This window comes from Ricinus communis, chromosome 7 (genome assembly GCF_019578655.1).
Source record: "Ricinus communis isolate WT05 ecotype wild-type chromosome 7, ASM1957865v1, whole genome shotgun sequence".
Taxonomy (NCBI): domain Eukaryota; kingdom Viridiplantae; phylum Streptophyta; class Magnoliopsida; order Malpighiales; family Euphorbiaceae; genus Ricinus; species Ricinus communis.
The window spans coordinates 4,944,466-5,086,254 of NC_063262.1; the positions used below are offsets into that span (position 1 = coordinate 4,944,466).

Sequence of the window (141,789 nt, forward strand, 5' to 3'; positions counted from 1 at the left end):
TATAGATAGTGTTAGTATTTATCAATTTAATGCTTATAATTAGTGATAAATTTAAATTCTTAAAAAGTTATCACAAAGTTATTGATTTTGTGCAATTGAGAAATTATTTTCAGTGGATTGAAAATAAAGTATTTAGCTTGTATTTCTTTCACTAATTTTTAATATAGTAATTTATTAATTTTAAATAAATTCATATGTATCATGTATTCTGATTTCATTAAATTCATACTATCTTATAATCTTATTTGTATAAATTTAATAAATTAATAGTCCTACAAATTAATAATTCTTCTTACAATTCATAAGGTGTATTAATTAATATCCCCGTTTACTTTTCACCTTCTTACATAGACCCTTTATCTAAATCTTTCTCTAGCATTTAACTATAAAATAGAGATAATTATTGTCCTTCTTGAAATTCTCATGTTAAGATAATTCTAATACGGAGACTTTGCAAGAAAATCTCAAACTGATATACTGCTTTTCCATACACCAAATAAACGAATAAATAAATTGCTTATTATTATTATTATTTTGTAAACCTTATTACTTATTAAAGCGGTAGCAACCCAATACTTTGTAAACCTAATGGATAAGGTGAGAAAGGGAGGTGGCCAAAAAACGCTAGATTGTACCAGCAAATCAGCATTTTGCATTTGGATTTTGATCAAAGTACACTTGGAAGGATAATTAAAACTTTAAAGATATGTCACTTGCTAATTATATCAAGTGAATATATATATATATATAAAAGAATATGAAAAACAGCACATACAGACAGAATGAGTCAACGAAGTTTAAGAACAAGAGCAGATCACATAATCTCATGTGGGGACTCATACTATAGATTTGTATTAAGATTGTCAATTAATCCCTTTAAATTATTTCTCAAGTGGACCCTTTAATGTGTCTCCAACTGTAGCAATCATCCATGCATCATCTGATTGATCTTTTCCAGTGTTCACATCTCTTGAATTTTCAATTTAATCATATTTATGTATGATCGTATCCACTAGTTTTTTACATATCTGAAAAAAAAAAGAAGACAAAATGCTAGAATGTTGCAGGTGGTTAACATGTCCTTATCTCAATTAGAAAAATAAAACAAAAATATTAATGATGTAACTTATGGTGGAAAGGAACGTTAATCTGTCACTCACAGGCAGTTCATAATCGAATGCCTACCATATAATATTTGAACTTAGAAATTTAATTTGGGCTCACCTAAATTGGAAAAGAAAAACAAGAAAATACGTAGAAAATAGGACTCATATAGTGTTTGGTGCAAAAGATGAACTAAGAAAAATATATTATTGATCAAGAAAGTCATTAAGAGAACAAGAAAATAAAATAAAAAACAAATTAATATAAACTCTTCTTTAACTGAGGAAGGGCTGGTAGTGTCGGGTTCTCTGATTATTGGTTTTTTGGTTCAAGTTGTTCCATTGTTGCTAAAAGAAAATTTATCTAAAAGTCAGAAAATCTATTATAAAATTTTTTGATAAGGAAAAAATCCAATCATCATATTTTATTCTTGCCTCCGAAATTGGAAATAAATAATTATTAAAATTGATTTTCGTTATTAAAAGTAGATAATTTTTTTAAATTTTTTTTAATAAATTCGGTCTACCACATCATTCTAGACAAAACTAATTGTATAATAAAATGTGTCATTGTTTATTAGTTATTATATTTATATTGATTAATTTTTAATTAAGATGGTTAATCTTAATCCATAAGTAGAGATTTACATACTTTTATTTTTAAATTAAATATAATAGGTCATATTTACAATCTCCATCTCTAACTTGAATTCCAATATTTTAACAATTTAAATTTAAAATTTGGAATGTAAGTTACTTTTTATTAAATAACAAATTTCAATCATTTATTTTAAATTAATGAGTTATTATTTGGTGTCACATAACACGAATGTTATAAAAATTTTATTTTTAATAAAATTAAAATTATTAATTATTTAAAAAAATTATACAATCGATAGAATAAAATATAAATATTATTAGATTTTATACTTATATTGCATGAAATTGTTAAAAAGGTAATCTTTCATCCTATTAGTGAGTTTTTATCCAACGGTTGTGATTAAATCTAATAAATTTAAAAGTTTAAAATATATGACATTAGTGTCAATGTGATACCGAATCAATTGCACAAATCAATAGTTAAGATTATACAAATAGATATTCAATTTAAATATAAAAAAATTTTAATCTATAAATAGACAAACTAATACAAATATAACACTTAATAAATAATAAAGTACATTATTATTTAATTCAATTTATCTATAGATTAATATATCTAAAAAAATTTCTCTTTTTTCTTAGGCTTGCCATTCTTTTAATGATAGTACATATCTTTCTCAAAAGAAGAAAAAAGAAAAAAAGAAAAAAGCAAATTGAACCTTAATTGATTAATTAGATAAACCAACCAAACGGTCTTGGAAAACTCTACAAGTTACATTACAACAGGGAAAGAGACAGGAAACCTCTAAAAAAAATAATACAACCCTCTAAAAAAGAGAAGAAATAGAGAAAAAAAAAACTGCGGGTTCCATATTCAGCACGTGTTTTATAAAACATGGTCAACGAGTCAACCACTCGAAAAAAACGAAACAGCCGTTTGCCTGAAAACAAAACCCTTTGCTGCAAAAATGGAAACCTCGCTGCAGTACTGATACAGAGACACAGAGAGAATGAGAGACAACGATGTTTCTCTCAGGAGGTTATGGAAACATCAAACCAGTAGGAAAGTTAAAAAGCTGCTGCTAATGCTATCATAGGATCGTTATCGTACTTGGTCTTTTCAATGTTCAAATTCTTGCAGGTAGTGTATCATATATATATATACTACTACTGCTACTATTCCAGAGCTTGTCTTAGGTTTCTCACGAGATCCTTCATTGTCATGGAGAATTCACCATCCATCTGCAATTAGTCACCGGAACTCAATCTTTAAGTAGCTAGTCTTTGAGATATTAAATTCCCATAATAATTAAACAGCTAATTGAAATTCATAAATCTAAAAAAAAAAATAGTCACTCTTATGTAATCTTTTTATGATAGAATTTGCCTTTTTGTTCTTTCCATTTAAAGGATCATTTGTGTAGAGAAACATAAATTTTAATTCATCATTTATCTTAAGGCACATAAAAATTAAAATTTAGACTTTTAAATCGAGACTACTTATTGATTTGTTTTAGAAAGAAAAAAAAAGATGTTTGGGGTTATATATTTGATCCCTCTTATTACATGAATATAGATGCTTGATCATTAAACAACGAATTCTCTAATCATTTTGAAATTAAATTAAATTAGACTTCATTCATTTTAAATTCTTAGGATAGTGTGCAAAACAAAAGAAAATTTTACCTGGCCAACAATGGTTACATCAAGGGTGGAATTCCCGAAGGGCAAGATACTGCTGTTGAGGACATTTAAATGAAGCCTTTCCACTTCACTTAGTATTTTGAGTAAGCAACCTTTCTGCTTTTCACAATGGATTTTAATGAGGATATCCTTGTCTGAAACTCTGGCTTCAATTTCCGGGAGCGGGTGATCGCAACTTCCAACGAAGTTCTCATCAATTGAGGACGAATCATCATCTGCATAGACTTGTGATTTCTTGACGAAAACAACTGATTCCATAGTTTTCTTGGCAGCTTGTTCTTCTAGTGTCTTTACGCGCTCTTGTAAATGCTTCAAGTACTTAATAGCATCTCCAAGAACAGACGCTTTGTCCATCTGTCAATGAACATTAGGATTTTGTTACTCAAAACTTCGCATTTATTGCATCATGTACAAGAACTTTTTATTAATTTGATATTTGCCAAATTTATTTTAGACTAATTCTCATATGAATTTGGACCCTTGTAAAAGAATGTCTTTTTACTCAAACTTCATCTCTGGAAATCTCTCAACAGACCTAGGGCTAGTGTACATAAAATTGAGATTAGTAATAGTTCTTTCTCAATAATCATATGGATCTTGACTTTCATACCCAGAAAGAAATCAATACTTGCCAGCTATTTTTATTTAATTTTAATTTCATGGAAAGCAAGAAATTAATGAAAAGCATTAGTCCCTTCTAAAGAACAGGCACATATATATATACCTTTTTCAGGCCAGGAACCACTGCTGAAAGAGCTATGAATCGCTGGCTAAGCTTTTCGCGGCGTTTTCTCTCTGCTATCACATGATCTTGTGCGTGTAAAGGAGACCTAGTCGATGCACCGGCCTTCTTAGTTCCCTGGTTATAATAGGTTGAACCATATTGATCCTCAAAGGAACCCAGACCAAACAAACTAGAGGGGTCATGGTTCACTTTTCCATTAGGCCCTATTTCAGTCTTAGGCTTTACAGTAGTTGAGTCAAGGCCGTAGAAGTGTGGAGAAGTAGCTGGCGATGAATTCGAGTTGTCGAAAGAGATAATATGAGAAGATGAAGAAGGAGAAGCCTTTGAAGAAGTGATTTGGTCAGTGGTGCAAGATCTCCAGCTGTTGGTCTTTAGCTGTTTTGCTGGCCTTTGATCAATATTGCTGGGTGCACAGCTCATATTTTGTACACTTTGAGGGTTAAAGATCTGGTCATTTAATGAGTAGCTTTTGGAAGAGGGAGACTGAAAATCAACATCATCAATTGAGTAATCAAGGGTGTTTATTTGGTACTGGTAGTTAAATGACGCATCCTCCATTCCCTGCAAATAAAAACTAAATCATTAAGGCTATACAAATCGCAAAGCAAGATGATGGGTCAATTTATTTACTTATATAACAATCATAGTGTAGCTTGTAGATGCACGTACCAATTCAGATAACCATTTAGCCGATGGGATTTCCATTTCTCTAAAGAAAGACAAGTAAGATAAAGGTCAGACACCTGCAGAAAGAATTAAACAAGGCACTCATTACTTAGAATTGAAGCTATCAAACTAGGAATTCTAAATATTCAGATCTCAAGATCTTTGATATGTAATCTACATAAAAAAAGAAAGTAAGACCTAGAGATTTTCAGATCAAAGTGCATAACTTCTATGTAGATATATACCAAAAGCGAACTACTCGTGATTGAAGTGAAAACAAAAAGAAAGAAGAAATAAAACTGAAGATACGAATCCAAATGGAAATGGAAGCTAAAGAAGTTAAGTAGAAACAGTAGAAAAAAGAAGAAACTAAGATCATCCTTTTTCAAAGTTTATTACCTAAAACTCAAAAACAAGACCTGAGTCATTTACAAATGTAAGAAAAGTATGCATCTTCACACAATTCTGATGGAAAAAATAACAAAGAAACTGTCGGCAACAAAAGAAGACACCTCCAAGAGAATTTATGCGAGTAAAACCATCAGTATCAGTACTAATGGACTGGGACAGCTTACCTGTCAAAATGATAATGAAGAATTGTTGAAGAAGAAGAAGAAGAAGAGACCGAGAAGAAGATAATGGAGATCTTTTTTTCTTTGCTTTTTTTTTTTTTTTTTTCGATAAGCTAAAAGGTAAGAAATTTTGCAGTCTCTTTATAGGTAGTACCGTACGCGCTTGAATACGAAAAGATTATAGAATTCTATTTCCCACGTGTGAAAATGGTTTGTCTTTGTCTACATTCTCTTTTTCATCAATAAGCACTGTACATTTGATGGCTCTTTCTGTATAATTTAGTCGTTTGTTGACCCATTTTGGCCAACAATGTTTCGCAAATTAAGCTTTCTATTATATGCATTCTAGTTCTAAATTTCTATCAAGAAAAAGACTATCTTCCTTCCTTCTTTGTTTCTTAATTTTCTATGTTGCATATGCAAGGTCAAACTTTATGAGAATATTGTTTATTTATTCAAAGCTAGCTGCTTACCTTAGCACTACATTTTCTTCTTCTTCTTCTTCATTTTTTTCTTCTCTGGGAATTTTTGTCCTTCAGAGTTATTATATAATTAATTAACAATTGTACCTTTTTCCTAACAAAATTCAAAAATTTCTGCTAATTGGGTACATCAATGAAATTGTACATAAGTACAATGTGCTAATTGGGTGCTTTTCTGAAGAGGAGAAATTCAGTTGGTTTTTTTGGGTTGGGTTCATTTGTTTCATTCAAAGAAATGGAAATAGAAATTAATTCATAATTTCATTTTAATTTTAAGATAATTAAGTTAAATTTAATCATTATTTTTTAAATAGAACTCATGACTACTTGTAGCTAATTTACATATTTTCACCCCACTCAAAGGAGTTGAATTTTGTGTATCAAAATAAAATAATAAAGTTAAAAGATATGTAATTAATATAGAAAAGCTCTTGACTTCTTTTAAGTTTTTTGGTTAGGCGAAAAGTTTTCATAATATTAATTTTCACAAATACTATACCCAATTAGTAAATTTGAAAGAAAAAAAGAAGTCTTTGACGTTGGCTTTCGAATTTGAATCCTAATTAACGAATTAGGATGGAGCTGTCAAACACTATATTATAACTTTTTCATTGTAAGCTTAAAATTAATAAAAGATAATCATTATTATAAAGAAAATACAATTTATCAAATAAGAACATAACCCTTGGAGTTGTAGGTCACTGAATAAGGTATACATGCTGTGACTGTAACTCTAGAAATTAATTTTGATTAATTTGGAGCCTCTTCAAAAGTAAGCATTCGTTCCTTTATTACATAAGAGGCAAGGCAAACAGGCTGGAGGGAGGCAAACTAAGGACACATACGAGGGATGGTCATGTCCATATAATGTCTTTCCACAGTCATGTTATGGGACAAAAGTTGGTATGAACACTAACTTTTGCTTGATTTAAGCCCAAAGGTGTCGGTAATTTCCAACCATTTGTTCAACAATCAATACTATTAACGACAGTTCTGAAGCGTCGCTGGATGAGGTAATGCCGATGTAAAACAGCATTAGTATCGAGTTTTTAGTCTTATTGATGGATGCCCATTTCTGTTGCTGTTTTTGGCTCGATGGAGAATTTACCAACAATATCGGCAACGCTCTTGTATTTGTCGGTAAAGCATCTGGCGACGAAAAGAAAAGCGTTGAATAAAATTATACTTATAAATATGAACCAAACTGAACTAGATTTTCAAATCAAATCAATTTAAATTTCATTTGAATTTTTACTGAACTAAATAAGAGGATAAATCAAAAAATCAAAATAAATAAAATGAATTACATAAATTTATTTTAAAAAAATTAAAAATTATATATATTTAATATCTTTATCAATAAATAATAAAAAAATTATTATATAAATCTATTCGATTGATTAAAATTTTGAATTTAAAACCGAACTGAATCAAAATAAATTCAATTTTTAAAGTACAAACTGGATAAACTAAATTTATCAAAAAAAATATAAATCAAACCAAATCAAATCATTCGAAATCTTGCTCACCCTATGATTCAATATCACTAAACTGAAAGGCATCACTGACAGTATATACTTTATTTTCATTTCTTCTTAATCATTAGTTATGTACTTCCTTTACTTGAGTAGTAGCTCGATTCTTTGCCCTTCATATTGTCCTAGCAAAATCCAACACATGCAATCTTCCTTTAAAGTGTCGTTGCTGAGTAAACTTATGAAAAGTTTATTCCCCCCTCTCATCATAGCATTTTCGTTCAAATTTCATCCATGTGTAGGACCTATCGCAATTCTTTTTAGCTAGGCGCATGTGCTATTTGCAAATTGTTAAATCAAGCAGAGGATTTTTGGCTTGCAAGCTTTTGCTTTATATTTTTATTCACCTTCACCAATTCCATCCTTATTCGGGATAGATTTAGGATTTCTGTTCTGATTTCTAATTAAAATGTTGTACTATGTACTTAGAGGTTTCAGAGGCATTTTCTGATTATCAGTAAATTTTAGAGAACTTTTTCTCCTTCTCCTTTTCTTTTCTAATTTTTAGTATTCTTTTAAACCAATCAAAGTTGATGCTTTTTTTTTTTTTTCTGAATTAATAGATTAGCAGAAAAATATTTTTCTAACTTTCTTAAAATCAACAGATTAATAGAAATTATTTCCTTTCCATTTGTCTACACTTTGTCAGAACTTCACCATTTTTTCCCACTTTTCGAAACTTAGTAATTTGTTTCCCATTTCATATATTTCTTGACAAAGATAATAACTTAATAATGACACTTGTAATAATCATTATATACCCTTAACTGTTTTTTTTTTTAACTATTAACCTAATTTTTATACCCAATCCCCATAAGATGGATTCAGTTTGGTTTTCACCAAGCTAAAACAAATACAGGATACTTTTAATAATATAAGAAAAAATCTAATATTTTATTATTAAAATTACCAGCAAGTTAGATGCCTTAATCAACAATTATATTTTTTCAGAGAATTGACAGTGATTTAAATTCCACTGGCTACTTGAGGAAACAACAAAAAATGTACAATTGACTGAAATATTAAGCCAAATTGTTAGTTATGTTGTGGGAGTGGGGAATAAGAAGAAGGATTCCAGCAATTTCTCTCTTCAACTAAGTGGGGAAATTCTTGATTAAACAACAATTTGGAAACATTAAAAATTAAAAGGAGAAAGACAAACTGAAAACAAGATTAAATGGTAACATGTCAGCAACTAATGCTCGAATTATCTATTAGGGGCATACAGGTACAACTACAAAAAATTTAATTAGAAAATATAATCAAATTAAGCACATGGTTTAATATAGAAGCTGAGAGGAAGGTGCAGTATCTTTTTCCATTCGGTCCAAAAATAGAAATGAAGAAAAGGTAGGAAAATGGTCAAACTCAGAACATGTGCATTCATAAATGGGTCCAATTGTATTTCCACATGTGGGCATCCATATATGTATATATATGATAGGGGGATGCCCCCAATTTTATGAATTAAATGGAAAAGTGAAAAGCATAGTTCCCAACTATTGTTTTAATTTTCTTTTTAATGAATTCGAAAATTTCTGAGCACATTATTCATTTTGAAATTTTTTCGAATCTATTACGTTTAATTTAAATGTTCTTATAATTTCATTATTAAACAATTAAAAAGTGTCTATATTTAGACATGTGTACGAAAATCGAAAAACTAAATTGGAGCCAAACCAAGACTACACATATTGAATATTTTTTTTCTTTTATTTTGTAACTTTTTAAATTTTTTTCCAATTTAATTAAATATAATTTTCACATTAAATAATTCCATATTATTGTCCTATTAATTTTAATTAATGTAATTCAACAATTATTTTTATTTTTAATTACATAAAATTCTAATTCTAAACTTTGAATTTTTTTCCTTTCTTTGTAATTTTTAAAATTTCTTTTATCTTTTCCAATTTAATTAATTATAGTTTGTATATATTAAATAATACTATATTATTTTCCTATTAATTTTATTTAATGTAATTTATTAGTCAATTTCTTTATTTTCAATACATAAGATTATAGTTTTAAACTTTCAAATATGCTTTTTTTTTTAGTTTAATTAAATATGGTTGCACATATCAAAAGAACATCATAGTATTATTCTATTAATTCTATTTAATGTAGTTTATTAATTAATTTCTTTATGATCATTATATTATATAAGGAATCAAAATTAAAATATAAAAAGCGAATTATCAAAGACCCAAAAGGCGTTACTACAACTTCTTAGAAAATCAATCATTTTGAAATATTATTGAATTCAACATGTATAATTTGGGGGTTTCTGCAACTCTAAATTCAAAAAACCAAAAGGTGCCTCATGTGATTAGTTCTAATTATATATATATATATATATATATATATATATATATATATATATATATATATATATATATATATATATATATATATATTATCTGCTATTTTCTATAGTATTTTAATGTGCAATTCAATTCATTCATATATCATATTTTTAGAATGTTGCTATCCTAAAAATCTGTCAGAAGCTATTTTTTATCCATGCATTCTATCATTGCCTTCCACATCTACTTTTGGCCCTCATTGAACCACGTCTTTTGGATCAAATTGTCACAGGAATGTATTTAGCAGGCTTTTAGGATGACAACGCTTTAAAATTTAGATATATGAATGAATTGAGTCATATATTAGAGCCAGACAAAAAAAAACTAATAAAAAATATATAAGAAATTAAAACTAATTACATAAATTGCTTTTTATTGTTTCATTACAGAAGTATATGAAAACCAATATTGAATCTGCTAAGTTGGAGAATATTTTAGGATGTCCTTCTAAGAGGTTCTCAAATTCATAAAAAAGACAAAACAAAACCGTGAAGCTTAAAATGGCCAAAGCCAACAATGGGAAGTTCTCATATATGAGTCAAGTCAATCTTGGTTGAGGTTGATTTTTTTTCTTTTGTTTAGGCTCAATTATGATTTGATCGACTATTTTAATATATGACCTAATTATCTTATAAGAACGATTATTAAAAATCCAATACTGATTTTTTATAGTAAATTTGCTTATTTTTTCTTTCCAATTCGTATATATATATATATATATATATATATATATATATATAAGAGAATAGCTATTTTAATTCTGTAAGTGTAACCCACACTGATTAGACTTGGGAATGAGGAAAAAGAAAAAAAAAAAAACTAATGTGACAGAATGAACACAAATTGTCTCCTTGACAATGTCATCTCTTCCCATTATACATATACAGTATCCTTTTATTTTTTTATTAGCTGTACATCTTACCAAAACAGTAGAATAATTCATAGAAGGATACCAAAGATCTGAAACTCAAATTATTTAATGGGCATAATTAATAGTTTGTGCCTTTGATAATCAATGCCAAGTGAATATAAAGAAATCTAGGAAAAAGAGAAAAGAGAACCTTAAAGAAAAAGAGAAAAAAGAGAATATTGTTATCAAATTTAGGGATATGCAATTTGTATTAGATCTACCTTTATGTTTATGTTAAAAATCAAATAAATATAAATTATTCATTATTTGATGCTTGTTATCGTGCCTAGGAGAAAGTAGATAGGAGAGAAACGTGGAATTTGGAAGTCTTTCTCAAACTAGAAAGTTAAGGTTATATGTATATTTATTTGGAGGGTCCAAATCTGCGTGTTATATGTACCCATCAAGCTGTCCAAATCTGGGACATTTGAAAATAAACATTTATTATTTATTTATTGGAGGCAGATAAGGTGCAAAAATATAATAAAATAGATGATGCAACAAAAATAAACGTGGTTGGGCAGTTGCACTTTTTATATACTAACCCATATTTGAATTCAGGACTACACTAATATCATACTGTTTTAAGACTAACTTAATGCAATCAAAAAGTGAACCATCAAAATTACCAGTCAGAGAACGACATGTCTTATTTTTTTTACATCTTGATTATATTTTATTTGTAATTCTTTTGGGTTCAAAAAAATAAAGAAATTCATTGCTGGGAATTATCAGAATTCAAAAGAAACAAAAAAATAAAAATGGTCAAGGAGATTTGTGACCCAAGCAAATGAAAGACTCCCCTATATACGAATGGGGGCCGACCACCTAGAACTAGAAGGCTTGTTACTAGTCTGAGGAACAAAAAAGTTCAGAACAATCCTGAAGATGGAAGAGTCTCTCCCTTGCTTGGATAATTGGATTACATAACTGCCAAGGGATTCAAAGAGTTAATATTTACATATAAGGAAATACAGGAATGGTTAGGGGATAAAATAGCGAAATTTTGAGTGCCAATAGTTTCTGCAAGCACTGAAGCCTGTAAGATACCAAAAGTTTCTGCAAACTCCTTGGAAGGGACCATCTTCTTGAAGGTTGCACCATCTACAAGGTTGCTGAGACTTTTTCTGATAAGGATAGCAAAAGCAGCAGCATCCAATCCTTTATTGACAACCAAATGGATGTATACTGCTAACCTAGGAGCCTGGAGCTGGGGGTAGACTGAGGAATCTGCATAAGAGGTTTAGAGCTTAATTGGGTTAGTTTTCACATTTTTAAATGTAAATAAAAATAATAAAATAAAATAATTTTTACATTTGAGTCTGTCATCGAGGTTAATATTTTTTTTTTTTTGATGAAAAATCAGGGAGAAAATGCAAGTCGCAACTTATGACCCGAGCTTGCAATTAATAAGTGAATTAGGAAATCACTTGTATACTCTTAGTTTATTATATTTAATTATTAATTTATTTTATTTTATTTAGATTCATATTTTTACCTCTTTATTATATAGATAAAAATTAATAAATATTTATTAATTATAAATAATTAAATGTATATCAATTATTTAATATTACATTATAAAAATACTTATATATGTGTATTTTTTTATTGCAGTAAACACCTGAAGTATAAAATATAAATTTTGATTGTGATAAAAGTGACAGAATTTTAGATATTTTATATTTAAATTATAAAAGTAACATATTTAAGTATATTATAATTAAATTATTTATGTTATTCATTTAACTCTTGGTTGTAATATAATTGTATTGATAAAAAGCTTTTAAAAAAGTAATATTTTTATATCAAAGAGGTAATTTTTTTCTTATTTCAGTATTAAACAAAATTCGACATTTACTTGGAGGAAAAAAAACTAATAGATGAAAAAGGATGCAAATCTCCAAATCTTATTAAGTAGAAGGAAATTGAACCCTAAAATTGATTTAGTTACTATCTTAATAAACCTTCTGCACTTGATAATAAAGCATTTCTAGACGAATTCATATCGAGAGTGATTGCGCAATTTCATGTGTCCACACATAATTCTTGAGATTTAATTTTCTTTTGACAAATGGGGGCAAATTCTAACAAGGGTTTGAAACCGAATTGGGTTCTTGTGGGCACACATATTCAGAAAATTATCAAATAATTTCTGAAGTTTGAATATAGCGATTTGCTCGTTTTTATGTCCATCTCTGATGGTGAGGTTGTTGTTATTGATAATGATGTCCCAGCATCCATTACTTCCTTTGTTTTGGCTCAAACTCTTTCCTTGCTTAGTTATTAAATATCAGCTTCCTCTCCCAAAACAAGAAAAAGAAACTCTTTGATTTACAAAAACATTTGTTTTCCAATCGAATTTATTTTATTTATAAATACTTTTAAATACTGGAATTTATTTTACTTAAATTATAAAACTTGTTTAACACTGAATTGAATAAATAAAAATGATAATAATAAATTATATAAAATGGGAAAATTTTATTAGTTCAGGAACGCCCCAACACAGCCTCCTCTTTTCTTGGGAAGAAAAGTATGAAGGGGGGTTTTTGTCTGAACCGAACGGTTTATAGTCAACAATAGTTAGCTTTTGAGTAACATTAAGTAATTAAAGTATTCCACTTGCTAATAACGTATCAATTTTCCGCTTAATTGGGAATTCGCGATTTTGTTGGATGTCAACCCCATCGTTGTCACTAACCCATATTTTCATTTTCGTTTTATTATTCATCACTTCAGTAAAAATATTTGTTCTGTCTCATTCAAATTTGTAAGCTTAGCTTTACGATATATATATGTCTCAATAGATTTTAGGTTGAAATTCCCTATTTTTTTAAGAAATAATAATAATAATAATAATAATAATAAAAGAAATACTTAACAAAGATTTAAATAATTTGATTTGGTATTGCTGGTGTAAACCTAGCTTCAATATGTACGTGTAAAATCATTTAAAATATCAATCTTCTTATGATCTTTCATCATTTTAGTACCAATAATTTGATGCATGCACATATAAAAATAGATGTGTTTTGTTAGACAGTGTGCAAAATTTAGACATTTGAGATCTCAGCATAAGGATTTCTCTTAGCTCCTTGTTGTTTCTAGAACGACAACTACTAATAATATTTAAGATGTTCACTATTAATAATAATATCCTTTTATTTGATTTATGGAGTTCTCTACTACTTGCAAGGAACATGTTGTGCCGGCTTAAGTAGGATGTATGTAATCCTTTCACATAATAGGTTGAAATATGAAGACAACGAATGCTATATTGTCAAACTAACAACTTAAACTAGTTTTATTTAATGCTATATTTGGTTAAAATCGCTTAAAGAATTCATTTCATTCAAGAAAAAGACATAAGTGATAAAGCAAAATAAAAGTGACAAAGTTGAAAGGGATATTTTGGTGCTATGAAATAAATTGACTTACTAATGTAGAATTTATCTAAAAGTTCTATCTTTTTTCCTTAGAATTTAGTTTAACTATAATCAATTCCACACAAATTTGATTATTTAGAATTCTAAATTAATTTTCACTTCATTTGAGATACATAAACTTTAGATTTGCAAATAAATTTCATAGATTTGACGGATTTTAACCCAACATAATGTAAATATCTTTGTCTGATATCGTTGTTGCTAAATTGCTAAGTCAGAGTTTCAACAGGACATCACTCCCTTTATTAAATTGATAGTATTATATATTTTTCTATCTCTCATTTTCTTTCCAATTTGTTTGTTAATGCATAGAATTCAGACATTATCAATAGTAAGATAGCAAGATATATGTTACCATATACATATCAAATTCATAGATATTGATATATATTTCTTAGTTTTAAATAATTAATTATATATTTAAAGTGTAAAATACTGATATGTATGTATTATTTCTCTATTTTACTGTATATATATCTAATATATGTAATAATTAGCTCAAGATATGTATATATAATAGTTAATACGATCCAATTTTATCATTAATAGAAAATAATTTCTGTTAAGTAAACCATTAAAAAAGTAGTTAAGAATTAATATCATTCATTGATTCACTAATCTTTATAGTTAAAGGAAAATATCTATCTGAAGTTCAATTTGTATCAGCCTGTTGCTAGGCTAGGAGAAGCAGCCTCACTAGAGAGTTTCTCATCTTGTTTCTCTTCTCCTTCTTCACACGTTTCTGTTGAATAAAAAGAGAAGTGACATGGTGAGTTAATGTGAAACAAAATTTATCGGACAGCTAGTGCTTGAAGAAATTCTAAAAAAGTAATTCTTCAATTGAAAAAAAAAAAACAAATTTCAAAAACATAAATCTAAACAAATGTTTGAGGAAAATTAGTAACATTATTGATAAGTCACTGAAAAATTACAAAGTCAATTTATTTATAGGATGCTAGTTTGCAGTGCTTGGATGAAAAGAAAGAAAAAAAGGAAATTAATGAAACTAAAAAAGAGTAAAATCAAAGTCTAAAATTTCTTTCTGTCAATCAACTAAATTAATTAACTGAAAAGGTGCCTTAATGATGGATCTTAACCTTGAAAGGATCCCAAATAGACAACCCAGTTTGAGTAATTATAAAACTTGTCTTAGGTCAATATCGTACAGTAATCAAAATTAAGATTTTGAAGTGATAGAATAGAAAAAGAACTCAAATAAACTAAGAAAAAACTGCAACTGAAAGAACTAGGATTCATAGAAAAAGAAAAACAATCTTCTACAATAATTTATGTGCTAATATCATCAATCAAATGCAGACTATTTTTTGAGCTAACTATTGAAAAAACCCTATGATGGAAATTATCTATCATTATTCAATGATATCAAGTCACGTTTTAACGAAGTTGTAGTGCATAAGACATTATTTTAGGAATAAATATGATTCTGATCTAAAACAATGAGTTATTTATTTTTATTGTGATAAGCTATCATTCATATTCTATAAGTAAATTAATTACCAACATGGGCAAATGGTGTGTGTAGTTGGGGAATTAGGAGAACGTGTACATGGGCTCTGAAATTTTTCTAACTTGTCATTTGTTGGGAATGGGAACCACAAGGAATTGTCAAGGGATTGTGGTTAGGAATTTAATTTGAAGATGAATCCTATCTTTTCTTTTTCTATAATTTTCTTGATTAGATTGATGGGTTTGCTTATTGCTAAAATAAATCATACATTAGCAGAATGTAGGTTGTCCATATTGTGGTGGATATCTAATCTTTCAACTTGTATGAGCTGTGATAAATAATCCATTTTGTGTGGCAATGGCAGATGTATAATTATTGTTAGGAAATATAATTATTTATTATTTTGGTTTTTGTATTTTGCCACTAATAGTAATATATATGTAGACAAGAATTTGCCTTAAGAAAGGAAAATATTCAGGCTGCTTTAGCTTTTCCATAGGGCAATTATTCAATGCATGGTTCTATATTTATTCTTTTTAATTACCTAACACAATTCCTCGAATCAGAAATGAAATAACTAAACATAAATTAGAAGAGAAAAAATAGCAGGATTTTTCATATTTACTTCTATATTAAGCCATTTTAAACTTATAAGTGTAATCTCGATAGGACATATGTGCCAGATTATTATGTTCCTTGCTTGAACGCATCTGCCTTGATAAATTATGCAGTGATTTATAGATTGTTGTATTTTGCCTAATGAAAACTAAAACAAAATGAATGTTATAATTACAATTTGATACATAGGATTGTTAAAAATTGACAATTGTGTCCGTCTAAGTTTTCTCTTTATTATCGATTCGGAGTATGGTAATTTATTTAATTTCTGATATGAAAATGGCTGGATGCGCTTGTTGTGCTCTTTAGGGTTTTTGATATTGTATTGCGGTAGGATCCTTAGAGTGTATTAGGGCAGCATATTGGCTTGGCTGAATGAGATATAATATTATATAGTTTTGCCCATTTGATAATTAATAAAACCATTTACTTACCGAAAAGAATCTTATAACCCACAAATTATGAACCGACTTCATATATAGCAATGAACTGTAGTTGAGAGTTTAGGCTGGTTTAAATTACAAGTAGTTGAGGTAACAGTATCTTTTATTACTCCAAAGTCGATCAATCTGCAGCACATGCACATAAACTAGTCGTGAAGATTAAGGAACAAGTGATGCATGCTCAGCTTCAATCAAAACAATAAATAAATGAAACAAAGAGAACATAAGAGATAAGGAAATGCTTCAATTGAGAAGTAGCTATATATAATGCTAGGTATTTTTGTCGACGTGGAATTGACAATTTAACTACTTGGGACTCTATAAGATTAAAAAGCTTTCCTTACATTTGCTAGATTTCAAAATTAAATATTGATTTCATCTTTCTTCGTTCTCATTACGTGCATGCATTGACAAGGTATTTTTCTGCTCGTTAAAGTCCGATCATGATTGTCTTTCTTAAACTTGTATTCTTATTACGACTTAAACTTTTGCCAACCCCAGTTTATTCAGTATATTCTATTCAATCTATTATGATCGGCTATTTTTATATGTTCGACCTATTTTTATATGCTCAATATATTCTTATATGCTCGGTTTTTTTGTTATGTCTATATTTTTATCGGTTATCAATGTTAGAAGTTGTATCTATCTTACATCGCTTGGTTACTGAACTGTTATAATGTATATAAGTGGATTTGACACTTTCTTTCTTTGAGCTAGCTTTTGGGATGAGTTCTACCCAAGCTCATTTATCATGATATCAGAGCCAACATTTTGTTTGCTATGGTGGATTTGGTCCCGGCCCGTTTACATGTCACGCTAAACGTGAGGGAAGGTGTTAGAAGTTGTATTTATCCTACATCGCTTGGCTACTGAGTTGTTATAATGTATATAAGTGAATTGGACACCCTCTTCCTTTGAGTTAACTTTTAGGATGAGTTCTACCCAAACTCATTTATCAATTAAGAAGCTTATTCAATTTCATGACAAGCATATTCATCAAAAATTGCGGGCACCATAGTCGAAAATAACAATATGCACAAACAGCTGTGAGCTTCCAAATGTAATAGTAGTATGAGCTCGCCAGCCCTAATATGAATACATAATAATAAAACTTCCATAATTGCACCAAGCACATGTAGTTGCTAATTCATGTAGATGAGGTGTCATAAGCAATTATAATCAATTAACATGTTCATGCTAAGGAGCTATTATATATCTATGAATTCAAAAATGTGGTAATAACTCTAAGGAGTAAGTTTCACATCAAACTACTTTACATGATTCTTTTTTTGTATTTTAAAATCTTACTATAGCATTATATATGATTTTTTGAAATATGTATATTATGATTTTTATTATGTGGAGACAAATTTCATACTATGTGGCTTAAATAAATTGTAATTTATTATAATGTGCAATTTATTGTTATTTGTATATGGCTCAAGTTGTTTTCATAAGTATATAGATGTTATTTTCATATAGAATATAATTATTAAAAGATTCTACTGTATATAAAGAAAGAAAAAGAATAATCAGTGCAATGTGTGTCTGAGGAACCAAATTATTGTTGAGTAAAAGAATTTTCAATAGTTTAGTTACTTCAAAGTTTGAGGTCATCTAGCCCCATCATAAAAGTCTCTCTAATGTTATTAAATTAATTTTTTGAGTTTAATAATATTTTCAATTAAAATTTAAAATCAATTATTACAGAGTATAAATTAAGGATCACAAGTAACCCGATCAATCTCACTGGTTAGAAAAACAAATCCAACCAAAAACAGAAACCCTAAAAGAAAAACAAAAGTTGTCAAACTTCTAAAAGAATGTGCCCTTTCTACTCATTCCAACAAGTCCAAGCACTATCCAATGTTTTAGGGTTCTTAACATGTGCAAAGAAAGAGAGTGGAAAGACATTAATTAGCCCTTCAAAAACCCTAATAATTTACAGCATGTGTGTGGGTAATCCAACGTGATTAATAAGTCAACCACGCAAAAACGAGGACACAGAAAAGAAAACCCCCACGCCAGAAGAAGCTCAAATATAGATTACAGAAGAAACGAGATCATATTATGTGCTTAATTCTTTTAGAGAGGGACCGAACTAAAGACTTTGTGTTTAGCAAAATAGTCTTAAGGTACATGCAGGAATGTAATGCGCAAACCCACTGAACTACTGTAGGTCACATGAACTTCAACAAAGCCACTCTTAGGTTTTTGACGAGATCCTTCACTGCCATGGAGTTGTTCTCATCCATCTGCATCAATATGGAGAATGATTAATTTGATGGCATGCGTTTAACATATTCTTAATGTTTGAATATTATGATATAGTTATTGGCTTATCGATTCAGTAGTACCAGCAGGTACATGTTGGAATTTAAATTACCTGCGCAATTATGGTGATATCAAGGGTGGAACTCCCAAATGGCAAGACAGTGTTGTTGATGATAGATAAGTGAAGATTCTCTACTTCGTGTAGTATTTTGGGTACAACTCCCTGTTGTTTCTCACAGTGGATTCGAAAAAGTACATCCTTATCCGAGACTCTTGCTTCAATCTCTGGGAGTGCTGAATCAGAGCAACCATCGGAGTTGTCATCACAAGAAGAAGATTCATCGTCAGCAGAGAGCTGAGACTTCTTTATTAGGATAATTGATTCCATAGTTCTCTTCTTGGTCTGGTCCTCGAGCATTTTCACTCGTTCTTGAAGTTGTTTCACATGCTTGATAGCATCTCCGAGGACAGAAGCTTTGTCCATCTTCACATGCGGATAGACATTACTCATTACCTTAGTAAGATTTCATTCAAGGAAAACTTTATTGAAACTGAGACATGTACAAGAACAGAACAAAGAAATACCTTCTTTAGGCCTGGAACAAGGGCTGAAAGAGCAATAAACCGCTGGCTAAGTTTTTCTCTCCTCTTTCTTTCAGCCAGTATATGATCCTGAGCATGAGAAGCAGTTCTAGTCACGGAGTAAGGCCTCTTGTTATTAGTAATTCCTTGGATGGTCTTTATGTCATGATTTTGAATATCATAAGGAGGCCTTGAAATCACAGGTTGGAAGTGCATATTTCTTGGCGACGCAGCCTCATCCTTCGGCTTCATGTAAAATCTTTGGGAATTTACAGGTGACGAAACTTTTGGGGTCTCAAAAGAAAGAAGTTGAGAGGTAGAAGAAGGCTTTGCTGACTGGTCCTCTGTGGTGATGTCCGAGTTCCAGCTATTTGTCTTATGCAGTTTACTGGGTCTCTCATAGCTGGTCTGAGATGTTTCAATAAAGTAACTACTTAAAGTGGTTCCAGCAGCAGCAGCAGTGGCAGTGCTTTTGGCAGTGAAAACAGGGTAAGAGGAATTGCTGTCGGAAGAGAAAGATGGTTGGAGTTCATCTCCAAGTGCAGTTACCATGTTTTGAGTGGTCAACGCAGCTAGAGTGTTGATATGATATTCTTGGATTAACTTGTAATCATCCAAATCCTGTGATTAGCACAGAATTATTATCAGAAAAAAACCTTGTAGTTTAGGAATTGGGTTGAAAGAAAAACAAAATTATGCCAAAGAATTATGTATAGATGAAAAATTATATATGTATTGTACCTGTTCAGTAAACCATCTAGCCGATTCCATATCCATTAGGGTAGCTTATTCTCAGAGGATTTAGTTCAGAGAACCGATGGCAAGAATATAGAAGCTGCAAAGTAGATAAATCAAATTATACATATGGTTATCTATGAGCCCTAATTACTCCAAGAACTTGATGAAAAATAAACAAGAATCAGATTTTGGACTAATAAAGTAGCTACAAAGTATTCATTTACTATTGAAGAACAAATTTATAAATATTACTCAAAGACTTCAAGAACACAAATTCATGAATATTACAAGAGTATATCTATGCATGGAACCCTAATTTTATGAAACTCGATATCACAGAAAAAGAATGTAAGGCTTTTACCTTCTTCTCAAGTAAGAGGAAATAGGTACATAGTGTTGCAGAACTAAGTTCTTACTTTTCTTTTCTTTCAGGTGCCCCTTTAATTCTTATAGTTGAGTGTGATCCACCAATTCCTCTTCTACCCACGTCTGAAAGGTTTTGTCTTCATTCTCTTCTCCTATTGAAATTGCAGGCTGGCAAGCTCTTACTATTATTTTTGTTGACGTGAGGTGGAATCACAGACACTTGAACTTTTATAAATGTCCAACTTGATATTTGGTTGAGATTTCGAATCCACAGGAACTGGTAAACAAACATTTATTTATATTTCTTGTCCATGTCTACCAAACCCCAGAAACCCACAACTTCAGGATTATTGCATTTGTCTTTTTGCTATAATCATCCATTTCATAAAAATTTTAGCTCATCATATATGATGATGCTTCCATACTTTTATTTGGTCATTTTAATGCATTTAATTAATATATAAGATTTGTGTGCTGGTACTACCTTTTTTTAAGGTTAGTGCTGGGGCTATCTTATGTATGTTTATTTTTTAATTAGTTTCTGAAAACATGTTTATTCCATATTTGTAGTAGAGATTGCTAATCATACTTCTCCTTAGCTTCAATAGAATAATAGCTGGATAATTCTTTCATAATAAATAAATAAATAAGCAATAATTATATAAATTCTAATTGAATTTTGCGCTTATTTTATTTTGATCATAATTTATTTTATTTTATTTCAATCATTCACCGTTAATCTTTATTATAATTCAGTCACTTTGCTAATAAGGAATTGGATGTCGCGGTTGTTTTTCTTAATTACTCTTTTTTCATTGATTATTTTTATGACGTTTCAATCTTTGGTGAAGTAACTAAATTGAGACACAATTAAAGTTAAATTATTAAATTGAAACAAATTAAATTTTTATGGTTAAATTGAACTAGATGCAGTTCAATGATCATTTGCATTATAATTTCGTAATATATGTATGTATGAGTATTTTAGATTTTGGCATTAAATAATTAGCATTTATTCAATTATTTGAAACAAATAAAAAAATATTAATCATCTATCAATTTAATTTATAGGTGATTATATATATTTAAATTAAGTAAGAATTTTCTATAATAGTTAATATCCCATCATTCCTTGCTGAATAATTGTAAATAAAATGTATTATATAAATAATAGTGTTATAACGACTAATTGAATAATCATTTCTATAAATATAATTATTTGATTTGTAATTTATAGTTTTCTTATAAATATTTGAATGATTCATTATAATGCTATTATATCAATTCTTTTTCTTCCTTATTTATGGCTGGAAAGGTCACTGGAAATCTAGTGTCATATTTATCCTTCTTTTAAGTGTTCCATTTATTTATGTACTGTAATTCTATGGAAATCAATTTTACTATTTTATAATGTTATCTTCTCTTTTTATATCACATCTACAAAAAAAGAATAATTATCTTTTTCTTTTTTCAAATTGAGAATAACTTTGCTATTGAGTTAATCGTCCACTTTGGTTGGACTTTTTTTAAACTTAAGATTAAACCTTACTTCAGCCACCTTCATTACGAAAGTCAATCCAAATATGAAATTAGCCTATCTTTCTAATAGGCACAGATAAAATTACAGTTGAACAATATAAACTTTTGGTTCATATGGTATTGAAGTTTAGATTTCAATCTTGACAACTTCCATTTTATTAAATAAAATCTTTAATATAAAATAATAAAAAAATTGTACTAATTATACTTCAAGCTCAAGTGAAATAGAATGGCTACATTGCAAGAAAGATATTCTAAAAAATAAACTAAGGTTTAGCTGCTTAGGATTTCCTTTGAAGTTTATTGGGGTAAACCTATCCGCTTTGTGTATTTTTTTAATATGTTTTCTTCTCCGTTATTATTAATAAAAAATTTAATTATCAAAAAAAGAAAAAAGAAAAGGTCGGAGACCACCACAATAGTGTAAGATATGCAAATCTTTTTTTTTTTTTTTCCTTTTGTTTCCTTCTTAGAGAGAGGGGAGACGGACATTCAATTTCACAAATATAGGGCTTAGTAAAAATGAAGCAATTAGTAAAAGACCTATTGAGTGGTTGCATAATAAAAAAAGCTCGAATTCGAGCTCGTTAAACATTTTTTTATTAAGTTAATTATTAAAAAATCTAAAAATATAACAAAAAATGATAAAAGTTTCAAATTTAGCAAAAAATATCAGATTTGCAATAAAAATAATCAAAATCAACTTTTAAAAATATACCAAAACATGAAAAAATAAAAGTATTACTAAAACAATATGAATAAAAAAAGTAAAGACCATCGGTACATAAAAATTTCAAAAAAATCATATTAAACATATCACAAGTCTGTGTTAACTTAAAGCATATAAATCGGTTCCACTATATCATTTTCTAGTTACTCTCACCTTTTAATGAATAATATTTATATAATTTAAAATAAATTTTAATAGTCTAGGTGTGATATAATAAAATAGATAAAAAAATTTATAATAATATATTAACTTATATAAATTACAGTCTTGATTTATTTTATCTTAGTTTTCAATTTGATTACCATTTATAAATATAAATGTAAATTCAATCCAAATTAAGATTTTTTTTAAAGAAACCGTATGGTCCAGCATCGACATTATACTCTATTGACTCTAAGATTCGAGTTGCATAAATATGATATATTTAAGAACCGAAGAGTATGAGATTGAAAAGAAAATATTTTGTATTAAGGTTAAGATATATAAAGTTTCACAATAATGATAATAACACTTACTATATTCATTTAGACATAATATTTAATTTTTCTTTCTACGCTAGTGCTTGGTTAGTCATGACCTATTATACACTAATTAAGGTTTTAAAAATAAATAATTTTTATTAAATTAGTATAATTAGAGGATGCATTTAGAATATTTTTACCATCAAAAAATGTAACTAAATTTTATAATACACAATAATTCATGAGTAAAATAGAAATTGTATTAATGAGTCAACTTTAGTTTATCTAATTTAAAAAATACTTATTTTATTAATTGTTATAGAATATATTTATTTATTATTTATTAATTTTATTATAATTCTTATTAATAGTATTAACTACACTTAAATATTACAGTTATAATAATAATAATAATAATAATAATAATAATAATAATAATATATTGTTATTATTATTATTATGAATTCGACCTCGAGTTTGTAAATGAGCTTGCATACGATCTTGCTTGTCGAGCTTATAAACGAACATGTTCACGAATTTTACAAACATATCAGATTACGAACTTGTTCGCAAGATTTTTAAACGAACCGAGTTCGAGCTCGAGCTCACAAGCCTGTTCACAAGCTAGTAAACGAGTAAGTTCGTGAACTAACGAGCTAAATTCTGTCAAGCTCGAGCTCGGCTCGTTTAAATTGACAACAACTTCGAACGAGTTTTTTATCAATCAGAGTTCTAAATAGGTTGTGAGACGTTTGATTCATTTATACCCTATAAAGTTTATGTAAACAAATGAGGTCTTGAATTCGTGCCATGGAAGACTCCGATTATATGTCCCTTTAGTCATAATAATAATAATAATACATGTTGAACCATAGAAAGCATTTTATCAAAGAAAAAAGTACAGATAAACAAAAGCAAAAACAAAGTCCTATTTACTAATTCCAAGAAATGACATTGTAACATCGGAAAAAAAAAAAAAAAACTACAAAATATTAAAGCAAATCTTTTTATTCTTTTCTTATTTTCTATTATAAATTTTCTATTATATTTTAAATAATAAAAATATTCTAATTTTAGTTTTGTGTTCCTTGATTCCAATCAAGTTCATTATTTTTTATTCTAATTAAATTATATTAGTCTAACATTCAATTAATTAATGGCTAAATTGAATCGACGTGAATAATTTATGAAGTGTTCATATGAGCTCGTTTATTGCTTGCTGACACATGCCATAAAACTGGTAGACCTATTCATCTTTTGATTTTGGTTTAATTGGCTTTCATCAAACTTAAAAATTAATGGAAGAGAAGATAATTAACATGTACATAAATATAATGGTGAGTCCATCTAACCTGATTATTGATTTTCACTAGTGAGCTACCAAATTTGGATCTCTTTATTTACACTAACTAAATTGTTAATATATTAATTACTAAATTCTTAAAATAATTTTATTTTTAATAAGAATTATTAAAAGTCTTTTATTAAGTTTATTTATTGTCCATCCTTTTTCTCCCTTTACTAGCTTGCAAGGTATTCCAGAATCCTGAATGGGAATATAATTTTACAAAGAATTAAGTTGAACCCAATTTTGTTATACAAAGTTGATCTTCTATCTCCAAGATACTGCATTTTTTACTGTTAAATGCAAAGTCATCCTCAATTTTATTCTTTTAAAAAAAATATGAATTGAAATTAAGATGTTGATCAAGTTAAAATATGAATCTATCACCTCACTAAGTGACAGCTCAACTTTTGATGGTGAGAACTAAACTGAAAATTTTCAATTAGATTTCTTGTTGAATTAATTAAGAGTAGATAGAGACAGTGAAATAAATAATTATTTAACTTTGCATTTAATCAAAATTAAAATTAAATGACTTATATACTAATTTTTTTATTAATAATATAACTAAATTGTAATCAAAAATAAAATTCAGTGGCTATTTAAATATCACAAGTAATATTTATATTGCATTTAATATGATTTCTTAAAGCAAACGAGTTTACATTAAGTCATTATTATCAAATCTGAAATTATTGGGAAACCTTGTGTATACTAGATTTTGGTAGACTCACTCGTATGTGAGGAAAGGATCAGTTTGGTTTTAAACCAAACTAAAATGAAAAAAAGAATAAAAGTGGAATAGGATAGACTAAATAATATAAAACTCGCAAGATGTTCAAATGGCCAAAATAGTCCCTTAACAAGTAACGATGTCCACTTTTAATTAGAAAAACTAAATTAAATTAAGCTGAATGTCCTAACTTATAAATTGGGAACTAGTAATTGCCCCTTTTTTTGGTTAATAACATTGCATTATAATATGAAATGAATAATCTTTGCTCTTTTTATTTCGACTCATTATTTTGCTTCTTCCTAAACTGTATGATTATAAGATAAAAGCATCTACAGGAAACATGGAAAATTAATATATTGGATATAACGAGTAGGGGGCAGGGCACAACCAACCAAGATTTCCATGATCTTCAAATTATATTAAATCTTAATCAAATCAACTGCCTAAGACAAATATGAGGTCTAAAAGGCTACAACTGCCCATCTTATCACTCTTCTATCCTATTCTTTTTAAACCTAAAATCCTTCTTTTAGCGAACTGGAATCCCACAAATATGCATAGTTTTTCAACAATTTATTCAATAATTATAGTTATTGAAAATTAATAAATTCTTACTAAAAAAAAAAATGAATCTTAATTTTTTCGAGCAAAACTGAATTTTGTCATTTAATTAAAATTTCAATATTATTAAAAATAAAAAATTTAGATCTTTTTTTTTTTCGATTTTTTACTCTTCGTAAGATGTCAAATTAATTTTGTTTATCTGAATAGTAAAATTTGATATTTTCTTTTACTTGTCTGTAGGAGAAATGAAAGAATTTTTTCACTCTTATTAATTTTTAGATAAATTATAATAAAATTACTACTCTAGTTTAATATAAAAATAAAATAAAAAAATGCAGCCACGTGGTAATCCGCATTGCGGGCATAATTGTAGAGGTGGTTATGTGAAGCAGGTAATCATATGATATGAGTGGATAGATACCATACGAAAAGTTGGGCTTCTATGGTGCGCAAGCCGTGTGATATTATCATAATATAAGATCAGATTCTTAATAGTCATTGGTTGGATTTTAGTTTTAAATTTGCACGAACGGGTGGGGCCGGGCATTAATAAGACAAGCTGGCAACATCACTTATAATAATAATAATAATAATATCAAAAACATTTCTCCGAACCAAAGTACTGTTTTGTCTTTTGTAGCATTTGTTTGCTTATGCAAATTCTGTTCTTTGCTCCCACGTCACCAAACATCAATTATAGAGGACCTTATTAGTTTTAAGCAAAATGATATATTTTATTAGCATCAATAACAACAAAAATATTGATTTAGAAAAAACCAAATATTTATATTTGTGAATTACCATGGCCAATATATATATATATATAAAAGTATACTAAAATAATGCATCATTATTAACCAGTGAAATAACATTGATTTATTATTTTATTTTACATTTTTTATCAATAAATTAAAAAAATATTATATTTATCTATAATAATTAGTGCATTTAATAACTATAAAGAGATAAATTATGATGAAAAATAAAAATAATATTATCATATAACTTTGTCATAGATAAAAATATTAAAGTAATAACAAAATAATACTATTTGCTCAAAAATATAACAAATTTATACTTACAATATTTAAAAGTATACTAAAATGCTAGTAAAAGAATATAAAAATAAAAAATTTATTTAAAAGTGTCAAGAAGAATAACAACTAATTAGATTTTATGACAGTAAAAAGATAGACAGAGATGAACAATAAAAATAATTATATAATACTTTTATTAAAAAAATAATATTACAATAACACAAAAAATACTATAATGCAATTTAAAAACTGTATAAAGAATTTATTTAGTCGTATAAATAAATTTTTAATATTTTAAATTATAAAAATAAAATTTTATAGTCCATTTTTCATATATTAAGTAAAAATAAAACTTCAAAAACAAAGCACTATTCAAAAACAAAACTTCTTCATGCCCACTTTTGATTGTATGATGTGAATATAGCGGGGGTTTTCTTTTTATTATTGAAAAGAAAAGCCTCCTAATTTATTATCGAGATTGTCATCAAAGGTTCAACAACATACAGTAGGCTCGCTCACATAATATCCTTACACAAGAATTGTTCCTCTCAGGGCAGCTGACTTGCACACTATGGTTTTGTCGGAGGGATATAAATCTAGCATTGTTTCTCCACTATCTAATTTCTAAACACTCACCGACCTATCTGTGTTCACTCCTGAAGGAGGTAGCCTGCCTCTCCCCAAAATTGGTCTCCATCCAATCTAATTATAGATTTATAAATATTCTGTATCGAAAAAAATTTGTATAGTCAAGTCTAACATAATTGCTACGTACTAACAGGTGCAAATAAACTGAGCCGTTTGCGAATTACTCGAAGCTCGATTCAATAAAGTTCATTTATTAAAACAAACAAGTCGAGTTTAAACTTACTAGTGTTAGACTTATTTAAACTCACGAGCTAGCTCGTTTATGAACTCACGAATTGAATTTATTTTTTATATTAAAAATGTAATCTAATTATTTAAATTTTATATTTTAAATGTATATTTTATTTTATGTACAATTCATTTTAAATTATAAAATGAATTTATATAGTTTATAATTGTATACTTAATAAACTTAAACTTAATAAGCTTTATTTTGAACTTGAATTCGAGCTTAAATATAAGCTTGTATATGAGTCAAATTTAGCTTGTTTATATAGAATACCAAGCTAATTTATGAGTCAAGCTTGAATTTAACTCGTTTATGTAGTATATCAAACTAATCGCGAGCCGAGCTCAGTTAGTTTTATGCGAGCCAAGCCTGAACATTAAAAAGCTCGACTCGACATGGCTCGTATCGTTTGCACCCCTACTACCACTGATTGCCTTCAGTTGACAAAAATAAAATGATCTGCATTCTATAAAGCCAAAATTAGTCGTATGCCCTGTTGAGACGAGATGCAATGTACCAAAAATAATTCTAAGCTGCTATATTAGCCCGAATTAGGTTTTTGAGTTCTTGGTACAGAAGACCAACTTCCAACCCAGTTTTCTGTAGCCCGACATATATAAAGAGAGAGAGAGAGAGAGAGAGAGAGAGAGAGATAGAAAGACTCGAACCATAATCTCAAGAGGACAAAACGCAGATGCTACTTTTAACATTAGCTGATACAAGTCAGAAGTCCTAAAGTACATCGGCAGGGCAATTAAGCATATTAAACTACATGGACTTGGTGAGGGGGCAAACAGGGTAAGAATCTCATGCTCTCACGTACCAATGGCATGGGTCTAGATAGAAAATTGAAGAGTAGAAGCTCCAACCAAAACCCAACCCAACAATACTCCCTTCATGGTAAAAATCTTCACTTATGCACAGATGGAATCATGATATGGAACTGCAACCATATATTTAATCATTCTTTTCCCTGAGTCCAGATCCTCACGGTATTGTCCTTGCCAAGAGCACCAGAAGCAATCATGTTTTGAGTGGGATGACATGCAACTGATATTACAGTATCAGTGTGGCCTTCCAACTTCTGAACCACTTTCCTGGTCTGAAGTTCCCACAAATATACACAATTATCCTCAGAACCGCTGACGATGTACTTCCCATTTGTTATAGAAAAGGCGGATGAAAGGCAGAACTTGGAATTGACATGCCCAGTGTATGTCTTCAAAAATTTCCCTGTTGAGGAATTCCACAGCCTCTGAAGATACAAAATAGCAGCCCAGATCAATCACCAAGAAAAAAAATAGCAACTGAAAACTGTTAAAGAGAATTAACAATAGCAATCCAATGTAAAACTAAATGATCAGTATAAATGAAGCTATTGAACAAATGACCTATGTTTAGTTATTGTCCACCATACATGAAAAACTAAAATAACAGTAACTTTGATATGCAAACTCCACTTGAGCAAACAACAGAAAGCATCATTAGAGCCAAAATAAATTGGCATTCTCCATTGTTTCTGATATATTATTCTCCATTATTTCTGACATTTTACTCACTTTGAGTGCTATAAAAGAGCCAGAAGGAAATAAAAAACCACCGAACTTTACCAATGCAAGGCAGTAAGTTGCATATCAACAAGGTAATAACTGAGCAAACCAAAAAGGATATTCAACAGACTGAAGCAGGACATGATACCCATATATATAGCTTAAACCTTGCACACTCAACTTTATAGCACAAGAATTCAGCTAAAAGGAGATAATATACAAGAATGAAAAAAAAAAAAAAATTGTCAAGATTCCTCTACGAAAAAAATTCAGAACAGAAAATTTAATAGATAATAAACTACAGTGGAGGAGCAAGAAAGTTGTCTTAGCCCATAAGGGCATATCAGATTCAACAATTAGATAGGTTTCAAGGGTTATTCCCTACGACATAACGAAAGGTACACCAACCGATATAGATGTTCAAAAGCATTACTAGTGAATTAAGCGGGCAAAATATTGTTTTGGCAGACAGATAAGCCACTATGATCATAGAGAAAAAGGTGTAGCCACAAAAAGAGTTAACATTTCCAAGAAAAAGAGGGCAGGTAGAAGAGTCCAAATATGCCCAAAGTAACTGATAAATGAGAAGTCATCATTTGAACAGGAAGACTGTTTCCCTTCGATATCCAAACAAGAGCCACCAATATGTATAGTGAGCAAGTATGCAAACAAGGTTCCAGTAAGCATATCCAGGCAATAGGTCCAAGCCTAGAAAAACTACTCCAGGAAAAGGATAAATTGCATATGATCCCAAATTATAGGCACAAACTCTATTTATGAAACTAATAACAGCTTTTCCAGCTGAAGGCTTTGATATCAGAAAAAGTAACAAAAGATCCTCATATTATGGAACCAAAATGGATATAGCAGCTGGAAGGCTTTCATATCAGCAAAAGTTCCATAAAGGGTCATCTTCAACCTAAGGGGGTAAGCAACCAAAACCCTACTACTCATATGTTATTTCCTTTTCTCTTCAAGGAGTACGACTTTAGGATGGACTGGCTTGTTAGACAAGCTGTCCAGTGCATTGAGCAAGATATCATTTGAAAGAAGTTAAATCCTTGAGGTAAGTGCAAACTAGCTAGGAAGTCATTGAACAAGATATCTAGTTAAAGTCCTAATTTTTAAATCATGCATTATCTTTTAAGGTCTTACCCTGGAGTTCCATCATTCCTCATCTGTTTTGTTCAAACCAAGTCCATCCCTTTGCTGGAGCTCATTTTCTCAGAATAACTGTGCTATCAGTAACTACAGCTACCTAAAGTTCAGAAATCCCATTTCCTAAGAGAAAAAATGGAACTTTCTGTTTTATTTCCATGACAATTTACAAAGACAAATTATTAGATTGGCTGAATTTCACAGGTGATCAAACTAAACCCCATCTACTGATAAACCAGAAACCCTATTTGATATGAAAAAAGATAGTATGATGGTATACAAAAACTAATTAGATTAGCTGAATTTTCACAGGTGATCAAGTAGATCTAGTTACTTAAAGTTCAGAAACCGTATTTTTTCAGAGAAATTTAAGGGGAAAAAGAAACAAGATCGTATATTTCTGCCTTACTTTTACATGATAGTGTACAAAGAATAATTAGATAAATTTCACCAGTGAAGTTTACTTCAAATTTTCAACTCAATGAAATTTCCAAAGCAGCACAAACAAACCATTCTATTCTAATTCAGAGAAAAATTAAAAAGAAAATTAAAAACCAACACTTTGCAACAAAGCATGAAAGGAACTATTATCAAGAAAAAAAATTCACATATCAAACACGCTAACGACAAAGCAATTTAGAAAAAGTTTCTAGAAAGTATTATTATCTAGTGCCCCTTCACTTTATATGCACAATCAGAAAAGAAAAAATTTAAAACTCTATACGAACCCAAAATATTATCACATAACTATTAAGCAACATGAAAGAAAAAAAAATAAACTTACCAAAGTATTATCCAAGGTGCCAACAAGAATAAATTTGCCATTAGGAGAAAACTTAACGAAAGAAACAGGAGGATTCTCATCATCAATTAAAGTCTTGACACAATGACCAGTACCGGAATCCCAAATTCTACATAATCCATCATAACTACTAGAAACAATCAAAGACCCATCCCGATTAAAATCAACAGCAGTAACAGGATCAGAATGTGCAGGAAGTACTTTCAAACATTTCCCAGTCTTAACATCCCAAATCCGCACCGTTTCATCAAAAGAACCAGACACAATCATGTTAGATTGAGGGTTAAAATTGACACAGAACACATAATTGGTGTGGCCATTTAAGGTTTTGATTTGGGACCCAGTCGTGACGTCCCAAAGACGGATGGTTTTGTCGTCGGAGGCGGAGACGAGGAAGCGGGAATCGGAGGAGAAGGATACGTCGGAGACGCCTTGCTCGTGGCCGTGGAATTCGTGGAGAGGAGTGAGAGGAGAGGTTGGAGGGTTTGATGGAGAGAGAGAGTAGGTTTTTAGGGTTTTGTCGGCGGAGGAGGAGGCGAGGAAACGGCCGTCGGAGGAGAATTTGAGGGAGGAGATTGCGCGTTTGTGGCCTGTTAGTGTTTGGGTTAGATTGTAGGGTTTGTAGGAATCGATTGCTGTGTCATCTGTTGTGGACATTGTTTGGGTTTTAAAGAAGGGTTTGTGAATTTGGGGTTTTAAGTGAGAGACTGTGTGTGTGTTTGAATTGAAGTGGAGAAGACAAGCACTTGAACTACTTTAGACGCCGTTGTGGATTCCGAGTCCTTCTGTTTTTTCTTTTTTCTTTGTATGAAATTATTTTTTCAAAATTACTTACAATTCAGTTGTTTTCTCTTTTTTACAAATCAGTTTTTTAAATCATTAAACTAAATATTTAGGGAACGGCTATGATCGCTTAAGTTTTCTTTTGTTTATCTTTCAAAAGAAAATAAGTAAAACTTGTTTGCTAAAAGTTATTCAGTTTTTAAAATTATTCAGAAAAATAAAAAATTTCTTTATAAAACCTCAAGTCGTTTGTCGGATTAAAATTTTTATCTTTTTTAATTTTTAGATTTAATTCTTATATATATATATATATATATATATAAATTTTAAAAATTTAAAATATATTTTTAATATTATTTTTTGACATATAAATTTTTATTTAATATATAAATTTATTTTTAACATATAAAATTTAAATTTATATTTAATTTTATAATTTTTATTAATTTTTCGGTTAATAAATTATATTTTTAATTAAATACTAATTCTAATATTAAAAAATAGTATATTAATAATAGATTAATTTTTTATTAGATAATTATTAGTTTTTATTATATAATAATTATTCTAAGAATAGAATATTAATTATATTTTAATGTTATATTAATTAATAAATTAATTTTTAATTATATAATAATTTTTATTTTTAAAAATAGTAATATTAATTATATTGATAGTATTAATTTATACAATATTAAAATTAATTAATTAATATTTTTAAATTAATATAAAAAGACTAATAAAATTTTAGAATAAAATCAAAAATTAAAAATCTAATTTATTATTAATTTTAGATAATAATGAATAAATATTAAATATTAAATTTAATTTTATAATTATATAATAATAATAATAATAATGACTGTTGAATACAAAAGTAAATAGCTATTTTTATTAACTTAGAAAGAAAATAATTCTTATTTTTATTTGTCTATATTTTATTATAATTTTTGTTGAATTTTTAGATTATTTAAAATTAAAAAAAATAAATATAAATTAAAAAATTTACATTTTAAAGTACAGAATTTAGGATGGATTGATTGATTGTAGAAGTAAAAGCTTTTAAGATTTGATTACAAAAAGAATATATAATAACTGCTATATAGCATATATTAATCTGTCCCAAAAGCAGAGGTAAATATATTAGTGTAAACAATGTCTACAGACGTAAACAGAAAAATAGCAAGCAGTAATAGCATCCATTCTCATGTTATAATGAAGCTTAAAAGAAAGCTCAAAAGATATAGGAAAAACACATATTTTACCATATATCTATTTTTTTTCTTATTTTTTGACAATTACCCATATATTTTTATTTATATATTTTCAGTTCCTGCATTTTTATTTTTATTAATATTATATTCTTATATAACGGTAAATTAATATATGTAATATACGTTGCATTAATGTGAATATGAATATTTTTTTAAACCTTTTTATACATTTACCTTATATATTTTTCTTTTTTAAAATTAATCTTTATACTTTTATTTTTAGCAATATTGGTTCCTCTAATTTTTCATTAGTATATACATAAATTTATTCTTAATATATTTCTAATAACTAAAAATATATATAATTATTAAGATTATAGAAAAAAAAATATTTAAATGGGCATTTAAACTTTCTAATTTATATATATATGTATTTATTTCTAATAAACATTTTAATTGTCATTAGCATTTGTATATTCTACTAATTAACTTATGATTTGACTACAAATATTCTTAATTAAGATAATAAATTAAATTAGAATGTAATAACTATTTTTACTATTTATGTTATTAAATTTAAATAATGAATTTTAAGGAGTTAATGTTGTTAAAATTAGAGTACATGGAACAAATATTTAAAAAAATTTAATAGAAAAACTTTGAAAATTTATTTATATTTTTACTTACATGCGCTAAGCTTCTTTTAAAAAAGGATCTAAGATAAATAAAATAAAAATATAACAAATAAAAGTGTAAGAAGAAATTGTGAAAAAGAATAAAAGTACTTGGTGCCAAATATGAAATTTTCCAAAAATATATACATAAACGTGGTATGAACAATATTCAACACGTTAGCATGTTCGAACGTACATCCAGCTACTTACAAACTAAAACCTCTGGTTTCCTCCTCCGTTTCCTTCAGCTGAAAGGGGAAACAAAAGAATCTCCTGCCTACTCCGCCTACACAAGAATACTCCTATGCTACTTCAGTTATGTACATCTGAATGGGGGGGAAAATCAGAACAAAGGTAAGGGGGAAATAGCACAGAAGGGCACAAAAATACACGAGTGCTATACAAAATTAGAGGGGTGAATTCTGGTGCCAGAACTAGGAGTTACAAAAGAGATCTGCCCTGCAGTAGAGAATGAAGGAATGTGTGATAGATTTTGGCCACTAGATGGTTCAGTGTGCTGAAAAATATGGTTTGAACTGTGCAGCCCTGAGGCCTGTTCTAAAGGGTTGTTGTGTCCGAAGAAGCCTCTGGCTGTTCCACCATAGCTCATCATTGCTCGTTTTTGCAACTCTTGGCTATGACTCATTCCAGAAAGAGGAGCTTCAAATAGATGCTGCCTTGAAGCATTGTTCCATGCATCCTGTATTACAAGGCTAGCAGAAATTAAAAGATAAAAATTTGGCAATCAACATGAGGAAAATTACCAGAAAACTTGAAAATTCTAAAATTGCGCATGCTAATTGTCACTATGATAAAGGGGCAGATGAATAAGCATAAGTTGAAGACAGTTCTACTCTCACCCAGACTGAAAATTGAACAGTAATAAACAATGCTAGTGCTCAATGCTATCAGGGGTGGGGTAGAGAGCTAAATTAAAAATAAAAAGGAGTAGCAGAGAGAGGGGAAAAAGAAGGGAAAATATAAGAGCACAATTCATACCTCAAGCTGATGGCTAAAATCAGCCCTGAAAGGTGAAGCTGATTGAAAGCCATCCTTACAAGGGGAAGCCCAAGTTCCCAACTCTGGGCATGAACTGCACAAATCTTGAGGACGCTTAGTAGGAGTGCCAAACCAGGAACCTGGAAAATTACCAGCCCAGTGATCAGTACTCTTCCTCAGCCTCAGATATGCTGGGGGTGATTGATCATGAGACGGCATGTAATAGGAACTATAGTGCTCTTCCCTGCAAAAAGCCCGACTGGCATCCCAAGGCCCCTTGGAAAATGACCTTGAGCCAAAGTCTTGAAACTGTTGGAAGACGTGGGCTCCAGAAAAGGATTGACCAATACAAGGACTATTTCCTGTGGAAGGATACCTGCCCAAGGCAGAATCAGAATACGGTGACTGCTTATTTGCAACCCCCAGATGGGGGATCATTGTCCAATCTTCAATTATTATTCCGTGTTTCACTGCAAGGTCCAATACGCGTTTCTCATCAAGTCCTAGCCCCATAAGCAAGTTCCACAGTTTTCTTTGTGCCTGTCGTTGATTGTGGATGATTTGATCCCTCATTGCCATTTCAAACTGAAGCTCAGTATTAGCCATGCCCTACGTAAATGCCAAGCAACCGTTGAGTCATTAAATCTAACAGAAATTCTATGAAGCAATATTTATTAGAGAGGATAATTCATGGTTTCATATTCTTCTAGTTTAATGCCCAAACGGCCAAAACCAGTGGTAATCATGAAAGCTCAGAGCCATCCTCCATTGGAAAACTAGCAACATAATTAAAAAAAAATGACTTAACAAGAGTGAATGCTTACTAATATGTGCTTGGTTTAAAGATTAACAAAATCCCAGGTACATCTTGAAGTTAAGAGTAATCAGTTCCCTGACCATTTTTGTTACAACTACTACATAATTATTTATTTACAAACTACACCAGCCTATTTTAGAGTATATGATACAACTCCCAAATCCAATTTTCAGAACAGTCGCATTCCAAGTAATTCGGAGCATTTACTCACCAGAAGCCTATACTGGCTAAGAATGCGCAAATACGTTTTATTACCATCCTTACTAATTGCTTTCTCAATCATATCTTGGAGTTGGCACCGGTGCTTCTCATTTGCTTCAATTTCCTATTAAGAAATAAAGTTGAGCACAAGGTCAAATACTAACACAGTCTGTGTTCCTAACAAGAACCCAGTTCGAGCAGATACTTCACCTTTTGATAATTAATGCCAGCCTCGTCGTTGTCACGGATGTTATCAAGAATGACTTGCCGCCTTGCCCTCAAAGCCTCTACAACTGCTCCTTCCTTTTCAATAGCCTATGACAAAGAGAGAAGAAAAGCACAGTATTTAATAACAGAATTAATTATGGAATAGGAGAGCCTTTATAATTGTTCTTTCCTTCTCAAAGACCTGTAACAGAGAATGCAGACATTTATAATTTCAACAACTCATGAATTTTCTACAAGTATTACTGTTTTCTGTTTGCTAAGAACCACATCCTTCAAAAGATAAATTTAAAATAAAGGAGAAACTACAGTTAAGCATTCTGCATGTTGAGCTGTCTATCTATCATAAGGATACAATATATCTGATCACTAAGTGAGGACTTTTGGAAAATATAGAGTTCAAGTAAATGTACACTCAAGCCTAGCATAGAAAATACAATCACCAATTCTTGTGCTCAGTTTCCTTGACTTAGTCATGTGACTAAAAGAAAGACCAACAAAATCTAACCTGTTGCTTTGCAATGGCATCATCAAGATGTTGGAGTTCAATGCGGTTATGAAGATTAGTCTCCTCAAGTTCAAACAATGCCTTCTGTAAGTTTATTCTTTCCTGAACATTTTCACTGGTTTCACAGCTCAAAATATTCAACCACGAAAGCTCATCATCTACAGCTTTTTCAGCAGGTTTGACACTTAGTAAGGATTCCTTATTAGCCAATTCTTTTCGCAAACGACAAACCTCAATCTGAACAATCAAGTACATTACAATCTGATCCAATCATAACTAACTAATTGACACAAACAAAATACATGCAACAGCATACCTGAAGATTGTCAATCATCTTCTGGTAATCTGACACATGGGTATCAATTGTGCCAATGTTTTCCTGAGAAATAAATTAAGAGATTTTCAAACTTATGCAAGCAACAGTAGCTACTCGTTGATGGTGCTAGTCAAGCTAGTGATGCAAAGAGATTTTCGAACATTAACTATAATGCATGACGTTCAATTACAAAGAATCAGGTTCCCACATTGCAATGCAGAGGATGATTCAACATAGACAACAGAAGAGAAACATGAAAAATAAATCTTCATTAGTAATTGTTATTGAATGACCTAAAGCAACAAATTTCATCAGACGTAACCATGAGAATTTTCCAATTTACTTTCTTTCTGGATAAATATGATCTTACCTGAATATGCGTCTTTATTTCCTTTGCTCGGTCAGCATATTTCAAGGTATTTATCGTATGATGATACTGGTTGTTTGCAGGGGATATTGTAGCAACCATGACAGTCTGAGAATTACCACTCAGACCATCTTTAAGTATACGTGTTAATTTGCTGTAAAGTACTGATATTAGCTACATCACCAGGAAGGACACAGGATAAATCAACTGTTACAGTGCTCATACAGAAAAAAAAATTTAAAAGGCCTAATACATATACAGACGCCTGAAATCTTCCCTTGTTGCCACTTGACGCCGATTTTTCAAACATTTCAACTGCAATTTTTGGGATACACAAATGAGAACTTATTCTCAGTTTAACTAAGGCTTATTCTCAGACACGCCGTTAGACAAAAACTATTAAATGAATAAACTAAAAATTATTCTCTCTATCATGCTTGAAATTTTCCCTCGAATCTAACAGTTTGGGGAAAATCAGTTCCAAAAAACCCTAAATCCAAAATCTCATTCCTCAATTAGAAATTGGTATCAGTGAGCGATGGCTTATCATAAATGGAAGGATCAGCGTCAAGTTTTTTAATCAGCTGTTAATTTGGGTAAATTTCATGAGAAAAATTATCAAAATTCCTAGGTTTTGTGGCTTGTTTGCAAAGTGAAGAAAAAAATCTTGATGTTTCTAGGTTTTCCCTTTTCTTTTTCTTCCTTGTACTGGTTCTTGTATTTTTCTTTTAGGGCCTCCTTACATCTGGTTGGTTTTTCTTTTCTCATGTTAGATATAGTTCATCTCTTACTAGTGATGCACGGAGAATATCATTCCTTAACAATGATTCTTTTCCTTTGTTTTCTGAACATGCTTCTGATTTGTATCATGGTTGAAGGATGAATTCATGGTTATCGATGATCACTTGTTATTTTTTTTAACTAATATTCAATTATAATTTAATTATATTAAATTTCAAACCATTAAAAAATAAAAATATGCGAAGACTTTAATCTTTTCACTTGCTTATTGAGGCGGTTCCTCCTCATGTTTGGCCTTGTATTTCTGAAATCTTTGCCTCTGCTCTTTAATGGGGTCCCTTTTTCATTGGAAAAAAAAAAAATCTTTTCACTTACCTTGCTCATGTATGGACACAACCCTGCTAGGTAGTCAAAGTGTTTAAATGTGCCAAAGAAGACGATTCAAGTGTCCATAAGATTCGGATAAAAGGTTTAGGGTGCTAAACGGCAAAAAGTAAAAAGTTAAGGTGTCTGGATGTGCAAACTAATAAATGGCAAAAGATACCTGTTGCGGTAAGGGACATAAGCAAGACCCTTCTTTTGTTGCTTCCCCAAGGCATTAATGCAGTTTGCTAAAGCAAGAAGGGAACGGTTAATATTAGCTCCATCTCTTAGCTTTTGGCCTCCACTGTTTGTTTCAGATGCTCTTTCACTGCCAGCAAGATCCACAAGCGCAAGTTTACCTTTCATTACTTGATTCCGATACTTGTTTCTCCGCTTTCTTTTCACAATTATCTCTAAAACAGCATGTGATCTGGTAATATGAAAAACGTTATGACTATCTTAGGAAGCATTTGTATATCACAAGGAAAGGGAAAAGAAAAAATGAAGAATAATTTTCCATTACTGAAAAGCTGATAGCAGTACTATTAAAAGATGACAGAACTTGAACTGCAATGCTAAAACCTCTCTTCCCACAATTTGAAGACACATTTTCTTGACTTCAAGCACAAATTTGCAAATCTTAACCATTGTTAACGATAAGCCTTTACAATTTAGAGTAAGAAAAAGAAAATCAGTGGTTGCAAAATCAAAAAATTTGATAATGATGGAGTTAATTAAACACTATTCAAACCTAGCTGTGCTGCAATGAAATTAAAAGAGCAGGAATTTCTAATATAGATTCTAAAGTCAATTCATGAGAATCACTTGGGACTGAAAAGGATATTGACGAACCGAGATGATGTTGCATTAGCCTCTGTGCTCTCTGTCTTCCGCCGACTATTTCCCATGTTCAATAGTTCAAGAATCTTGTTAGCAGATTGAACCTATACAAAAGCAGATATCAAGGACTCATTAGCATCCTGACCATAATGAAATTGGGGAAACATCAACACCAAGAGGCTGAAGAACTAAAACCATGGCTTTAAAGAAACAAAACAAAAAAAAAGCAAAAAAGGAAATACAACATAAGCAGGCGTAATGCACGAGGAGCCAGACAAATCTCTAACTGTAAGATCTAGTATATGGTATTCTGCAATGTATGATATAGCAACTAGAAACATCATTTGATGTAACTAAACATGCTGATAAAGAGACTAATTCTCCAGGATAAAGCCACTGCAGATGGTGGAACACTCATTACAATTCTACTTTTTGAAGTACTTATGTCAGAATATTTTAAGATGACATGGTCTTTAACCAGGTTATCACAAAATGATCATATAAAAGGTATGAATTATGTAACTCATTCAATAAATAATGGTCTGTCAAATATAAAATCCTGAAAGTACTGATAAATCAATTAGAAAGTCCTTAAATAAAAATGAATTAAAGTCAGACCTTCATAATTTCATCCCATAATTATGAAAACCATACAATATCAGTAAAAGAAACTAAGTTTAAAACAATGCTGCTAATTGAATAACAAGGAATAAAATGAACCTTAATACATCTCAACCCCACAACAATTATTCCTTGCTCTGGATCCTCTCGAAGTTCCAAATGACCTGATGATTTCTCAAGCAAATCATAGATAACCTAAATTTATAAGAAAGTCGGAGGTTAAAAAGTTGACACATGAAATTAAAGAACATCTTCACCATCTACAGAAGTTCATAATTTGGGAGATACTATACCTCATTGTAGACTTCAAGGTAGGAACAGGAGACTTCAAATTCATCAGAGCTCTTATCCTTTTTTATAAGATCAAAAATGGCATGCAAACTGAGAACCATAAGTCCAGGATCATCTTGGGTCCCAACCATTGTATATGTTTTACCACTGTAAAATTAAGCAAAATTATGAAAATGGCTGGCACATCTAATTATTCTTATTAAAAAAAGAAAAAGAAAAACTGTGTAGTGAAAGTATTTTCATCATTTACAGTGCCAGACATTCAATCACATTGAAATTAAGCCCCATTTTAAAAATATTACTAGGTAATGTCAATACCTTCCAGTTGAACCATATGCAAAAACAGTGACATTTAAACCTTGAATAACCCCAGAGACTATAGAAGATATACTTCTATTGTAAACAGCCTGAACACGCAACAAAAGCAAATTTAAAACAGGTCATAAACAAACAATCTCAGAATAGCATCTAGATCCTTACTAACCAAAAGAATAAAATTACAACTTATAATTTTTTATAAATTTGAGTAACTCATCAAAACCTACACGATTTGAACTCTGGCAGAATCATGTTGCTTCATTTCTTTCAAAATGCTCTTTTTGAAAAAAGAAAATATAAAATTGAAAAAATTGAATTTTAGTGACAATGAGCTTCGAGAATTGACTAAATAGAATTCAATTGAATTGAGCTCCTGCATTTGTAGTTGCCTTCCGATAGAAGATGAAGAAAAGATCAAAATTTCTATGAAATGAATGAAATGTGACATACCAAATTAGTAGAATCAGGACCAAATGCATAATCAAAACAATATTTCTTCTCTTTAGTTCGATTCTGTATACGATCAAGATAGTCCTTTGACAAGTCAGGATCCAGTATAATCACCTCCTACACCCAAAAAAAAGCTTCAATTTTTCCTCATTAACAATCATAACAACAAAAAAGAATACAAAATCAGAATTTCATTCACAATCATAACAACAAAAAAGAATCCAAATCAGAATTTTAAAAAAAAGAAAAGGCAGACAGCACCTTATTGTCATTAACACGAACAATATTACGACCACGCTCTCTCTCGGTTAACGGTCTACACTTCACAGCAACCTGCAAAAGAATTGATCACATCACCTGTAAAATGAAAAATCCAAAGCATTTTTACTATAAAAATAACAGTATATTAAAAAAAAAAAAAACACTAACCGTAAGAGTTGTACTTCTTTTGGTAGCTGGAGCTCTAATGGTAGGCATTTTTAATCACCATTAAAGGATTTCAATTCAGAAAAACGAGTTTTCAGCTTAAGAAGCTCAGAACAAAAGCCCTAACACACACAAAAATCAATACAGGAGCTTGAAGTTTAACGCATTCCGAGAATAACAAGAACATTTATACTAACTCACATTTGCCTCAAAAACTGTAAATAGAGGGAAAGTAATAACTACATTTCAAACAACGAAAACGAAAAATATTGTAGAAACGGAGCGTGTGGCTAAGAGAAGAGGGAATTTGAGTGAACGAATTGTTAAAAGGAGAAGTGTAGAAACGAGAACGCGTTTCTTTTTTTTTCTGTAAATTGCAGGAAAGTGTAATTAAAGACAATGAGAGAGAGGAGAGAGGAGGAAAGATACGGTGGTTGGTGGTGTAGGGTAATTGTAGTGCAGCGTAATAATAGTAGTTAGTGCCATGTAATTACGAAGAGGAAGAGAAAACCCAAAGAAGAGGGAAGTTGTCTTGTTTGTATGTTAGCCAGTGATATTGACCGTTGGATTAGTATCAAAGTTTTTCAACCTAACACTTGTCCAGTCTAAGTGTATCCGCCTTCACAAATAAACTATACGAATTTTATAATATAGTTTGGATAATTTATATTATATTTTAATTAATCTATTATTATAAGGACATATATATATATATATATATATATATTTTATTTTTTTTAAATTTCTATATTTTATAAAATTGTTTGTGTGTGTGTGTGTGGTTGATAGGGGAGGAGTTATTAGAAAAGGATTAGAAGTAAATAAAGGTTTGGTTTGTTACCAAACTTTGGAAGGTGATGTTGTTGTTGATGGCTTTTTTGAGGAATTGGGGCCAAAGGTGATTATGATTTCTTACTACAAATCTTTAGTGGCTTGCAAATGTATAAATGTATATGGGTGCTCTTATTTTGGGGGGTATAATAGATAATTTGCTAGGTTGCATTTGTATTAATATATTTGTTTTTCTCCTTTTGCCAAAATAGTAGCTTTAAGGCAAGAGTGATTCTATTATTTAATAAATATTCTTTAAAAAAAAAAAAGTCATGAAATGGACTTGCATTAAAGACCATGAATACTTGTTGTGGCTTGCAATGGCCATATATACCAATTGCATTTACTCATCTTTTCTCCATATTAGCATCTAAAAAAGCTCAAGGGTTTAATTACTCATACTTTTTGCTTTCTTTAGTAATAGCTGAAAATTGGTGTATGTAATTTGACATTCTAGTCAAAATTAATGTAATTTATATAAAGATATAAAATAGATATTTATATCATAATTAATATTTGTTAATATTCTTTTTCAATATCTGATAATGATTTTTAAATGATTAAAGTAAACACCGATTTTAAAATGGTATAAATACAATTATAATTAATTCAAACATATACTTTAAATATATATATATATATATATATATAATAGATAGATTTAGATTTTATTTATTTTCTAAACTTTGAGAGGACTTACTCATTTTCAATGACCAAAGATTTTAATAAAATCGAATTCTTAAAATTAAACTTATATTTAATATATTATAAATATTAACTCAATTAATTAGTAAAGGAAAAAAAAAACTCATAATCTTATTCATTCTACTTTTTTTTTTTGTATTTATATATATATATACTCTCTTTCATAATCTTAAACATATTATGACTTTAAAAATATTATTAGGAAAACAAAACTCCATCTCTAATAAAGGAAGATAGAGATTAGTGATAAGAAAAATAATGTGAATCTCTCATATGGATTAAGAATAATTAAACAAGATACTTCACTATAAAATATATTTTTTTGATATATGATTATAAAGATTTTGACTAAAATCTCTATAAAAAGACATTAAGATGCGAGAAATGTTATAATTTGGCATGGTTGAAGGTTGGTCTGCTATCACATCTCATCAAGAACATGCATGATTGGAGGGCAAACCCACTTTATAAACAAATTGGACAACACTTTGTTTATGAAAGTTTGATTTAACAGTAAATGCATATTTTAATTTAAAATTTGTTTTAAATTTTAAAAAAAAAATTAAATTTAAATTTAAATTTCTTCATCTTCGGTATCAATGAATGATATTAAATCGACTAAATTAAAAAAAAAAAAAAGAGCAATACATGGTAAACCTTAGAATCAAAACAAGAAATAGTTGTTTTTGTGACTCACAAGATAACACAGAAAGAAAATACAATCCTAAACACCGAAATAGAAAAATGAAATATTCTGAATTGCTGACAGCCGCATTAGTGACTGTCTTCAGATATCAGACACCACAAATACTGCAAATCCTATCAGCATTAAAAAAAAGAAGAGTTTTGCTTGATTCCCAGCCTGCTATTCTCCTGTTATAATTTTCATTTTTCAATTATGCACAATCAATTTTAATAGATTATACTAAAAATTTATTTCTTAATTATAAATGATTATTTAATACCATTTAAATTAATTTATTTATTTAATTGTGATTGTTGATGAATTCGTATATATAACTTTAAATTATTTATATAAATAAAAGATATATAGAAAAATCTATATTATTTATAAAATGACTATTTTAATTAATTTATTAATTCTTTACGTTTTATACTAATTTAGTTATCCATTAATTTATATATATATATATATATATATATTTTTATATTGTTTATACAAGTAGAATTATATAAGTGAATACCATATTCGTCAAATATTATTAATTAAATTTTAAAAGTAGATAAAAACTTTCAACAAATAGATATAATGCATTTCATTTGTTGATACATATAATTGGCTAATTTAGTATCAATTGTACTAATAAATTTTTAAAATTAAAATAATATCAATTGTTATAAATTTACAAGTTATATAGTACATTATAATGACTTTAAAATATTAATCATTAGTATATATAACATTGATCAAACTAGAAGAAATCATTATTATTATTATTTACATGAATCAAACTACTTCCTTCGTTCTAAAATAATTGATATTTTCTTAATCAAATATTATATGATTATCTCATTTTTTATATCTAATATAACGAGAGGTGCTATTCATCCACCAATAGAAAGATCCGCTCATATGCTGCACGAGGAGCGGCAAAAGACGGCTTTGCCCATGAGTTAGCGATATCTTTTATATTATTATATTTTATAATTATATAAATAATGAATTTTAAATATATTTATAGAAAAATAATTTAGTCCACTTAACTGTTTTTTTCTCTTTCTATAATTAAACTTGTTAAGTAACTTTAGTTTTTTCTATATCTTTTATATTATTTTTATGTTTTACAACAATAAATAATAAATTTTAAATATATTTATAGAAAGGTAATTTAGTCCAACTTAACTGTTTTTTTCTTCTATAATTAAACTTGTTAAGTAATTTTTTAATTCAAGTAAAATACTGCTAAAAAATCAATTAAGAGAGTATTAATTAAGCCATAACACAAACACCAGTGGCTGGTGAGCAGGGAGAGCGTGAATGTACATCTTTTTAAGTAAACTAATCTTTTCATGAAAGGAAAAAAAATATAAAAAAAATGAAGACATTTATTGAAAATAATTGGTAGGTAGTAGACAATAAATGAAAAATCAATGATTTTCAGTAAAGATAAAAAGAAGTTGGCTATTAAAAATTAATTAATGTTCCCATGACTTGCCAGATGGTCCTTAATCACACACCTGTACTTACTCCCTTCTGGATAGGACCTCAAATATACCTAACATAATGCATTTAAATGCATAGGCAATAATATTATTATAATTATAATTATTATAATTTTTAATTATTTATACAAGCTAATTATATATAATATTAAATTATCGGTAAATAAAATAAAATATTTTTGTTTATTATAAATTTTATTTACTTTTATGATTTAATTAATAGTACTTATAATTATAAAATTTATTTATATAATTTAATTTATACATATAAGTAAAAATTATATATGAGTCTTCTAATAATCTAAACTAGTATAAGGATATATAAAATTAACAAATTAAATAAAATAACATCAATGAATTATTCATGCTTGAAAGATGAATTTTATGATAATGGTACTCTATTGGTCATCCAATTATTGTTTTAGTTCAAATTTAGGGAATAGCTATAGTCGCACTTTTATCAACTTTCCCCATCTTGTCCAAAAAGGAGAAAAATAAAAAATAAAGAGGAAAAGAAAATACAATTCTCCTCTCCTGCCACCATCAAGAATTCAAAATAAAAAGAAGCCAAAATGGGGGAAGTTTCTCTTGAGACTGGAAGGGAACAAACAGTACATAGAATCCAGTACTTGACAAAGATAGATGGGAAATCTCACATGAAAGCAGGTAGGGAGGGCACATGCATTATGAATACTAGTAGATTATATATGACAAATGTAGCATCTTGTCGGACCCCTTACAGCTTCGCAATATATATTGTTGTCTGTCTGATAGATGAAGAAGACAGATAGCTATCCATTTCCCATCTTAAAAATCCCAAATACAGCCATTTTAGTTTAGTATCCAGTCTCCTTTTCAATTCTGAAACGAAGCCCACAAAGCTAAATGGATCTTGTTTTTTTTTTTTTTCTTATTTGATGGACAATTGAAAAAGTTGAAAAGATCAGAACATAATTATATGTACAAACAGAGGATGAAAGAAGACAGAATTCAGTATCACTATATCATAATCAATGGATCATAGCATATTCAATTGATGCTAACAGCTGTTGATACACTTAAGTCACTAAGAGTATTTCAAATCATAATTTGAGTTGATGGGGAGGCACCTGACTGAACTAAACAGGGTACCCTGAAACTCTGTCAAGAGTTGAGCAATGAAAGACTAGCTCCAATTGCCAATCTTCTAACTTGAAAAGAGGCTCGTGGGTCCACCAAATTCACAAAAGCATTCCTGTGGTCCAATAACCTGAAAATTCTTTTTCACTGTAAATAAGATATATGAATAATATTTTGCACAAGAATTGACAATCCTTTCTTTTTTGATAAATATGTACATTAGTGTTTGAGACTTTATACAAAGTGACATTTGAACTTTGCAATACATGTGGGATGATGCAAACAAGTTGGAAGCATTTCCGAAATGCTCTGTAGCCGAAAATATTGGATTTTGAACATTTAAGCTTCATTTAAAATGTCTGCCATCTCAGTCCGGTTCTCTTCAAGCAATGGCTCCATGCTGCCTTTTGCATTTGCGGAGATTTGATTTTCTCCATCCTCATTAGACATGTCAACACCCTTGAGAAAGACCCCTGCCAAGCACACAAGTGATTCAATAAGATATTGAGCTCCAATTAACTGAAAACAGAAAAAGCATTTCAAACTGTACATGAAAGCCTCCGTTAACTAATTACAAATTGTGCTTACTACTAGTTCTTATAACTCAAGGCACAGGAGTAGGAAAAGACTTTCTAAGTGGGGTTGATGTCAGATGAATATAAGGCCTTATTCTAATTAGGCATGTCTGAATATTGTGTCCAGCTTATATCTGACATTTTCAAGTCAATTCACCCTGTTAAAATCTGAAGAAGGAGAAATAACAGGATGAGGGAATTAACCAATTAAATTGAGATTCTTTAATGCATTCCATGCTCTTCAATATGGGTGCCATGTAGATATAACTTATGAGATGACAATTGGTAGGGTACCCTCCCATTAAGCTCTACCACTACACTTACCCATTGAAAAATTGATTATCAGTAGGATTCTACATTCCTACACATACCCATCAAAAACCCTACTAGAAATACTCGCATATTACCCATATTCGTCCCACTCCTGTTTATCAACTCTTTTTCCTTCAGAAAACTTTGATATGATAAGATACTAATATAAACACATACCACATAAATACACAAAGAAATCATAAATCGATATATTTTAAATAAATTCTAAAAACTCTATAAATATGTTATGATTTGGCTAAAGATAGGCATTCGGATTTGTTATTTCGGGCTGATGAGGATGAGTTACTTGAGTTTCCCGAGGGTTAGGCAATGTGAAGGAACAAGATGAACTTAATATGTTAGTCCAGCCTCGACTTCAGGGAATAACTCCTCTTCAGCAGGCTAAGATTGAGAGGGAAAGGTCAGCCCTAGACTCCGCTTTTTACGATCATGCCATAAATAAATCAAGAAATATAAATTATACTAATGATATTAACATAAACAGATTTTTATATGCGAGTTCAGATAATGGCTATTTGAGTATATCGACATGGACCCGTCACTAGCACTAACTTTACTACCTGTACATGTCCAAAACCTTATTAAACTCTATCTATACTTTGCTATTAGGGCCGGATAGAATCAAGTACCCTAAAATACCCTACCTGTCGCCATTTCACTCATTAACTTCCTAGTTAAAGAAACAATAAAAGCATATATCCTGCTGAGAGAAATTTGTAACTGTCCATCCTTGTTTGGTAGGTAAAGCTGTAGAATAAGTATGATTCATTAGAATCGCCATGAAAAACCCAACTGACTTCAATTTCCTTGCAAGAACCCACCATGCCTTCTTGTATTCTCCTAGGTATTTCACTATCTAACTTGCATTTGCACATGCATAATAGACTGAAAATTTTCATTTGGCTATTGTCTATAAATAAGGTGAGATAGTTTCCTCAAGCAACTATTTCTCTAGTGAAGAAAAAAGAGAACCAGATTATATAGTGAACCTAATGGGTTTCAAGAGGAACTATGATGTAGACTTTGAAGGATTGAAAACAAAGGAGCGAACAAAAGATGACTAGTGGATCTATTAAGTAGACATTTCATTTTCTTACTTACCAACAAACCATATTCCAGCAGCAATAAAGAGAACAGCTGTCAGAATAAGTGATGTTTCCCTCCAATTGTTGATGTGATCCTGTATGGGATTTGAAAATGTCAAGAAAATTCTGACAAAACAGAACTCCATTTTCTTGTAAGAAAAAGATAATATATGGAGGCCATGCAGGCAAACCAAAATAAAATATTGGGCACATGTATAAATAATACGTGGTAAGGTAACTAACTTAAAAGCACATTACCTAAAGGCAAAAACTCCTAAAGCTGAAATGATAAAGCATTAGTGCCTACCTAGAAGTGACCACTAATAATCTTGCACAAAATGAATGATAGGAAGTATTTCTAACCAGAAAAAATAAGTAGAAGGCAAAAAGATCTAAAGTTCATATTATGAGCATTAGACCTTCACTTTTGAGAAACAATCAGTCTATCTATCTGTACTATGCTTACACATATCTTTTAACAGAAGCTTATCACATTATTTATGCATGATCACAACAACTCAAAAATTACTTTTAGCTTGTAAAATATGATTGAAGGGGATTCAGAAGCACACCTGGAGGACCCCAACAAGGGGTGAAGAAGGCACATCACCAAATATGTGGATTGATACAGTTGAGATAGCCATAGATAATGGTCTCAAACCAGGTTTGACACAGTGAAGACACACATAATTAACTGGAGCCTGCAAAAGGAACATTATACTGTTGTTAATATATCTACAAAGTAGAATATGGCAGCTGCTTTCTATGATAGATCACCGCATTCACTAAGGAACTTGAATATTTGCTACAAACTAGAAAGCAAGCAAACATAAAAAAAAAAACATTGTTATGCTACAAACAAAAAGCAAGAAAAAGTGACTCCTCAAGGATAAAGGATGCTGCAAACAAACAAAAATGGAAACATTTGCTAGACATAAACCCAGAACATGTTACTTCAAAGCACAAGATAGGCTTGATGTATGTGAATCATGAGACCCTAAAGAAATTTCAAACCAACAGACTTTACAGAAACTAATTGCTCATAAATCATTTTAAATTGCAAGAAGTTCCATAAAGAAAGAGCCAAAAGTTTAACCCGCATGGCATAAACTTGTGTTAACAACGAGAAGACAAAAAGATCTACTAAGGACTGAAAGTATAACTGTTTTAGAAAATCACACTCCATTGCACAACTAAATATTTAAATTAACTTTCAAAATAATGGAAGAATGAAAAACCTAGATACTATATCTCATTATCAACACAATGCCAATATATTGAGGCTTATACAATAAAGCAAGCAGTAATGTAGATGAGTTTACAATTTAAGAAATTCAATGCCTCAACCACCGGCACAAGATAGCATGTACTAATTACTGAGGAGAAGAACAGTTATTATAGTTAACACTGACAGCCTATAAGTCTGACATCATACCAACCATCAAATCAGCCTATATAAATATAGATGGTTACTTATCATCATTTTGTTCAGCAGTGGAAATTCAACCAGATTTTAGGTATTTTCGTGATTGGAGATCAAATCCATCTGACACCAAACACCATTGACAAGATATCTCATGATAGCTTCAACCTTCTACTGTTCATAGGCAGATACAAAATGGAAGCTAGCTCACAACAAGCATGATTTAAAAGTTGAAACACCTATCTTTTTTCCCTAGTTCATTGGATAACAAAAGTACCTGTGTAGCAAAGACAAGTAGTTCACCCACGGAAAACAGGATTATGAAACCATACAAGTTCTTCAGACAGAAGGCACTGAAACAAAAAATTGCACCAAGAAATGTTGCTCCAGAGAGAAGCTGCATTAAAAGCAGAAAAAGGACCTTATAGGACAATGCATAACAAAAAAGTAGCGCATGCAAATTGACAAATCAATAAACTTCTTCAAGAACTCACATGAAAAGTGAAAAAATAAAGTGAATCACTCTGCCAAACCAGGTAAGATATGCGAAGGCTAAAAGAACTCTTCTCCTTACAAAAACTCCTAAGAATGTATACTAAATTCTTTTACCTGAAATTTTTGATTTGTCAATGAGTTTTGTTTAATTTTATTTTGGGTTAATTATTATTTGCTCCCTCAGGTTAGGCCTATTATAATAGTCAAAAAAATTTATTCTTTTAGTACATTAAGACCCTTTTGAGTTTTTAGTCATAGTATTAGTACCTCCTTCAGTTTAATCCTAATGCCTCACCATAATAATAATAATAATAATAATTTCTTTTTAAGAAGAAATATTTATTATATTTTACTTTAAATAGAAAATTTAAGTGCTTTTGAGAAACACAAATTTATACTATAATATTAATTTTGTAAGAATATTTTTTTTAATTTTAAAGAATTTATGAGTTTAAAATAATATATTTACTATTATTTCAATGAATGTTTGAGAAACTCATAATAGCTATGAATGAAAAATGTTGCATTTTTCTATTAGTTTGTCATAATTTTTTACTTCTTTAAAAACAAAATTTAAAATGGTTAAGTTATTCTTTTATAAAGTTTATTATTTTAACAATTTAAAGTTAAGTTATATAGCAAATCAATAATGTTGCTCTAAATATAAGTAATTTAAAATGTTTATATTTTGCTAGGATTAAATTGTCCTAAAAAAGAGCAAGTAAGAAAATTAAATAATAATTAAAATTAACTTATGCTGAAAAAGATTATTCTAATTTCATAAAATAAAAATTAATTTTGGACGTGCTTGACTTGATAACAAGTGGAAGGGTCAATTTTTATTATTCCTTATCAATTTAGTCCTTGACTACATTGGCTTTGGATAGAAGGGGGTTGTAGTTAGTGAAGTAAAAATTCAAGAAGGTTTTTAATGTAATTAAAAAAAATACACATCCTAACTAATCCTTTTAACTTTTAGTAAAAGGAAAGGTTGTAAAAGAGAGGAGGATATGCAATACAGTTAATGGAACAGAATTAAGGAATATAGCCATTGTTATGGGATTAAACAATAACAAATAACTTTTTTTATTATTAAATAAAGGATTTGAATTGAAGCAATACAAACCTTGTTTTAAGCCTATGCAATTACTACAGTTGATGAAATGGAACTTAAAAGAATATATAGCATTAGTAATAATTAACTTCAGGGAAGGAAAATTCTCTTGGTTGGAAGAGAGGAAAAAATAGGAGGAAAGAAAGATTATAATAAGTTCAAATTTTTTATCCTTTGTTTTTTCTCTCTTAGAAAACTTATCAAAGCGACGGCATAGTTGGCTCGGCTTTTTGTTCATGTTTCACCCATTTTCACTTCAAAATTAAAGAGAAAATTATGTGGGGCCATTACTTATTTTTATCCTAATTTTTATTCCTCCCACTTTCCTTCTCCCAAGAGAAAGTGAGAATATTTCCTCATTTCCCTCCTCCCATATTCAATACTCCCACTTTCCATCCTTTTCAAACAAAGGATTTAGGTTGCCTTTGAAAGTTTGAACAAAGGATTTGAACTAAAGCAATTTGGATATTGTTTTTAGCTTGAATTACTTGAATGAAGTTTACAAGTGCAGGCTTAGATTGGATTTGAGATAAAGGAATTATACCTGTCATAAGAAATATGCTAAAGGAGAAGTCATGTGTGCATACTCACCTTAAAAGCATTAGAGATTGTAGCATTCATGCGATCTAGTATGAAGCCTCCAGCTAAGGTGCCTAAAATTCCACAAATAATTGTAACCCCTCCAAACAACATGTCCGCATTACTCTATCAAAAGCTACCAAAATCGATCAGCATCACCAACACCACAGAGCATCAATGAGTTAAATAATCGACGGACTTGCAACAACAAATACAAAATATATTAGAAGAAGAAAAGAGAGAGAATTTGCAGACAACAGTACCATATGATAAATATTATAACCCGCTTTTGGTCCCCAATATGAGTATGCTCCAATGACAAAGTTGTATGATATGTAACCTGACAATTAATTAATAATTTAGTCTGAAAATAATCAGCTCAATCACATGTTGAAACTCTGTTGAATATATAAGTAAAAACATACATGAGAACAGAAAGCAAAGCATTGGATAAATATTTAGTTATCAAAGCACAAAGGATAAGGAAAGAAAAAGCACCTAGAACATTAACAACATAAACTTTGTCAACCAAAAGCACTTTCATATCCTTTGAAAATTGTGATAACTGATGTAAGATTGTAAATTCACCCTTCAACCTGCCACTTAGAATAAGAGTGACAATCAAAACTAGAAAAATGATTGGTACTGTGTTTAATGGTGCATTCTCCCATTTTGCATTGAATATGCAAGGATGTGTAAAATATAGTTCAACAAATCACAAATCATCATCATCCAACAGATTACTAGTAAATCAAAAGGCCACAGAAACTCTCTACTCCCTCAAGGAAACTTTGCAAAAAAGGATACACCTCAACAGGCAACTAACCTGCCTACCCTACAATTCCATAGTCCACATTGTTGACATTACTTTCTTTAATGTGTTAACAAAAGATTTGGGTATAATGATCACTGAGTCTCAACATACTAAATACAAAAGGTATATTCTTTGCACCTAATCCAATGTGCACATTACTTAAAGATTTTATCTGCATTTTGGCTACTGTATAAGGCACTGGAATTCAAGATTTAAGTCTTACTTTTATAGACATTATGCATGTTAACCAGTCAAGGATTAGAGACTTGAATCCTAATCAGTAAGTTCATATGTTTGCTTGAGCTGCTGGCTTAGGGAAGGATCCTCAAATCAGTAACTTCTCTCTATCTAAATACTAATTTATACAGTAAATGTATTACCCCCTCATCCCCGGAAAAAGAAACAAGTAGCCAGTCATTTTTATAATCCCATTTTTTTTTGCACAGCTTTTAATTTGTTTGGATTTGACATTGGCCTGGTTTTTGATTTGTTACTAAGCTAGGTCCCTTGCCTGGCACAAATTTCGATTCAATTTTAAGAAATTATGAGTTCATTCATTATGCAAAAGCTGATAGATAGTAAGAAAAACAAGAGCCACTCACTTTGAAGCTTTAAATGCTCGACTACTGATATCCTCATTACCATTATCTGTCACAATTAAATCAAAATTTAGATCAAGAAGAACCAAACGTTGCTTTATGGTCAACATAATCAACAAGGAAAGACCCGTTAAAAAAGTAACATAATAATTCCAATGCTTCAAAGAATAAGAAAAAAAACTAGGCCACATACAAAAATCAGCTAGTTTCAGTAAGATCTGGAAATCCTAACTTGCAATAATCCAGAGACAAGAAGATTCAGCAACAGTGTTACTACAGCATGAATTTAATAAAGTTAACTAGCAAAAAGGACTTAATCGTCCTGTATGTAGGTGGCATTATGCATCGCTTGACCACATTGGTGGCCTGTATGCTAAAAACTCTCTTCTATCCACATCTAAACCACTACATGTAATTAATATTCACGGTGTGAAATAGGGAGGTACATGTAATTAATATTCACGGTGTGAAATAGGGAGGCTCCAAAATATATTAAAAGAGAATTGTATATTCCATGAATAACAGGCTTATTGATTGCTCAAATTCAATATGCATATAAGAGCATGCTCTGCAGCAAATGAGCTTCTCATAAGAAATAAATTCGTAAAGCTTAAAGAGCAGAGCCATCAGCACATTCATTGCAGTGCACAGTCAGTATAGCAGCCATTTTTCAGGCATTCACCACAAAGAAAATAGATGCAATGAAAAGAATAAGGCGCCTATGAAGCAAACCTCAGGTCTAAATAGATTAAATTTAATAGACTATGTCAAGCCCCAAAAGTGACTCCAGCATGAATTAAATAGAAAAACATTCAACCTAACCTGGGGAGACAGTCACTATACACAACCGAGCTCACAAGTAGAATATGCAATTTACAAAATAAAAAAAAAATTCATCCAGAATACCAAAAGTTCAACCAACTCATCGAGTGCATCTTATTTGGCAGTGAGGCAGAATGATTTGCCAAAATTGATTTCACTTCCACTGGAATAAATCTTATTTGAAAAGCGGAGAAAAGGTAATGATATGGATCCAGTGGAGGCATGAAGCAAATCAGAGTGAATAGAAAATAAATGTACACGATCTGTAACTCAAACAGTTCCAGTAACTGGGTAAACGGACTCCATTCAAGATGCATGCATGCTTTTATTTGTATCTAACATAATTTCATGCTTGTAGGCTATAAGAAGGCTTTTCATACCAATCAGTATCTTGTGTTCAACAACATAAGAGTTCTTTTATAAGCCTAACATTGAAGGCCGCTAGTCTACCCTAAGATCTTTTCTAAATAATGGATCACTTTTATACATAAGATCATACCAGCAAAGGCCAAATGCAGCAAATATTGAATAATTACAATTTTACAACAAAAAAGAAAAATGAGGTTGAACCTTCAGTTATAGATGCATTTGCTTCAATTGATGATGTCAATGCCTTCTTTGATTCAGCAGGAGCAAAACCTGTAGTTAGAGTGGAGTTCCATAGAGGGCCAAAAGTTCAAAGACTATAATAGATGAAATCATACTTTTAAAGTGATGATGATAAATCACAAAAATTTCACCTTTAAGCTGCAAAGGTTTCATGGCAAATCCCAAAACAGCAAATGGAAGCATCAGAAGTGCCTCTCCCCAAAATGCATAGCGCCAGTTAAAACTACTCCCTACCTAAATAATGACATAATGCAGAAGATAACAATCAACACAAACTCCAACAGAATAATTGAGAAATTGCAGGGTATTTCTGCTGACAATAAAACAATTTTGTACCTTAAAAATTAAGATAATAACAGGTTGTCTTTAAATTAACAAGAGTTTCTGCTTGACATAAAGATGAAAACAAGTGCCTCGTATGAAAACTTACAAAGCCACCATAAACATAACCCAATGCAACTCCAGTTGGTATGCACATGTAAAATGTGGCAAGCCAGGCTGTTTTCTGAATCCACAAGAAAGAATTAAGTAACAGTACACAATTAACAACAACGAATATCAAGTTAAGCTTTTCCAAAACTTCTTATCCGGATAAAAGAAACAAAAAAGAAAACCTGAGCAGCAGGGGCATTGTCGTCTATAAATGGAGCAGCAAGACTAATGAAAGAAGCCTCACCAACGCCAACCAACCTAAAAGAGCAATATCCACACAGCAACTAACTGCTTATAAGAGAATAGTATAATTGAAGAAAAACAAGCTGTTTTACTGCACAAACATTTTGTACTTACATGCGGCAAATTGCAATAGACCAAAAGTCAAAAGAACTACCACATCCAGCTGCCGCAAATGTCCAAACAGATAATCCAACTCCAATCAGCCTAAAAGGATTATGACTGCAAGGCAATAATATAGAAGAACTCGTAAACCAAAAACAGGTAGCTAACAACTGAAAAGTACACCCATCTAAATATAGATACACAAAGGAAAAAAGAAAATTATGTCTGCTTTCTATACTGCTCCAAGGTTAGCCCTCCATTAAACTGCAAACAGAATCACAAAACAAGACAACTTCTAAGATGGTTTAATGATTTCAGATATATTTTTAAGAAAGATACTACTGGCTTATTGCATTTCTATGCATCTACCAAGGTAACTAACAACCAGACATCACAGTGTTGCATGCTAATATGAATGGCCCTATCTGGTCCAAAATAGATATTATTTTCACCAAAATTCGTAACAATTCATATATAAAGTACCAGATAAAAACCTGGAATCTCATTCCAATATACGATTCTATTCCCAATTGGGAAGAGCAACAAATGTGGCCTTAGAATTTATCACCTCTTTGCTAAGGAAGCAAAAATTGGAGAAGCCAAAAGAAGTCCAACCATAAATGCAGAAGATAAAACACCATCCTGGAAATTGTTCAAGTTAAAATCTCCCCTGAAACCAAAAATACAATCTAGTAAATTAATTATACAGCTAAGCACGTTGGTACGATCAGGGTAGTTATGCTTCTTTTACACATTAGAAAAAAAGAAAAAAGATCTTAACTGAATTCCACTACCGGAATTGCAAATTCCTTTCTCATCACAAGTTCTAATACTTCCATTAACTCCATTGCTTGCTATTGCACCTCGATCCACGTAGTTTATCATATTTATCACACAAAATAGCATCAGCAACCTGAAATTAAATAACTAAATAAATTAATTCAGTTATAACACATTTTTTATTTCATAAGGGAATTAAAAATGAAATAAACAGAAAACGGGGACGTAATCGCAGAAACTGGTGTACCTTTTGGGAGTGAACCAAGAAGGATCCGAAGAAGAATCATTAGTCGAGGTCCGAGCCATTTCGGCGAGAAGATTGACGAGACGGTGATGGCCGTTTTGACTGTTGGCTGGGTTTCGAAGAAGGAAATTTGACTTCGTTTGTGTTTCTGTTTCTACAGTCGAATTGAATAATTTAACATTTTAAAACAGAAAATAATTCTATTTATTAGTTTCTGTTTGATTGGTTTTCACACTAAGCAAGCAATAGTTCATATAATATTTTTATATATTTTAAAAAATTAATATTATATCATGTCTTATCTTTATGTAATATTATTTAATTTTATTAAAATTTATTTATATAATATAATAAAATATTAATATATTTAAAAAATAGTTTGCATCATTATCAATAAAATCAAATATAAAATTTTAAAAAATATTAAAACTTTTATTAAATTATTACTTCTTTATAATTATAAATTTTATAAATATATATTTACATAAATATTTTATTATATATATATTCAGTCATCATTTTGATCATAAATAATAATATAAAATAAATATATAAAAAATTGAAAACTTTTTCTATTAAAAAATTAGATTTATATGTATATAATTCTTATAATATTTTCCAAAATTAATAATTATTATATATAATTAAAAACTAATTTATTAATTATATAAGAATTTAAATATTATTAAAAGATTTTTTATAAGATTAAAATTATTATTTAATTAGAAAAATAACTTATTATTTAATAAATTAATATATGAATATCACATGTTAAAAATAAATATAAATATAAAAAAATTATTTGTCAAACTAATGACACATGAAAAAATGTGTTAGGATTTATACATGTTGATATATTATTAACTAATTATTATATTTTCTTACAATATTTTTATATTTTAATATAAAAAAACTAAAATACCTATGTAGAAGAAAAAAAAAACCCATATTTTATAATACCACACATGTGAAATCTCTAATTTTTAAGGAGATAAAACAAAAAAAAATTGATACACCATATGAAATTTAAAATTAAAATAAAATTTATTTTTAAGTATTCAAAAGGAGCATCTTTAATCATAATATTAACTAATAACTCTTGAAATTAAATGTTCAATTTGAAGTTTCTTATAACTGTTCATGCACTAATTAACATATAATTCTAAAAAATTACTAGTCACGTAAGAAATTAATATATTTATATTTTTTATAAATATTATAATTTGAAATTAAATTTAATGGACTAAATCATTTAATTTAAAAATTTCCAATGAGATCATTAATATTCATTAATGCCTTGACATTAAATCTTTCTAGAAAGAAAATAAAAATTTACATTGTCTTTGGTTAAAATTCATAAAATAATTTATTTCATTTAAAAGAAAGACAAAAAGAGAAAATAAAATAGAAATAATTAAATTGAAAGAAATATTTTTATATTATAAAATTTATTAACATACGAATATGAAATTTATTTAAAAATTCTATCTATTTTGTTAGAATTTAATTTAATTATAATTAATTTCACATAAATTTAATTATATAAAATTAAAAATTAACTTGAATTATATTCAAAATATATAAACTTTAAATTTATAAATAAATTCTATAAAATTTATAAGTTTCAACCAAATACGGAAATCGACTATTAGTTGTTACCTGAAATTTGAATTTTTTATTCTTTAAAATATATTTACTAAATTTTCTATAAAGTTAGAATCCAAACGTATAAAATACAAAAATTAATTAATTATATATAATGAAAAGCATTTTTGACGATTACTTATTTTACTAGTTTTAACATTATTAAGACCAATATGTCTTCTCATCCTACATATTACATCAAACAAAACGTGGGAATCAATACTTTCCCTTCATCATTCCAAGGAAATTAGCATTAAATCATTTAAAAGGTAGAAAAGGAAATCTATGTCAAATCCAAGCACAAAATCAACCAACTTCACTAATATCTAACCTCTACATGAAATAAAATACAAAGGACCTTATTTTCCACCCCTTATTCATTTTCATGCTGGGGACTGGACAAGCTTTCTCCGCATGAGCTTCCCTTTACTTCTGCTGGTATTTTTCCATCAAATCCTTGTGCTAACGAGTACTACAATATCTTTATGTAATGCCAAATATATACAAGAACTACAATCCTAACGGCCATGGCGAAGTGGCAGTCTTACTGGACTACACTAGACAAGGTCGCACATGCGAGGATTCAAGCTGCTTATTGCTTAATCTAGCTGCATCGTGTTTAGGAACACGGCAAAGCTGAAATAGGTTACCTTCGTGCAGTGGCAGCATTGGTGAATGGAGATGAAAGGAATTAGCTCTAAACCTGCACAAGATTACCTATGCGGACTTCTAATATACGCGTTTTGAACACCATGTACAGTTTCACCTACTTCACAATTCTTTTAGGGCTGTGTATGCAGAAACATGAATGTCACAGCACTCTGCATCCCAGGAGAAGTCCATTGCCATACCATTTGCTATCCTTTGCTTCCATTTTGATGGGTCGTTCTTCTACAAGAAAGCACCTCAACGACATTCAATCAAAAAGAAAATACATAGAAGGGAACTATTTTACCATCATCTGTTGAAATACTCACAATTTCATCAAGGGCCTCGCTCAGGGACATATTTTCATAGGTAGACCTAATAAACTTTGATAATTTATTGGTTTCTTGGTCTTGATCCACCAAATCTCTGTTAAGATGTAGCTGAAACCGGTCATTCTTTGTATTCAATGAGGGAAAGAGGGGAATGGGTAATTAAAAGAGCTTAACGGTTGCTTAGAATTCTCTAGAAAATATAGTTACCTGACTCGGTTCTCATTTGGTGTTACTGCAACCGGAGCTGCTCCATATTTCAAAGCTTTGAGCTACATTTTGACATTACACAAATAAATAACAAGTATGGATTTAGACATGCACATTAATACATGTGTTTAATAAGCGGTGACATGGGAAGGAAAATGCTATGAAACTTAAACAAGAAACGAATTTAAACCATTAAAAGAGAATGCATAATGTTTCAAAGAAGACTGGTACTGCACCCTGAGCTGCGAAATGACCAGATATGAAATTCAAGGACATTAAGATATCAATAAACCAGGGAAGAAAGGAGTGGTAGACTCCAAAAAAAGGTTAATCTAACAATAATTACAACAAAAGTGGCCCTGTATCCCAGAAGTCTAGCAATTTAGATATGGACTGTTTATAGGACAAGTAGTTATCCGAGTTTTGGGTTGTTATGATTGGGTTTGGATAATTAATGGGAGCTCGCACGTGACCCAAAAAAATCATGTCCAAACTGCTTGACCTACCAAATGCAAGAACACAATTAATTCAACAGGTCAGTGACTCAACTCATAACACAGGACTAATTTTACTTAATACACTTTTACCCTGTGATGATTGATAGGAGGAAAATAATTGGCCTAATTACCAATAAATCCTTAATTTTACACTTTTTAATAATTTTATCCAATTCAAAATTTTAAAACAAATATACATGCTTTTAATTTATTTTTAAAAACACGTTCCAATGACAATTTTTCAAATTTCACGGTAAGAAAGATGACGTGGCAAGTCAACCATAATTACTAAAAGAATTATAATTGTGAATTAGCCAAAAACCTTTCTTATAGACTTAATAATATGGTTATTAAAATCCTCGTATATGTGCATCATTTCACACATGCTTAAATCTAAATGCAATAAATTTTTTGTTGACTGACTAATTAATTAATAAGCAATGAATACTGTAAAATTTCACTCACTGTAAAATTTCACTCACTGTAAAATTTCAAAACTTGTCGAAAAGTAATTTTTGAAAAAAAGAAATGGAAGCATGTGTAAATGTTTTAAATTTTTGAAATAATTGGATAAAATTATTAAAAATGTAAATTTCAGAATTTAATTAGTAATTATGCCAATATAATTTTATAGAAGTACATTAGAAAGGAGTTCTCAATGAGAATGCAGGTTGATGGGCCCCATATTCGTAATAAATAGGCTCAATTGACTTGTTTGAGACCCATGTTACTAGGGTTGAACAAAACCAAACTGAATTTATTTACTTTTTCAGTTTCTTTGGTTTTAAATTTTAGAAAACCAAAATAATTTTGGTTTGTCTTGGATTTTGCCACAAAAATATTTCAGTTCAACCAAACTGATCGAAGATTTAATTTTAATATTAAACATTTACATATTATGAAATTTAAACTTTTAGAGGGTATGTTATATTAATTAATTAGTTAATAGTAAAAAAAATTATATTTACTAGTTTTATGTATAATATATATTTTTACAATGAATACTTCCAAAAATATTAAATAATAATAATTTAATCTAAAGGATTTAAAAATAAAAAACCAAAAGACCTAACTGAACCGAAATTGTTCGTTTCAGCTACTCTTTTAGGATTCAGTTTTTTAGTCTTTCCGGTTGGTAACATTTTTGAACTGAACCGAACCGACCATATGCACAGCCCTACATGTCACTAACCAAAGTGCCACACTTAGGGCTGCTAGGCCAAAAAAGATGTCCTGGCCAATTGCGGCTGCAACGCATAGGTTTTGAACCCTTTTATGTTGTTCCTAAGCTGCTTGTTATGCATATTGTGTTTTGTAAAAACTTCATGCAGCTATCCTATATCAGTGAGTTTATCTGTGTTTATGCACACGTTTATCAGAAGGCCACATTGGGTGCCCGAGGTTTCTCAAAGTTTTCTTTCATAGAAGTTAGGACTTTATTTTTCTTTGACCAACCAATTAAAAAAGGAGAAAAGAACAGAAAAACGAAAGTAAAAGCACTGAATGGATGAAATGGAGATATCATTTAAGCATTGTGATCAACTCACCGGAACTTGAAGCAAAGGATCATGAAAAGATAGACACAATATTATGTCCGATCCCGCAAAGATTAGATGCGATAGAACTTCTTTATATTTGCTTATAAATCTCACATTTTCACTCTGTGGGCATGGGAAAAGAAAAAACCATTAGCAAAGCATTGAAGAAACATGATCCCATGATGCCTGCCCTGTTTCTGCCGAATGCATGATTCTAATTTGTTGCAAAATTTCAAGAGAGGAGGTTGTTGTGTTTATTTTCTTAGTAAAATTCACTTCCTTATAAAACTAAAAAGGAGAGGTATGCTGTACCTTGAGCTCCTTCTGAAGAGATTCCAGTGCCCTGTTTGCACTTAGCATTTTACTTCCCATGAAGATGAACTGTCGAAATCACTGAGCAAAATCAATATTATGCAAAAGCTTCTGCAAGACTGAAACTAGAAGTGAAGACTCCACATATACACAGTAAGTCTTTACTGACTGATAAGTCTACCAACAAAACTTGAGAGTTACTGCTCATAATACTTTCTAAAGTACCCTCATAAATTCAGTCAGGTATTTCTATAATATTCAGCACTAAGTCTCCATTTGTTTCGCAGAAAGGCTCCACTTATTTCGCAGAAAATATTTTCTGCATTTTCAATGTATTGTACATCCAGGAAAATAGGTCAACCAAAAATAATTTCCTGGCCAAAGGAAAAAAAGCCTTTTTCAAGGCAAAGGACTTTCTTTTTTCAAAAAGATCATTTTCTGGACTAATAAAGACTTATGAATAAGAAAATTAATTACAAAATAATTAAATAGGTATACACCAAATAATGTACAACCACAGTAATCACCTTTGATAACCACTGGCCACCTTCTGTAAAGATCCTCCTAGTTATATGTGGGACAAACATCATTATAAGTTGTCCAAACCAGCCACTGGTGACCAGAGTCATCAACAGAAGGTAACCAAAATATTTTCAAATCTACTCTTTTTTATGTAATTTTTTGTCTATACTTAATTAAAAATTAAAAGATATAATTTAATAAGCTTAAATATTGAAAAAGTCTATTAATAAAAAGAAGCATATTTTTCAGTGTACTTCAAGCACAAGCAAACAATTTCCAACTAATTTTTTATAATGTAACCAAACAACAAAAGAAAAGTTAATTTCCCGGAAAATCCTCAAAAAATGTTTCCAGAAATGAATAATTTTCCACAAAACAAAAGGAACTAAAATTGGTATTGTCTGCAACGGAAATACACGATTCTAATAGAAGTAAGAACCTGGACATTATTCCTGGTAGCATTCCAAACCACTGCCTTCAGGCTATCCACATTAAAATCTGACAACTCTGATAAGATACACCCTACCTGAAAAACCATTTTCATTTTTCAGTATCATTAGGGCCATTACAATAATTATAAAAAAGAACATGAAGATGAAGGTATTACATATGATCCAATACAATAATCTATCACATTCAACAGTCCTCCAAATGAAATAAATTTAGTTCTACATCGAGTCTATTTTACAGCCCTTCCATATGACAAATGGCCCTTGCATATGGCCACTTTCCCATACAGACAAGTGCATTTGTTGATGATATCCTTCCCAAGCCATGTTACTTTGTTAATGATCTTTTTCCCTTTTATCTATTCATAACATTAAGAACAGACGAAAAATTCAGAGAAAAGAAAAAGGTCTCAGGGTCCTATATGCAGCACTTACAAGAACAACAGAGGTGTTGTTTGACAATCCCACATACTGCTGCAATGCAACTCTGCAAACAGTTTTCCCCTTCATGTCATCTTTACTATAATTTTCAGGAAGAAATCTGTCTTTCGAGGGATCCCAGGTGGACTTGTCAAATCCATAAGGAGTAACAAGCAACTTGTCCCTGCCAAAAGCAGACCAGAGCATTCATTAAACTAAACAAACAAAAAGTATCAGAATACAGAAATATATTCTGCATAGCATATGTTTCCCTGAAAAAATTGGCCAACGTATTAGAAACAACGACGAAGTAAAATTCTAAACCAATCAACTTAATAATATAATTTCTGCTTTAGCATTTATCATAGCAGAGAAAATAAAAGAGATGCAATAAATAAACTAACTGCTGCCCGACTTACTGGTGAATGGATAAGGTAGGTCCCAATCCACGACTCAAATCTTGAATAAACCTGCTTTTTGAATGTATGGATGATACTATCACAACTTTATTAGAGTATACAATTCCACCCTGCAGATATTGGAGCAAATAAACTTATAAAGTATTCAAGTGATGCCAGATAGCAAAAGAGATAAGAGCTGTACATTTTCTAGCTTTTTAATTGTCGACATCAGAAATGGCTGAACCAGGCAAAGAAAGCCCAAAGAGATAAAAACACTGACACAAACCAACTTGAGAAGAATATGCAAGGATGAAATGAAAAGATTGGAAGGTGGCCAATCATGCTTTAGTTTGGTTCACATGGTGCAGTGGCCCTTTTACTCAAGTTGAGAGTTAAAATGAATAGCGGAGATCCAAGACGAGGAATTCCTAAACATGCAGAATAAAAGGAGTGAACAATACAAGGCCTGTAGAATGCAGAGTGGTGATGAATTTCATATTAGTGTTTGGAAAAATATTTTGGTATAATCAGATACCTTCCTGTCATCTCTTTCCTTATCTTACAGCATTAGTAACTTGCATAATGCTTATGTCTTCCAGCCTTTTGCTCATGATAATAATACTTTCTTTTTAAATTATAATTGCTATAGAAAACTGAATGGCAGGGAGATGAAAAAATCGCCTTTTGCTTGTTTTGTTGGATTTCATTCAATTGCTTCCTGAAAAGGACAAAAGGATTTGATCTTTGGATTCCTCTGAAAATTCCCTTGTAATTCTTTCTATTCTCATCTCATTTCTCCTTCTCACGACCATCATTTCACACACATCATAGAATTAAATTTTGGAAAGCTGAAGTGCCAATCAAGGTTAGGTCTTTTGTTGGGTATATAGTTCTTCAAATAGCAAATACTAAAAGTCTTTGGGAAGAAAAGAATGTATATAGTATCCAAAATTAGAGTACGCCTTATAAATTCTTCTAGGACAATGTAGTTTTTCCAATTCTATGCGAGTTTATGCTTTTGGAGCTTGTGGGGTGTTTCTTTTTGTTGATAAGTTAGAATAACTAATTAGTTTTTGTTTGTTAGAGATATGGATAAACATTCTAAGGTTTAGGGATAAGATAAATCAGTTCCTGATCTAAGATTTTTTATCCTTTAGCTAGTCTATATAAGTTGTATTTTTCCTATGTTTGATATAGGAAAAAAAATAAGAGAATATTTCTCTTTTTTTTCCTTTCTCTGTAAAATTCTACATGGTATCAGAGCTTAGGGCTTGATCATGAATTTTAAGGCTGCCATGGTTGGCTCTAGTTCAGCCACTTCAGAAGCTAGCAGTGGCGTGACACCATCAGGGGGAGTTTCTCAGTTACTTCCACCTGGTCCTCCTGAAAATTCTCTTCAAATCACCATTCACAAGCTGAATGACAAGAATTATCTTGAATGGTCTCAGTTCATAAGGTTGGTGATTGATGGAAAAGGGAAACTTGGATACTTAAATAGTAAGATAAACCCACCAGCAATCGATGATTCGAAATACAGGCAATGGCGCTCAAAAAATTCAATGGTTACTGCTTGGTTGATTAACTCAATGGTTCCGGTTGTTGAAAAACCATTCATGTTTTTGCAGACTGCTCAGGATGTTTAGGAAGCAGTTCGAGAAACCTATTCAGATTTGGACAATCATTCGCAGTTATTTGAATTAAACACCCATATGTGAAAAATGCAACAAGGTAATTGAGAGGCAGCAGCTTACTATAATGATATGATGGCTGTTTGGCAGGAATTGGACATGTTTGAAGATGAACAATGGGAGAATCCTAATGACAGTGCTCGGTACAAAAAGAAAATTGAAAGAGGACGAGTATTTGTTTTCTTGGTTGGTTTAAACAAAGATCTTGATGAGGTTCGTGGACGTATATTAGGAAAAAATCCTTTACCAACTATTAGAGAAGTTTTTTCAGAAGTGCGTAGAGAAGAAGCACGATGAAAAGTGATGCTGAAAAATGATGAACCAAAAATAGATGCTGACGGATTTGCTCTTGTAACTCGAGGTACAGACTTAGGGGGAAAGCAAAAACCCCGGTGTGATCATTGTCGAAAGCCATGGCATACTCGAGATACTTGCTGGAAATTGCATGGGAAACCGAAGAAGAAAATAGGCAGCGACAACACCAAGTTAGGGGGAGATATACGCGCTTTTCAAGCTAGCAATACTAATCCGGGGCAGCAGTCTTCTCCTGAATCTCTTCCTTTTACCAAGGAACAGATAGAGCACCTGTATAAAATGTTTAAGTCCCAAACTTTAGAAAAATCTAACCTGTCTTGTTCTTTTGCACAATCAGGTAATTTTTTCATTGTAGCCATAGCTTGTTCCAAACCCCATAGCACTTGGATATTAGATGCAGGTGCTACTGATCACATGTCTGGCAATTCGCAAATTTTTTCCTCCTATATACCTTGTGCAGGAAATCAAAAGGTTAAAATTGCAGATGGTTTCTTAGCTACTGTCGCTAGGAAAGGAACAATTCCTATTTCGTCTTCTCTAGTTCTTAAGAATGTCTTACATGTTCCACATTTGTCATATAATCTTTTTTCTGTCAGTAAGTTAACCTCTGATCATAATTGTCAAGTGATTTTTAAGTCTTCCTATTGTAAATTTCAGGATTTAACTTTGGGGAAGATGATTAGGGGTGCTAAATTGGATGGTGGCTCTACTTCTTCAATGATGAGTCAACCTTTGGAAGGCAAGACCTGCAAACTTGTTTCAATTCTATTTTTGTTTCAAGTGACACTAAGATTATGTTATGGCATTATCGGTTAGGACATCCAAATTTTCAATATTTAAAGTATTTGGTCCCAAAGTTATTCATGAATAAAAATCCTTTGTTTTTCCGATGTGAAGTTTGTGAATTAGCTAAACATCACCAAACTGTTTACCAATCGCAACCATATAAACAGTCCAAGCTGTTTACCATGATTCACAGTGATGTTTGGGGTCCTTCTAGAGTGCTAACATTTTCTGGAAAACGCTGGTTTATCCTTTTTATTGATGATCATACTAGAGTCACTTGGGTCTTTCTTTTAAAAAGAGAAATCTGATGTTGAAAGTGTGTTCAAAAATTTTTATAATACGGTTCAAAAATTTCAGACTTAAATTAAAATTTTTCGAAGTGATAATGGAAAGGAGTTCTTTAACAATGTGTTGGGACAATTTTTTGCTGAAAAAGGGATTATTCACCAAAGTTCTTATAGTAACACGCCTCAGCAAAACAGGGTGGCTGAGAGGAAAAATAAACATTTCCTAGAAGTTGTTAGAGCTCTTAATTTTACAACTAAAATTCCAAAGTATCTTTAGAGAGAAGCAGTTTTAACAGCCATTTATTTGATTAATAGATTGCCTACAAGAGTTTTGAACTTTAAAATACCAATTAAAGTTTTTAGTGAATGTTTTCCCATAACTCGGCTAACTAGCAACATTACTTTAAAATTTTTTGGAAGTGTAGCTTTTGTCCATAATCATGATCCTAAACGTTCAAAACTTAATCCAAAAGCATATAAATGTATTTTTGTAGGCTATCCTGCAAATCAAAAAGGTTATAAATGTTTTGATCCAGTTTTGAAAAAAAATGTTTATTTTTATGGATGTCACTTTTTTTTAAGGACAATCATACTTTGACAAATTTCATCTTCAGGGGGAGAACACTAGTGAGGATGTCTCAACTGATTCTAGTTCTGATTTAAATTCTGATTATGATTTAACTTTTGAGTTTTTTTCAAATAATGGTATTTCTTGGGGGTCTGATAATGTTTCAAAAGAAAATGGGTTGAAAAATAAAGAAAGTGTGGAAATAAATGATTTAAATATTGAAAATACTGAACAGCTTTTGATAAGGTCATCTCAAAATCAAAATATTGAAACAACTGATATCTATGCGAAAAAGTTTAAAGGTCTTGTATATTCAAAGGAACATCAAGCATAAAAAAGAGCTACTATCCCAAAGCACCATCAAGAATCTAATCAGAGGTTGGATCATAAGATTTATGGTAAGTCTCCAAAACTTCCCACAAATAATTCATCTAGTCAATTTGATCTTCCTATTGCTCTTAGGAAAGGTGTCAGGTCATGTACTAAACATCCTTTATCAAATTTTATATCTTACAAGAATATTTCATCACCATATTATGCTTTTATCTCACAAATATCTAGTATGGTTATTCCAAATAGTGTTCAGGAGGCTTTAAAACCTGAGTGGAAAGAAGCTATTTTGGAGGCGATGAGAGCCTTGGAGAAGAATGCTACTTGGAAAGAAGTGGATCTGCTGGATGGGAAGACAGTTGTCGGATGTGAATGGGTGTTTACTGTGAAGTACAATTCATATGGATCCTTGGAAAGGTATAGAGCTCGTCTAGTAGCCAAAGGATTCACTCAAACATATGTAGTGGACTACTATGAAACTTTTTCTCCTGTGGCGAAAATCAATACTATTTGAGTGCTCTTGTCTGTTGCAGCTAATCTAGATTGGTCTTTGAATCATCTAGATGTAAAGAATGCCTTTTTGAATGGTGACAAAGAGAAGGAAGTATACATGGAACCTCCACCTGGTTTTGCTTAGAAATTTGGAACCAAGGTATGTAAGCTAAAGCGATCTTTATATGGCCTTAAACAATCTCCTAGAGCATGGTTCGAGAGGTTCACAAAGTTTGTTAAAGGTCAAGATTATAATCAAAGTCAATTTGATCATATACTCTTTTCATAAAGAGTTCTATTGAAGACAAAATTTCTGTTTTAATTGTCTATGTAGATGATATAATTTTGACTGGAGATGATATAATTGAAATGAGCAGATTGAAGCAAAACCTAGACAAGGAGTTTGAAATTAAATATTTAGGCCAGCTAAGATACTTTCTTGGAATGGAAGTGGCAAGGTCAAAGAAAGGCATTGTTGTCTCACAACGAAAGTATATTCTAGATCTCTTGAAAGAAACTGGAATTGTAAACCTTCTGAAACTCCAATTAAAGCTAATTTTAGACTTGGGGAGGTAAAGAATGGTGTTCCAGTAGACACAGGAAGATATCAGAGGTTGGTTGGAAAACTGATTTACTTATCACATACTCGTCTGGACATTGCTTTCGCTGTAAGCTTGGTAAATCAGTTTATGCATTCTCCATATGAAGAACATCTTGAAGCTGTATATAGGATTCTTCGTTACTTGAAAAGTACACCAGGAAAATGACTTTTTTTCAAGAAAAATGAAAAAAGAGGAGTTGAGGTGTACACGGATGTTGATTGGGCAAGTTCAATCACTGATACAAGGTCAATTTATGGATACTGCACATTTGTTTGGGGTAATTTAGTCAGATGGAGAAGTAAAAAGCAGAATGTAGTTGCTAGAAGTAGTGCTGAGGCAGAATTCAGATCAATGGCACAGGGAGTGTGTGAGATTCTTTGGCTGAAAAGGGTTCTACAAGAGCTTAAAAGATCTGTGAATTTACCTATGAAGCTGTATTGTGACAACAAGGCAGCTATCAGTATTGCTCATAATCCTGTTTTACATGACAGGACAAAACATGTTGAAATTGAAAGGCACTTCATAAAAGAAAAACTTGAAAAAGGAATTATTTGAACTCCATTTCTACCAACCACACAGCAGGTGGCAGATATTTTAACTAAAGGGTTGTTTAGAAAGTGATTTGAACTTCAAGTTAGCAAGTTGGGCATGACAGATATATTTGCTCCAACTTGAGAGGGAGTGTTGATAAGTTAAAATAACTAATTAGTTTTTGTGTGTTAGAGATATGGATAAACATTCTAAGGTTTAGGGATAAGATAAATCAGTTCCTGATCTAAGATTTTTTTATCCTTTAGCTAGTCTACTATAAGTTGTGTTTTTCCTATGTTTGATATATGAAAAAAAAAAAGAGAATATTTCTCTTTTTTTTTTCTTTCTCTATAAAATTCTACACTTTTAGCAAAGGCATACATTTTCTTTTAACTTTTTTTTAATGTTATTGTTTGTAATTATCAGTTAAGTAGTCTAGGAGAATTTTTTGTCCTCCTTAATGTCCTTTCCTTTTCTTCGTTCTTGATAATATTTCTTTTCTTATCAAAGAAATAAATAAAGGACACAAATTTTGTTACAAATAAATAAAGTCAGTTAAATAGAGGACTAAGTGCCAACTTTTTGTAACAAAGTATATACTCACAAGCTTTAAGAGATAAGATTCATATACAATAACATTTACCTTTAGAATATTAACAAATTGTGTCTTGGCATTATCTTGCAAGCGATCAGGACGATGAAGTCTACCAGGATCAAGTCCACAAAGTGCCAGCATATCAGGTTTCTCAAGGCACTAAAATATTATACACTGGCATATTATACACTGCTACAATAGAAAGGACCTAATCAAAACTTGTGAAGCCAGAATGGAATAGAATAGAAAATTACCTGTGAATCAAGGCTGTGACATGTCAACAAAATTCTAGTACCTTCAAGCCCCTATACATATGAAATAACAAATTGTCATGAAAATGACTTTTAACAAAATTATTTTTCTGTTCCTTCTGATCTATTGCCAGAGAGAACAGAAAAGGAAATAAAAACATAATGAGAGAACGTCATACAAAATAATGCAACACATGCAATATCTAATGCAATAAAACACTCGTAAAAGTCGGCCATTTCTATCCAAAAGGCCTAAACCAAATGAAAAAGCATTTCAGAAATGAGTTCCCATGTCAATGAGATCAAAGTCCATACATTGTATTCATGAACCCAGGTTCTGAAGACTCCACTTAGTTCCGCCTGTAATTCAATAGTGTACATCTGCTAAAATTCGTTTTAAGTGAAAAAAAAAACTCTGTACAGTAAAACAAGCAGCAAGATTTTCAGGCCTTTAGACGAGCTTATCATTTTTCATTTGAATGCCAAAGCGGATGATGCATCTTCTCTCTGCTTGTGGTTATCCTGACTTCCAATTTAAGTTGAATGTTATCAAATGAAGGAAAACAACTTAAAGGTGGCTAAACATTTTTGCTAGGCAAGTATATTCAAGAACTCAGATAATTATCCATGCATGCACATGACAAGAAAGTTCTTAAACCAATTCAAATGCATCAGTCAGATGAAAAGCAAAGAAGCTCAACCTGCACCTGTTTAGCAAAAACATCCCAGAAGAGTGGTCCAACAATAGCAGTCTCCCAGTTATGTATGTGTAACACATCAGGCTGTTTTCCAGATTTTGTTAAAAAATCCAATGAAGCTCGAGAAAAATAGCTAAATCTGAAAGTACCGAATGGATAAGCACAAACAAACTGTTATCTGTAAATTGCAAGTTAGAAGGATTTCGAAACAAAATAGCAAAACAGAATAAGTTTGAAGTTAATACTCTAGTTTAAATGTTAAGTAGAAAGGGATAAGAAAGTCCTTTAACAGAAACTTTAAACCCAACAATGTTCTGCATCAGAGGCTTTTCTTCCCTTTGCCATTCACTATTTGAAGGGTGAGAGGGGAAGGGAAAGAAAGCTAATGGAAGTTGGGTTTTACTTCTTTCTCTAACAGTTAAACTTTGTTATGTTAAACATAGAGCTACCAATTTGACTTTATTAAATGAACATAGGGCCTGTTTGGGATTTGTGGGATGTTAAGACAGCAGATATTAGAATTTTATTTTGATTTAATAGATTGATCTTTTTAATCTTTTATAAACTGCTTTTGGAGAAAAATCAATTTACCTGCTTCTCTCCAAGCAGTTTTGAGAATTATATATATATATATATCTTAAAAACGTCTTTCCGACCACAATTTCAAATGGAGTTATAAAGGATCCAAAATGGTGTAAGCAAAAACAACTGGAAAATGTCAAAGAAAACATTCTACTCACCGTTCAAAGTCATCTGTGTAGCCATATATCTTCTCGCGGTTAAAAAAGGATGAGTAGTACAAAGGTTGAATAAAAGTAACTCCAATACCATTGACAACTCTGCACAATGACCAATAACAATCATGTTAAACCACCTTAAAACTAGATGCAAAGCAAATGCAATATTCTGCTCACCAGCAGAACAGTTTCTTTTCTATAATAATTTCAAACTGAAATGAAACTCATTCATGGGAACCCTAATCTTAGTATACAAGAAAACAACCAACTCACCCAGTCCAAATTTTGTTTCCATGCAATTGACCATTAAAATATGAATAAGACTCTGCTTGAATTTCTTGCAGCCCGTGAATTTCACTGAGGTTCAAACTTGCATACCTGTTTACAAAGACTCCTTCAAGATGGTGAATTATGAGCTCCAGGTCCAAAATCTAACTTAATAACAAATGATGCATCATATAACAATAATTTGATTATATTTTCATGATGCAATCTGTTATAAAATGAAGCACATGGTCAATAAGGGGAGAGAGAGAGAGAGAAGAGAGAAGAGAGAATCCTTAGATTGGATTTTCAATCTACCATTTGGCCCACAAAATTTTCAATCCTTAGATTGCAGTTGTGCAAACACCACCAAACCCTCCTCTCTCTCCACTCCCCAAAACGCATTTCATATAAATCCTCCCTTTACATACGTAACATATATTTCAGGTTATTTGCACATAATTAGAACCACGCATCCCATACTTTCATGGATAGATACAACTCAACAACAATTCTAACCAAATTCCCTTCACAAGGAATCTAACTTAATATAGAGTAGAAGATGAGAAGAATTGATTACTTTGGCAAAATAACCTCTACCAAGTGGCCCTTCTTTTGCAGCGCAAGTGATAATCCTGTCACATAAGATGCCAAATATCCAACCTCTGTCACTGGTGCCATCTCAGTACAAATATGGACAATGTGTAAACTGCTCCTGAATTGAATAAAGTGAATTTAATTTATTAGTAAAGAAGAGCCAGTGTAATAAAAAGGGAAGAAGGTATTAAAAAATGAATTTTGTGGATTTAAAACATAATTTCCTACACGTCCATTATCATTTACAGATTTTCAGCATGTTATCCTTAATATTTTGGAAGGGAAGAAACAGAAGGTTAAGCACAAATCAATGCACAATAAACTGTGATAGGGTAGCATCTAACCCTGTAGATGTATAACTGTCTGATTGGCTGCATGTGTGGATGTGAATAGGGTGTTTACAATAGTCTAAGCAATTGTATCTTAGAATAACTAGAGATTCTAATTTTAAACGACATACAATAAAAACTTCCTTTTTGACCTACTTAAAATGATGGAGGTGTAATAAAATGTTTTAGGATATAAAAATTGTATGAAAATATTTTACCTTTTGCTTCTGTATGAGAAGTGACGAAGTTCTGCCAGAAGCTCAGCATCACTTTCCTTCTCATTGTCAAAGAGCATATCAGCTACATTAAGTTTGTAATCCATGACTGCCTTTCTCAGAATAGATGCCTCCGAAGTGGTAATCATTCCGGTGAGAACCATTGAGTCTATTCGAAGCAGCAATTTGCAGCACATAGATTGCTTATCTGGTTTAGGGAGGACATCCATCAAAGGCACAACTCAAGCTCAGTGGCTGATTAGTTAATAAACAACTTAGACCGGAATGCAAACTTATGTACTAAATTCAAAACAGCTTAGGCACAAAATCTTGCACATATAATTAACATTGATCATAACTGAGAGGACCCAAATAAATTTCTCAAAATTATTTGTCAATCTGATGTTAAATTGAACATCAAAATTTAATCAAACAATAGGATAGGACTTCATTTCTATGATAAAAGACAAAGATCTTACGCTTGAATTACCAGATTTAACAGCCATAATCCATTAAGTATACCACTAAAAAATGTCAAAATTTCAAGATATTACAAGGACCTTTTTCCAGAACAGCTTGTTTTTCAGCCTCCAATTGCTCTATTTTATCAAGCAACAACTCTTTCTCTTGGTTTGCTTTGTTCAGTTCCTCAACAGTCAGAAGACGTTGTTTGTTTAAATATAGAATATCTGAATATATGATCACAAAAATCATCATTACTTGAATACATAATTAATCGTGTCAAAGACCAAACAATGTCTTACTTTGCTGAGCTTCTTTAAAGAGCTGCCATATATCCTTATGCTTCGCTTCCGATTCAGAACTAGATGGAAGAAAGTTTTCCTACAAACATATAAACAAACAATAAAAACCATAACGTATGCAAAACCCTTCTCAATGATAATAGCAATTAGTCAATCATCATATAACTAAAGCAAAAAAAAAAAAAAAATAATACCTGAGACATTTTCACATTATCATGACTTTCTACCCTAAAAGAAATTAAAAGATCGACTATAAGACTAGTTGATAAATAAATCAATTATGCAAATCAAAGGTGAAATGATTGAATAATAATAATAATAACACATTATACACTCGCTCTAATTTTGAAGAAGGTGATTTCAGTAAACCATAAGCTTCCTCATTCTTCCTGCACAACCCAAAAAAAAAAAAGTTACTTTCATTTTCCAACTATCAAAATTCAAGAAAAATTTGGGGGGAATTATTCTTATTATTATTATTATTATCATCATCATCATCATCATCATCATCATCTTCATAAAGAGGTTATTGACCAGTTATTACCTCAAGCAGCAAAATGAAGGAGATTTAATGCGTTTTGTGTTAGTTGTGTTGAGTTTGTGGAAACGAACAGGCTTAAGAATCAAGGCGTTTAATGAAATTTCCATTGTTACTTGATAGAATGAAAGTGTTGTTTCTTATCTTTCTTCGAGTGGCAACTGAAACAGAAAGAGAGAACTGAAGTGATATACTTTTTTGTGCTATCGCCTTCCTTTCACATTCACCGTTATCGCATTGGCATCATTTTTTCCTTTTTTTGCATATTCTTTGGAGAAGTAAATTTACATAAATGTTCTTTTACGGAGAAAGAGATTTATATGGGGAAATAAACTTTTACAAATATATTTTAGCAGAAAAATCATGATCTAAAAGAGAAAAAAAATGAATTTATGATACTCATTTTAAAAACAAAAAAAAATTAAGAATGGTGAATGACAAAAATTATTTTTAAGAAATAAATGTACCTGGGTGATTATCAAGTGATGATAGTAATTAACGTTTCAATGGTGGGGGTTAATTACAATAGTAGTTACCAATTGTGGCAGCAGCGACAGTGACAAGTGCTGGGTTGTGGTGGTGGCTATTGGTCGAGCTGGCAATAGTGGTTATCTCAACGGTAGTGTGATACTGATGGTTGACAAGGTAGTGATGGGGATGGTGGTTAGGATGGCTGGTGACAGTAGTTGCCGAGGCATTAGTAGTGGTGGTGGTGTTTGAAAGGTGATGACGGTGCGTGAAAAGCGATGATGATGGTGATGATAGGGTGGTTGTGCCATGATAGTGGTAGCCGGGGTGGCAGTAAAATAGTCGCAAAGTTAATAATGGTAGTGTATATAGTAGTGAGTTGTCACTAATTAGAAGGTAGTGGTATAAAAATAAGGATTGATTACTACTTACTTCATGAGGTTAGCCACAATTACACTAGTTAAAGTAATAATATAATTAAATTTTTAATTTATTAAAATAACATAATACATTAATTACAATATTACTTTTATTATTCTTTCATAATATACTAGAACAAAACTGTATTAAAAATAGAAATTCTATTATAATTTGATAAAAAGAACATTTTAAACAATCTTTATTTTTTTATAATAAATTTAAGGACTAAATTGTTAGTTTTTTTTTTTATTGATTGGCCATTTAACTGAGTTTAAACAAATTCATGTAACATATGCATCTATATGTTCTCCAAAACCTAAAAATTTCCAATAACATAATGATTTAGTGATATCATTTAAGATATAATTTATCCGTTTTACTAAAATCAATATAATAAAATCGAACAAAATAATATTATATTGACATTACAAATAAAATGAAAAAGCCTTTAGAGAAAAATAGTTTACAAAAAAAACATTCTTATTTCATTTCATTTATCCACAAACATAAATAAACGTATTTAATTTGTGATAATGATATACAAATATATTATGGACAGCATACCCTTTATTATTCCTAGCGATCATCTAAAGAAAAAGAGATCAAGTTTCCATTGATGAGGTATCATACAAATGAATTGCCAAAAGGACCAGTAAACTGCAATATTATTCCATCATCCCAAGTCAAAAGAAATGCAACTGCCAGAATTACATTCACAGATGTATTTGTATATGAAGATTATAATTTAAATTGCATTCTAGAATTGGCAAATACATTTCTACAATTGAATAAAAATTTTGAAGTCCCAGTCTCCAGGAGGCACCATAACACAACCAAAACTGCATCATACGGAGGGAGTGATGCAGCAGTGAGTGAGTAGGACTTTAACAGACTCCAACAGGGAAAATGTCATCGTTGGCCCAGCTTACGCTTCTTTGCCATCTTTCTCATCCGCTCGAGCCGCTCCTCTTCCTCTATTAGAAGCAGTTGCTCCTCATCCTCTTTCCTTGCAATTTTTGCACTGTATCACCGTGTAAATGGGTTAATAGACTAAATGGCGGCCCAAGATGAAATACTTTACTAATGAGTTTGAATGAGAGGGGAGATTGAGTCATTTTCAGTTAATTTCTTTTGTTACAACCAAGCAGCAAAGAGTAATTACATTATTATAAAAGATATGTATAATATTCAAGGATTGGTTCTTTTGCATTTTAAACCGAGCCCCCATTCCACTTAATAGAAAAGTATTTTGCTTAAAAACTACGTTCAAAGCATGATTACGTATGCAGGATCAAGTTTCTTCCTTTTCTTTTTTGGGCAAAAACCAATGAATCATAATCTTAAACCAAAATTGAATGGGACTAACCTTCGTTTCTCTTCCCTCATGATTTCATCAAAGTTTGCCTCCATGTCACTAATATCATCATCGTCATCAACTGCATTCCACCTTTCAGATCTGCAAAAGAGTAGCAATATGTTAGTTTGAAAGGTAGCACAGATTTTTTTACAGCGCTCAAATACAACAAAAGCATGAGATAACAAAGAGAAAAATAAATGCTTTACTTTAACATTTTTCTGAGCATCGAAAAAGCCATTGCATCATCATCATCATCATCAGGGAATGGTCTGGCGGGTTTCTTCTTGGGCCGATTATCTTGCAATGATGCTTTAGATGAAATTTGCTTGACTGGCTTATTCATCTGTCAATTTTTCAAAAGTAAGAGACAAGATGAACCTTCACAAAGGTTTGTATTGTAAAAACTGTCAATAATGAGATCTAGCTTCAACCTGAGGTCTTGAAGATACCACCGGCTGTTTTGACATTGGCACAGTTTTCTTGGGTTCCTGTAATGTCTTTCTCTGTTCGACATGTTGCCTCGGAGCATATGACTGCATTTTCGGAGGGAGAGGTTTGCGTGCACCGGGCATAATGGATTTTGGAGCTGGTGCAGAAGCCTTCCTCTCCACAGTGCTAAGCAGCGTTTTCATAGGCAAAGCTTTTGGCCCTGTAGGCCGCCCAGGTCCAATACCGCTGTTTCTACCAAGCTGCCTTTTGGGATCCAATGATGTTGAAGACGGTTTGCTGGTCGAGGTTGATCTGTGGAGGCCTGATTTAGAATGAATTTGCCCATTCATAAGAATTGATTTCCTGTCTTCACGACCACCATGAATATCTCTGACACTATTGCCTGCTGGTTGTCTGCTCTTTTGTGGCACTTGGGCAGGACGAGCCTCTTGAACATCAGCAAAAAACCTGTATAAGTTTCCTCAATAAAAAATATAGGCGTATGAGTCCCAACAACTAGATTTAAGTACTAAAGAAGAGATTTTTACCAGATTTAGGAGCAGAAACATTTTGAGGTAAAGGTTGTTTGTTAGCAGCTGGGAGTGCTGCATCATCAGATAACAGAAAGGAGTAATCTCTTGTATCTTTAAGTTTCTGGACTTTCGTTTTTAGCTGTACATGGGAAAACCCATTATCATTATTACAGTTCACTAGTTCAGAAGTCTTTCCAAAGTATAGCAAACTTCCCCCCCACACATCCCACGTGATATATCCACAAAATGAGAAAGGGAAATGCAACAAAGGGACTGGAGGGTGGTAGGAGGAGAAAATAAATAAGAAGCTGCTGAAAGTACCTCGTTCCTGATTTTTGGCATCTGCTCCCGTGATCCATTCTTTGAACCTGTGGCAGATGAAGAAGTCTTCTTCTCCTGCAGCAATAGCAATATCATTATTTTACAAATAATAATGAGCACATGCTAATAAGAACTCGAATTTGGTTAGATTACATGCAACCAGACCTACATCAAAGTTTACAATACATACATGATGGGAATTCAAAGCTTTAAATGCCAAATGTGGGTTTTCTAGCAATGACTTGCTTTCTTGAATTACTCTTTGAGCAATAACTGGCTGGGAAGGACCAAAGAACGACCCATAACTGCAAAAAGACATCAATTACATATGCGAAGCAAACCAAACAAATAATCATGACACCACTTAACATACAAAAGATAGTTGCAATGTAACAATCAGACCTCATATTTTAAGAATAACGTTAATGTTATTAACTTGACACAATCAGTCACCATCTATCAATTCATAAATATTATAGAAACAAGAAGTGATATAAATCCAGCAACATATATTATAGGGATAAAATTTTGGTAGACCTTTTGGCCCCATACCAGATTACACAGTTTTAACAGGCTTGGATGGCTTGCAATTGTATAAAGAAAGCTCCCAAACTAATGGCGTTACCCACATAAAAGTCCTAAGGAATTGAGAACTAGTCATAGCACTCACTCTTTCTTTATAGAACTAACTTAGAATCAATATATATTTTTTATTAAATCAAAGATATGCATGCATAAATCCCTCAGTAATAAATTCTTGGTCTCAGTATTCAGGCATTACCTACACCTGTATCCTGCATGTAATTATAACTTGGAAGTGCAATTTGTAATCTCAAATTGGACTACAGATGTCGAATTACAGCCTCTCTTAAAGGGCAAGTGGCTGATAATGCATCTTAAATTTTTTTTGTTTATGAATGTGGCTGATTTTTATGTATTAACTACAGGTCACCAAATCATCCAAATCTGAAAAAGGAAACATATTCCATCAAGAGAACAGGAAATAATAAGTAAGGATACATGGAGGAAAAGCCATGACACTCACTTATCCGATGGAACTTTCTTCTTTATCTCCTGGGATCTGGAAGCAGCAGCACCATTTTCTCTCTTCATTTTCCTCCTAATTTGTTCTTTAATCCGTGCCCTTAATTCGAGATATTCCAGTTCCTCTGCACTTGGCTTTCGCTCTTCTTCCTCCTCATATTCTTCCCCCTCTTCACCTTCTTCCTCTTGCTCATATCCTTCCTCCTCATATTCATCATAATCTTCATACTCCTACATTTTTTTTAAAGAAATATCCTCATAAGTTATGAATTATTAAAGGACAAACATTTAAATCGCAGGTAAAGTCGCACTAGCTTTATATTAGCATTTTCACACATTGATTTAGACACCACAGGAAAAAGAAAAACCTAGAATTGCTTACATCTCTTTCATATCCCCGCATTGCAGCTTAATATCCACTGGGATCAATGTGCTGCTGCTTACAACTAACGAATGTCTGAAACGTGAAAATAGACATTAAAAAAATTTAGATGGCATGAGCAAAAATTAACCAATTAAACTAAAAAAACAAAACTCCAAACACTATTCCAAAAATTGAACAATCAACAATTGGTTAGTAAGTAAAATTTCAAATTAGATGTGATTATACAAACCCCCAGGACAGGGAAATCTGAAACAATTAAATAAAAAGAAAAAATCTGTAGTTTTTCTTTCCTAACCTTAACACTTCTTTGAAGAGAATAATTAATGTCTCAGATGCTTACTGACTCCATAAAATAAGATAACAAAATTCAATCCAACAGATTAAAAAAAACAACCACTTCAATAGAAAGAAAAATGCAGTCCTTTCCAAAAGCAAACATATAAGAAGCACATTTCAATAGAACTTGCCTCCACATTCGAAAGATTTTAAACAAATCCGTGTTCACTGCTGCTAGTATCTATAACTATCACTATTAAAAGATTCATCGGATTTGCTTAAGCTAAAACCTGCATCCACTACTAACTGGTACTCATAATTATCCTATCAACTATAAACTATTATATCAGCATCACTAATTATTTCACTTTATGAGATAAAAACTATTTTAAATAGAATAGTAATGCATTAAGTATTATACATAAAAAACAAAACTCAAATGCATAAAATAAGACTTTTAAACCACCACCCCCCCCCCCCCCCCCCCCCCAAAAAAAAAAAAAAAAAAAGAAAAAAATCTCTATTGTTCAATTGATTTAGACAAAATATTCCATGTCGAAAGTTACAGTAAAACAACTAATCAACGAGGCGCACGCACAAAATAAAATTGCTAGAAAGGAGAATTCAACGCAAAAAAAAAAAAAAAAAAGTAACGAAACAGGAAATAGAACATAACAAATTAGTGAAATATAAGTTTATAGAGATGCAATTGATCTATATTTTAAATAGAGAAAGTAGAGGGCGAAAGGAGAGGCATTAGGTTACCAGATTTTTAGAGAGAGAGATACGAAGATTGTAGAGAGAGAATGATCGGTGGGGAGCTAAGCGCCGATCTCTGGAGGAGGAAGGAGAAGAAAAGGAGAAGATTGGGATTATATTTTGTGTATAATTGCTAAAAGAGCCTTGAGCATTTGTGTTATTATTATTATTATTATTATTATTATTACATTACGGCGGTGGTTACGGGTATTTCTATCACAGTTCAATCATGGCCGTTGGTTTCCTGATCTGTGCTTAGAACGTTGTGCAGTGCTTATGGATTGGAATTAAAAAGAATTAAGACACTCTCACGTCTGAATACGATGGATTATATTTGCATAACTTTAATAAATAAAAAATATATAAAAATCTTAATTTTAAAAATAAAATATTAAAATTCAATTAAATTTTAAATAATCTATATTGTGAATTTTATATATACTAACCCATCTGATGATATATTCTACAACTATTATTATTATTTTGATATAATTACATTTAATTCATAAAATTTAAATTAAACTTATATTTTAGAAGTTTTACATGTATAATATAATTTAATATATATAATAACAGTTATATAGAAAGTATTATTAATAGTATGTGATTTTAGTTTATTGAATAACTATTTAACATATTTATATAACTAATACTTTTTTTGAAACTAAGAGTCATTATTTAGTTAATTATTCTTCAAAATTAAAATTATTAGTAATTAAAAAATAATATTTTAATATAATGTCATTTTAAAAATTAAAATTTTAAAAGTTATACCATACAATCTACTTGTTAAGAAATATTGAAATTCAACATTTTTTCTAATTCATTAACGGGGGACCCAATAATATTTAAAAGGGTTACTTCTCAATTTTATTATGATGTAGGAGGTTTATTTCAGTGTCAATTTTATTATATTAAATATTTTTTATTTTTATAAAATTAATTATTACTCCATTTGTCTAAAGCCAATATAGTTAAATGATCAAATTGATAAATAAAATTAAAATTTAGTCTTTAAATTTTTTATTAAATATTAAAATGGTTCAAAATTAAAATTTGAATCAAATTCGAGTAAAAATTTCATTTTTAACATTATTTTAATTTTAGATGAATTTTATATTTGGTAAAAGTTTAAAAACTAAGTTATGATTTTATTTTTAATTATCTTTTTACTGCATTGACTTTAAACGTAGTAGTTAGTTTTATAAAAACATAAGAAAAATCTAATATAATAAAATCGATAAAAAAGTATTAATATATTAAAATAAAAATTAAAAGATAAATAATAATTATATGTACTTCAATGAATAAAATCTAATAAATAGTCCATGCAATAAAAATAATTATTTCTTTACCTTCGAGAAATATAATCTCGCTACAAAAGTGAAGGCCTTTGTCATTTTGAAATAGGACTTAAGTGAATAGTAATTAGTAGGGAAGTAATAAAAAAATCTTAAGATTAATTAAAAAAATATCATTTTTATTGTATAATTTTAAAAAATATATATATTTTTCTAATTTTTTTAAAAAAAATTACGATGTGATTATTTTTAAATTGTTTTTCGGTTATTTTACCAAAAAAAAAATAACAAAAACCATAATTTTGAAAAAAAAAAGTTAAAAAACTGTATAAAAATAAAAAGAAAGTATTTTTTTATATTTTTCCTATTTAGTATGAGACAAGTGTAAGAATAAACAATGTAACAATTAAATAGTATGATTGATTTTATTCCAACATCGCAAATAAATATAAACCAATCATCAAAGCAACTCCTCTCTTTCCCTCATCAGTCTAAATCCCAAAATGCATTACAAAAGCAATTTTCACCTTCTTTTTATGAAAGCATTTAAAAGCTCTTTTCCCCAAAAGAAATTGCAACACTAATATTACAATGGAAAAGAATATTTATGAAAGAAAAAAGAAAGAAGAGATGGCAATATTATTGTGAACCTACAATAACTACAATGCCGTATACTACACCAAAAACTGCATGAGAAGAAAAGAATAGATGCTGAAAAGGTTAAGGTAGTAATATTGAGTGCGTTTTGTTTTCCACATAATAAAGCGGTCGCCAATTGGTCATTTTGAGCTTACGATATTTCACAAATCCTGCAGATTTCATTCGCATACACTTCTAACTTTCAGTGGCTAGATTAAGAGTACAAGTATAAACAGCTAGCGGGCAATCTTCCTTCCATGTGAGAAACTCATCTGGCACTACAAAAATTTTTCTATGCTTCCGTCGAGTCCGAGCCGCTTTTCATTGACAAGCTGATAGTACCTTTCCTCCCCATAAAATTTCCTGCAAGTTCAAGTACACAAATATAAGATTGAAAAAACACTCCTGTGAATAAAGACAGAAACAGAAACTCATTTGATGAACAATTAGCTAGAGAGAAATAAGCACCCAATTCTGATTGGTCAAAAAACTTTTCGCAATTAAACAGCGGATGCAGAAACATAATGAATTAGCTATGAATCAGAACTTGACTGCAAGCACAAAACATCCAATGACAGCATGCTGCTAACTAACAAACCTATTAACAGCTGAGTGAAAATTAAAAGCTATTCCCAAGAAAATATTTCTTATGGATAAAGTGAGTGCTTAGAGTTGTGGAGCGCTGGCTAGGGACAGCAGGTAACCAGGTTCATTGAGACTGCCAATAGATCAAGACAAGAAATTAAAGCCACTTGTGTGCAATGTAATAACTAAAATTTCCATTGACAAAGCTACTGATAATGGAATATCCATCCATGAAGCCACTGATCTGTGTATCAGAAGCAAACTCAGCATAACCATAAAAGGCAAGACAGCAATTGTATTATTTGAAATATGAAGAAGATACAATCTGCACCAGCATAGCATCTATGGAGTAATTAAAATAGAAAAGACTTCAATTTCTTAAACTCGAACGTTCCAGTGTATTGTTTGTCATGCTGCTCAAGTATAGAAAGAGGCACTTTATAAAGCTCATCAAGTTTCTATGTTCCTTTGGCCCTCACAAATCCCCACACAGTTTCCTGAAAATAATGACTAGGCATACACTATTATTGAAGCATAACGTCCACCTAGTAGATAACCATAAGGTAGTAAATGAATCAATCAGATTGTTTAAACCAGAAGAAGATACATAATCCAAACCAAACTTACGCTATATCTGCCAGAGTTTCTGATTTGATCACACCCTTCCCCTCTGGAAGTTCAAGGCAAGAATAATGCATAATCATTTCCTTTAATGTGTGCTTTGTGCTTTTAACATCATTATCCCATAAGATGCTCTGAAATCAAAGCAATAAACCAAAAACTAGTAAGCTCATCAAATTCCCATTGCATGGCAGAAGCCTGATAGAAATCATAGCAATGTCGACAAGAATGTAAAGGATGCCAAAAAATTAAGTTTTAGCCTGTTTCTGAAAGAAAATAGTAAATATCTCTATTTCACCAATAACAGTCAGGAGCACTGGCTGACCTTTCTAACATACTCTCGTTTGACGTCCTCCCAATGTACTTTGCCTTTAGGAGAGAAAATTGAAGCATTCCAAAGAGCTCCCCTTGCAACCATCACTGATGAAGCACCTGGAGAAAACCAGTATGAGTTCCAGAAATAAATTGACTAAATTAAATAAATAGAGCACATGAAAATTGCATCAAAATATTGGGCCATAAAGATGCTCCTTACAAAAGCAACTTTCATGGAGAATTGACAAGAAAAAGAACCGCTCCTGCGATTTATTACAACTGCTCAAGCAGTGAGAGTGTCGCATGGGTTAGCTTATGTATATTACTGTCAAATCTTACTGTTGACAGTTGTTCCCATGTTTTTAGGGCTTAATTTTAGGAGTTAACTAGTATTGACTCTTGATTGTAGGAGCCAATCATGCATATCACTGTAAATTAGGCAGTAGTGATTCTTTCTTTTTAGAGATATGTGAACCCTATAAATAGAGATTAATGGGTGTAGAAATAAACAACAGAAACTATTAAATTTCTTCGTCCTAAAAACTTCATGGTATTAGAGCTAGATCGCTTTAGGGTGACTCTCTCATATTGCTAACCCTAATATCAGACTCTCTGCATATTTCAACCAAATTAAATTTTTATTCCAGCAGTATTTTAGACATGTCTGAAGGAAAGAAGGAAGGATCTTCTAATCCTACTAAGCATGGTGGTAGAAACATGATAACCACTATGAATGACAGCCCTTCTCTCCAAATCAGTCTAGTCAAACTAGATGGAATGAATTATCTTGCTTGGTCGCGATCATGCTTGCTATTTATTCAGGCTAGGGGATTGCAAAGTTATATCAATAATAACAAAAGAAGACCTGATGGAACAGATCCTGTATGCAGCAAATGGGACTCAGAAAACTCTCTCATCATGTCATGGTTGCTCAATTCAATGCAACCACAGATTGCTCGAGGCTATTTACTCCTTGATACAACTCAAAAAATTTGGGATGCAGCTGCCCAAACTTATTCCCAATCAGGTAATGATGCCCAGGTATATGAATTGCGGAAAAAAGTTCATGAAACCAAACAAGGTGAGCTGACTATGCCCAGTATTTTTCTGAACTTAATGGCTTGTGGCAAGAACTTGACTATTATCATGATTTACAAGCGTCTTGTACAGCTGATGCAACAAAGTTCCATAAAATAATGGAAAAGGAACGTGTGTATGACTTCCTGGCAGGATTAAATGATGTGTATGATCAGATCAGAGTTCAAGTACTTGGACGTGACCCTTTTCCCTCCTTGCGACAAGCATATAGCCATGTGCAGCAAGAAGAGAGCCGACGAAATGCTATGCTGCCAACTATTTCAACTGAAAGATCAGTTATGATGGCTAAATCATCATCCATGAAACCTGATTCAACTAGAATTGACTCTCTGAAGGAAGTAGAACAAGACAGTAGAAGGTGCGACTATTGTGGCAAACCAAGGCATACTAGAGAAACATGCTGGAAACTTCATGGTTGCCCACCACGTGGTCGAGTGGGAAAAAAATCTAGTAGTGCACGGCCGCAAGCTCATGTCTCTGAAACCCTTGACATTGAATTTCCAAGAGAAATCAACCCTTCTGGTGGACTTTCCAATGAAGAATTGAAAATTCTTAAACTTCTTATAGCTAAGTTTGAATCCCCTTCCACTGCAGCTACTGCTTCCACTCCTTCATCTTACCTTGCACATTCAGGTATACCACATCTAGCCTTACATGCTAGGCATACTAATACTTGCGATACTCCTAGTGAATCATGAATTTTAGATTCTGGAGCATCTGATCATATGACCAGTTCTCGAAAAAAATTCTTCACTTACAATTCTTGTTCAGGTCATGAAAGAGTCCATATTGCGGATGGATCCTTGTCTCCCATCATCGGGAAAGGTTCTATAAGTTGTACTTCATCTATTAACCTACCACTTGCCTTGCATATTCCTGGTTTCTCACATAATTTGTTATCTGTTAGTGCTCTTACAAGAGATTTAAACTGTAAGATTGAATTTTTTCCTTCTCATTCTGTCATACAGGAATTGAGCACCGGGAAAACGATTGGCTATGGTAGCGTACATAATGGCTTGTATCAGTTACATGAAGGACCAATTTCTAAGGCTTTACTAGGTGAATCTGAATCAGCTCCTCATCAAATTATTCAATGGCATAGGCGTTTAGGATACCTTCATTTTCTGTTTTAGAAAGGTGTTATCTTCATTTATTTAAGCAATGTGATCTAAAGACCTTAGTTTGTGATGCATGTGAATTTGCTAAGCATACTAGAACTTCATATCCTTCAACTAATAATAAAAGTTTAGTGCCTTTTGAGATGATTCATTCAAATGTATAGGGCCCCAGCCCAGTAGTTTCTTTATCTGGGTATAAATGGTTTGTGACATTTATTGATTGCCACAGTAGGATGACATGGGTGTATTTGATGCGTGCCAAAAATGAAGTTTTTTCTTGCTTTCAGTCTTTCCATAGAATGATTAGTACACAATTTAGTGCTAAGGTGAAAATTTTCCGAACTGATAATGGTACAGAGTATATGGAGAAAACCTTCCATAGCTATTTAGACACTCATGGGATTATTCACCAAACTAGTTGTGTTAATACTGCTACTCAAAATGGAGTATCTAAACGAAAGAACAGGCATCTCTTAGAAGTTGCTAGGGCTCTTATGTTCACCATGCATGTTCCTAAGGCTTATTGGATTGATGCGATTCTTACAGCTGCTTATTTAATCAATCGTATGCCATTAAGAACCTTGAATTTTAGGTGTCCTATAGAACTTATCCAGGGCAATAACTCTCACATTATCTCTCCAAAGGTTTTTGGATGTGTTTGTTTTGCGCATAAGAACTATGGAGAAAAATTAGATCCTAGAGCCTTAAAATGTGTTTTTATTAGCTATTCACCTACTCAAAAGGGATATAAATGTTATCACTCTTCGTCTAGAAAGGTGTATGTGAGTATGGATGTCACCTTCCGTAAGTCATAAGCCTTTTATCCACCATCACCTCTTCAGGGGGAAAATATGATCATCTAGAAGATGCGATTCCTCTTGGTCAACCTATACTTGAGTTGCCTATGTATAATGGTCAGGGGGAGCATGGAAGTGGTGATAATACTTATGATGGAGATCATATTCAAACTGATGCTGAAAAAATACTTGAACGAGCAAGGAAAAGATTGGACAAACCTAATCTATTAAGGTACTCAAGCAAGAAAAGGGAGGATACTACTCTTCATAGCCAATCACCCAACCCGGGCTCAACTCCTATGGATTCAGGTAATCTATCTCCTCCTTCTAACTTGTCTAATGAACTTCCATCTCTTAATTCATGTGATAATAATCTTGATCTTCCAATAGCTGTCAGTAAAGGAGTTAGATCTTGTATTCAACATTCTATCTCTAACTTTGTTTCGTATAAAGATTTGTCTCTTTCCTATAGAGCCTTCTTGTCTTCTTTGCATTCTATCTCTATACCACAGGGATGGGAGGAAGCTGTTAACGATCCTAAATGGAAAGATGCTATGGTGGAAGAAATGAAAGCCTTGGTAAAGAATGGAACATGGGAGGTTGTCGACATGCCATTCAAAAAAAAAACCAGTAGGATGTAAATGGGTATTCACAGTGAAGCATAGGGCAAATGGCTCCATTGAAAGGTTAAAGGCGCGACTGGTGGCAAAAGGTTTCACCCAAACCTATGTCATTGACTACCAAGCCAAGATGAATTCAATAACAGTGCTCTTAACTTGTGCTGCAAATCTTGGATGGGATCTTCATTAGTTCGATGTTAAAAATGCCTTCCTACATGGTAACTTGGAAGAAGAAGTCTATACGGAAATTCCTCCAAGTTTTTCCAATCAAGAAACTGAAGGGAAGGTATACAGATTAAAGAAAGCCTTATATGGTCTGAAACAGTCCCCTGGAGATTGGTTTGATAGGTTTAATAAAGCAATCATTGAAGGAGACATTGCTTTTGCTAATTCGAATTGCTTTTGGTTACAAACAAAGCCATGCAAATCATACTATGTTCATCAAATATCTCCAAGGGAGGATTACCATTCTCATTGTATATGTTAATGATATAGTGATAACAGGTGATAATCAAGAAGAAATGACCAGGCTGAAGAAGTATTTGGCCACAGAGTTTGAGATCAAAGATCTGGGTAAATTACGATATTTTCTTGGGATAGAAGTTGCTCGATCAGAAAAGGGTATATTCATCTCCCAAAGAAAATATGTCATTGATTTGCTAAAGGAAACAGGAATGCTAGGCTGTAAACCTGTTGACACTCCCATTGAAGCTAATCATAGGCTGAAAGAAAATGTCGAAGAATTAGTTGACATTGATCGATATCAACGACTGGTTGGGAGATTGATTTATCTTTCTCATACACGGCCTGACATTGCTTATGTGGTAAGTATAGTCAGCCAATTTATGCATAGTCCCCGAACTATACATCTTGATGCTGTTTTTCGAATTTTAAGGTATCTCAAGTCTAGTCCGGGTAAAGGAATACTTTTTGTGAATAATGGTCATTTACGAATTGAAGCATATTCTGATGCTGATTGGGCGGGCTCTCCTAATGATAGAAGCTCCACTTCTAGTTATTGTGCCTTCATAGGTGGAAATTTGGTCACTTGGAGAAGCAAACAACAAAGTGTAGTGGCTAGGTCAAGTGCTGAAGCAGAATACAGAGCAATGGCGCAAGGAGTATGTGAACTGTTATGGCTTAAGAAGTTAATGCAAGATCTACATCTTCTGGAAGAGGAGTGTGTGTTGTTACATTGTGATAATAAGGCAGCCATAAGTATTGCTTATAACCCAGTACAACATGATCGTACAAAGCATGTTGAGATTGATCAATTCTTCATCAAAGAAAAGTTAGAATATCAAAGTCTCAGAATCAGCTACACAAATTCAAAAAATCAATTAGGTGATGTATTTACCAAGGGGTTATGTACTGGATTGTTTCATTCTTTTGTATGCAAGATGGGTATGGCTGATATACATACACCATCTTAAGAGGGAGTGTTGACAGTTGTTCCCATGTTTTTAGGGCTTAATTTTAGGAGTTAATTAGTATTGACTCTTGATTGTAGGAGTCAATCATGCATATCACTGTCAATTAGGCAGTAGTGATTCTTTTTTTTTAGAGATGTGTGAACCCTATAAATAGAGATTAATGGGTGTAGAAATAAACAACAGAAACTATTAAATTTCTTCTTGTCCTAAAAACTTCACTTACTAAGGGAAGAAACAGGGAAGACAATGAAATCTAAAATCCTTCATGCAAATAAAATTTGAAATAGATTATTTTCTTCTATCAATTTTAACCTTCGCTATATCTTTGTCATTATTAGACTACCTATTGCAACTTAAACATCATAGCAAAATGAGGGTGTAATTAGTTACCTGTTGCAGCTTTAATTCGTTCAAAGTCACCATAATCAAAGACATCTCCATTTGCAATGACTGGAATAGATAATGTTGATACAATGTCAGCAATCTCACTCCACTTAGCTGGATCCCTCGGCCTATCTGCAACTTTCCTGCAAATATGAAAACAAGAAAAAGGACACCATTTATATGATAATTCAGGAGAAATGATGAAATCTAAATCTAAATATGACACATTTTTCATTCTCACCTACAACAACAGCAATACAGTACATCACAAACTTCCAATACTTGCCCCCGCTGAGTTCTTTCCAATTTTCACCTTTTTTATCATTTTATCTCAAGCATGTTGATACAAGTAAATTCTCTACTAAAAGTCTTCTGTTAACTGGTTCAGTTACGGTACATGGATATCCTTGCCATACAGCAATACAGGGGCAGTCAACTTTGTGATCAAATGCTTCTGTGATCCAAATCACGCCTTTATACTCTTTTTCTGCACCAGTAAGTTCTCAGAAAACCAGTGGTTCTGCCATCATAAAACCTGAATCCTTTTAGCATCTTCTTCATTAAAACTTCTTACCAAGCCATCCATGATCTCCAACTAAAACTAGGCTAAAAGTTTGCACTTTTGATTCCTTATCCACCATGAAAACTCATTCTGGGTACGCCTAGGTGCTACTAATAACAGATTCCCCAATGTACCAGCCTTTCCTTGTGATTCTACTGGCTTTTAGGTAATAGCTGTCATCTCAACTGTTATGTAAAGGACTTTTGTGGACCATTACCTCTAATACCATTACTTAACAGGAGTAAAGAAGTATTGCTAACAGTTATCATGGTTGTTAAGTGATCATAACAGCCAATGCAAAGGCCATTGAACTTTTAAGCCTTAAACCACCTAAAATTCTGCAAGAATTTTATATATTTTCGTGCTTGTCTCATATATTTTATACCAGAAATATTCATATGTCTTGTCTCTTACAACTCCAATGATCCAACTGGTTTGCACCTCCTAAGAGCTCAATCCTAATTTACAATTCTAGAAACAAGCTTTTTTTTCCTCTTTGACAAAGTACAATGTTTTCTTTTTTGTGTTGGTTGTCACCCATTGCAACCCTCCTCTTTTATCTAGAATAGAAAGTAGCTATGCAGGATCTAATTAACCAGATTAAGGTTTAAGTGAGTTTGCCTTCAACTTGATCTTTTAATAATGAATACTATGACTATAACATTTTAATTTGTGTGTGTAACATACATATATTAATTGCATCAACTCTATTTAATCAAATTCTTACAGACTAGGATTGGGCAAATATCAAAAAGTCACAACTTCAACTTGCTTGTTAAATTTTGTCAAAAAAGAAAATTTCTTTCAACTTGACCTTCAAACAAACTGCATGTTCAGAGCACATGAAACTCTTTTAGGATCTTAGAATAGGCATGTAGAAAAAAGAATATCAGTACAAACACTCAAACCATCAAACTCACATGATAGATCTGATCCACAATAGATAATAACTATTAGGAATCAACAAAAACTAATATAATCTACAATCGGAATAACTATCCAGCAGCAAAATAACCAAAATCTAGAGATATTTAAAACAGGAAAAAAAATGCTACATGCGAACTAAAGATCACCTTCCATGAACAGCTAGAGCAGAAACACCAGTTTTTTCAATTCGCCTTGCCAGTTCAACCGTATCCTGGGGAGACTTTAGAAGTCTAATCTTACATGTCACCGGAGAGTCCAAGTTCCTCTTTAGTGTTGTCAATATCTAAGTCAAAAGATTTAAGAAAAAGAAACATAAGTAAGTTGAAATAATTAAATTGGGAAATTTTAAAATAAAGAAGCAGTTTTTCAAGTACATGTTTTGCATACATCATGAATGAGCTCCGGTTTAGTCAACAGCGCAGCACCCATGCCCCCACTTATAGAAAATGACTTAGGGCAGCCCATATTGATGTCTATAGCAGCAACATCTTTGCACCTAAAAGAAGGCAACCTTCTCAGTAGTCAAGCACAAATTTCTTCTTTGACAAAATCCAAACTTGCAGAGATTTTATGTCAAAACCCAATTATTAGTCTGATTGGAGTGTTAAGGACATGACTGCAAAATGGATTTTGTCAAAGAAGAAATGCAATCGGAGTTGCTCACCGTGACATTGTTACTTCAAGCATTATCTTTTACACATAAAATTGCAAGACAAAAAGATGAAAAACTGAACATTCATACTCAAGCATATGGTGCTATATATTGAGGATATTGGTACTACCTATACCAGAACTTACAATATGATGCTGTTCAAATCCCCCCACTATAATAAAATAGAACATGAACAACGTGATACTTACACCATTTGAGCAGCAGTTAGAGCCCTCACAGCATCAGAAGTGCCCATTTGGAATACAACCCGATTTTTCTCTTCATTGCAGGTTCTGAAGACAACATTTTCTGTTCCTTTCTCGACAAAATCAGTGCACCCAATGTATTCTGCATGAGAATAAGTATGGATTTCCCTAAATCAACAAATAGAAAAGCAATGGGCCAATAAGGAGATCCACCAAATTAAAGAACAAACATTGTCTGTTTGCAGTTCCAATGCAAATAAGAAGCCAGACAAAATACAGAAAGCAAAGTTGTTCATGGACCCTTTTTATTTTCTTTTAATACACAATACCACATTGGCACAACAAGAGAAAAATTGCACATCTCTTGTTTGGATAGATGAGAAAGATATAACCTGGAATTGGAAACCAACAGCTAAAACTATGAACCAGAAACAAACAATAAAGTATTTTGGTCAAAACTGAAAATTTCTTTTGTAGTCATTTGGATCAGAATGTATTGAGAATTTCCTGTCTTGCTGGATTCAAGCTTAGTTATTATCCTATCTTCAATGGGTCTTGTGTTGATTTTTTCAAAGTTATTGGGTTTTTGTTTTGTGGTCCTTTGCTTAGTAGCAAGAGTGATCATAAGTTGTTAGTTGTATACACTGCAATCTTAATGATAAGTTGTTAGCTGTCAGTGGAGGTGGACTATTACGAGAACCTAATTGATTGATAAATGAGTATAGTCTGTTTTTTTGTTTTTCATCTCTTACTTCTTTCCCTCAACAGTGGAAGTATTCAGTAAGTAAAGCTACTCTTCATGCAAAACTATCATCCTTGCAACTCCGAATTTTCCATTATTAATTTAATCATAAATTAGACCTCTCAAATACACTACTTCTTAACCCAACACTCAAATCTCTTAACCTTTCATTTTCCAATTCATGAACGAAACATTTATTTAAAACTTAATTACCAAGGAACCAGAATTTCCTGCACTGTAGTATATTTCCAGGCAAGAAGCATAGCACCTTATCCATGAATGTCAACACACACTATTATCAATTTACCACAAAACCTTTCCTCATTATATTTTCAAAACTTCCTAATTCCTAAACCCTAGCGCAAAGAAAAATTGCATGTAAAAAAGATCTTCCTACAATCATGCACCCTTCACTGAGAATTTCATAAATCGCAGCATTCTTTGACATTTAAACTCATGCAGCTTCACTGACAATCCCTAATCATCACCTTAACTGAGATGACACAATTCAAATCCTCAATATCCATCTCCCTTATCTCAGTCAGCAAGGATAGGTCTTCATCTTCACTGCCAAGCCTCTTGTAATCCAATACAAAAAATTTAAGCCCAGGACATTACCTTTCAGCCGTCTCTTCATTTTTAAGAGATTTGTCATGCCGGCAACTTTCTAAAGCTCTGCAAGGGGCTTTTTTAAACTAATTGTGCCATCACCCTTTTCAAATAAGTGAGTTCTAAACTTCTGATCGTCATAATAACATGCATAACTTGAGCATACACCCATATGGATATATGCAAAAATAAAAATTATTCAATTCTACAATATCAGAAACAAATCCGTTGGCAGAGTTCAAATTCCACTGCATCTAAAGGTCAACCAAGTTGCCCGATTTGCTAGTATAGCTACTTCAGAAATATGCGAACACCATGAAAAGCTTTTTGCTAAACCCAAATATTTACTTAATATGAGAAGCACAGAGCACGACGAAATTTCCATAACGATCTTTGGCATGAAAAAAGTTACCATTTTTCCTGTGCGTGCATTCAACAGCTCAAGATCAATGATCCCCTCCTGGAATGTAATATTTGCACCATATGGAGCTGGTAACCTAAACATCAATGTTCCCGAGAAAAAAGTACAACCAAATTCAATTAATACAAGAGAACCAATGCTAAATCATAGCAAAGTGTTATTTACATCAATTTACAAAGAAAAAGCGTTTGACTTTTCTTTTGCTAAACATGCAGGCTACTGATTCATGATTATCAGACATTCAGTCCACTGCTCATATTATGAACAGCCCAAACAGAGTTCAGCACCTTAACAATCAATCATAATATCATATCAGAGAGAGATGTATGATAAGTGAACAGGAGTAGAAGACCTTGGATATTAGACATCAAACCAAGTACCTATCTGTAAGTTCATTAATTTCTCTCCCCAAAAACAAAAAATCTGATAGTATTGATATTAATAATAATAAGTGGATCTTGTTTGAAAACATCTTGAAGTTCAACACTCTTAACAAGTTTAATCTATTCTTTTAATTTTATCAGTTAGGGCCTAAACTTAATTTTGTTGACCAATATGGACATTGTTATCCTTTTGTCCAAATCACAATTATATCAATGATGTGGCGGTGATGTTATAGCTCCAAGCTCCATAGTATCTCCTCATTGCCTAAGGCATCCTTCTCTCCTCCATCCGAACTCCTCGATGACAATATCAATGACCCGCAATAGAGACGAAAGGAACACTTGACAAGGAAGCAATGAGCTTGGAGATGTTAACAGTGCCAAAATAACATTGTTGCCTCACAAAATTTACTTTGATTTGGAAAAAAAATAATGGAATTCGTTTGGTAACAAAAGATAGCTCTTAATGGAAAATGAATTATTGGCCAAAATTGTTAAAAACTTTAAAGTTCAAGATTACAGTAAAACAGTAGCTAACACTGATGCAAAAGGGAGGTAAATTTGGATAAAAAGAACTTTTCCCAGAAAAAACAGAGTTGTTTGGTACTATTTATTCATTGTACCCTAATAGTCTCACGGCATTGGGACAAGATTAATCACATAATCTGCAAAATAGCCGATTATTCCTGGTAATTTCTGAAGTGCTTCACTAGAAGACTAAGGCTCATTCAAGTATACAAGCATGAACTGCTAAAACTAATAAATTCTTAGTTAATAGGGTACTCCTTTCTAGGTTTTGCTCTGCCTAATATCATTATTGAAGTCGAGAAAGGTTTCTTTCATTGCTACTAATGTTATTCTACACCAACATTTATCTTCAAAAGGTAAATAATAAAAATTTATGAAATAATGCCAAAAAGAGTCAGACTCGCACAAGGTAAAAGGTTCCATGAAAATATAAAGTAGTTTGAGAGGCATTTAGGACTTTGTTCTATGTCAGTTATCCACCTACATGTGACACAATATCATGCAAAACCACTTCTCATGAGAATACTCACATATTATTACGAGGCTTATAAGTATCTTCACATTCTCATAAATCATCCTATAAATTTTTGTGACTTCACTGAAATAATAACATCCCCAATTTCTTTCTATTCCTTGAGGATATAAGTGTCATTACCAACTAATTATGTAGCACTCTCATAAAATTTCCATAATAGATAAAGTTTGGCATGAGAAGAAAGGACTTTGTAAAATCATAAAAGGAAACCCAGAAATTCCTATTTCTTAGTTAGCTACAACTGCTATGATAGAGGGACCTCTTTCACCTCCTTACTCATCCTCTAAGCTATGTTGCAGCAAGCAGCTAATTCTTATTGAATTCACCAAGATAATCTGGCTAGTAGTGCCTAACTCTGTGGCAAGGTTCAGCCACTGCCTCTGGGCCTGAGCTCTTTTGAGTGTTAATTTTCAAAGGCTAAAAGATGCCTCTAGTCATAAGAACTTCATTAAAAAAAAAATCAATTCTATTTCCTTCTGTTTGATACCAAAATGAAAGAAGGGACTAGAGAACCCTAATTCTGTTTTGAATAGGGATACTCACTACTTAAGAAATTAGACATATCCAATTCACTATTGAACACATTCCATAGAATTCTTTTCAAACAGAACATGATGGGTCAGAAAAAGTATTGCAATCTGACATCCATATTTCAAATGGTGTTAGTTCTATTTATTGAGAATTAGCCATTACTTGTGTGCCAAGTCCTTTCATCTTTGATCATATAGAAGATGGATTTAATCATTAAGTTAGGTTGTAAAAACCAAGCAAAGCTAAATATATGAATTTGCAACAGAGGCAATCAGAACTCTAACTGTCAACAAGCTAATGAAAAATTATTACAAGCAACTCACAATGTAGCTCCTAGCTAGACATTTTCAAACAACTGGCACGTTTCTAACATCAGCAAAGTATATTATTTCCCAAGTCACAAGGACAATCTGTAATTCTGAACTCAGAAAATTGTATTTCTCAATTATATAGATTCAACGTATAAATTAGTGTGATGCTTTATTTATTCACAAATTCAACTTTTTACAATTTAAGATGAGAAACAACAACAGCTTTGAGGATAACTAGAGGTAATTAACACTAATTATGTGATTAAGTAGCACCAAGTCAATTCGTCAATAGTACCGTTGACTTTGCGTTCGCACTTGAGAAGCTTGTGATCAATAATCTCCTCTCCATAAGTAATATCTGCACCATATTCAGCAGCTAGTAACCTAAAGGGCAACGTACCCTGCAGAAAACCACAGACAGCGGTAAATTCAAATTTTCAGTAGCTGCTGTAAAAATCGAAAACAAAAATCACCGTTTCGAGTGCTTGTATCTTTTTCATTTACTTACAACTCGAACCATAGGAGCGAGGACCAGCTTGTTCTCGTACTCCATCTTTTACTTTTTCTTCTTCTTTTTCTTTTTCTTTTTTCCTTCCCCGACAGTTGTTCAGTGAGTTCGACAACGACAATAGAAGAAGTGCCGAATGAAGATGGGCTTTCTTTCAGTTGGGCCTGGCCTGAATAACAGATGGCCTATTAGCACATTTGTTTTATTTTTTTTGTTAAGAAAAGTTTTCTGCACGTTTCTTGAAACTCTTTTACGGTCAAAAGAAAAAATTTCTTACAGTTTCTGTTTTTCGATTTTTTTTGTTTAAATGATGTTGTTTTAAATTTCGTTAGAAAAATATATCAAAAATATATACCTATAAAATATTCAAAAAATATTTTATTAAAAATTTGTATTATTGTGACTTCTTTTTCTATTTTTTATTTTTTTATTTTTTAAATTTTCATCAGAAAAAAATTAAAAATATAATCTAGAAGATATTAAAAGAAAAAGATACTAAAAATATATCTATAAGATATCAAAATAATATTATTTTTAATTTGTATCATTGTGAATTCAATTTTTATTTAGATCTTTTTACTTTTTAAGAATTTCATTAGACAAAAATGCTAAAAAATATACCTAATATATACCAAAAGTTTATTTATTTTTATTTATATTATTATGAATTTACCTTTTAGAATTTCGTTAAAAAAAATTAAAAGTATATCTAAAAGATATCAAAATTTATTTATTTTGTATTACTATGAATTTACCTTTTAGAATTTCGTCCGAAAAAATATATTAAAAATTATACCTATAAGATATCGATAGAATATATGATTTTAACTTGTATTACTGTGAAATCGACCAAATGAGATAAATTTATTATTTTTATTTTATACTTTTACGTTTGATATTCGTTAATTGAATGATTTTTTTTTTTATAACAGCTAGAGTGTTTTGATAATATATAAATATATTTTTTAAAAAATATATTAAATACAGTTTAAAATATATAAAGATATAACTAGAACTAAATTTAAAAAATATTTAACGATAACAAATATACTAAAAAGATACCAATAAAATATCAAAAGGACACTATAACACAATTTCAAGAAATATCATATAAATAAATTTTTTTAAAAATTGTAAAAAAGTAAATTGAAAAAAATAGACCGTAAAAAGAATACCATAAAAACAAAAATTTATACGGATTTTCCGAAATTATGTAAAATTCCTTTTGTTAAATCCAAATAATGGCAGTAGCTTCTAACTGTATATAAGCCTCTAGAGTCATTTTTCGTGATTAGAGATGGCAACGGGTCGGATCTGGACCGAATCCGACTGGATCCAGATCCAGATCCGTTTTTGGACCCTGGATCCAGATCCAGATCCGTCGGGTCTGAAAAGTTAGGATCCAGATCCGTTGGATCCTACGGATCCGAGTCCAAAACAGATCCTAAACGGATCTTGCTGATTTTATCTTTTTTTTTTCAAAAGTTATAGAATTCACATAAAAAAACGCATACGTTATACTTTTCAAGCCTCCCTCAAATAGTACAGGTTCAAATGTTATACTAATCCAATAATACAAAACAACTTATACAAACTCAACAATCCAATAATACATGTCTTTTGAATAACGATACAAATTAGCATCATCAACATTCATCTCCTAATAGCACCTTGCACCAACTACCAAAAGGCTAATACTCTTCATCACTACTAACATCATCAACATCCTACAATAGAAAAACAACCAAAGAGAATAATTAGGGATTGGATAAGAACTAAAAGTAAATGTTTATATATTAATATAACTTTTTAAATATTACCATATCAATGATATCAACTACATCCATCCCTTGTGCATCATTATCATCCTCACAATCTTCCGTAATAGTTGAACATGAAAGGGATCCTTCAAAATTGTCTTTGTCATAAATAATTAAAATTACATTAAATACTTAAATTTCAATTGCTCAGCAAGTCGGGAGAATTTCGGCTATTGTCTGATATTATTTTCACAACTTAATATTTAGCTAAATCAACATTATTAAGCCTATGAACTCATGAACATTATAAATATATTATAAAACAAACCAATGTATGATAAATTAACCAAAAGTTACGAACCTTAATTCAACAAAAATTACGAACATCAGCATTCAACAAAAAAGGATTTCAATTTTTTAATAAAAGCATAAAACCCCTTTTTCCAGATCTGTAAAAATTATTAATTAATCCGATTTTTCAAGATTATTCATACAAATTAAGAATTGATTCATAAAAAATTAAACCAATTGATTGATAAATTGATATTCGGTTATGTATAAAGAAAAAAAATACTGTAAATTATTTCACGAACTGACTTCAATGGAGGAGAGAGACTGAATTGTTGGCTTCAATGGAGGAGAGAGACTGAACTGTTGGCTTCAATGGAGGAGAAGGCATATGCAGTGGATTCGCATGAAGCAATACAGAATTCCAGAGTCTACACTACACTCTACAGAGTACTAGAGAGGGAAGTTAGAATTAGGGAATTTAGGATTTGGGGCCTTTGAGATATTGGCTTAAGTTAGAGTTGTTATTAGAGCCTTAGACAATCAGATTCAATATAAAAAATATTGAAATTATAAATTAAACGGGTAAACGGATCCGTTTTTTCAAAGAAGGATCCGGATCCGTCGGGTCCAAAATTTTAAGATCCATATCCGTGAAAACGGATCTGGATCCACGGATCCGGGTCGGGTCCAGGATCCATTACCATCCCTAGTCGTGATACACTCATCCATGACTCATCACGAGCTTAAAGGAATGCTTTGAAAATTAGGAGAGAATATCATAAATATTTATTTTTTTTATTAATTTTCTAATTTTTTTATTTTTACTATGTTAAAATATTAAAAAAATATTTTTTTATATTTTTTAAATTTACAATTTTAATTGATTTTAGTCTTTCTTTTATTGTTCTTGAGTAAAACAAACCGAAAAATAATTAAAAAATAACAGCAAATAAAAATAATTAAAAATAATTACACCGTAAATTTAATAAAAGAATTAGAGAAACGATATTTAAAAAAAAATACAATAAAAATAATATTTTTATTAATTTTAGAATATTTAAAAAAAATTATTGAATTGGGGATTAATCATGTAAAATAAAATTGTCCCCGTGCTTACCATTTATTGAGAATAAACTAGAAAACTTTTTGAATGCCATACTACCAGGTGGAATTATACAGCAGTCACAAATCCTGCTAAATAGATATATCCTAAACCCTAAATTACTTCCTTTAACTTTTTATTTGTCTTCTTGTCTAAATAAAAACATAAGAAAATAGAGGAAAATACGTAATGACTTTCAAGCCAACAGCTTCTTGAATGTGCAGCAGTGTCTCATTCTGGTTTTTTATGTTCCCAAGATTAAAGAATCCGAATCTGAAAAGAAAAGCGCAGCCAAACACTATCCAAATCTGCAGAATAGTTCCAAGTTGGAAGACAGAATTGGCACATCTTCTCGTTGCCACCAAATTTTTATACTCAACTGGTGCAGTCCCCTCCTGTTCCCAACACCAATGCACTCCTGGACAGGTTTTAACTAGTACAACCATATCCATATCAATCCAACGTAAAGAAGCAAATGTGGAGCAAAGAATTCTCTTTAGGAGGCTAAAGGCTCGTAGTTTCTTATTCTTTTCTATTAATTTATGGAGGCCCAATGAGTAATTATATAATTCTTTTTTGACGGGTCAAAGACACGTAGTACTATTCTCTTTACAGGTGTCAAATCTGGAAATATTGAAAGAACATTTTCTATCCTGTGGAGGAGGCACTAGTTTGAATATTCAGACGTTTCCATTCCTTTCATTGCTTTAGTTACAAGAATAAATCAAAGTTCTTTCTCGGCCTATGCATTTGTCAATTCAGTGAGGGGTTTCTGATTACTGTTTATGTGCAGAAACAGAGTCTTTAAAGACATTCAAACAAGGTGATTGACGCTTGTTCTGATTTCTCTCTTAATTTATTTGAGATGTTGGATTATTTCATCAGGGAAACAAGGTTTCGATACTTGAATATGACATGTAATCTTGATAGGTGTAATGGAATCTAAATAGCTATTTATGATTGAAAATAAACCCTTTTTTTTAAGGGACTGAAATAAACTTGGTATATCTAATTTATTCTATATTACTATTTATGATTAGACTCAAATATATACTAAGTTAATATCCAGTTAATTGTTATTTTAATTTATGATATATTTTATTTTTATTTTTAATTGTTCATCTTTAAACTCTTAAATTCCGCATTCATTTTAATGTAGAATTTCAAGTTTAAATTTCAATTTCAGTCATCTGTCCATTCATTCTACTATGGTTGTTATCATTACAATTATAGATATCTTCAATTCGTAAAATTGAAGTTGAATTTTTTAATTTAAAAAATATGCAAATATATAAAATTTAACTAATACTAAATTAAATACATCCAATAAAAATTCAATGAAAAATAAAATTGACATTTTATCTTATAAGATTAGAAAACTTTATTAATTAAAAATAAATATTTTAATTATATTTATATAATCTAATAAAAAGTATTGGTATTAAACTTTTTTATTGATTATTATTTAATTAGAAAATAACTTATTAATTAAAATTTTATATTATCGAATTAGAATTATTATTTCATTAGAAACGTAACATATTAGTTAAAGCATTAACATAAAAATTTAGGTAAAATATAATAATTCACAAAAATCGTAAACTTACACATTAGCATAATGCATACATATAAAAGTAAGTGCAGATATATGTATCAAAATTTCTATGCCTCAACATTTATATATCTTCAAGTTGTCTGCCTGCACATTTATTCAATAAATTATAACTAGAAAATATTATTATTATCTTAAAAACACAACTAGTTATTTATATATTTTTTATTTTAATATATATTATTTAATTTTTATTTATCAGATTTTTAGGAAAGTGAAAATAAAAAAATATATTATTATATAGCTAATACTTAGCTATTAATATAATTTGATAAAAAATTAAATTTTATTTTCTAAATATTTAAATATAAATATATTAGTCACTAAAATATTTTAGTTAATTGAGTAAAATATTTTTATCTAGCCTCTTTTGAGTAAGTTAGTCCTTTTCCAGTAAAGAAATCTGTATTGTTGACTTTTCAATAACGTTTTTCATTATACAATTCAATAAAAAATCTCTATTCTTTATGAAAGTTTTGCTTCCTCTTTCTATTTAATTGGAATAATTATATTTTTAGTGTATAAATTAATTAAATAATAATAATTTAGTGATTTAATTTTTAAAATTAATAATTAAATATAATTTGTAGATAACAATATAATATTTTTAACAGGTCATACATTATAAATACCAACGTGAACTTTTTTTAAATCAAATGAGATGGAAAATTAGAAGCCCTTGGTAATAATGTGTTGCCAAACTAATGAAATGATAAAATATAAACACATTTTTATCAAGTTATTAAAGTTTTATAATGCAATAAAATATTAGAATTCGTGAATTAGGATTAAACACTAAAATTACTAAATTAGATATTAATAATTTGAATTACTAAATTTCTATCAATCTATAATATTTTCCCTATATAATCTTCCTGACACAAGCAAAGATCACCATCATCTCTATAACTTTTTTTCTTTTTTTTTTACAACATACACAGAGAGAGCAAAATCTAGAGTGAGAATTAAGAAAAAGACATTCAAAAAACATATAAGAGATAGAATTTATTCCAAGCTCATATTATTAATAAATTTATTTTAATTTTTAATATATTCAACAATATTTTATCTCTTATTTCGAGTATCAGGCTCTACGGTGTTGAAATAACCCATGCCATATTCCCAGGAAAAGCTCGAAAGACCTTCAACAAAAGGATACCTGTACCCGAAACCGACACAGGTAGATAGGTAGAGAACACCTAGGGGCACGAGACAACTCTCTCTAAGGAACTCGGTAAAATAGCCCTGTAACTTCAGGAGAAGGGGTACCTCCTCACAAAGGAGGTCGCAGTGACCAGGCCAGACCGACTGTTTACTAAAAACACAGATCTCCACAAAGTCGTAAGACTATGTATGAGGGCTGACGCCTGCACAGTGCCGAAAGGTCAAGAAAGTTGGTGACCGTAAAAAATTTTTAAAAAAAAATATGAAAGTCATCTATTAAAAACACCATCTTATTATTTTTTTTATAGATTGATAATTTTAAATATTAATTTTAAAAGATTTCATATTTAATTTAGTGAACTCTCATATGACATCTGCATTTACATCCCCTAAAAGAAAAGAATGACAAAGTTTCAGTACTGACCTTCCCCAAACCAGCCAAACTCTGGCCACAGCACTTGTTCGTACCTTTACCCACCAGAATCAATGTCATCATGAAATGCCTTAATTGACCCGCCGATCTCCCAAGGTAAAAGATCATTAAATTAAGCAACGTAATATTGTATATTTCTGCCTTCCCCCGGTTACTGCCTGCCTAGTTAGCTTACTGAAAAGCTTTAATTTCGTTTACTTATTGACACACTTTCTTGTCAAAAGAGTTGAGATATATGGACTTCTGTTCTCAGAAAGTCATGTGTTTCAGCTTTGAAATTTGGTTCCTGGTGTTAGATTTCACTCTCATTTTGATCCTACAAATGGATTTATTTTCAATGGTGCTTCTTAAAATACAAAATATTTTTTATTTAATAAAAAATATATTTATATTTATATTTAAATATAAGGTGTATAAAATTATAAAAAAAATTCAATAAACTACCTTGTAGTTTAACTTATTTTTATTATAGAATATGTAGTTTGTCTTTTGTCACTTTAATATCCTGTAAATATGAATGGTAGCAAACAACGACCAAATTGTATAACGCTGTTAATAAATGCTGAAATAGCAGCTGAAAAAATTAATAATTATTGTGTGTTACATCAGAATCTCTTAACAGTATTATGTAATTTGATTGTCATTTGCTAATAATTATATTCATATGGAACTAAAGTGGCAAAAAGCAAACTACAAATACTAAAGTAAAAATACATTAAACCATACGGTAGTTTATAAAAAAATTTCAAAAATTTATTTATATATAATAGTCTTTTTATATTTTAATTTATATTTTATTTTATGAAATAGCCATTATCATTTTGATTATTTTCTTTTTTAGAGCGAAAGACAAATTATTTTTAAAAATAAAATTAAAAATAGTACATATCAATTAATAAAATATATAAAAATATATAATTTATTAATTAAAATAAAGATAAATAATAAAATTCAGCTTTCCACGTATAGATAGCCAAATCAACTTTTTATTTTATATTTAAAAAATATAGTATGTATTGAAGTTTTATTTTATTAAATAATTATTTCTAATAAAGAGTTTAACTTATATAAAATATTTTGAATATGCTTTTAAAGAAGGAGTGTGAGCTTCTCCTGGCTATGTAACTATTCTGATTTTATAATTCATATTTTATTTTTCTTAGAGGGTTTTTTTGTTGTTGTTAATTTTATATCCTTTACTAATATACAATTTTCTATTTCGTTCGCAAAGTAATGTGATCCACTTCAAAGAATATTTTTCTTTCAAGTGACTAAAAAGTTAATTCCGGTCGTTTGATAACGTCATGTCATGGTCCCCTAATATAAAATTATTTATAAAAAAAAAATCATGAAATGCCTAATAGACAATGACTCATATAATAGAAAGTAATTATTATTTTTTATTTTGTATAAAGTTTGATAATTTAAGTGTCTTGATGATGATTTAGGAACATGTTCACTTTTCAGTTGAGTTAGATTTTATTCACAAAATCTTGCAAATGTAAATTAGTTTTGTATTTCTCAACTCAATTGTAGAAAGAGACTTTTCTCTTTTATTTCCTAGATTCAAGAGTTTTATTTGATAAAATAATATCTAAACAAGTTCTATTTATTTCATGAATAATTACTCAGTCTTCTTATTTTAGAAAATTTATTTCCTTTTTCCTGGAAAATAACTATTAAAATAATTAAGACTCATAGAAATCTGATAGTTATATTAATTATATTATTAAAAATTTGAATTTATTGGGGAATTTGTTATTCATCAAGTCATTTAAATAGGTTGAGTAATAACAAAATCTAATAGAGGACAAAAGTATTGACTGAATAAAAAATGAGTGACCTTTTAATTTGACTTTCAAATAATAGTGGGAGAAAAGCGTTGAAGTGGTTAAAACTGAGGGGGTCACAGAGTAATCAGCTCATCTTATTATGTGAACATGCATAGAGAAAACTTGACTTTGTATCCAGTAGAAAACTGGTGGCGGTATTTCCGGTTTTCCATGTTTTAACGCTTAAACCTCGTATATTTTCTCAAGAGAGACTGATGACGTGGCGATTCATCTGGCGGCCGTCACTGAATTGTTTACCGAACGATAAGCGACTGATGTGAATGCTGAAGGGTCTTTAACCAAATTTTGGACTGTAGAGATTCTGGGATTATTGGCTTTAGAAACATAATTGAGTTAGAATCTTATCCTCCTAACTCAGGATCTGATTCTCGTTTTCATCATTATCAGCGGCTGTTATTCAAAACCTCTCTCCCTGTGATTTTCCTGATTGATAAGAATTTTTAGGTATAAAAATTATTATATTGGTCATTTTTTATTTTTCTTTTCACTCTAGTCCAATGCTAAGAAAATAAATTACTAGCTACCTATTAATATTTATAAAATCTAAATATTTTTTTTTACTTATTTTATGAATTATTAAACTGAGTTAAAGTCTTAGATGGGCGTGGATGAAAGAAATAACATACACCAATAATGTTCCACTTGCCAACACTAAGAAATCAACTGAGCAACTAAACAACAAAACATTAGAACGACATATGTTCCTTAATTACCACGAAATATATATTCTTGAACATTTATAAGCATATATTTTGATTAGCATGCAACCCCTTTCCTTTTTTTTTTTTTTTTATATCAATTTATGTTCATTGGTATTTATGGATGATGTAGTCAAATTCATGCGTTTTCTCAAAAGTGATTTGATTCCGTATTAAATGCTATTCTTGTCGTTTCATATAGTACAAAATAGTTTTTACCCAATTACAGAAATTCCTTTTTTCAAGCAACTGCCTCAGAAAGAATAAACACTAAATTTCAAAGAGAGAATCCACGTGGTTAAAGCATACAAATATTAAAAATAAAATATGATATTATTATAAATTTTTTAGTGAAATTACATATTCAATGAAACTCTAGTTAATAGTCTAAACAGAAGGGCTTCAAGCTTCCGGCATGTTAATATTTTTGGATGTTTTGCTCTTTTGTTCCAGCAGAAACCATAACCCCTCCTCGTTCATTTTTCGCACCAATAAAGGCAACACAACTAAATTTAGTTCTATGAAACCTGCTGTTAATTGGTGGCTCCTTGTGAATGGCAAATAATATCCATATACAAGTTAACATCTAACTAAGTGTATGGCCAAGCTCTATTTTATATCCAGTCTCATATATATTTAAATTAATTAATGTACACATTGCTTGTCGCAGTCTGAAATCGAACAACCCTTACAACTTTTCATATTTATTGAATTTTTTATTATATTTTTTTAAATTTTCTTTATATAAAAAATATGATCGTATTTGAGAAAGCAAAATAAATTTATATGCTTTGAGAATATATTTTAAGTTTAAATCTTAATATTGATAAAATTTATTACTTTTGTAATGAAAATTTAATGGAGAAGTATTTATAAAAATTTATATGATTTTAATAAAAAAATTAATGATAATCCAACATTATTTTACCCATCAGATAAATTAATATATATTTAAAAGGGATTCTGATGAATAAGATAATAATCGATTAGTTAACATGTTGGTTGTTGGTTAACCGTATTCTGAAACACGGAAAAAAATCATATATTTAATTAATTGGTAATAATAAATTATAGAAAAATTAAGTGGGTTAGAATAGTAATTTTCTAAAATGGAAAATGATAACTGGACGAGAACGGTGACATAGAATCGGAATTGAACTAAGGTTCAAATTTGGTTAAAATACGGTTACAGATAGCATTTTAGACTTAAGCGTGTGGGGGCTGCAGGAGGCAGGCTTGTTTGCAACTTCGCGTGTAATTTCACATTTTAAATTTTCAGCTGCTGGCGACCCTATAAAACATAAGTTACTCTTAGGCCTTCTAGCCAATCTAAATCGGGAGTTGCAAGAAAAAAATATACTGAGAAGCTTTACTGAAAAAAGTAAAACAATATAAGATAAAAATCTAATTAACTATTTATTTAATTTAAAAAATATATAAATAAAATAATAATTTTTTTAATTTAAATAAATTTTTAAATTTTTAAATTTTTCAAACTCGTAAAAGATAGCTAGAAACAAAAAGTGGGTCAATAATCTCTATCATCGATTACAGGTAAACTTTTCTCGAGCTATAGTTCTTACTTTCGATTCACGATACAATTATCTACAGTATAATTAAATCCAATTATTAAATATGCAGATGTATCAAAATTTTTAAAAATAGTGGATTTGCAATCCTAGTGATAAGCAAAAGGCTAAATAGATATAAATTTATCGTGTTTTGGTAATTGACATGGTAAACTTGATTTTGATTCAATTGTTTTTCTGAACTTTTTGGATTGTAATCTTTAACACCTCCACATACAAAAGTTAACACGAGCCTAATACTTAGATGTTTTCGGCAGCTATCCACTTTGTACTTGGCTATCCAGTGGTTATTGTATTGCGGGCACGATAACTGGTATACTAGATGAGTGCTCTCCTATTTTGACTTTTCCAGAACTTTCGGTAGCGCGGCCGAGACAACGACAAGTTCTCTGCTCTTGCGTGGGTGGAGTGACAGAAGTTTAAGAAATCAAGAGAAAGTCATGGTGAGACAAGCCGTTTATCATTATGATAGGTGTATGTAGCTAAGGCATCCTAACAAACCGGTAGACTTGAACCTTGTTCCTACATGATCCTATCAATTTGATTAAAAAATATTTTAAATTTTATTAATTTATTAATTTTAATATTTAATATTTATTATAATATTAAATTATATTAAAAGATAATGAAAGATAATAATTTTTTTTTTCAAAATTCACTAGTTAATAATATTGAATAAAAAAAATCAATAGAATAATTATTTTGATCCAGTAAGGATCCGATAAAATCATATTTCTTTTCTATTTCTATTAAGATAAAAAATACTAGTTTTCTTATAATTGTTATTTTTTTATCTTTTCTCTATGTATATAAAAACTTGTAATTATGTAATTAAATTAGTATTTAATAATATTAAAATTAAATTATGCAATTAAATTAATTTTAATAATTAATGTAACAATTATATATATGTAATTAATATTTAATAATTATGTAATTTAATTAATATTAATAATAAAATTACAATTTAACTTTTTTATTTAGAATAAGTAATAAGTATTTTTTTATTTCACTAATATTTATGTTTATTTAATTTGATTAATTCTAACTTTTTGATTTAAATATGTGAAGTATTTTGAAAAATTCAGAATAATTAAGAATATAAAATTCGATTAAAATTTTATATATTTTTTCTATTGACTAACTTATTTAAAATGATATAACAGCCGGTGAATAAAAAACAATTAATTATCAAAATAATATTATGTGTTGTTAATTTTCCAGCCAAACAGCAACTAAATTACGCAAAGAGACCAAAAGAACTAACTGCTTGCCATGCCATAGTAGGGACCACTTAGCCTTTTATCTTGACCCTACCGTTTCTCTGCTTCCTTTTTTCCGTAGCTTGATTACCTATGCAAACGAAACGAGGGAGGGATAAATTCTAACCATAGTTCCCTCGATCTTAGTTAAAACTCTGGTTAACTTAACCCATCTTTCCACTTCAAGCCCTTTATAAGGGACTCCTTCCCCTTCTTCATTTTCGCATCCACTTCTCATTACTCCATGTATCATCAACTTCTTTCATTTTGTTTCATGATCCATTTTATATCCTCCATTTTATCTCTTCATTAGCTTTTTCTTTAGTTTAAATTCTCTGCGTCTTCATTTCCAGCTCCTTGCTTTTTCTTGGTTTGTTCTCTTTCTCCTTCCATTCATTTTAAGATTCTTGTTTTAGTTTCTTGCATTATAAACAATCATTTTAATTTAGTCACTAAACTTTTTGATGATTGAGAAAACACATTCTCATAATGCGTAAGTCTTGACTTGTATTTTGTTTGTGTTACTGTTATGGCAGTGAAGGAGGAGAGAGAGCAAGATGGCGACCAACGGCAATGGAGAGGCTGCAAACATGAATGGGAACGGAGCGGCGAGGGTGACACCAAAGACAGGGCTGAAAAAGATCACGACAAGTGACAAACATGATGGAATTTGCCAGGACATGGCGGCACCGACGGTGAAGGCGCAGACTATTGACGAGCTTCACTCTCTTCAGAGGAAAAAATCTGCACCAACAACGCCTAATAAAGGGTTCCAAGGTGCTTTTGCTCCTATCACTGAAGAAGAACGTCAAAAACAGCAGCTACAGTCCATCAGGTATATTCTGTTCCCGCACACATGCTATAAAACTAAATAAATAAAAGAAGGTAAATGCTGTTTCCAAATAGTCAGCAAATTAATTCTCTCTGAAAAAGAAATTGACGGGCTTAGCGATTTTTATTGTAACACTCATAAAATAATATGTTAAAATAATTCAATATTATTTTATATTAATAAAATATTATTTTTTCAAAATACAATAAAAATATATTTTATTTTAAATTTCTATTATTTTATTAATAAAATTAGATATTAAATTTTATAAAATTTAATACTTGATTTTCTATTAAATTATAATTTCTTTATAGTTATAAATTTTATTTAATCTAAAAATAGCTACATATATAAAAATTATAATATGTTTAAGACTTAATTAAATAGATAAGACGTATATTTATAACTGACGTTAATTATGCATATTCTTCATTTGTTGTCAGTATTATTGGTATAAATAATCGAATATAATGCATGAAATACATTATTTTAGAAAAAACTAACACGGAACACGGAAAAAAAGAATAGTGGGGGCCATGGGGGAGGTGGGACCTGGTTTTATGATTAAATGCACGGTGATGGACGATCTGATGGTGGAGAAGGTTGCGGTGATTGTTCATTTGTAGGTTTTGTGGGGACACAAGAAATGGCGGATGTTTGCCCACTTGAGAAATGACACGTTTGGAGATGCTGGAATTTTGGAACACTTTGCTTGTTCCCGCGAATCCGATGATGTTTGTGTATATTACTAAAACGCCCCTATGAAAGTGGACAAAATTCAATCTCGTACATTTTTGCAGAATTTACATAAAAATTTGTCTATTATTTTTTTGAATTAATTTTTTCAAAATAAAAATTTAAATTCCTCTCAGATATTGAACTGGCTGCAAAAGAAAAAAAGAAGAAGATTACAGTGTACCATTTTAAAAATTATATACTTTTCTTCTGTATCTAATTTATATAGTTAGAGTAGATTATGCATCAAGAGGTCATCCATTTGTAGGAAAACAAAGATAAAATAAAAAGAATATATAAAATATTTTTCATTTCCTTGAAAACAGTCAGTTGTTTGTTTTGTGGAACAGTGCGTCTTTGGCCTCACTGACAAGAGAAACTGGACCCAAGGTGGTGAAAGGGGACCCAGCTAACAAGAGAAGGATCAGCCCACAAGATCACCACCACCACCATAACATCACTGCGCCCACCATCAGTGTCAGTGACAGTGCTTTAAAGTTCACTCATGTTCTCTACAACCTATCTCCTGCAGGTAACCTATCTATTTATACTGTGTAGAATCCGCTTGGCTCTGGTTTGCAAAATCTGCTCTTGATTTAACTATTTTTTTCAAAAGAAATATAATATATATTGATGCTATTTTAAATTTGATAAAAATAATTCATAAAAAATAAAAAAACTAATATTTTAAATTAAAGATTTTTAAATTTACACGGCATTTAAGTGAACAACGACCCCAAGCAAGCCTATAATCAGGTAAATAGCTATTATAATCTTTTCCGTATATTGAAATTTGCTCTTATTGAATGATCTTGTTCGTCTTATTTCGTTTCAGTTCTTACAAATGTATAATTTCATATTATAGTTTTAACTTATGCAAGCAGGATCAAATAATAATTAACATTACCTACAAAAAAATATTAATTCTTTTTTTTTTTTTTAAGCATTCTAAGTTTTTTCTCTTGAGAATTTATAGATAATCAGTAATAATTTTTCTCCCCTAAACTTCAAAAAAAAGAAGGTACATAAATGTCTTAAAGCTTCATGTCAACTGATGTTGTCACAGATACACGTGTAATTCCCTAAAATTTTCTCAGTTTGACTAATAATTCGATTAATGGCCTTACAAATTAACCCTTGGTTATATAGAAAATGAAGTATGAGCAGCAAAATTCTTTCTCTAAACCCTGAATATGGTGCAGAGCTTTATGAGCAGGCCATAAAATATGAGAAAGGATCATTCATTACATCAACTGGTGCATTGGCAACCCTTTCTGGTGCTAAAACTGGCAGGGCTCCCAGAGATAAACGTGTTGTCAAGGATGATGAAACAAGCGAGGAGCTCTGGTGGGGCAAGTGAGTATTTTCTAGTTACTATCTTATTATACATTTTTATATATGTATCTCATTTTCTCTTTTTAACTATCATCATATCGTAATAATACTACAGGGGTTCACCGAATATCGAAATGGACGAGCACACTTTCTTGGTTAACAGGGAAAGAGCTGTTGATTACTTGAATTCTTTGGACAAGGTACTATTTTCTATTTGTTTTTTAACCCCATGTTTGTGATATTGAGAATTGCTAGAATATATGTATAGATGATTAAGACAAGCTCAAGTTTTATCTTGGAATGTGTTGTAAAAGATAATTATATGATGGTATCTTTCTCGTCCTTTTTTTCGCCTTGTTTGCGATACATCTGCATATATCTTGGGAGTGACAACTTTGTCGTTGTATGAGCGTTTTGTTTGTCCTTAATATTCCTTTTGGTGCAAGTTAATGCCATGTACCTATCAAATTAAAAATTTTAGCAAAGAGGATAGTTTGTGTCTAGAATCAAATAGCATTCGGACAGCTAACAGCAACCTGTGTTGGTCATAAAAAAAACTCTGTTTTGTCTAGTAAGTTAATTCAAGTGAAGAATAGTAATTAGTGACTAGGCCATTATAATTGGAATATTGCATGTCTATGCAGATTAGAACCTGGGCTTTACCAATCTTAAAACTTTAAAGTTAACGAGCTTTTGAAATAGAACTTCAGGCTGTCATATTATGAATAATGGAAAAATTTAGAAACTGCCTTGCACTTTGAGGTACAAATGACGCTTCACTTGTTAAATATTGAGTCTCGGAAACCTTCAAATTGGCAGTAACTATCGTCCCCTTGTTTAGTTTAGTCTATACTCTACAGCATGCTCATCCCTTCTACTTCTAGATCTGTAAGTGGAATAATAGTTACGGATTTTGATTGCCAGGTCTTCGTAAATGATCAATTCTTGAACTGGGACCCTGAGAACAGAATCAAAGTACGGATTGTATCTGCTAGAGCTTACCATTCACTATTTATGCACAACATGTAAGTGAGACTTTAAAATTGTTGACATTTAAAAGCAGTATTTTTTCTGTTTCTCTCTTCTACAAAAGCCAAGCCTGCCAGATAAGTTTCCTTTATCGTTTGTTGATGCAAAAATGTTAATTATGATATTGTTTATTGGATATAATCCCCCCTTGCAATGGAGGAAAGTGGTAAAAAACAAAAAAAAACCTGCTATGGTGTATGAGCTAAGTATATGCAATTGGATAACTGGGTGGGTGGCAGGTGTATCCGACCCACTCCTGAAGAACTGGAGGATTTCGGTACTCCGGACTTCACTATATACAATGCTGGCCAGTTCCCATGTAATCGTTACACACACTACATGACATCTTCTACTAGTATAGATTTGAATCTAGCTAGAAGGGAAATGGTCATCCTCGGCACACAGTACGCCGGGGAAATGAAGAAGGGTCTGTTCAGTGTTATGCATTATCTCATGCCTAAGCGTCAAATCCTCTCCTTACACTCTGGCTGCAATATGGGAAAAGATGGAGATGTTGCTCTCTTCTTTGGATTGTCAGGTATAGTATCACCATGCCAGAGTCGAGATGTGGTGCCAAGCCCAGTCATATGATATGTGCCCTCTAACTTATCTCTAACACCTTTTTGTTTATGCTTGATATATATTTAGCATTTATGCTTATTGTCTGTCGCTTTCATATTATTAATGTGCTCATTTCAAAAATTATGTAGGTACTGGAAAAACAACTCTGTCTACTGATCCAAATAGGTACCTAATTGGAGATGATGAACACTGTTGGACTGAGACTGGAGTGTCAAATATTGAAGGGGGCTGCTATGCCAAGTGCATTGATCTCTCAAAGGAGAAGGAACCTGAAATCTGGAATGCCATTAAGTTTGGAACGGGTACTGATTCTCTAGTCCTTAAGTTGCACAATAAAATTAAATATAAAGAAACTAAAAATGACAGGGTATAATTCTTGGTGGTACTTATAAATTGTACGGTTGAGCTTTGGGAATCCTATCAATGTACATGAACTGATGCAATTGATTGTGTTTGGCAGTGTTGGAAAATGTGGTGTTTGATGAACACACTCGTGAAGTGGATTATGGTGACAAAGGCGTCACAGGTGGATGGAACAACTTGAACATCTTCCTACTAATTTATTTTACATTTTGAATTTGCTTGAAAATGATCATTTTTTTTGGTTGTGGCAGAGAATACTCGAGCATCCTACCCCATTGAGTACATTCCTAATGCAAAGATACCATGTGTTGGTCCACACCCCAAGAATGTCATCCTTTTGGCATGTGATGCATTTGGTGTACTCCCACCTGTGAGCAAGCTAAACATGGCACAGACCATGTATCATTTCATCAGTGGTTACACTGCTTTGGTAAATATTTGTGTTTAATTACTGATATATTGGCGCATACTAATAGCATTTTGGGAATTAAATTCTTAGTGATCAATATAGGTGGCTGGCACAGAAGATGGTGTGAAAGAACCACGGGCGACATTCTCTGCTTGTTTTGGTGCTGCATTTATAATGTTGCACCCGACTAAGTATGCAGCTATGCTATCTGACAAGATGCAAAAACATGGTGCAACAGGATGGCTTGTCAACACTGGCTGGTCAGGGGGAAGGTATAATATGCAGTACTTTTATATAAAAATGCTTATAGTGATGGTCAATCAGCATCCATTTTCTTGGGAAAAAAAATAATTTGGAATATATTTGGAATGCTACAGCTATGGATCAGGCAGCCGTATCAAGTTAGCATACACAAGGAAAATCATTGATGCCATACACTCTGGCAGCCTCTTGAAAGCAAAATACAAGAAAACTGGGGTGTTTGGGTTTGAGATCCCCATTGAGGTTGAAGGAGTGCCTTCTGAAATCCTGGACCCTGTGAACACTGTCAGTACCTATCTATTTCTATTCCTTTCCTTCACATTTCTATCACTTGATTTAAATTGCTTACTTTTCACATTATATGCGCTATTTCACTGCTAAAATGTAGTCTAATATCGAATGGCACTTCCTCTATGATTCTAATTTACTTGCGTTTGAGGTTGCAGTGGTCAGACAAGAAAGCTTACAAGGACACGCTTTTGAAACTTGCTGGTCTGTTCAACACTAATTTTGAAACATTCACCGACCACAAGATTGGAAAGGACAATAAGCTTACAGAGGAGATCCTGGCAGCTGGTCCGAATTTCTAATTGCCAAAAAGTAGAAGGAGATGATGTCTGAAGGAATCTGGGGTAGCAGGCTGATAGAATAAAGAGTTAGGTTCTGAAGGTGTATTTATGTCATGAATCATGATGATATGTGTAAAACTGTTCCCTTGTTTAATTCATAATCACAAGTTTACGACATCCTGTTCCTACTATGTTTGTGTCTCTGTGTGTTACATTTGTTTTTGCTCTCTCTCTCTACTGCTTGTTATTACATTTAGTCATCTTGAAAAGATGCAGTTGTCGCTTCAGCTGCAAAATCCCTACATTTAAATAGTGAACCATTATCTCAGACAGAAGTCATGGGTTCAGTATCTCAGACAAAGATCATGAGTTCGGTACCCAGATCTTTTTACATCCTCAAGACAAAAACAACAAAAAGGAAAAGGCAAAAAATGTAAGTGAGCGAATTGTTTGTAGATGTTGAGCTGGCTTATTGTGTGAGCCAAAGATAGTAATAGCAATTAGCCATTGAAATAGCAGTATTCCATCTTTAAAATGAGTCAGCTAAAGGTATTTGCATTGACAGCTCCCCTCCAAGTTTCACATGCTTGGTTGTAGAATTTAGAAATTAGGATGGCAAGAGTACTTCATTACTTAACATTTCCACCAGGAAAAAATAAAGAAAGAGAAAGGCTTGACATTAGTGTATAAAAATGAAAACCATCGTCAGGTACATTACAGATTTACATCTAACCACCTCAGAAAAGTTTACAAGCTATTGAATATAATGTTTCTATATTTTCTTTACGGAAATTAGTTCAACTATTGCAACACTCTTATGATATATTTTGGAAAAAGAAATAAGCAACTGCATGCATATTCAATACGGTTTTTCACAAGTACAACAATGCTAGGCTGCTAAAAAGCAATCTACAGTTTGAAAAACCATGAATTACTAGTCAACAAGCCTCCAGGCCTGATGCATAATTTCATCATTAATAAAAGGGCGCAGAGACCACATCAGACAATAGCTCTCCAATTCCCCGGGCAGAGATTTGAGATTTAATGAAGTAACAATCCTTTCCTGCAACAAAGTTAAAGCCATGCATTTGAAGGACTACTTGCATCCCCACCCAAATATATGAAAGTTCAAAATTCACTACCTGCATCACATAGTCTTGCTTGACCATATTGTAAATGATCCCCATCAAAGCAGCATAATCTGTCACCTCACTTTCTTGAAGAGCTGATGGCCACATCTCTTCCTATCGACAAAGAAGTTTTACTGATTCGGCTGACTTCAATCAGGAATACTGTCAACCTCTAATAACATTATTGATTTTCAAACATGATCAGAATTTGTATTTTTCCTCACCTGGTCAATAATTGCTCGTTGATCAAATTCTTCACATAGATCTTCATCCTTCAAAGGTGAGAAACTTTCTTTCGAAGAGTTAATTGCACTAGCTAAATCCTCGAGAAGATTTTCCAGTTCATTTAATATGCTTTTTGCTGCAACATCCATCAATGTACTTAATACCACTTGAAAAATCAGAAAAAGAATTACTGGAATGTAAACTGTCTTCTGATTAAGAAAGTAAAAATAATTAAAAGAGGCGAACCAAACGTGGCAAGGAAATATTGCAACATTGCACTCACTTCCTCAAGTGGCACACGAGAGGTCCACAAAAAAGGTCATAGAACTTCAATAATTAAAAACTTCAAATGCGTGGGAACCAATTCGAAGAAAAAAGGAAAGAAAAGAAAGAGTTGCAGGCTCACATATGCTAAGATCTCAACGTCATTGTATAAAATAGTTACCTTTAGTTAAATGGTCTTGAAGTCCGAGTAGGCATGCATTTACTTCTGTATGCAAACATTTATAGGATAAGACCAACAATCTTCAAAATTGAAATACAATGACAAAAATAAACAATTAAAAAGTGCAAAAGAAAAACATACATAATATTCAAAGGTTCACTGCTTGTACAAAAAATTTATTTTGGTAAATAGATAAAGGGAAATATAGCAAATGACAAGAAAGTAAGAACATAAAATTCTATTCCTTGTACTGAGTGAGCTTACCTTTCATCACACAGATACAAACAAACACTAGAATATATAACTCTTTGGTCACTATCAAGCGTGATGAATGAGCTTGGGTATAACTCATTCCCAAAAACTAGCTCAAAGTGTCGCATATAATACACCATAACAGCCATGAATTAGGACATGGGACAAATACAAACTTCTAACAAAGAGAAAAAAGAGAAAAAGAAAACCAGCTTTTACATGCATAAAGATTTTGTATGACTTGGCTGGTTCATTGATTAGTGTTTACTAACAATATAAAGCAAAGACAAACTACAATAGCACTTACAGTTGCTCATATTTTGGATACTATCGTAATTTTTAATACATCCAGCTGCCATATATGTCTTAACCCTCTCTGTTTCATTTGCTTTGATGATGCTTTGTATTAACTCAGACTTGCTGTTCAATGGAGACCGTCGAAGCAATTCTGTATGTTGACAATTACAATAAAAAAAAGCATTATAATAGTTATCAGAGAAACTATAATCAAAGAAAATTATTGCCTAGTCTGAGTGTATATGCTCATTTTGTATAGTTATTAATTTTCAATAGTTGAGTATGTTTCAATTCATGAAATACTAAAGTATATTGTACACATGCACCACTCACTTATTAGTTGTTATGTATACACCTAGCATGGACAAAAAATTTCCATAATCTTAAGACTTAGAAACACATACCAAGCCCTTGTTGAAACCCACTAAGTAATCTACTTCCAACAGCACCGAGTTCCTCAATTTTTGCAACCCTATAATCACAAGAGAGCAGCCATTACAAAATTGGATAAAAACAGAAAATTTCAATGAAGAAAGAGAAAATATTTCGTTTATAGAGCTATTACCTCGTCGAAAATTGTGTGAAAGTTTGCAAAACCATCTCCTGCAATTCTGTTTTAAGCTTGGTTTCTCCTTTGGTTCCCATTCTGCAATTCTGCAATGAAAATTGGAGTCTTAAACTCAATTGTTGGCGGAACTTCTAAGAGGCATTTTATCAAACACCTTAGTAGGCAGTTTTTGTAATGTCGTTTTGTAATGTGTTACCATTATACAAAATAATGAAAAAAAAAAAAACTGGGCCCACTTTTACGAACCCCCCAATATAGAAGTCCCAAAATAATGAAGAGAGGGCGTTTTTGGGATAAAAACCCGAACAAGAAAAAGAAAAAGGAAAAATTCAAAATTGTTTTAAAATCTATTAACAAAATGAAGCTGGGGTGCGCAGTGTATAATACAGCGCAGGTTAGCAAATGTACGCATTGTCTCTGGGTCCTTCCGTTCGCACTTCTTTATCCCCGAAAACCTAAAAGCACAATCCCCATCCCCTTTCCTTTCCCTTGTCGGTCGCCGTTTTATTATTGTTGTTTAGATCTAAGAGTTCGTCTCTCGTTCCGGTTCGTTTGGTCCTTTTTTGATCGGGAATCGCTCAGTTTCGCTCCGATTTCATCGATTCTGGTGAAAATTTTAGGTAAGCGACCTCTTTTCTTATCATTTTTCCTAATTTAATTCATCTGATTTTGGATCTGTTTTTTTTTTCTTTTACTTTTGAATGGAATTACGATTCGTGTTTTAACAGTTTTAACTGATATTGAAATTCTTCTTTTTGCAAAGAACATATTTTCTTTTGGAAATGATCCGATTCTAGCCCGATTTGGATCATGTTTGTTCACATTTAAACTATTGGATTTGCATTTCTCTCAATTTCCTTAAAAAAGATTGGTAAGCAAATCCAATCCTTTAAGATCTATAAATGTGTTTTTTTTTTTCTTACTTTCTCTTTTTTATGGTTATTTGTTTTTTGTGATAATCGATACCAAACCAAGGAATTTATAGAATTAAAAAAAAATTAAGGTTGTTTATTGATCTATGTTCTTATTACGAATAGATTAATTTTGGCTTGGAAAACCGATTTTCTGAGCTAATTTAACCGAGTATTATTAAATTATGGATTGCTTAATTCCCATTTAGCTTCCTTGTATTTTTGACATTGAAATGCTCCCTGAATAAAGTACCAGAATTTTTGGTCTAGTTCAATTGGTTAACTTTTGCTCATGCCGTCTAATTTTTTTAATTAATGTCTATTTTCACATTTCAGACGTTCATTAGTTGTAAGCAGCAGCGCATTGATCCCAGTGGATATTAAGCTGCAATGCGGGGATATGAAAGAGATGTAAGCAATTCTAGGTTTTTTTTTTTTTCCTGTGGTGTCTAAATCAATGTGTGAAAATGCTAATATAAAGTTAGTGCGACTTTACCTGCGATTTTAATGTTTGTCCTTTAATAATTCATAACTTATGAGGATATTTCCTTAAAAAAAATGTAGGAGTACGAAGATTATGATGAATATGAGGAGGAAGGATATGAGCAAGAGGAAGAAGGTGAAGAGGGGGAAGAATATGAGGAGGAAGAAGAGCGAAAGCCAAGTGCAGAGGAACTGGAATATCTCGAATTAAGGGCACGGATTAAAGAACAAATTAGGAGGAAAATGAAGAGAGAAAATGGTGCTGCTGCTTCCAGATCCCAGGAGATAAAGAAGAAAGTTTCCTCGAATAAGTGAGTGTCATGTCTTTTCCTCCATGTATCCTTACTTACTATTTCCTGTTCTCTTGATGGAATATGTTTCCTTTTTCAGATTTGGATGATTTGGTGACCTGTAGTTAATACATAAAAATCAGCCACACATTCATAAACAAAAAAAATTTAAGATGTGTTATCAACCACTTGCCCTTTAAGAGAGGCTGTAATTCGACATCTGCAGTCCAATTTGAGATTACAAATTGTACTTTCAAGTTATAATTACATGCAGGATACAGGTGTAGGTAATGCCTTAATACTGAGACCAAGAATTTATTGCTGAGGGATTTATGCATGCATATCTTTGGTTTAATAAAAAAAAAATATATTGATTCTAAGTTAGTTCTATGAAGAAAGAGTGAGTGCTATGACTAGTTCTCAATTCCTTAGGACTTATATGTGGGTAGCTCCATTAGTTTGGGAGCTTTCTTTACACAATTGCAAGCCATCCAAGCCTGTTAAAACTGTGTAATCTGGTATGGGGCCAAAAGGTCTACCAAAATTTTATCCCTATAACATATGTTGCTGGGTTATATCACTTCTTGTTTCTATAATATTTATGAATTGATAGATGGTGACTGATTGTGTCAAGTTACTTCCATTAACGTTATTCTTAAAATATGAGGTCTGATTGTTACATTGCAATTATATTTTGTATGTTAAGTGGTGTCCTGATTATTTGTTTGGTTTGCTTCGCATATGTAATTGATGTCTTTTTGCAGTTATGGGTCGTTCTTTGGTCCTTCCCAGCCAGTCATTGCTCAAAGAGTAATTCAAGAAAGCAAGTCCTTGCTAGAAAACCCACATTTGGCATTTAAAGCCTTGAATTCCCATCATGTATGTATTGTAAACTTTGATGTAGGTCTGGTTGCATGTAATCTAACCAAATTCAAGTTCTTATTAGCATGTGCTCATTATTATTTGTAAAATAATGATATTGCTATTGCTGCAGGAGAAGAAGACTTCCTCATCTGGCACAGGTTCAAAGAATGGATCACGTGAGCAGATGCCAAAAATCAGGAACGAGGTACTTTCAACAGCTTCTTATTTATTTCCTCCTTCCACCACCCTCAGTCCCTTTGTTGCATTTCCCCTTCTCATTTTATGGATATATCACGGGGGGGGGGGGGGGGGGGGGGCGGGGGAAGTCTGCTATGCTTTTAAAGACTTCTGAACTAGTGAACTGTAATAATGATAATGGGTTTTCCCATGTACAGCTAAAAACGAAAGTCCAGAAACTTAAAGATACAAGAGATTACTCCTTCCTGTTATCTGATGATGCAGCACTCCCAGCTGCTAACAAACAACCTTTACCTCAAAATGTTTCTGCTCCTAAATCTGGTAAAAATCTCTGCTTTAGTACTTAAATCTAGTTGTTGGGACTCATACGCCTATATTTTTTATTGAGGAAACTTATACAGGTTTTTTGCTGATGTTCAAGAGGCTCGTCCTGCCCAAGTGCCACAAAAGAGCAGACAACCAGCAGGCAATAGTGTCAGAGATATTCATGGTGGTCGTGAAGACAGGAAATCAATTCCTATTAATGGGCAATTTCATTTTAAATCAGGCCTCCATAGATCAACCTCGACCAGCAAACCGTCTTCAACATCATTGGATCCCAAAAGGCAGCTTGGTAGAAACAGCGGTATTGGACCTGGGCGGCCTACAGGGCCAAAAGCTTTGCCTATGAAAACACCGCTTAGCAATGTGGAGAGGAAGGCTTCTGCACCAGCTCCAAAATCCATTATGCCCGGTGCACGCAAATCTCTCCCTCCGAAAATACAGTCATATGCTCCGAGGCAACATGTCGAACAGAGAAAGACATTACAGGAACCCAAGAAAACTGTGCCAATGTCAAAACAGCCGGTGGTATCTTCAAGACCTCAGGTTGAAGCTAGATCTCATTATTGACAGTTTTTACAATACAAACCTTTGTGAAGGTTCATCTTGTCTCTTACTTTTGAAAAATTGACAGATGAATAAGCCAGTCAAGCAAATTTCATCTAAAGCATCATTGCAAGATAATCGGCCCAAGAAGAAACCCGCCAGACCATTCCCTGATGATGATGATGATGATGCAATGGCTTTTTCGATGCTCAGAAAAATGTTAAAGTAAAGCATTTATTTTTCTCTTTGTTATCTCATGCTTTTGTTGTATTTGAGCGCTGTAAAAAAATCTGTGCTACCTTTCAAACTAACATATTGCTACTCTTTTGCAGACCTGAAAGGTGGAATGCAGTTGATGACGATGATGATATTAGTGACATGGAGGCAAACTTTGATGAAATCATGAGGGAAGAGAAACGAAGGTTAGTCCCATTCAATTTTGGTTTAAGATTATGATTCATTGGTTTTTGCCCAAAAAAGAAAAGGAAGAAACTTGATCCTGCATACGTAATCATGCTTTGAACGTAGTTTTTAAGCAAAATACTTTTCTATTAAGTGGAATGGGGGCTCGGTTTAAAATGCAAAAGAACCAATCCTTGAATATTATACATATCTTTTATAATAATGTAATTACTCTTTGCTGCTTGGTTGTAACAAAAAGAAATTAACTGAAAATGACTCAATCTCCCCTCTCATTCAAACTCATTAGTAAAGTATTTCATCTTGGGCCGCCATTTAGTCTATTAACCCATTTACACGGTGATACAGTGCAAAAATTGCAAGGAAAGAGGATGAGGAGCAACTGCTTCTAATAGAGGAAGAGGAGCGGCTCGAGCGGATGAGAAAGATGGCAAAGAAGCGTAAGCTGGGCCAACGATGACATTTTCCCTGTTGGAGTCTGTTAAAGTCCTACTCACTCACTGCTGCATCACTCCCTCCGTATGATGCAGTTTTGGTTGTGTTATGGTGCCTCCTGGAGACTGGGACTTCAAAATTTTTATTCAATTGTAGAAATGTATTTGCCAATTCTAGAATGCAATTTAAATTATAATCTTCATATACAAATACATCTGTGAATGTAATTCTGGCAGTTGCATTTCTTTTGACTTGGGATGATGGAATAATATTGCAGTTTACTGGTCCTTTTGGCAATTCATTTGTATGATACCTCATCAATGGAAACTTGATCTCTTTTTCTTTAGATGATCGCTAGGAATAATAAAGGGTATGCTGTCCATAATATATTTGTATATCATTATCACAAATTAAATACGTTTATTTATGTTTGTGGATAAATGAAATGAAATAAGAATGTTTTTTTTGTAAACTATTTTTCTCTAAAGGCTTTTTCATTTTATTTGTAATGTCAATATAATATTATTTTGTTCGATTTTATTATATTGATTTTAGTAAAACGGATAAATTATATCTTAAATGATATCACTAAATCATTATGTTATTGGAAATTTTTAGGTTTTGGAGAACATATAGATGCATATGTTACATGAATTTGTTTAAACTCAGTTAAATGGCCAATCAATAAAAAAAAAAACTAACAATTTAGTCCTTAAATTTATTATAAAAAAATAAAGATTGTTTAAAATGTTCTTTTATCAAATTATAATAGAATTTCTATTTTTAATACAGTTTTGTTCTAGTATATTATGAAAGAATAATAAAAGTAATATTGTAATTAATGTATTATGTTATTTTAATAAATTAAAAATTTAATTATATTATTACTTTAACTAGTGTAATTGTGGCTAACCTCATGAAGTAAGTAGTAATCAATCCTTATTTTTATACCACTACCTTCTAATTAGTGACAACTCACTACTATATACACTACCATTATTAACTTTGCGACTATTTTACTGCCACCCCGGCTACCACTATCATGGCACAACCACCCTATCATCACCATCATCATCGCTTTTCACGCACCGTCATCACCTTTCAAACACCACCACCACTACTAATGCCTCGGCAACTACTGTCACCAGCCATCCTAACCACCATCCCCATCACTACCTTGTCAACCATCAGTATCACACTACCGTTGAGATAACCACTATTGCCAGCTCGACCAATAGCCACCACCACAACCCAGCACTTGTCACTGTCGCTGCTGCCACAATTGGTAACTACTATTGTAATTAACCCCCACCATTGAAACGTTAATTACTATCATCACTTGATAATCACCCAGGTACATTTATTTCTTAAAAATAATTTTTGTCATTCACCATTCTTAATTTTTTTTTGTTTTTAAAATGAGTATCATAAATTCATTTTTTTTCTCTTTTAGATCATGATTTTTCTACTAAAATGTATTTGGCATCTTATGTGACAGGATTATCGCTTGCGCTGCAAAAGAAGGGCCACTTGGTAGAGGTTATTTTGCCAAAGTAATCAATTCTTCTCATCTTCTACTCTATGTTAAGTTAGATTCCTTGTGAAGGGAATTTAGTTAGAATTGCTGTTGAGTTGTATCTATCCATGAAAGTATGGGATGCGTGGTTCTAATTATGTGCAAATAACCTGAAATATATGTTACGTATGTAAAGGGAGGATTTATATGAAATGCGTTTTAGGGAGTGGAGAGAGAGGAGGGTTTGGTGGTGTTTGCACAACTGCAATCTAAGGATAGAAAATCTTGTCAGCCAAATCTTGCATCATGAAAATATAATCAAATTCTTGTTATATGATGCATCATTTGTTATTAAGTTAGATTTTGGACCTGGAACTCATAATTCACCATCTTGAGTCTTTGTAAACAGGTATGCAAGTTTGAACCTCAGTGAAATTCACGGGCTGCAAGAAATTCAAGCAGAGTCTTATTCATATTTTAATGGTCAATTGCATGGAAACAAAATTTGGACTGGGTGAGTTGGTTGTTTTCTTGTATACTAAGATTAGGGTTCCCATGAATGAGTTTCATTTCAGTTTGAAATTGTAATAGAAAAGAAACTGTTCAGCTGGTGAGCAGAATATGCATTTGCTTTGCATCCAGTTTTAAGGTGGTTTAACATGATTGTTATTGGTCATTGTGCAGAGTTGTCAATGGTATTGGAGTTACTTTTGTTCAACCTTTGTACATCCTTTTTTAACCGCGAGAAGATATATGGCTACACAGGTGACTTTGAACGGTGAGTAGAATGTTTTCTTTGACATTCTCCAGTTGTTTTTGCTTACACCATTTTGGATCCTTTATAACTCCATTTGGATTGTTTATAACAGTTCGGTGATGTTTAGCTAACTCACAAAATTCACATTGGAAAAGCAAAGGATTTTTATTCATGAATAACTTTGGGAACAAATATGTTAAATATTAAAAATTTGGATGTCCTAGCCGATAATGCCATAACATAATCTTAGTTTCACTTGAAACAGAAATAGAATTGAAACAAGTTTGCAGGTCTTGCTTTCTAAAGGTTGACTCATCATTGAAGAAGTAGAGTCCACCATCCAATTTAGCACCCCCAATCATCTTTCCCGAGGTTAAATCCTGAAATTTACAATAGGAAGACTTAAAAATCACTTGACAATTATGATTAGAGGTTAACTTACTGACAGACAAAAAATTATATGACAAATGTGGAACATGTAAGACATTCTTAAGAGCTAGAGAAGACGAAATAGGAATTGTTCCTTTCCCAGCAACAGTAGTAAGGAACCATCTGCAATTTTAACCTTTTGATTTCCTGCACAAGGTATATAAGAGGAAAAAATTTGCAAATTGCCAGACAAGTGATTAGTAGTACCTGAATCTAATATCCAAGTGCTATGGGATTTGGAACAAGCTATGGCTGCAATGAAAGAATTACCTGATTGTGCAAAAGAACAAGACATGTTAGATTTTTGTAAAGTTTGGAACTTAAACATTTTATACAGGTGCTCTATCTGTTCCTTGGTAAAAGGAAGAGATTCAGAAGAAGACTGCTGCCCCGGATTAGTATTGCTAGCTTGAAAAGCGCGTACATCTTCTCCTAACTTGGTGTTGTCGCTGCCTGTTTTCTTCTTCGATTTCCCATGCAATTTCCAGCAAGTATCTCGAGTATGCCATGGCTTTCGACAATAATCACACTAGGGTTTCTACTTCCTCCTGATGGTGTCACGCCATTGCTAGCTTCTGAAGTGGCTGAACTAGAGCCAACCATGGCAGCCTTAAAATTCATGACTGAAGTGGCTGAACTAGAGCCAACCATGGTAGCCTTAAAATCCATGATCAAGTCCTAAGCTCTGATACCATGTAGAATTTTATAGAGAAAGGAAAAACGAGAAATATTCTCTTATTTTTTTCATCTATCAAACATAAGAAAAACACAACTTATATAGACTAGCTAAAGGATAAAAAATCTTAGATCATGAACTAATTTATCTTATCCCTAAACCATAGAATGTTTATCCATATCTCTAACAAACAAAAACTAATTAGTTATTCTAACTTATCAACAATTTATTTAATTTAAAAAATATATAAATAAAATAATAATTTTTTAATTTAGATAAAATTTTAGAATTTTAAACTTTACGTAACTCGTAACAAATAGCTAGAAACAAGAAGTGAGTCAATAGTTTCTATCGTCGATTACAGGCAAACTATTCTCGAGCTACAGTTCTCACTTTCAATTCAAAACACAACTATCTATATCACAATTAAATCCGATTATTAAATATGTATAAAATTTTTAAAAATAGTAGATTGACGACTTTAATGATAAGCAAAAGACTAAATAAATGTGAATTTGTCGTGTTTTTACAATTCACACGGTAAACTTAATTTTGATTCAATTGATTCCCATGGATTGTCATTTTTAACACCTTCACATACAAAAGTTAATGCGATAATTAATTTAGTTATTGATTCAATGTGATTCTCTTGATTTGGTATATTATGTGTTTGTTAATTTTCCAGCAAAACAGTAACTAAATTACGCAAAGAGACCAAAAGAACTAACTGCTTGCCATGCCATAGTAGGGACCACTTAGCCTTTTATCTTGACCCTACCGTTTCTCTGCTTCCTTTTTTCCGTAGCTTGATTATCTATGCAACGAAACGAGGGAGAATAAATTCTAACCATAGTTCCCTCGTGTTGAAGAAAACAGAAAATAACAGCTCTTTTTGGTCTCAGAGGCTGCACAAGCTAGGTTGCTTGTGCAGACCTTTCATCCCTGACCAAGGGAAAAAGGGAGCATCCTTTCCTGCAAGGCAGGAAAGGTCACTTCCACCTTTTCCCCAAAAACTCAGAAGTATCCATTAGAAAGAAGACTCAGAATCTCAGCATGTATATATTTTCATCTCAAGATGTAATAAACTCAGAATTCTTGTAATATAAACATTCATCATTGTTCTATAAAAATTCACATGGTATCAGAGCTGGTCTAAAACCAGTCATCATCTACCCCATCAACACAAAATTCAAGCCTTAAAAATGGCTCACTCAGAAACCACAAAAATCACAAACATTGTCTTGCGAGGTAGTCAAAATTATTTTTAGTGGTCAAAATCTATTTACATTGCCCTCAGTGGCAGAAAAAAATTAGGTTTCATTATTGGAAATAAACAAAAACCCAAACCTGTAATTCCAGAAGCTCCAACAGAAGAAGAACTGGACAGAATGGAAGAGTGGCAGACTAATGACCATCTGGTCATGTCCATGCCCACTAATACCATGGAAAGCCAGATTTCCCGACTGTGTATGCTCATGGAGTCATCAAAGGCAATCTGGGAAAAACTAAAAGGCCTTTACGGGCATCAAAATAATTTTGCTCACATTTTCAGATTGAAGCAGGAACTTTCTCAAATCACTCAGGGAACCAAGAATCCCACAGAATATGCAACGGAGATATTAACTAGATGGGAAGAGTTACAAAATTATCTTCCTCCGTCTAATGATCCAGAAGAGCTCCAAAGAAGGGCAGAACAAGATTTGATTTACACCTACCTCGGAGGCCTGGATTCAAGCTACGAAAGCTTGCGTTCTCAGATCCTCCTCATCTCTCGGCTGCCGTCAATAGATGCTGTGATAGCGACTATCCAACATGAAGAAACTAGACGGAACACTATGAATGGGTCATCAAAAAGCACGGACAGCCATTCATACCTCACCCGTCGAGACCAAGGCCGTCAGAGAGGAGGGCCGAGCGCCATCGTGCGATGTGACCACTGCATAAAGCAGGATCATCACCGCGATGGCTGCTGGCACCTCCATCCGCAGCTGAGGCCATCGAGAGGGTGGGAGGGGGCTGGCTCGAAGGGAGGCGAGAGGAGAGGTGGGGGGAGCGAAATGCGAAGGGAAGAAAACCCTAGAAAGGGTGTGGGAGCACATTCGGGAATGGGGGCGTCATATGCCGAAAAATATATGACGCCCCGACCCGAAATGCAACCCGAATTTCTAGGGTTTTCTCGACCCGACCCAATGATCCATGGTCTTCATGGGCTAGACCTCTCCGCTGGGCCAGGCCCATTCTTCAATCAAGCTCAACAGGCCCATTCTCCAATAAAACCCAGCAGGCCCATCCAGCTCCACAGGTCCATCAAGCCCAGCCGGCCTCCCAGGCCCAGCCCACCAGTCAGGCCCAAATGACCGAATTTCTGGCCCAACTCCAAGCCTTGATTCGGCAAGGTACAACCCGACAGGTCAGGTTCAGTTCAAAACAATTTGTTTCATAATGCTAAATCTTATCAAAATGCATGGATTATTGACTCCGGTGCTACTGATCATATGACTTGGGATCCTGCAAATTTAAACAAAATTCATTCCATCAAGGATTCCCATCATGTGACCGTTGCAAACGGGAACAAGGTCAAAATTCATGGCCATGGCACCATAAATTTATTTAATTGCAACCGTAATGATGTTTTATTTCTGCCTAAATTTAATTCTAATTTGTTATCTGTTAGTAAGATTACTCAAAATTTGAACTGCAATGTCATTTTCTCACCATCTTCAGTCTCCTTTCAGGATCGAAATTCCGGGAAGACGATTGGTAAAGGACACTTAGAAAATGGCCTCTACTACCTTCATAGTCCTTCCCCGCAATGCCTTATATCAACCACCCCTGGCATGCTCATGCATCAGAGATGTGGGCATCCCTCCGACTCCGTTCTAAATAAATTATTTTGTTACAATTTAAACTCGAGTAATTGTGATGTGTGTAAATTTTCCAAAAACACGATTGCCTTTTTCCTTGTCTTCCAGTAGGTCAGAAAAACCTTTTGATTTAATTCATTTTAATGTTTGGGGACCTACCCCCGTTACTGCCTATAATCATTTTAGATATTTTGTCACTTTTATTGTTGATTACTCTCGTAACATCTGGATCTATTTATTAAAAGGAAAAAATGAAGTTTTTTCTCGATTCTAAGAATTTTTTAATTTTATAAAGAACCAGTATAATGCAAAATTAAAAATATTTCGATCCGATAATGGTACGGAGCACGTAAACCACAATTTTTCTAGTTTCTTTAAACAAAATGGAATTTTGCATCAAACCACATGTGTTAATACTCCCGAACAAAATGGTGTTTCTGAACGCAAAAATCGACATCTTCTCAATGTCACTCGCACCCTTCTTTTTCAAAATAATGTCCCTTCTGTTTTTTGGTCGGATGCTCTCTTAACTGCCACCTATCTTATCAATCGGTTACCCACTGTCACCTTAAAAAACATGAGCCCTCTAAAAGTTCTCAAAAGCTGTCAAATAGATTTAGGTCATCTTCGAGTCTTTGGTTGTGTTTGCTATGTCCATATAAAGCGTCAGCATAAATTAGACCGCAGCTCTGTAAAAACCCTCTTTTTAGGATATTCCTCCACCCAAAAAGGATACAAATGTTATGATCCCGTGACCTATAAAACCTATGTCTCTCGCGATGTCAGTTTTGTAGAGAATGATCCTTATTACACCACTCCCACCAGCACAGACTTTACCAATGGTCCTCCCCCCTCTTTATTTCCGCTTAACTTTGATTTCCCTCTTAGCAACTCGGACCAGGACTGTCAGCTTCAGGGGGAGTCCCCTCTCGTCTCTAGGCTAATTCCTTCAGGGGGAGACAATCCTATTCCAGAGGCCCAATCTCAAGAAGTAGCAGAAGAAGAAACTGCCTTGCGAAGATCTACCAGACAAACTAGACCTCCTGTAAAATTTAGAGACTATGTGTCTCATTCGGTAACATACCCGATTCGGAATTTTATTTCCTATAATGTCTTATCTAATCAACACCGCAACTATCTATGTCAGATTTCCAAACTCGTTGAACCTGCTAGCTTCTATGAAGCCAACACTGACCCCACTTGGTGTAAAGCTATGGAAGAAAAACTCTTTGCTCTAGAAAGGAATGAGACATGGAGCATTGTTCCACTTCCACCAAATAAAAAACCCGTGGGATGTAAGTGGATTTACAAAATCAAGTTCAATAGTGATGGAACCGTTGAAAGATACAAGGCAAGACTTGTAGCCCGAGGTTTCACGCAGACTTATGGAGTTGACTATCAAGAGACGTTTGCTCCTGTAGCTAAAATGAATACGGTCAGAATCCTTCTCTCAATAGCAATCAATTAGGGTTGGAATCTGTTCCAAATGGATGTCAAGAATGCCTTCTTACAAGGGAACTTAGAAGAGGAAGTTTACATGAAGCTACCTCCCGGACATAAGTCAATCTCAGATTATTCCCTGGTATGTAAACTAAAAAAGGCAATCTATGGCCTGAAACAATCCCTGAGAGCATGGTATGCCAAACTCAGCCATTTTTTATTAAGCATTCGTTTCAATAAATGTGAATCGGATTCATCTATGTTCGTTAAACACACTAACAAACATACTATTGTTATTTTAGTGTATGTTGATGACATCATAATAATAGGAAATGATGATCAGAGGATAGAAGAGGTCAAACAGAGCGTAAAAAAGGAATTTGATATCAAAAACCTAGGCCAACTTTCTTATTTCCTTGGTATAGAAATGGCAAAATCTGACAAGGGATTATTCCTATCTCAAAGGAAATATACCCTTGATCTATTAAAGGAAACAGGAAAAATAGGAGCTAAACTGGCCATCACTTCAATGGAAACCAAAGTCAAACTCAACCTTGAAGATGGAAAACCCTTAACCAATGTAGGGCATTATCAGCGCCTAGTAGGAAAACTGATTTATTTGACTGTCACTAGACCTGACATTTCATTTGCAGTTAGTATGGTAAGTCAGTTCATGCATGCTCCTCGCTCCAGCCATCTTGAATCCATAGACCGGATCCTTAGATATCTCAAAGGAATACCCGGACAAGGAATCTGGATGAAGAAAAATAACTCCACTAACATAGTTGGTTTTTTTGATGCAGATTGGGCTGGAAGCTGTGACAGGAAGTCAACCACTGGTTTCTGTGTCTTTGTCGAAGGAAACTTGGTAACATGAAAAAGCAGAAAACAAAGTGTGGTTGCTAGATCAAGTGCTGAAGCCGAATATTGTGCAATGGCACCCACAGCTAGTAAACTCATTTGGATCAAACAAGTTCTCAAGGACATAAAGATTGAAAGCGAAGAACCTATGAAAATGCATTACGATAACCAAGCTGCCCGTCACATAGCGTCTAATCCAGTATTTCACGAGCGAACTAAGCACAGCGAAGTGGATTGCCATTTTATCAGAGAAAAAGTCCAGAAAGGAGAAATTGAAACGCCTTATATTAAGAGTCAAGATCAGTTAGCAGACATATTCACAAAATCTCTTGACAATCAGACTCATTACTCGATTCTCAGCAAGATGGGCTCGATAAACTTATTCGAACTCACCTTGAGGGGGAGTGTTGAAGAAAACAGAAAATAGTAGCTCTTTTTGGTCTCAGAGGCTGCACAAGCTAGGTTGCTTGTGCAGACCTTTCATCCCTGACCAAGAGAAAAAGGGAGCATCCTTTCCTGCAAGGCAGGAAAGGTCACTTCCACCTTTTCCCCAAAAACTCAGAAGTATCCGTTAGAAAGAAGACTCAAAATCTCAGCATGTATATATTTTCATCTCAAGATGTAATAAACTCAGAATTCTTGTAACATAAACATTCATCATTGTTCTATAAAAATTCACACCTCGATCTCTAGTTAAAACTCTGGTTAACTTAACCCATCTTTCCACTTCAAGCCCTTTACAAAGGACTCCTTCCCCTTCCTTCATTTTTGCATCCACTTCTCATTACTCCATGTATCATCAACTTCTTTCATTTTGATTCATGATCCATTTTATCTTCATTAGCTTTTTCTTTAGTTTAAATTCTCTGCGTCTTCATTTCCAGCTCCTTGCTTTTTCTTGGTTTGTTCTCTTTCTCCTTCCATTCATTTCAAGATTCTTGTTTTAGTTTCTTGCATTATAAACAATCATTTTAATTTAATCATTAAACTTTTTGATGATTGAGAATACACATTCTCATAATGCGTATGTCTTGACTTGTATTTTTTCTGTTTCTCTCTTCTACAAAAGCCAAGCCTACCAGATAAGTTTCGTTTATCGTTTGTTGATGCAAAAATGTTAATTATGATATTGTATATTGGATATAATCCCCCCTTGCAATGGAGGAAAGTGGTAAAAAACAAAAAAAAAAACCTGCCATGGTGTATGAGCTAAGTATATGCAATTGGATAATTGGGTGGGTGGCAGGTGTATCCGACCCACTCCTGAAGAACTGGAGGATTTCGGTACTCCGGACTTCACTATATACAATGCTGGCCAGTTCCCTTGTAATCGTTACACACACTACATGACATCTTCTACTAGCATAGATGTGAATCTAGCTAGAAGGGAAATGGTCGTCCTCGACACACAGTACGCCGGGGAAATGAAGAAGGGTCTGTTCAATGTTATGCATTATCTCATGCCTAAGCGTCAAATCCTCTCCTTACACTCTGGCTGCAATATGGGAAAAGATGGAGATGTTGCTCCCTTCTTTGGGTTGTCAGGTATAGTATCACCATGTCAGTGTCGAGATGTGGTGCCAAGCCCAGTCATATGATATGTGCCCTCTAACTTATCTCTAACACCTTTTTGTTTATGCTTGATATATATTTAGCATTTATGCTTATTGTCTGTTCCTTTCATATTATTAATGTGCTCATTTCAAAAATTATGTAGGTACTGGAAAAACAAATCTGTCTACTGATCCAAATAGGTACCTAATTGGAGATGATGAACACTGTTGGACTGAGACTGGAGTGTCAAATATTGAAGGGGTCTGCTATGCCAAGTGCATTGATCTCTCAAAGGAGAAGGAACCTGAAATCTGGAATGCCATTAAGTTTGGAACTGGTATTGATTCTCTAGTCCTTAAGTTGCACAATAAAATTAAATATAAAGAAACTAAAATTGATAGGGTATAATTCTTGGTGGTACTTATAAATTGTACGGTTGAGCTTTGGGAATCCTATCAATGTACATGAACTGATGCAATTGATTGTGTTTGGCAGTGTTGGAAAATGTGGTGCTTGATGAACACACTCGTGAAGTGGATTACGGTGACAAAGGCGTCACAGGTGGATGGAACAACTTGAACATCTTCCTACTAATTTATTTTACATTTTGAATTTGCTTGAAAATGATCCTTTTTCTTGGTTGTGGCAGAGAATACTCGAGCATCCTACCCCATTGAGTACATTCCTAATGCAAGGATACCATGTGTTGGTTCATACCCCAAGAATGTCATCCTTCTGGCATGTGATGCATTTGGTGTGCTCCCACCTGTGAGCAAGCTAAACATGGCACAGACCATGTATCATTTCATCAGTGGTTACACTGCTTTGGTAAATATTTGTGTTTAATTACTGATATATTGGCGCATACTTATAGCATTTTGGGAATTAAGTTCTTAGTGATCAATATAGGTGGCTGGCACAGAAGATGGTGTGAAAGAACCACGGGCGACATTCTCTGCTTGTTTTGGTGCTGCATTTATAATGTTGCACCCGACTAAGTATGCAGCTATGCTATCTGACAAGATGCAAAAACATGGTGCAACAGGATGGCTTGTCAACACTGGCTGGTCAGGGGGAAGGTATAATATGCAGTACTTTTATAAAAAAATGCTTATAGTGATGGTCAATCAGCATCCATTTTCTTGGAAAAAAAAAATTTGGAATATATTTGGAATGCTACCGCTATGGATCAGGCAGCCGTATCAAGTTAGCATACACAAGGAAAATCATTGATGCCATACACTCTGGCAGCCTCTTGAAAGCAAAATAGAAGAAAACTGGGGTGTTTGGGTTTGAGATCCCCATTGAGGTTGAAGGAGTGCCTTCTGAAATCCTGGACCCTGTGAACACTGTCAGTAGCCTATTTATTTCTATTCCTTTCCTTCACATTTCTATCACTTGATTTAAATTGCTTATTTTTCACATTATATGCGCTATTTCACTGCTAAAATGTAGTCTAATATCGAATGGCACTTCCTTTATGATTCTAATTTACTTGTGTTTGAGGTTGCAGTGGTCAGACAAGAAAGCTTACAAGGACACACTTTTGAAACTTGCTGGTCTGTTCAACACTAATTTTGAAACATTCACCGACCACAAGATTGGAAAGGACAATAAGCTTACAGAGGAGATCCTGGCAGCTGGTCCGAATTTCTAATTGCCAAAAAGTGGAAGGAGATGATGTCTGAAGGAATCTGGGGTAGCAGGTTGATAGAATAAAGAGTTAGGTTCTGAAGGTGTATTTATGTCATGAATCATGATGATATGTGTAAAACTGTTCCCTTCTTTAATTCACAATCACAAGTTTACACGAGGACATCCTGTTCCTACTATGTTTGTGTCTCTGTGTATTATTGTGTGAGCCAAAGATAGTAATAGCAATTAGCCATTGAAATAGCAGTATTCCATCTTTAAAATGAGTCAGCTAAACGTATTAGCATTGACAGCTCCCCTCCAAGTTTCACATGCTTAGTTGTAGAATTTAGAAATTAGGAAGGCAAGAGTACTTCATTACTTAACATTTCCACCAGGAAAACAGAAAGAAAGAGAAAGGCTTGACATTAGTGTATAAAAATGAAAACCATCGTCAGGTACATTACAGATTTACATCTAGCCACCTTAGAAAAGTATACAAGCTATTGAATATAATGTTTCTATATTTTCTTTACGGAAATTAATTCAACTATTGCAACACTCTTATGATATATTGTGGAAAAAGAAATAAGGAACTGCATGCATATTAAATAAGGTCTTTCACAAGTACAACAATACTAGGCCGCTAAAAGGCAATCTACAGTTTGAAAAACCATGAATTGCTAGTCAACAAGCTTCGAGGCCTGATGCATAATGTCATCATTAATAAAAGGGCGCAGAGACTACATCAGACAGTAGCTCTCCAATTCCCCGGGCAGAGATTTTAGATTTAATGAAGTAACAATCCTTTCCTGCAACAAAGTTAAAACCACGCATTTGAAGAACTACTTGCATCCCCACCCAAATATATGAAAGTTCAAAATTTCACTACCTGCATCACATAGTCTTGCTTGACCATATTGTAAATGATCCCCATCAAAGCAGCATAATCTGTCACCTCACTTTCTTGAAGAGCTGATGGCGACATCTCTTCCTATTGACAAACAAGTTTCACTGATTTGGCTGACTTCAATGAGGAATACTATCAACCTCTAACAACACTATTGATTTTCAAAGATGATCAGAATTTGTATTTTTCTCACCTGGTCAAATAATTGCTTGTTGATCAAATTCTTCACATAGATCTTTATCCTTCAAAGGTGAGAAACTTTCTTTAGAAGAGTTAATTGCACTAGCTAAATCCTCGAGAAGATTTTCCAGTTCATTTAATATGCTTTTTGCTGCAACATCCATCAATGTATTTAGTACCACTTGAAAAATCAGAAAAAGAATTACTGGAATGTAAATTGTCTTCTGATTAAGAAAGTAAAAATAATTGAAAGAGGCGAACCAAACGTGGCAAGGAAATATATTGCAACATTGCACTCACTTCTTCTCAATTGGCCAACTAGAGAGGTCCACAAAAAAGTTCATAGAACTTCAATAATTAAAAACTTCAAATGCATGGGAACCAATTCGAAGAAAAAAAGGAAAGAAAAGAAAGAGTTGCAGGCTCACATATGCTAAGATCTCAACGTCATTGTATAAAATAGTTACCTTTAGTTAAATGGTCTTGAAGTCCGAGTAGGCATGCATTTACTTCTGTGTGCAAACATTTATAGGATAAGACCAGCAATCTTCAAAATTGAAATACAATGACAAAAATAAACAGTTAAAAAGTGCAAAAGAAAAACATACATAATATGCAAAGGTTCACTGCTTGTACAAAAAAATCTTTTTGCTAAACAGATAAAGGCAAATATAGGAAATGACAAGAAAATAAGAACATTAAAATTCTACTCCTTGTATTGAGTGAGCTTACCTTTCAATCACACAGATACAAACAAACACTAGAATATATAACTCTTTGGTCACTATCAAGCGTGATGAATGAGCTTGGGTATAACTCATTCCCAAAAACTAGCTCAAAATGTTGCATATAATACACCATAACAGCCGTGAATTAGGATGTGGGACAAATACAACTTCTAACAAAGAGAAAAAAGAGAAAAAGAAAACTAGCTTTTACATGCATAAAGATTTTGTATGACTTGGCTGGTTCATTTACTAGGGTTTACTAACAATATAAAGCAAAGACAAACTACAATAGCACTTACACTTGCTCATATTTTGGATACAATCATAATTTTACCCTCTCTGTTTCATTTGCTTTGATGATGCTTTGTATTAACTCAGACTTTTTGTTCAATGGAGACCGTCGAAGCAATTTTGTATGTTGAAAATTACAATAATAAAAAAAGCATTATAATAGTTATCAAAGAAACTATAATCAAAGAAAATTTCTTGCCTAGTCTGAGTGTATATACTCATTTATATATATTTATTAATTTTAAATGGTTGAGTATGTTTCAACTCATCAAATACTAAAGTATATTATACACATGCACCACTCACTTAAAAAATATCCATAATCTTAAAACTTAGAAACACATACCAAGCTCTTGTTGAAACCCACTAAGTAATCTACTTCCAACAGCACCGAGTTCCTCATTTTTTGCAATCCTATAATCACAAGAGAGCAACCATTACAAAATTGGATAAAAACAGAAAATTTCAATGAAGAAAGAGAAAATATTTAGTTTATAGAGCTATTACCTCGTTGAAAATTGTGTGAAAGTTTGCAAAACTATGTCCTGCAATTCTGTTTTAAGCTTGGTTTCTTCTTTGGTTCCCATTCTGCAATGAAAATTGGATTCTTAAACTCAATTATTGGCGGAACTTCTAATAGGCATTTTATCAAACACCTTAGTAGGCAGTTTTTGTAATGTCGTTTTGTAATGTGATACTATTATACAAAATAATGAAAAAGAAATTGGGCCCACTTTTATGAACTCCCCAATATAGAAGTCCCAAAATAATGAAGAGAGGGCAAAAACCCGTACAAGAAAAAGAAAAAGGGAAAATTTGAAATTGTTTTAAAATTTATTATCAAAATGAAGTTGGGGTGCACAGTGTATACTACAGCACAGGTTAGCAAATGTACGCATTGTCTCTGGGTCCTTCCGTTCGCACTTCTTTATCCCCGAAAACCTAAAAGCACAATCCCCATCCCATTTCCTTTCCCTTGTTGGTCTCCGTATTATTATTGTTGTTTAGATCTAAGAGTTCGTCTCTCGTTCCGCCTTTTTTGATCGGGCATCGCTCAGTTTCGCGCCGATTTTATCGATTCTGGTGAAAATTTAGGTAACCGACCTCTTTTCTTATTATGAAAATATCAAAAAAAATTAAATATCAGAAATTAATATATATATATAGTATTCTTTAAACTTAAGAAAAGTTTAATTGTTATCAATAATTTTTGTTGCTACGAGATTACATTATATAACAAATTAATAGTACATTTAAAATCTTCCTCATAATCCTTACTAAAAGTTTCATATATTAATTAATACGATAAAAAAATATCTTACTATGTTAAAAGAAAAGGATTATAATAAAAATATTGCTGATATAAATATTCTCAATAAAGGGTATGATAGGCCCTTAATCTTTTCCTCAAAATGCAATTAATTAATCAACAATTCTTTATCTCACTTAAGCCTAAATATTATCAAAACCGTTCAATCAAATCTGAAATTCAACTTTGTTTAAACTATTAATTAAGTTATTATACTTTAAAAACTTCTTAAAAAGTTATTCACAATTAGGAGAATTAGCTAACTTTCTAAAAAATAATTATACAATAAAATAAAATAAATTATTATATTATTATGGAAAAACTGCATTTCATTTCCATCCAAGTTATTACATATATATAATATTTTAGATTGCTTAATTCCAATTTATTTGCCTTGTATTTTTGACATTGAAATGCTTCCTGAATAAAGTACCAGAATTGAATTTGGTTAATTTTTGCTCACGCCGTCTAATTTTTTTTAGTTAATGTCTATTTTCATATTTCAGACATTCGTTAGTTGTAAGCAGCAGCGCATTGAAATAAGACTTTTAAACCAGAATAAAATTGAGAAGTAACCCTTTTAAATATTATTGGGTCTCCCATTAATTAGAAAAAATGTTGAATTTCAATATTTTTTAACACGTAGGCTTTATGATATAACTTTTAAAATTTTAAATTTTAAATTTTTTATATGACATTATTAAAATATTATTTTTAATTACTAATAAATTTAATGTCAAAGAATTATTAACTAAATAATGACTCTTAGTTTCGAAAAAGTATTAGTTATATAAATATGTTAAATAGTTATTCAATAAACTAATATCACATACTATTAATAATACTTTCTATAGAACTGTTATTATATATATTAAATTATATTATACATGTAAAATTTTTAAAATATAAGTTTAATTTAAATTTTATGAATTGAATGTAATAATAATAATAATAATAATAATAATAATAATAGGTGTAGAACATATGATCAGATGGGCTAGTATATATAAAATTCGAAATATATATTATTTAAAATTTGATTGAGTTTCAATTTTTATTTTTAAAATTAATATTTTTATATATTTTTTATTTATTAAAGTTATGCAAATATAATCCATCGTATTCAGACGTGAGAGTGTCTTAATTCTTTTAATTCCAATCCATAAGCACTGCACAACGTTCTAAGCACAGATCAGGAAACCAACGGCCATGATTGAACTGTGATAGAAATACCCGTAACCACCGCCGTAATGTAATAATAATAATAATAATAATAATAACACAAATGCTCAAGGCTCTTTTAGCAATTATACACAAAATATAATCCCAATCTTCTCCTTTTCTTCTCCTTCCTCCTCCAGAGATCGGCGCTTAGCTCCCCACCGATCATTCTCTCTCTACAATCTTCGTATCTCTCTCTCTAAAAATCTGGTAACCTAATGCCTCTCCTTTCGCCCTCTACTTTCTCTATTTAAAATATAGATCAATTGCATCTCTATAAACTTATATTTCACTAATTTGTTATGTTCTATTTCCTGTTTCGTTACTTTTTTTTTTTTTTTTTGCGTTGAATTCTCCTTTCTAGCAATTTTATTTTGTGCGTGCGCCTCGTTGATTAGTTGTTTTACTGTAACTTTCGACATGGAATATTTTGTCTAAATCAATTGAACAATAGAGATTTTTTTCTTTGGGGGGGGTAAAAGTCTTATTTTATGCATTTGAGTTTTGTTTTTTTATGTATAATACTTAATGCATTACTATTCTATTTAAAATAGTTTTTATCTCATAAAGTGAAATAATTAGTGATGCTGATCTAATAGTTTATAGTTGATAGGATAATTATGAGTACCAGTTAGTAGTGGATGCAGGTTTTAGCTTAAGCAAATCCGATGAATCTTTTAATAGTGATAGTTATAGATACTAGCAGCAGTGAACACGGATTTGTTTAAAATCTTTCGAATGTGGAGGCAAGTTCTATTGAAATGGGCTTCTTATATGTTTGCTTTGGGAAAGGACTGCATTTTTCTTTCTATTAAGTGGTCATTTTTTTTAGTCTGTTGGAGATGAGCATTGAATTTTGTTATCTTATTTATGGAGTCAGCAAGCATCTGAGACATTAATTATTCTCTTCAAAGAAGTGTCAAGGTTAGGAAAGAAGAACTTATTTAATTGTTTCAGATTTCTCTGTCCTGGGGGTTTGTATAATCACATCTAATTTGAAATTTTACTTACTAACCAATTGTTGATTGTTCAATTTTTTGGAATAGTGTTTGGAGTTTTTTTTTTTTTATTTTAATTTTGTGGAGTTAGTAAGGACGCGAGATATTTAATTATTCTATTTGAATAGTTAGTGCATTTAAAGTTAAAGAAAAACTGTAGAATCTTTAATGTATTCCAAATTTGTGTCTTCGGATCTGCATTTCAAATCTAATCTGGGATGGGCTGGAATTCTGTTAAATGGCCAAGTTTATACATAGACCACTTAAATGCCCCATTTTGTGAAACAGAAATGTTATGGGAGGGAATTTTAAGAATGAAATTACTTTTGTCGTATATATCTCACTGAAACTTAATAGATATGAGCCATAGTCATGTTATGGGAGGGAATTTTAAGAATGAAATTACTTTTTCCGTATATATCTCACTGAAATTTAATAGATATGAGCGATAGTCACATGCCCTGTCATGTGGCTTAGTCACAATTGAATTTTCATTAGTATTTATACTCGGTTATTCTGGTTAGCTTTCTGGATATTGATATGCAATCTCCAAGGATTTTTGAGGTGAAATCAACCAGTTCAATTTTATGCTACTTGGAATGCATACTCTTTATATTTTTGTTATTGCCTTTTGCCTCTCTGGTGATTAGCATCTTTAGGCGTAATATTACTCAAGATCTCGTTCTTTTATCTTTTATTCTTTTCTTCTTTGTTGATGCATGTAGCTAGGCTGCTAGAGACACATCCTGAACTGTGCAGATACTGAATATAATTCTTCTACTTTTAAAGGGGAAAGGTAGTAGAAGACTTGCTCAGAATTTCAGTAAAAAAAAAAAAGGAAGTATGCAAGCATGTTGAAGGAGAAAAGAATTGCTAAACATTCAATATTTGAAAATTGCCTATGAGGCTACTATGCTTGCTCGACTTTCAGATTTTGTATGTTGTAATTTGGGATCAATGGACCTGAACATTTGGCCCCTGACGTTAACCATCCTATGTTTATGTCAAGAAATTGCTTTAATGCTTGTATATCAAGTTGTTTGGTATTCATATTTGATTCTTGTCTGCGACTTATCAGTCACATGGCAGCTACAGGATCTGGGTAGGGCATTTTTACTTTTTCCTTCTCATTTATCTCTATAAAAACCCAATATTTTGTTGCTTTCTTTGTTTTCATTAAATCCTGGAAGTTAGATACATCACAGTGCTGAAGAAATGCTTTTATGTTGTAGAGCCCTAGCATTATTCCACTCGTTTGAAGAATTTGTCACAAGACTAGTGCATTCTTGCAAGCTTTATGTTACGCAATGTGTAGGAAGATGCTTTTGCCTGAGGGGTGTCAACCTTAGTTGCGTTGTATGATGAAACAGGATGCCTCTTTTTTTCTCCTGCCTTTTCTATAATGTGATGCATATAATTGCAGCTGGATTTTTTTTTTTTTTTTGATATCTCTTGTCCATCATTTGTTTCCATTTTCAATTGCTTCTCTTTTTATCTTTCTCTAGTAGCTAAAGTTAGTCATAAGCCCTTTCTCACACTATTGACCTTGTTGCATGGTTCAGACCATATATTTCCAGCTATCGAGTTTTATCTTGTGCATGATGGTGGACTTAGAATTGATGAAAGTTCGCCTTCTAATGACTTTATGCAGGTGCTTGCTTATTTGATTTCTTGTCTCAAACCATTGACAAAGTGAATAGAAGAGTGAGCATGGATCTGAATCCCATTAAGGATGCATTTGATCGTGTTGCAAAGAAGCAAAAGCTATCCAGTTCTAAAGCTCAAGAAGTGATTGACCAGATCATGCAAGAAATTGAGAAGGCACAGGAAATCATACGGTCTGGATATGATAGCTCTGAATTTGATTGTAAATTGGTTATCAGTGAACTTAATAAAAGGCTGCAAGAAATTTCTCCTCTTAGTCAGCTGGAAAGTACACAGAAGGAACTCAATGTAGCCCTGAGCAAATACCCGAAGCAGCTCGAGAAATCCTTCAACCCAGATATATCCAAGGCTTACAGGAACATAAACTTTGATATCCACACTGTCAACCAGATAATTGCAGGCCATTTCTACCGGCAGGGCCTGTTTAGTATTGGTGATTGCTTCATCAATGAGGCCAAGGAGCCAGAATCTACTGCTGCTATGAGATCCCCTTTTTCAGAAATGTATATAATATTAGAAGCTATGAAAGATCGAAATCTAGAACCTGCTTTGAAGTGGGCTGCTGCCAATTCTGATAAGCTCAAAGAAAGTGGTTCGGATCTTCAGCTGAAACTTCATCGGTTGCAGTTTGTGGAAATACTGCAAAATGGCAGCAGAAGCGATGCTCTCACATATGTCAGAACTCATATTACTCCTTTTGCTTCTAGTAGTTTTGGTGAAATTCAGAAGCTCATGGCTTGTCTCCTGTATGCTGGAAAGCTTGATCGCTCCCCATATGCTGAATTACTGTCTGCCGCCAATTGGAACATAGTGGCTGAGGAGCTAACCAGACAATTCTGCAATCTTCTGGGGCAGTCATTTGAGAGCCCATTGAGTGTGACAATAGCTGCAGGGTTTCAAGGTTTACCACCTCTTTTGAAGTTTATGACCCTGATGGCTGGAAAGAAACAGGAGTGGCAGACAATGAAGCAGCCAGTGCCAGTGGAGCTGAACAGAGAGTTTCAGTTCCATTCCATCTTTGTATGCCCAGTATCTAAGGAGCAATCGACTGATGAGAACCCGCCAATGTTGATGTCTTGTGGCCATGTGCTGTGCAAGCAATCTATCAATAAGATGTCAAAGAACAGCACCAAAACTTTTAAGTGCCCCTACTGTCCATCTGATATTGATGCTACACAGTGTAGGCAGCTACATTTCTGATATGTGTTTATATGTACATTGAGTCGTATCAAACTCTTTCCTACTCTTCCTTTAAATTGTATGAAAAGGTGTAGAAACTGGTGGTGATGTGTTCTGGAGCCAAGGATATGGTGGTACTGGCAAACCTGAACTGTTGTGTAATGTTTCTTGATGCATTTGTTGTAAATAGATATTCTTTCCAGATTTATGTTGTTAATGATAATGCTACTTCCAGGATGCTTTGGAACATAGTTTTGGGGTGGGACATGAAA

The 141,789-nt window shown here is 31.9% G+C and overlaps 14 protein-coding genes across 45 annotated transcripts; 4 read left to right on the forward strand and 10 right to left on the reverse strand.

Annotated features, from left to right (window-relative positions):
• Positions 1-2,407: 2,407 nt before the first annotated feature.
• On the reverse strand, positions 2,408-5,752 carry LOC8288727 (transcription factor bHLH18-like). Of its 3 annotated transcripts, none has more exons than XM_002528866.4 (5): positions 5,397-5,752; positions 4,825-4,864; positions 4,135-4,716; positions 3,393-3,764; positions 2,408-2,948 (listed from the first exon to the last, which is right to left on the reverse strand). In XM_002528866.4, the coding sequence occupies exons 2-5, from the start codon at positions 4,858-4,860 to the stop codon at positions 2,883-2,885; spliced, it is 1,056 nt and encodes a 351-aa protein (XP_002528912.4). In that variant the 5' UTR covers positions 4,861-4,864; positions 5,397-5,752; the 3' UTR covers positions 2,408-2,882. The 3 variants fall into 3 exon arrangements, with proteins under 3 accessions (XP_002528912.4, XP_048232302.1, XP_048232303.1); XM_048376345.1 differs by having other exon boundaries at positions 4,825-4,898; positions 5,397-5,748; XM_048376346.1 differs by lacking the exon at positions 5,397-5,752 and adding an exon at positions 5,221-5,377 and having other exon boundaries at positions 4,825-4,898.
• A 12,955-nt stretch (positions 5,753-18,707) lies between these two features.
• Positions 18,708-20,835, reverse strand: LOC8288726 (transcription factor bHLH18). The gene is made up of 5 exons (XM_048377112.1): positions 20,623-20,835; positions 20,265-20,358; positions 19,527-20,144; positions 19,054-19,425; positions 18,708-18,922 (listed from the first exon to the last, which is right to left on the reverse strand). Exons 2-5 carry the CDS (start codon positions 20,298-20,300, stop codon positions 18,848-18,850), a joined length of 1,101 nt encoding a protein of 366 aa, XP_048233069.1. The 5' UTR covers positions 20,301-20,358; positions 20,623-20,835; the 3' UTR covers positions 18,708-18,847.
• Positions 20,836-28,591: 7,756 nt separating this feature from the next.
• LOC8288725 (COMPASS-like H3K4 histone methylase component WDR5A) lies at positions 28,592-32,342 on the reverse strand. The gene is made up of 2 exons (XM_002528864.4): positions 31,409-32,342; positions 28,592-29,171 (listed from the first exon to the last, which is right to left on the reverse strand). The coding sequence occupies exons 1-2, from the start codon at positions 32,081-32,083 to the stop codon at positions 28,878-28,880; spliced, it is 969 nt and encodes a 322-aa protein (XP_002528910.1). The 5' UTR covers positions 32,084-32,342; the 3' UTR covers positions 28,592-28,877.
• A 1,877-nt stretch (positions 32,343-34,219) lies between these two features.
• On the reverse strand, positions 34,220-42,029 carry LOC8288724 (kinesin-like protein KIN-8B). Of its 3 annotated transcripts, XM_002528863.4 has the most exons (15): positions 41,584-42,029; positions 41,416-41,487; positions 41,155-41,271; positions 40,705-40,793; positions 40,389-40,533; positions 40,195-40,290; positions 39,487-39,578; positions 38,816-39,064; positions 37,534-37,684; positions 37,164-37,226; positions 36,848-37,084; positions 36,325-36,429; positions 36,125-36,238; positions 35,097-35,705; positions 34,220-34,797 (listed from the first exon to the last, which is right to left on the reverse strand). In XM_002528863.4, exons 1-15 carry the CDS (start codon positions 41,629-41,631, stop codon positions 34,495-34,497), a joined length of 2,490 nt encoding a protein of 829 aa, XP_002528909.2. In that variant the 5' UTR covers positions 41,632-42,029; the 3' UTR covers positions 34,220-34,494. The 3 variants fall into 3 exon arrangements, with proteins under 3 accessions (XP_002528909.2, XP_048232607.1, XP_048232608.1); XM_048376650.1 differs by lacking the exon at positions 40,705-40,793 and having other exon boundaries at positions 41,155-41,487; positions 41,584-42,027; XM_048376651.1 differs by lacking the exons at positions 40,705-40,793; positions 41,584-42,029.
• A 4,508-nt stretch (positions 42,030-46,537) lies between these two features.
• Positions 46,538-56,863, reverse strand: LOC8288723 (probable sphingolipid transporter spinster homolog 2). Of its 2 annotated transcripts, none has more exons than XM_002528862.4 (16): positions 56,672-56,863; positions 56,426-56,557; positions 56,213-56,314; positions 55,657-55,761; positions 55,482-55,557; positions 55,298-55,372; positions 54,999-55,101; positions 54,829-54,897; positions 53,440-53,485; positions 52,522-52,619; positions 52,287-52,363; positions 52,036-52,149; positions 50,113-50,232; positions 48,985-49,113; positions 48,429-48,507; positions 46,538-46,892 (listed from the first exon to the last, which is right to left on the reverse strand). In XM_002528862.4, exons 1-16 carry the CDS (start codon positions 56,728-56,730, stop codon positions 46,759-46,761), a joined length of 1,518 nt encoding a protein of 505 aa, XP_002528908.2. In that variant the 5' UTR covers positions 56,731-56,863; the 3' UTR covers positions 46,538-46,758. The 2 variants fall into 2 exon arrangements, with proteins under 2 accessions (XP_002528908.2, XP_048232749.1); XM_048376792.1 differs by having other exon boundaries at positions 56,426-56,571; positions 56,672-56,834.
• A 1,659-nt stretch (positions 56,864-58,522) lies between these two features.
• LOC8288722 (probable starch synthase 4, chloroplastic/amyloplastic) lies at positions 58,523-75,063 on the reverse strand. 10 transcript variants are annotated; one of them, XM_048376877.1, is made up of 22 exons: positions 74,693-75,063; positions 74,232-74,386; positions 74,020-74,076; positions 73,882-73,915; positions 73,688-73,766; positions 73,484-73,612; positions 72,927-73,131; positions 72,363-72,497; positions 71,792-71,896; positions 71,522-71,620; positions 70,785-70,920; positions 70,399-70,443; positions 70,087-70,137; positions 69,881-69,991; positions 63,657-63,766; positions 63,253-63,421; positions 62,808-62,894; positions 61,847-61,915; positions 61,544-61,657; positions 59,500-59,561; positions 59,290-59,386; positions 58,523-59,203 (listed from the first exon to the last, which is right to left on the reverse strand). In XM_048376877.1, the coding sequence occupies exons 2-22, from the start codon at positions 74,333-74,335 to the stop codon at positions 59,084-59,086; spliced, it is 2,118 nt and encodes a 705-aa protein (XP_048232834.1). In that variant the 5' UTR covers positions 74,336-74,386; positions 74,693-75,063; the 3' UTR covers positions 58,523-59,083. The 10 variants fall into 10 exon arrangements, with proteins under 10 accessions (XP_048232834.1, XP_048232840.1, XP_048232838.1 ...); XM_048376883.1 differs by lacking the exon at positions 74,232-74,386 and having other exon boundaries at positions 74,762-75,062; XM_048376881.1 differs by lacking the exon at positions 74,232-74,386 and having other exon boundaries at positions 74,013-74,076; positions 74,762-75,062.
• Positions 75,064-75,701: 638 nt separating this feature from the next.
• LOC8288721 (stress response protein nst1) lies at positions 75,702-80,369 on the reverse strand. Its single transcript, XM_002528860.4, has 10 exons — positions 80,224-80,369; positions 79,180-79,254; positions 78,799-79,028; positions 77,944-78,058; positions 77,754-77,828; positions 77,448-77,571; positions 76,902-77,347; positions 76,677-76,813; positions 76,480-76,569; positions 75,702-76,134 (listed from the first exon to the last, which is right to left on the reverse strand). Exons 2-10 carry the CDS (start codon positions 79,198-79,200, stop codon positions 76,023-76,025), a joined length of 1,350 nt encoding a protein of 449 aa, XP_002528906.2. The 5' UTR covers positions 79,201-79,254; positions 80,224-80,369; the 3' UTR covers positions 75,702-76,022.
• A 1,534-nt stretch (positions 80,370-81,903) lies between these two features.
• LOC8288720 (tRNA-dihydrouridine(20) synthase [NAD(P)+]-like) lies at positions 81,904-96,323 on the reverse strand. Its single transcript, XM_002528859.4, has 9 exons — positions 96,044-96,323; positions 95,831-95,936; positions 91,479-91,617; positions 91,005-91,113; positions 90,764-90,900; positions 89,135-89,271; positions 83,689-83,795; positions 83,370-83,497; positions 81,904-82,520 (listed from the first exon to the last, which is right to left on the reverse strand). The coding sequence occupies exons 1-9, from the start codon at positions 96,086-96,088 to the stop codon at positions 82,436-82,438; spliced, it is 993 nt and encodes a 330-aa protein (XP_002528905.1). The 5' UTR covers positions 96,089-96,323; the 3' UTR covers positions 81,904-82,435.
• An 11,693-nt stretch (positions 96,324-108,016) lies between these two features.
• LOC8288718 (phosphoenolpyruvate carboxykinase (ATP) 1) lies at positions 108,017-114,097 on the forward strand. 2 transcript variants are annotated; one of them, XM_015725201.3, is made up of 13 exons: positions 108,017-108,177; positions 108,344-108,642; positions 109,725-109,906; positions 110,577-110,730; positions 110,825-110,909; positions 111,634-111,734; positions 111,978-112,276; positions 112,449-112,622; positions 112,781-112,846; positions 112,935-113,113; positions 113,195-113,364; positions 113,470-113,638; positions 113,800-114,097. In XM_015725201.3, the coding sequence occupies exons 2-13, from the start codon at positions 108,365-108,367 to the stop codon at positions 113,941-113,943; spliced, it is 2,001 nt and encodes a 666-aa protein (XP_015580687.2). In that variant the 5' UTR covers positions 108,017-108,177; positions 108,344-108,364; the 3' UTR covers positions 113,944-114,097. The 2 variants fall into 2 exon arrangements, with proteins under 2 accessions (XP_015580687.2, XP_002528904.2); XM_002528858.4 differs by having other exon boundaries at positions 108,019-108,177; positions 108,349-108,642.
• Positions 114,098-114,578: 481 nt separating this feature from the next.
• LOC8288719 lies at positions 114,579-116,978 on the reverse strand. Of its 2 annotated transcripts, XM_002528856.4 has the most exons (7): positions 116,837-116,919; positions 116,676-116,743; positions 116,282-116,422; positions 115,723-115,764; positions 115,277-115,413; positions 115,065-115,166; positions 114,579-114,985 (listed from the first exon to the last, which is right to left on the reverse strand). In XM_002528856.4, exons 1-7 carry the CDS (start codon positions 116,914-116,916, stop codon positions 114,857-114,859), a joined length of 699 nt encoding a protein of 232 aa, XP_002528902.1. In that variant the 5' UTR covers positions 116,917-116,919; the 3' UTR covers positions 114,579-114,856. The 2 variants fall into 2 exon arrangements, with proteins under 2 accessions (XP_002528902.1, XP_015580688.1); XM_015725202.3 differs by having other exon boundaries at positions 114,579-115,166; positions 116,837-116,978.
• A 50-nt stretch (positions 116,979-117,028) lies between these two features.
• On the forward strand, positions 117,029-121,653 carry LOC8288716 (protein SPT2 homolog). The gene is made up of 10 exons (XM_015725200.3): positions 117,029-117,459; positions 118,087-118,161; positions 118,315-118,544; positions 119,288-119,402; positions 119,518-119,592; positions 119,783-119,906; positions 120,007-120,452; positions 120,541-120,677; positions 120,785-120,874; positions 121,221-121,653. Exons 2-10 carry the CDS (start codon positions 118,141-118,143, stop codon positions 121,330-121,332), a joined length of 1,350 nt encoding a protein of 449 aa, XP_015580686.3. The 5' UTR covers positions 117,029-117,459; positions 118,087-118,140; the 3' UTR covers positions 121,333-121,653.
• A 522-nt stretch (positions 121,654-122,175) lies between these two features.
• LOC8288715 (phosphoenolpyruvate carboxykinase (ATP) 1) lies at positions 122,176-133,213 on the forward strand. Of its 4 annotated transcripts, none has more exons than XM_048377470.1 (10): positions 122,305-122,661; positions 122,806-122,860; positions 123,233-123,337; positions 123,508-123,601; positions 131,097-131,395; positions 131,568-131,741; positions 131,900-131,965; positions 132,054-132,232; positions 132,314-132,755; positions 132,918-133,213. In XM_048377470.1, exons 3-9 carry the CDS (start codon positions 123,304-123,306, stop codon positions 132,635-132,637), a joined length of 1,170 nt encoding a protein of 389 aa, XP_048233427.1. In that variant the 5' UTR covers positions 122,305-122,661; positions 122,806-122,860; positions 123,233-123,303; the 3' UTR covers positions 132,638-132,755; positions 132,918-133,213. The 4 variants fall into 4 exon arrangements, with proteins under 4 accessions (XP_048233429.1, XP_048233430.1, XP_048233427.1 ...); XM_048377471.1 differs by having other exon boundaries at positions 122,306-122,661; positions 129,793-131,395; XM_048377472.1 differs by lacking the exons at positions 131,097-131,395; positions 131,568-131,741; positions 131,900-131,965; ... (1 more) ...; positions 132,314-132,755; positions 132,918-133,213 and adding exons at positions 124,347-127,095; positions 127,421-129,029 and having other exon boundaries at positions 122,176-122,661.
• A 228-nt stretch (positions 133,214-133,441) lies between these two features.
• LOC8288714 lies at positions 133,442-136,182 on the reverse strand. Of its 11 annotated transcripts, none has more exons than XR_007216847.1 (7): positions 136,041-136,182; positions 135,653-135,733; positions 135,492-135,559; positions 134,594-134,638; positions 134,140-134,277; positions 133,929-134,030; positions 133,442-133,848 (listed from the first exon to the last, which is right to left on the reverse strand). XR_007216847.1 is itself a non-coding variant. In XM_048377474.1 (5 exons), the coding sequence occupies exons 1-4, from the start codon at positions 135,730-135,732 to the stop codon at positions 134,144-134,146; spliced, it is 327 nt and encodes a 108-aa protein (XP_048233431.1). In that variant the 5' UTR covers positions 135,733-136,004; the 3' UTR covers positions 133,442-134,030; positions 134,140-134,143. The 11 variants fall into 11 exon arrangements, 1 of the variants encoding a protein (XP_048233431.1); XR_007216848.1 differs by having other exon boundaries at positions 136,017-136,156; XR_007216849.1 differs by lacking the exon at positions 136,041-136,182 and adding an exon at positions 135,880-135,910.
• On the forward strand, positions 136,018-141,721 carry LOC8288713 (protein RMD5 homolog). Of its 3 annotated transcripts, none has more exons than XM_048377469.1 (2): positions 136,018-136,240; positions 140,325-141,721. In XM_048377469.1, exon 2 carries the CDS (start codon positions 140,384-140,386, stop codon positions 141,536-141,538), a length of 1,155 nt encoding a protein of 384 aa, XP_048233426.1. In that variant the 5' UTR covers positions 136,018-136,240; positions 140,325-140,383; the 3' UTR covers positions 141,539-141,721. The 3 variants fall into 3 exon arrangements, with proteins under 3 accessions (XP_048233426.1, XP_048233425.1, XP_048233424.1); XM_048377468.1 differs by lacking the exon at positions 136,018-136,240 and adding an exon at positions 137,728-137,885; XM_048377467.1 differs by lacking the exon at positions 136,018-136,240 and adding an exon at positions 137,916-139,775.
• Positions 141,722-141,789: the final 68 nt, after the last annotated feature.

Coding starts and splice junctions, on each gene's coding strand:
- LOC8288726 (XM_048377112.1), bottom strand. CDS start 20,300: ATGGATATGGAATCGGCTAGATGGTTTACTGAACAG. Junction 20,145..20,264: donor CTAGATGGTTTACTGAACAG/GTACAATACATA, acceptor TGCTAATCACAG/GATTTGGATGATTACAAGTT. Junction 18,923..19,053: donor ATATCACCATAATTGCGCAG/GTAATTTAAATT, acceptor ATATTGATGCAG/ATGGATGAGAACAACTCCAT.
- LOC8288721 (XM_002528860.4), bottom strand. CDS start 79,200: ATGCGGGGATATGAAAGAGAT. Junction 78,059..78,798: donor AAGAAAGTTCCATCGGATAA/GTGAGTGTCATG, acceptor GTCTTTTTGCAG/TTATGGGTCGTTCTTTGGTC. Junction 77,572..77,753: donor TGCCAAAAATCAGGAACGAG/GTACTTTCAGCA, acceptor TCCCATGTACAG/CTAAAAACGAAAGTCCAGAA.
- LOC8288716 (XM_015725200.3), top strand. CDS start 118,141: ATGCGGGGATATGAAAGAGAT. Junction 119,403..119,517: donor AAGCCTTGAATTCCCATCAT/GTATGTATTGTA, acceptor CTATTGCTGCAG/GAGAAGAAGACTTCCTCATC. Junction 120,453..120,540: donor TGGTATCTTCAAGACCTCAG/GTTGAAGCTAGA, acceptor AAAAATTGACAG/ATGAATAAGCCAGTCAAGCA.
- LOC8288715 (XM_048377470.1), top strand. CDS start 123,304: ATGGTCAATTGCATGGAAACAAAATTTGGACTGG. Junction 123,338..123,507: donor GGAAACAAAATTTGGACTGG/GTGAGTTGGTTG, acceptor GTCATTGTGCAG/AGTTGTCAATGGTATTGGAG. Junction 131,742..131,899: donor TGCCATTAAGTTTGGAACTG/GTATTGATTCTC, acceptor TGTGTTTGGCAG/TGTTGGAAAATGTGGTGCTT.
- LOC8288720 (XM_002528859.4), bottom strand. CDS start 96,088: ATGGAGTACGAGAACAAGCTGGTCCTCGCTCCTATGGTTCGAGTT. Junction 95,937..96,043: donor TCGCTCCTATGGTTCGAGTT/GTAAGTAAATGA, acceptor GGTTTTCTGCAG/GGTACGTTGCCCTTTAGGTT. Junction 83,796..89,134: donor ACGAATTAAAGCTGCAACAG/GTAACTAATTAC, acceptor GGTTTTCTCCAG/GTGCTTCATCAGTGATGGTT.
- LOC8288713 (XM_048377467.1), top strand. CDS start 139,586: ATGCTTGCTCGACTTTCAGATTTTGTATGTTGTAATTTGGGATCAATG. Junction 139,776..140,324: donor ATGGCAGCTACAGGATCTGG/GTAGGGCATTTT, acceptor GACTTTATGCAG/GTGCTTGCTTATTTGATTTC.
- LOC8288724 (XM_002528863.4), bottom strand. CDS start 41,631: ATGCCTACCATTAGAGCTCCAGCTACCAAAAGAAGTACAACTCTTACG. Junction 37,685..38,815: donor TATGTCCCTTACCGCAACAG/GTATCTTTTGCC, acceptor AGTACTTTACAG/CAAATTAACACGTATACTTA. Junction 37,227..37,533: donor AAATAAAGACGCATATTCAG/GTAAGATCATAT, acceptor TTTATTTCTCAG/GAAAACATTGGCACAATTGA.
- LOC8288722 (XM_048376877.1), bottom strand. CDS start 74,335: ATGGAAATTTCATTAAACGCCTTGATTCTTAAGCCTGTTCGTTTCCAC. Junction 61,916..62,807: donor CTACCAGGAATAATGTCCAG/GTTCTTACTTCT, acceptor TGATTTCGACAG/TTCATCTTCATGGGAAGTAA. Junction 59,562..61,543: donor ATCCTTTGCTTCAAGTTCCG/GTGAGTTGATCA, acceptor GTCAAAATGTAG/CTCAAAGCTTTGAAATATGG.
- LOC8288727 (XM_002528866.4), bottom strand. CDS start 4,860: ATGGAAATCCCATCGGCTAAATGGTTATCTGAATTG. Junction 4,717..4,824: donor CTAAATGGTTATCTGAATTG/GTACGTGCATCT, acceptor TTTTATTTGCAG/GGAATGGAGGATGCGTCATT. Junction 3,765..4,134: donor TGGTTCCTGGCCTGAAAAAG/GTATATATATAT, acceptor GTTCATTGACAG/ATGGACAAAGCGTCTGTTCT.
- LOC8288723 (XM_002528862.4), bottom strand. CDS start 56,730: ATGGCTCGGACCTCGACTAATGATTCTTCTTCGGATCCTTCTTGGTTC. Junction 52,620..53,439: donor CGAGCATTTAAAGCTTCAAA/GTGAGTGGCTCT, acceptor TCTAAGTGGCAG/GTTGAAGGGTGAATTTACAA. Junction 50,233..52,035: donor CAATCTCTAATGCTTTTAAG/GTGAGTATGCAC, acceptor CTTTTAATGCAG/CTTCTCTCTGGAGCAACATT.
- LOC8288718 (XM_015725201.3), top strand. CDS start 108,365: ATGGCGACCAACGGCAATGGAGAGGCTGCAAACATGAATGGGAACGGA. Junction 108,643..109,724: donor CAGCAGCTACAGTCCATCAG/GTATATTCTGTT, acceptor TTTGTGGAACAG/TGCGTCTTTGGCCTCACTGA. Junction 112,277..112,448: donor TCTCTTCTTTGGATTGTCAG/GTATAGTATCAC, acceptor AAAATTATGTAG/GTACTGGAAAAACAACTCTG.
- LOC8288725 (XM_002528864.4), bottom strand. CDS start 32,083: ATGTCCACAACAGATGACACAGCAATCGATTCCTACAAACCCTACAAT. Junction 29,172..31,408: donor GCACCTTGGATAATACTTTG/GTAAGTTTATTT, acceptor TTGTATCTTCAG/AGGCTGTGGAATTCCTCAAC.
- LOC8288719 (XM_015725202.3), bottom strand. CDS start 116,916: ATGGGAACCAAAGGAGAAACCAAGCTTAAAACAGAATTGCAGGAGATG. Junction 116,744..116,836: donor TTCACACAATTTTCGACGAG/GTAATAGCTCTA, acceptor TTGTGATTATAG/GGTTGCAAAAATTGAGGAAC. Junction 116,423..116,675: donor TGGGTTTCAACAAGGGCTTG/GTATGTGTTTCT, acceptor GTCAACATACAG/AATTGCTTCGACGGTCTCCA.
- LOC8288714 (XM_048377474.1), bottom strand. CDS start 135,732: ATGGGAACCAAAGAAGAAACCAAGCTTAAAACAGAATTGCAGGACATA. Junction 134,639..135,491: donor TGGGTTTCAACAAGAGCTTG/GTATGTGTTTCT, acceptor GTTTGCACACAG/AAGTAAATGCATGCCTACTC. Junction 134,278..134,593: donor TCAAGACCATTTAACTAAAG/GTAACTATTTTA, acceptor TGGATGTTGCAG/CAAAAAGCATATTAAATGAA.